Source organism: Bos javanicus, chromosome 11 (assembly GCF_032452875.1).
Source record: "Bos javanicus breed banteng chromosome 11, ARS-OSU_banteng_1.0, whole genome shotgun sequence".
Classification (NCBI taxonomy): Eukaryota; Metazoa; Chordata; class Mammalia; order Artiodactyla; family Bovidae; genus Bos; species Bos javanicus.
Genome location: NC_083878.1, coordinates 98,680,984 through 98,820,181, shown reverse-complemented (window position 1 = coordinate 98,820,181; position 139,198 = coordinate 98,680,984). Strand labels below are relative to the sequence as shown.

The following is a 139,198-nucleotide window of genomic DNA, read 5'->3' as shown; positions in this document are numbered from 1 at the left end:
TGTCATAATAATCCTACAAGGTACATTCTATCATCTTCATTTTATAGATAAAGAAATAGCCATGGAAAGGTTAGGTAATTCAGCAAAGATACAATGCCAGGAAGTAGAAAAACTAGATTCCCACAGATCTGACTCCAAAAGCAGCATTCTCAACCATTATGCTGTATCAATTCCCTCATGTTTAAACATATATTCTGTACACACTTATTTAAAATACTCAGTAGCAGCAATGTGAAATAATATATCTACTAGGATTATAGAGAATTTCAAGTCCTCATGGCAAGTGTTGGAATCTGAAGCCAGGCTCCACATCAATCAAAACTGAATGGAAATCATTAAAAGTACCGAATCTTACATTATGTGAAAGTTCTGATAAATTATCCTGTAGCTTAATACAGTATTCAAAACATGTTCTCACTTCTTTTCACATTCTGAATTACACAACACGTTAAAGGACCATTTCCACGCCAAGACCCACCTTCGTTCGGCTTCGCCCCTGGGCCCTGGTTGGGAACGGGCAACTCTTTGTGGGCCTCCGGCCTCTGCTGCATCTGTGACTCTTGCTGCTTTATCCGGGCCTCCTCTTCATCCCGCCTCCTCTTCTCCTCACAGGCCCTCCGGATCTCCTGATGCAAGTTCGAGAGGAGGTCGCGCATTTCCTGTAGCGCTCCCTCAGCCGCAGCTTGGTCCTCTACTGTGGGAAAGCCGTTCTGTCACGGTGACAGAAGCAGAGCTCAGTGGTTATTTCCTGAGCACCTGAGGTGCTGAATCATGCATCACACAAATCCATGTATTTCTAAACTGGAATTGTGTCAAGGGAGTACCCACAGTCAACATGTTGATACCTACTGCTTTCCTGTCCTCTTAAAGGTAATACTGATTTCCCATCACATCCACAGTACCGAAGGGGAGAGCTTTCAATGCTCTCACCAACACTGGGAACCAGCCTGTGTTTTCTAATACCTTTTCCCACTAATAAGTGATACGGCTTCGTGAAGAAACACGCAATTTTAGATCTGGAGAAGAAAATGTTCAAGATGAGGTAGAAAACAGCTTGCTTGCTTTCTGCTGCAACAGCTACTACTGGGGCCATGTCCAAGGGATGGAGAAGCCAACGTGAAGGTGTTCCCATACACAATCTGAACGACAAACTACGACAGATGACATTATACATCAAGTATATAAAGTTCACGTGTTCTTAATGATAGTAAAAAAAAAAAAAAACCAAAACCTCAAGTCACTGTGGGAAAATGCTAGGAAAGCAACTCTATATTCTGAAGACTGATCAAAGCAAAGACTCAAATATTTATCCTTCCTTCTCTGTATAGACTGTACTTAAGATAGTATATGGGGAAATTTTCTTTGTAGTAGAATTCCAGCTAAAAAATACGGAAAAGTGATAGAAAAACTTAAAATTTAGCACCTCTAATGAAATAACAAGTATGAGTAAGGATCAGCAATGGCTACTAAATCATTAGCTAGAGACTCATTGAAATCTTTAAACTGGAAAATAACACTGACAGTATCTGAAACCACCAGTTGACCTTAACATCACAGGTAGAAAGACCGTCAGTAGTCTATGCCTCCTGCTGTGATTCATTAACAAATACACACCCCCAACTATGAAGTACTGCTGTGGGGAAAAAATCAAATGTGATCCGATCAAGCCTCTAGACTGTGCTGTCCGGGAGGGTAGCACACACAGCCACACACGGCTCTTTACATTTAAATTGAAAACTTTCTAAAAATTAAAATACAGTTCTTCAGTCACACCAGTCACATTTCAAGTGCTCAATGGCCATGTGTAGTTACTGCATGGCACAGATATGAACGTTTCCATCATCACCGAAGATTTGTTAGCTCTGCCCTAGAGAAAGTTACAAATTCACAGAAATACAGGGAATAAAAGAACATATAAAAATACACCAAAGGGTTAGGGTTAGCAATTGCACTGAAATCTTCAGAATGCAGAAAATTCTATTCACAACAATCAGATTCTTCAACAATGGCAAAAGAAAAAAGAGAGAGAGAAGGGAGGGGGAGTCTTGAGATTAAAAGACTTACTTAAGTAACAGACACAGCACACCAAAAAGTTGCACTGAGTATGGATGCTGATTTTCCAATCAGTTATAAAAAAAATTATTGAGATAACTGGAGAGATTTGAACACTGACTAGACATTTGATCATACTGAAGAAATTATTAGTTTTTTAGGTATGATATTAGCGTTTTGGTTATGTTAATATAGAGTTTTAGCTTTCAGAGATACACACTAAAGAACTTTCCAGATGAAGCAGTATGCCTGAGATTTACTGTAAAACCATCTGAGGGAAGGGGTGCAGGTGGCACCATAGACAAAAGGAGACTGTCATGTATGGAAGCTGTCATGTATGTCATATGTCATGTATGTCATGTATGGATTCTTGTGGAAGCTGGGGAATGGGTGCCCAATGTACATTATGCTGTTCTCTCCACTTCTATGTAGGTCTGATATTTTTCAAAAAGGAGGACAAACAAAAACCCCAAAGAGAGATATGAAAGGTAACAATAAACTTCTGCCTTAAATGGGATGAATGCTTAAAGCTCTTTCTTTTTTTTAGCCACGCCATGCACCCTGTGGGATCTTAGCTCCCCAACGAGGGACTGAACCTGGGCCCTTGGCAGTGAAAGCAGAGTCCCAACCACTGGACCACTAGGGAATTCCCAGCGCTGAAAGTTCTTAAATTTAGAATTCATACAAGTTGATTTCGTTAAAACACAAACTCTCATAGAGATATGAACTAAGGACAAAGAGCATACAATTCATAAAAGTATGAACTGGTACAACTTAGAGATGTTAACAGTTCAACAATAAGTGTTTTCAATAAATTTGGTATGGTTACGTCGGAAGTTATGCGATTTCATCTGTTCAAATATTTGGGATTCCCTGATAGTTCAGTTGGTAAAGAATCTGCCTGCAATGCAGGAGACCCTGGTTCAATTCCTGGGTGGGGAAGATCCACTAGAGAAGGGATAGGTTACTTATATTTACTGAATACCTATTACGTGTCAATAGCTGCAGTTTTTAACACTGCCTTAAAAACACCAAAGTATTTGTCACAATTATAGTAATTATGCTTTCAAAATGTCATGTTAACTGGAAAAAGCAATATCCATTTCGGTAAGGTTTTAACTTTTATCATAAACATGGCAGGTGTCCAGTATATATTAATGAACTAAAGTGTTCTGCAATTAGACAAAACAAATATTTTTTAACCTAAGGTAAGAAACTCTCTATCTACAGAAGCCAAATTAGGGTGGGGAATCTCTCTCTCACACACACACACTCTCTCTCTCTCTGTCAGAGAAGAAATAAATGCTAACCGTGGTTGTCTCCAGGTAAGAGGATGATAAGTGATAATAAGCAGGTGATATTTTTAAATCACAAAACCATTTTGCTTTTAAAGTTCTTCATTTCAAAGACAGGAGAGAGAATGTTCTTGAAGCCCCCTCACCTCAGAAGTGGCCCGGATGATCCCTGAGACAAGACTGCACAGCTGGTTGCCTCGGGTCCGGAAGGCAGACAGGTCGACCTGGAGCAGGTCCCTGTGCTGGTCTGAGGCGTCCAGCTGCTGGCTGAGGTGCAGCACCTCCTCCTGCAGGGCGTAGAGGCCACGCAGGCGGGCCTGGCCTTCTTCCTTCCGGAGCCGCTCCTGCTCCTCTTGCTTCAGGCGCTGCTGCTCCGCTTCCCGCAGCTTCAGGTTGAGGATCTACAGAAAGGGCTGTCAAGTTAAGGGGCTCCTGGGACTTCTCCTTCTACATTCCTCCAGTCCCACGCGGACTGCCTGTTCTCACAGATGGGCCCCAAGTCAGCCACAGAGTGGCAAGACAGAGGCGGGTCCTCTATGACTGCCAGACAGTGAACACCCACACGGATTCTCCCGGGCGCTGACCTTCGCTCTGTGACGATGCTCGGCTTTCAGCTTCTCTTGCTGCCCCAGGGCTTCTCTGGAGCTGAATGAAATATGGAGGGAGGAAGAGTCAGGGATGCTTCCTAAAATTGTTCTGCCTCTCTTTGATTTGCATTGGTCATCTTTGCAAGGTTGATCCTTTTTCTAGGTTATAAGCTTCTCTGGCTATTTTATTTTGGCATGTAAGGACTCAGATTCTTCCCTCTGGGTTTTATGTTGGGAAAGAGCTCTGGTTGACCATGCTGACATTCCCCTTGTAATTCAGGGAGACTCACCTCTTCTCCATTACTTCCCGTAAGTCCTGGAATTCTTTATGATGCTTCAGTTCCTTTCGTTCATCAAACCGCTTCAGCTGTTCAGATGCCATCTCAGAAAGGGCCCGGACCTTCTTCTCCTGCTCCTCCTGCCACTGCCTCAAGCCCTCCTGCAAAGGGTCAGCACCTGCTCTCTGGAGCTCCATTATACCCTGCTCATCTACCCCTGTGAGACGCCCTCCCATCAGGCCTTAACCCCATCAAAGATATTCCGGGGCATGGAATCATCTTCCTATTTCTCAAAATCTTTGCTTGAATCACCTGTCCCCTTTGGGTCAATCTTTAAATTCAACTGTTGTGGAAAGCTTTCCCAATTTGCTCCATACTGTTCCTGTCACTCCAGCATAAGCAAGAATGGATGGGATTTTACCAATATATTATCAAATAGCCCTGCACTTTTAACTTTCCAACCTGTGCATTCTTTTTTTTTTTTCGGCCACGCCCTGTGGCTTGTGGGATCTTAGCTCTCCCACCGGGGATCAAACCTGGGTTCTCGGCAGTGAAGGCAGGGTGTCCTAACAACCGGACTGCCAGAGAATTTCCATCCTGTGTATTCTGATGAGGGCTTCAGGGTCATCTACAGAAATTCTTATTCTAATTCTGTAACTATGCTATTCCTATCTCACTTCTTTCCATAAGTTATTATCTCTGCCTAGATTCTTTTCCTCCATCTTCACTTAGGAACATCCCTTTCTTATATACCTAAAGGTACCAGGTATTTCATTTATTATTCACAAGAGTACTCACATTTGACTTTTAAGGGCATTTAGACATTTTAACTATCAAAATTTAAAGTGTACCTATCCTCTGACACTTGTTCCATTTTACAAACTTGTCCTGAGGAAATACTTGCCTATGTGTGCAATGATATATGCATAAAAATGTTCATTACAGCCCTGTTGATAACGAATTTGAAACAATTTAAATCAACAGGGAAATAAGTATAGTAGGTCATCCTAGAGAATACGCTGTAGTCTTTAAAGAGAATAACATACTATATATATATATAGGCATGGAGATATATCAAAACATACTTTTAAAAGATATCAAGGTACTCTATTCTGAAACTTATTTTGCAACACGAGGGGGATTATCAGCAGTGAAAAACTCTCTACTTAGGTCTGGAAGACAGAAAGACCATGGACAAGTAATGACTGACAGAGCAGAGCTGAGAAAACCTGAACACACACACTCTCTGTCTCCCTCTAACCATCCCCCACCGTCTCCACGGCTACATCCTTGAATCTAAGCACTCATCACCCTTTTTCATCCAGTGTCAAAGTGACGGCTTAGTGAGTGTTGCTCTCTCTTACTCAGACTATAATAGTCTTCTAACTATAGTTCACTCATTTCTCTTGCTTACTTCTGCCTCTCCCTCCAGCAAATAAACTCTATGAGGATATGGACTGCGTCTCCTTTGTTCATTGTTTTATCTAGATCTACATTCTAAAGGAGATCAGTCCTGGGTGTTCATTGGAAGGACTGATGCTGAAGCTGAAACTCCAATACTTTGGCCACCTGATGCGAAGAGCTGACTCACTGGAAAAGACTCTGATGCTGGGAGGGATTGAGGGAAGGAGGAGAAGGGGACGACAGAGGATGAGATGGCTGGATGGCATCACCGACTCGATGCACATGAGTTTGGGTGAACTCCGGGAGTTGGTGATGGACAGGGAGGCCTGGGGTGCTGCGATCCATGGGGTCACAAAGAGTCGGACACGACTGAGCAACCAAACTGAACTGAACTGAGAACAAAAGTGCTCAATAAATATTTGGTGATTCCATGAATAAACGGATGAGGGTAGATGCTAGAATTTCACTTTATAAACTCACCTATCTGTAAAAATTTTTACAAAAGCATGCATTGTTTTTCTAATAAAAAAAGTAGTCACCTGAAAGTATCACACCATTTTAAATCAGCTATACCCTAGTACAAAATAGAAATTAAAAAAAATAAAGTTAAATAAACATTAAAATAGTGTTATCCTTTTTTCAAGAAGCTGTTAAAGTCCATCTTCTCAGTATAATCTTATCTGACAATGCAGATCATCTTCAAATTTTGGAAAAGTAAATGGAAGCCAAGAAAGTCTCAGTAATCTTCCTAGGGTCACAGGTAAATTAGAAAAGCTAGGACCTGAAACCAGCTTTGACTTGAGAGAGCTTACTCGTGACTGTTACACTGTAACCATCTCCCTAACTGAGATGAAGCCACTAGTAGGTGGGCAGGGTGATCAGCATGTGGTGGACATTCTTAGTCCCTGAGGAACTGCATTTGAATATGGCTCCCTAGGGTCAATGTCAAGCCTGCCTTACTTCACGGGTTACTTACTGCTCCTTTCATTCTGTGCACCAGCTCATACATGCGGATGCAGCCTTCCACTTTCATCCCCCGGGGGGACTGAAGTACCACAGGCTCTGTATGTGGAGACTCATATTTGTCCTGTATAGACAGAAGACAGAAAAATTAAGCTTTTAAGATGGTCAAGTTGGTATTATTCTGTCTGAACAAAAGCCACATCCCCGCTTACAATCAGCAACCAATAACAACAAAACAATTTAGGTGCTTTTCATGATATTGACCTTATTCTAATTGTTCTCCTTAGCAAATTAAGTGGGTGTTTTTGCTTTGGACAGTTTTTTTGTGTTATTTTTTTTGCTTGCTTCTTTATTTTGATATGCCTAGTGTATTCCCCTTTTTTTCTTTTCTAATAAGTGTCCATTTTTGCTGGGGTGGGTTGGACGGAGAAACCCCAGCCCACATTCCTAGTTCATCCATGCCCCCTAGCCTCAGGGGTCAGTAGCCATGAGATCAGCCCAGCAATCAAAGTACTCTATCCCTCTGTACCCAGTGTCTACTTCAGGAACGAGGCTTATGACTTAAGCCAGAGTCTACCTCTGAACTTTTCTTTTTTATATATCTATTTATTTATTTTTAATTGATTGATGACTGCTTTACAATTTCTGAACTTTTCCAATGGAGGTATTTTGGAGGGATTTCTCTTCTTCTGGGGACGCTAACCTAAGCAGGTATCTGTCTAGGGCTATCAACAGACATCTTGCCACACAGTCTATCTGAAAGATGAAATCAAGAAGTTACACAGAACTGAGAGAAGAGAAGCAAAGCCCCGTGTTTGAGTCACTGGATCAAGTCAGAAATAATATCAAGGAGAGACAAGCAGAAAATAGATCCTCCAGATCAAACTGATTCCACATTCCTAGACTTCCTGGTTATATGAACTATTAAATTTCTCCCCTGACCCCTTTGTTTTGTTTAAGCTAGTTTAAACTAGGTTTTCTGTTACTTAAATACCAGAAATTCCTAATGATACAATTTGTTATTTAAAGCCATTCAAAACTTTACTTAAACCTTAAGAATTATGGAATTTTATACCTGGAGAGGCCCTCAACAATTTAGTCCAGTACCAGATTTACAGATGAAGAAACTGAGGGAAAAGGGAAAAAACTGTAGGGAGAGAGGCATCTTTCCCTCAGATGCCTGTCTGAGGGTATGCCACAATACTGGCAGGATCAGAACTGGAAACTGCTGCCTCTGAGAAGCTGCTCACAGAAACTTTTTTTTAATCTTGAAATAATTACAACTCATTGGAAATTGCAAAAAATGTACAAGGAGGCTCATGCACTCGATATTTACCCAGTTTCCTCAAATAGTAACATCTTTCACAAATACAGTAAAATATCAAAAACAGTAAACTGATGGTACAAGTCACATAACTTGTTCAGATTTCACCAGTTCTGACAGGAATTCACTTGGGTGTGTGTAGTTTTATGCCATTTTATCTCACATATAACAACGATTATAAAGGTCAGAACTGTTCACCACAGAGATCCCTGGTGCCACACCTTTACATCTCCTACCCGTTCTCCAACTCTATAATGACTGTATTTCAACAACCTTAAATAAATGGAACCACATGGCACATAATCTTTTTTCTTTTGGCTGCTCCACATAGGATCTTAATTCCCCAACCAGGGATCAAACCTGCACCCCCGCACTAGAAGCCTTCATCCCAGTTTTAATTTGCATTCCATTAATGCCTAGTGATTGAACGTATTTTTGTGCACTTATTTTGTCATCTGTGTATCGTCTCAGGTGAAAATGTCTGTTCATATCTTTTGGTCATTTTCTAATTGAAGGTTAGAAAGTTTCTGTTTAACCTTTGAGAGTTTTAAAAATATATTCTAGATATATAAACCTTTGTCAGACATCTGATTTGCAACTATTTTCTTCCAGTCACGAGTTTATTATTTTTCTACTGAGAATTTTTTAAAAAACATTTACTTATTTATTTGGCTGCTCAGAGTCTTGCAGCATGCAGGATCTAGTTCCCTGACCAGGGATCAAACCCAGCCCCTCTGTACTGTGAGGAGTTTTAGTCACTGGACCATCAGGAAAGTCCTCAGGTTTTTTATTTGATGAGGTCCAATGTATTAATTTTTCCTTTTATGGATTTAGTTTTTAGTGTCAAATCTAAAAACCCTTCAACTGACCCTGCTGCTGCTAAGTCACTTCAGTCGTGTCTGACTCTGTGCGACCCCATAGACGGCAGCCCACAAGGCTCCCCCGTCCCTGGGATTCTCCAGGCAAGAATACTGGAGTGGGTTGCCATTTCCTTCTCCAATGCATGAAAGTGAAAAGTGAAAGTGAAGTCGCTCAGTCGTGCCTGACTCTTAGCGACACCAAGGACTGCAGCCTACCAGGCTCCTCCATCCATGGGATTTTCCGGCAAGAGTACTGGAGTGGGGTGCCACTGCCTTCTGATAATGTTTTTTTCTCCTAAAGTCTCATAGTTTTACATTTTGAGTTAATTTTAATGTAAGTTATGAGGTTTAGGTTGAAGTTCATTTTTGCACCTAAGATGAGGTGCAAAATATAAACTTAAAAGTAAACTTCTTATGCATGGAATCATGCAGTCTTTCATAATATGAATAACCATCTCTGTCCTATATTACTTTTTAGGATTATTATTTACTGTACTATAAATTGTTACTTATTGCAAATAACTCTCACAAAGACATTTCCCCAAAGAAGTTATACAAATGGCTAATAAGAACATGAAAATATGCACCACATCACTAATCATTAAGGAAATGCAAATCAACACCATAGGAGATATACTTCTTACCCACTAGGATGGCCACTGTGGGGGAGGAAAAAAAACCAACAGTAAATAACAAATATTAGCAAAGGTATGGCAAAATCGAAACCCTTGTGCACTGCTAGTAGGAATATAAAATGGTACACTTGCTGTGGAAAACAATACGATGGGTCCTCAAAAATTTAAACACAGAATTACCACATGATCCATCAATTCCACTTCTGGGTACATACCCCAGAGAACTGAAAACAGCTACTCAAACTAATAGATGTACATGCATGTTCATAGCAGTACTAGTCACCAACAGCCAAAAAGTGGAAGCAATCCAAATGTTCAGAGACAGATGAATACAGTGTAATACTATTCAGCCTTAAAAGGAAGGAAATTCTAGCACATGCTACAACATGGATGAACCCCTGAAGACAGTATGCTAAGGGAAATAAACCAGTCACAAAATGACATACATGATTCCACTTTTATCAAGTATGTAGAATTGTCAAATTCATGATGGTTTTTAGAGACTGGGGATGGGAGGAAATCAGGAGTTACTGATTAATGAGTATTCTTAGTTTGGGATGATGAAAAAGTTCTGGAGATGGATAGTGGTGATGGTTATACAACACTATGAATGTGCTTAATGCCACTGAATTGTGACATTAAAAATGGTTAAATGGTAAATTTTATGTCATGAATATTTTGCTAATTAAAAAAATATGTTTGCACCCTTTTATCTTTGATGCCTATTATTTGGGCATTTATTTTAAGACAGCTAGAAGATATACTTTAAGATTAAAAAGAGAAAGATCTCTCTGCAGAAAGTTTTTCAGAGGAGTATCTTTAAAAGCAATGAAATGGAAAAACATAAATGCTAAATAATAAAGGAACAGTTCAATAAATTACAGGATATTACATATCCTGTAAGTAGATATTTACAAAGGTGGAAATAACATGAACAAATAATTCAAATAGTTAGCAAACAAAGTAAAGTCAGAAAGGAAAATTAGAACACGAAAGTACACATACAATTTAATTATGCAAAGGTATAAGGATGCAGGCTTATGAGACTGGAAAGGAGTAACTGTTGACTGAAATGATGAGATCATAGGGAGATTTAACTTCTTCCTTTTGATGTAATGTTTTCAGTAACCAAAAATTTTCAGTGAGTATGAACAAAAAGGACTTTGTCTTTTGGAACCCAAACATGAAAAAAGTAATCTCTACCTTTCTAAAGAGTTGCCTAGTCTTATTCTGCTGACACAAAAACCTTGAAAAAGCAAAATAATGCTATAATGCATTATTTTAGTTTAGAAGGCTTTTCTTCTTTACATTCTTAGGCCAAATACTACTTCCTATATCTTACTTTGATCCAGAAAGGATTTAATGCAGCTTATAAAGAACATAAAATATAATAACAAGCACAAACTAATAGTCAGAAAACATATTAAACAGAATGAGGCAGATATATAGAGATAGAGACAGAAACGAATCATCTCTAAGATATATTGTCAAGTGGAAACACAGAAACCAATGAAAACAAACAAGATCCACAATAGTATATTCTAGCAACTTTGTTTAAAGAGAAAGAAAAAAAACAGAAATGAAGAAAAAGAAGTACACATGGAAACTCTCTGACCACCCAGTGGTTAAGACTCTGCTCCCAATGTAGGGGGCAAGTGTTTGATCCGTGGTCAGAAAACTAAGATCCCACATGCCACACAGTGTGGTCAACAGATTAATTTAAAAAAATATAATCACCAAAAAGAAAATACATATGTTCTTACATATCTGTACTTATACAAACTAACTCTGGAAACAGGAAGAAAGAGAAGAGCAAAGCACAGCAGAGCATCAATAACAATTTGTTTTTAAGTGGGAGAACTATCTCATCCTCTGTCGCCCCCTTCTCCTCTTGCCCTCAATGGAGGTGACAGAGGATGAGATGGTTAGATGGCAGCATCAACTCAATGGACGTGAGTTTGACCAAACTCCAGGAGATAGTGAAGGACAGGGAAGCCTGGTGTGCTACAGTTCATGGGACTGCCGAGTCGGACACAACTCAGTGACTGGACAACAATAACAACAATAAGAGAAACAAAGGCAGGAACAAAATCGAACCAAAAAGTTACAAATTCATTTAGAACCAGTGAAAAGGTATGTAAGTCTAAGAGCAAGTATAAAATTCATTCTCAGTCTTCCAGCAGGCAACAACAAAAAGGGAGACCTTAAGAGTTAAATGTAATGCTTATGAGAAAAAACAATCCAACTGCTCAAGAAATTAACCACTATTCTTGGTATTAAGAGAGGAATTTCTCTCTCTGGTCTTCATAAAAAGATGTGGTAAACACTGTTCCTACAAATAGCTACATGAAGAAGAAGCAATCATTACTTTCTCAGAGTAAAGTCCTTGTAGTATGACAATGATATTATAAGTTAGACACTTCAACTTTGCAGCCACCATTGTCTGTCCTAAGCTGAGTAAAAACCTTACCTTGGTTCCATTTGATGTTGCTGAGGAGACTGGTGAGTAGGCAGGGTTTCTGAGAGGAGATCTGGGAACAGATGAAGGTTGGTCAAGGGCTGAAGTAGACACAGAGGATGCTGACGTCTCAGAGGGAGGTGCGTTCTTTTGTATGTGGGGCAGGACATGATCTACTACCCATCCAGAGTATGAAGACAGCTTGGGAAGAGACATACATTCTTGTAAAACATCCTAGGAGACAAGATAAAAGTTAAGTCCAACTTGCATGTTAACTGATCTAAGAAACCAAAAAATAATTTTGTCCTTATAATCCACTATATGCTTTACTGAAAACCTAAGAAGTCCTAATAAGCATAAATATATACATACATGCTGCTGCTGCTGCTAAGTCACTTCAGTCGTGTCCGACTCTGTGCGATCCCATAGACAGCAGCCCATTAGGCTCCTCTGTCCCTGGGATTCTCCAGGCAAGAATACTGGAGTGGGTTGTCATTTCCTTCTCCAATGCATGAAAGTCAAAAGTGAAAGTGAAGTCGCTCAGTTGTGTCAGACTCTTAGCGACCCCATGGATTGCAGCCTACCAGGCTCCTCCATCCATGGATTTTCCAGGCAAGAGTACTGGAGTGCGGTGCCATTGCCTTCTCCGATATACATACATACCAAGACCCAAAGTAACTGTATTAACAATCAGAGATGAAAAGAAAGTACAGTAGTTTCTTGATAATGATCTTGACTACTACCTTTTTAGAGTATCAGACTAAACAATCCTAACTGCAGAAAAAGGAACAATTCACAAAGATGGTCATTAAAGTAGACCTGAAAGCAACCTAAAACGTTGGAATGGAGAAGAACATATGAGGAATTTTGAAGTAAACTATGGCATACACACGACATGAGTCTGAGTGAACTCCAGGAGTTGGTGATGGACAGGGAGGCCTGGCGTGCTGCGATTCATGGGGTCGCAAAGAGTCAGACACGACTGAGCGACTGAACTGAACAGATGGCATAAACACTCAGTGAATATTAGTCATTTAAAAGTGCTGTGAATTCTATTTTTTAATAGAATTTTTAAATCTATAATTTAAGATTCAATTTTTTCCAGTTTTATTGAAAAACAGACATACGTCACTATAAAAGTGTAAGGTGTAAACATGATGGTTTGATTTACATAGATTATAAAATGATTAAATAGGTTCAGCTAACATGCATCTTATCCCATGTGTGCACACATGCCAAGTTGGTTCAGTTGTGTGCAACTCTTTGTGACTCTATGGACTGTAGCCTGGCAGGCTCCTCTGTCCATGGGATTCTCAAGAATACTGGAGTGGGTTGCTGTGTCCTCCTCCAGGAGATCTTCCCGACCCAGAGATTGAACCCCCATCTCTTACATCTGCACTGGCAGGCGGGTTCTTTACCACTAGTGCCATCTGGAAAGCCCATCTTCTCATATAGGTAAAATCAAAAGAAAGAAAAAAGGACTCTCAACATGTACTCTCTTAACTTTCTTACATATGGTATAGCTGTGTTAGCTACAGGCATCAAATTGTATCTTACATCCCTCGTACCTTTATTTTTGGATCCCATTTCAAAAGGTGTTTTTTTGTTTACTTTACGTTTCTGATATTTCATTGTTAGTGTAAAGAAATGCAACAGATTTCTGAGTGTTAATCTTGCATCCTGCTCCCTTGCTAAATTTATTTATCAGTTCAAGCAGTTCTTGTGTGGAGTCTTTAGGGTTTTTTACATACAGTATCATGGCAGCAGTATATAATGACAATTTTACCTCTTCCCTTCCAATTTGGATACCTTTTTATTTTTTCTTGTCTGACTGCTGTGGCTAAGACTTACAATACTATATTGGACAGAAGTGGTGAGAACAGGCATCGCTGTCTCATTCCAGATTTTAGTAGGAAGTTTTTCAGCTTTTTACAACTATGGAGTATTGTGCTGGCATGTGGGTATGTCATAAGTAGCTTTTATTATGTTAAGATAGGTTCCTTCTATACACACTTTGATAAGAATGGATTTTTGTCATGAATGGATGTTGAATTTGAGTCAACAACTTCCTCCTCATTCTTTACACCAAAATAAATTCCAGAAGCAATGCTTCAAATGTAAAAATAAAACCACACACACAAAAAACACCATAAAACAGGAATAAATTTTAACTGACAAACTAGAAAAAAAAAATGCAATGTATGACTCAGATAAAGTAATATTATTATCCCTAATACATAAAGAACTTACAAAATACTGGCAAAACCCCAACAAGAAAATGAGCAAAATGAGCCTAAGAGATATAAACTGGCAATTCAAAAATAGATATAAAATTGGCTCTTAACACCATTTGGGCACATCACAGAAAAGGCTGATTAAGGGAGAAGTCACCAATAAACGCTAAGAGTGGAGGTTTGACAAAATACTAATTACGTACATTAGTATTAGGAAAAATGATGAATTGTAAGTGGAAATATCTAGCAGATGCCATTGTGATCAACTGATAAGTGTTAGCATCACCAGTGCTGGGATGGGCTGAAGCAATTATGTGCTACGGATTTAAGTTACTGAGAACACCTCATCATTTCTGCGTTATTCGTGCCAAGAATGCATAACCCGAGTCGACATCGAACAGACTGATGGAATTCATCGAACAGACTCATGATGGAATTCATCCTATAGAATGTAAGGTATATATACTCCTTAAAACTGTCAAAGACAGAGAAATGCTTTAGAAGTGCTATATATTTCCGTTTGAAGAGACTTCATACCTATAGCTAGATTACGAGCAACGCGGGAAAAGGCTATGCCTTAAATATCGCGACATTCCCCCACCTGCAAGGTCTATTACACAGTTCAGAACATCTTAGATGCAGCGACCACGCCCCCACTGTTTCCAGGTGTGCCCGATGCCATCTAAAAATTTGGTCAGGGTAAGAGCTGAAGGGCGCGCGCCACAGAGGAAGAGACGGTTGGATGGCATCACTGACTCAATGGACATGAGTCTGAGCAAGCTCCGGGAGATAGTGAAGGACAGGGAAGCCTGGCGTGCTGCAGTCGCCAAGAGTCAGGCACGAGTGAGCGACTGAACAACCACCACCAACAACCGCTCACCGCTCAATCCGATCTCCCAACACAAGAGACGCGCAGTAATAAACTGACCCTGAGAGGCCAGGGCTGCTTTGACAACCAGAGCGGAGGCGCCTAACTTCGGCAGCGGGGAGCAATGAAGCCTTCAGAGAAGAGCATTTCTGAAGGGGAGCTCCTGAGAAGCTAGAATAGTGGAGAGAAATAGAGAGCAAACTCTAGGACACGGCGACGCACACACAGGAATCAAGAAGCGGACGCGTGTTGTGACAAAGAACGCAGGGGCTCCTCGGAGGTGGGCTTGCCAAAGGCTAAGGAAGGGCAGAGGCCCCGGACGAAGGGCGGGTGGGATCGCCGCCCGCTTAGGGGCCACTGCTTACCTCACCCCGCAGCAGCCAGTCGCGGTCGTAGCAGAGGCGACCTTTGTCGCAACTGCGCAGAGCCTGCAGAGTTTCCCAGCAGCGACCCTCAGAAGGCATGGCCTGCCCAGCTACAGATCTTTAGACGCCCCGCTTGTGACAAAACAAATCCTCGAATCAGCCGCCCGGAAACAGGTCCTAACTTCCGCTTCCGGGGCGGACAGGCAGGAGCATAGTTCAACTCCGCCCCCATGGCTGCGTGGTCCCGCCTCTCGCACCAAGCCCGCCCACCCATGCGCCTGCGCACAGGACTTGGCCCGTGGTTCCTGCTTCCTGCCACGGCTTTAGACCTAGGAGCTTCGTTTGGGTGGGCCTTATAGGTTACAGAAAAGTGAATAGGTTTGATGAGGTTGTCAAGTTGGAATCCTCATACACTACCAGTGGGACTCTAAGATGAGGCAGCTCCTGTGGAAGACAGTCTGGCAGGTCCAGGGGTTGACTGTGCCCTTCCACTGGCGGGGAGGCTTGGGTTCCATCCCAAGTCAGGGCATTAAGCTTCCACATGCCATCCAACCGTCTCATCCTCTTGCCCCGTTCTCTTCCTGCCCTCAATGTTTCCCAGCAACAGGGTCCTTTCCAATGAGTTGGCTCTTCGCATCAGGTGGCCAAAGTATTGGAGCTTCAGTTTCAGCATCAGTCTTTCCAAGGAATATTCAGGGTTGATTTCCTTTAGGACTAACTGGTTTGATCTCCTTGCAGTCCAAGGGACTCTCAAGAGTCTTCTCCAACACCACAGTTAAAAAGCATCAACTCGTCAGGCGCTCAGCTTTCTTTATAGTCCAACTCTCACATCCATACATGACTACTGGAAAAACCATAGTTTTGACTAGATGGACCTTTGTCAGCAAAGTGATGTCTCTGCTTTTAATATGCTGTCTAGGTTTGTCATAGCTTTTCTTCCAATGAGCAAGCATTTTTTAATTTCATGGCTACAGTCACAGTCCTCAGTGATTTTGGAGCCCAAGAAAATAAAACCTGTCACTGTTTGAACTTTTTCCCCATCTATTTGCCATCAACTGATAGGACTGGATGCCGTGATCTTAGTTTTTTCAATGTTGAATTTTAAGACAGCTTTTTTACTCTCCTCTTACACCTTCATCAAGAGACTCTTTAGTTCCTCTTCAATTTCTGCCATAAGGATGGTGTCATCTACATATCTGAGATTGTTGATATTTCTCCTGGCTATCTTGATTCCAGCTTGTGAACCATCCAGCCCAGCATTTAGCATGTTATACTCTGTATAGAAGTTAAATATGCAGAGTGACAATATACAGCCTAGATGTACTTCTTTCCCAATTTTGAACGAGTCTATTGTTCCATGTCCAGTTCTGTTACATCTTGCTGTGCATACAGGCTTCTCAGGAGAAGTTCCATTTGGGTGTGATGAAAATGTTGGCGAATTAAGACAAAGGTGGGGGTCACACAACTTTGAATATATTAAAAACTACTGAATTATGCACTTTAAAAGAATGAATTATATCTATCTCGATAAATGAAAAGCTCATCATTGCTGAGGCCAGCTTTAACTAGGACACTAACTTTTGACCCTTTTGCCCATTTCATGGGGTCTCAGTTTGAGGCAGAAAGGAAAACTCTCGAGTTTGAAGCAATATAAACATTTTTCATTTTCACAAAATCTCTGGACTTTTTGTAATACAATATTTTACAAAGAAAAACCAAACATTGTTAGGAGAATCCCAGCCACGAAACCAAAGAGAATTCCCCACAGCATCATCGCAGATAGCAGAATCCTACACTGAAGGGCTATCATCAGCTTGATGATAATAATGATGAGTTATACAGAAGTGTATGCACATTGGTGTAAGTTTGTCAACTGTCTTTTCTTAGGAAGATCTTTCATACATTGTATGAAAATTCAAGTCTATGTTAATGATGTGAAAATAGGCTTGGTTTTATGGCAATGGTAGCTGGTAGTAGTAATTTCAGGGACCTTCCTTGGCAAAATTAAAAGCTGAAGATAAAATTTAAGAACAAAACTAACAAAAACAAATCATTGAAAGCTGTAAACTACAAATGTCTCCAAAACTGGGGCAGGGTGGGGGGGTGCGGTTCTGGGAGTGCAATCCAGATGCCTGTGTGGGACCATTGCTTTTGGGGACACGGGGATTCTCCAGAGGTTCGGACCTGGGTTACAGTGGCTGAGAGGGAACAAGACTTGATCACCCAGAGGACAATACCATCTAGAATGGAAAGGTTAGGATTCAGCACAGAACACCAAGTGTGTTCTCTTCTCTCTGAATATGTTGTTCTTTTAAATACAGGAACATGTGAGGAGGACAAAAATAGCCCATCATCTTTCAGAAAGCAATTAACATTTAAAAAATAGCAAGACAGACACAGCCCATCTTCCTCCTAAGAGCTAAAGCCATCTGCCCTCACACACTGAGCAGCACCTTGCCATGTATCTCCTCCGGACCTTTCACAGGATCATAAAGCAAAAGCATGCAGAGGAGAAAGCACCGACCCAGTCAGAATCAAAGAGCCTAATGTTCCATGTGCCACGTCCTGAAAAAACGTTTACTGGCTCTTCTGCAGTGTCTTACTGAATCATTTTTAGAAGAGGGATCGTGTGGGTAAAGGAGACTATCCCGTGGAAACTTAAATATTGATTATAAAAGCTTTTGTAAAACATATACATTTCAAGAATAAATGCATTCCACAGACACAAACCTAGCTAAGAAAAAAATCAACGAGACTGGGATTGTACTTTTACAAGGCGAACTTGTAAAACATAAACCCTCGAGTGTCTGTAGGGAAGTGTGTGAGGGCAAGTGGCCTTGAGGAAACTTGGCCACAAGTGGGAGGGGAGCACCTTGGAGAGGACACCGTACCCATGCAATGAGGAAAGCAGCACGAGAAGGTGAGGCGCAGTGCGGACCTCTGCCTAGCAGCTCCTGCTGGTTAGGGTCAGGGAAAACCCGAGAGAGTCCTCAAATAGAAGAGAGCTGGAAAACGGTCTGGAGGGAAAGTCCAGGCCAAATATTCTCCTGAGAAACGAATGAGCCAATCACAGTGAGTTAAAACCTGACCCTAATAGTAGTAGCTTTAAGGCCTGTTGGGGTAATTAGAACTTTCCATCAGGTGATGCTATCGGAGAGGAGAGAACTAAGTGGGTTCGGCTCCATCCCCTGCTGCTCGAGGCACTTTTCTGGAGTTAGTAGCTAAGACAAGATCCTGAACATACTTCATCTCAGGGAGAGAGAGGAAAACCAACAGGCTTTCCAGATATGGCTTAGCGACACCTCCGTTGCCAAGGCATCCATCTGAGCCCCTAACCCAAGAGCAGCGGCTTAGGTGGGAGGAGACCGGGAGCGGATGGGAGAGCTGGTCAGGTAGGAAGCGTAGGGACCGTCCCCAAACACGTTGGCGTAGGACGACTTGAGGAACTGGACGTAGTTCTGCATGCTGCGGCTGGTGCTCTCCGACTGCTCCAGGCGGTCTTTCAGGTCCTGCAGGCGGCTCTGGTAGCGGCGATCAGCCTGAGAGGAGGAACGGGCCGGGGCCCAAGTGTGTGGGACGCCCAGAACAGACCACCCCTAGAGGCCAGGGGATGAGGGCTGCTAATGGGTCACTTTCTTTCTGAAAATATTCTCAACCTGGATTGTGGTGATAACTGCACAACTCAGAATGTACTCAAAACTACTGAATTGTACAATCTGAATGAGAGAGTTTTATGGTAAATGCCCTCTTAACAAAGCTGGTAATAAACAAGGGGAGGGGCCTGGAATATCCTGAAGGGACGGGAAAGTGATGAGAGGAAAATAAAACCATGTCATATTCATAAAAAGAACAGAACACAGTGCCCTGCAGGCGCCAGGAAGCTCAACCTTCAACCCATACCCTTCTTGTCTGCTACCACCCCCGCTACCCCCAGACAGACTCACGTCGTCCCGGCTCCGCCGCAGCTGGCTGAGCTCGGTCTTGGTCCTGCTCAGCTGGGTCTCAAGGTCCAGGATCTTGTTCTGGGCTGCTCGCTCCTTGGAGGCTGCGTGCTCCTTGGTTTGTTCCACCTGCCCAGAAAGCACAGAGGTGGGGCTGGCTTACCTGACACGGGGACACCTGGTAAAGAAGAGGCTGGACCACTCCCACTGACCGGTCTCACTGTGGAGAATTCTCTGCAGCCTCAGGGCGGGAGCTAGCTACGGAGACCACTTCTGCAAGCCTGCTTCACCTGCCCTTTGCCAACGCTCCATGAGTTACCACCTCAGATGTGGAACACCTGTCTGAGGCCCACTCTGGCAGCAATGACAGGAGCAGTTGTGAATCCAGTGCCAAGTCCTTTACAATCACTGCTCATTTGATCTTCATGATGAATCTGTGGGGGCAGGTACTACTACGATATGCCCATTTTTCAGATGCGGAGATAGGTTCAGAGAAGTTAAGCGATGTGCCCAAAGACGCAGAGCTGCTTAACAACAGATGTGAGACTGACCTGCCTCCTGGCGTCTTCAATGGCGCTCTCCAACTGCCTCGCCAGGGTTCCGCATTCCCGTGTTTTCTCCTCCAGTCGCAGCTGGGACTGGTGGATTGCCTCCTCCCTCTTGGCAATCACCTGTAGGAACTCGATATTCTGGGCACTGGTCGCCTCCAGTTTCCTAGGTGAAAGCACTCAGTCAGAGTCTGCTCGTCCCACTATGTGTCCTGTTCCACACAGCTGGGGGCTGCCAGCCACGCTGGACCGGGTTCACACCACACCAAGAATCTCCAGGGAATAACAGGAATAAATCAAAGAAATCTGCTGATCATCATGACGGCAAGGAGCTGTATGGAGAGTGGGAGAAGCAAGCACAGACTGACTGTGGGCTGTGCTGCGTACATGTATCATCACATGTGATATGGCAGCTTGCAGCTCAGGAATGTGGGTTCCATTCTGATCCCCACTTTACAAATGAAGCAACTGTGCCACGGAGAGGTGAAGTCTTTGGCTCAAGGTCACCACAGCTGGTAGGTCTGTCACCAAAACCCACGCCCACCCCCACCCCCCCCCGACTTCTTCACTGCTGCCACCCTCAGCAAAGGGACTTCAGCTGGAGCACTCAACATCATTTGTGACCAGCCATGGGGCAGCAGTGACCATCTTGTGTGCACACATGGTCCCCGCTGCACTTCCAGAACACCTTCCAATCTCAGGAGTTCTTTAAGTCCTGCAACTTTGCAGCTGCATCTTTGAGGCCAGCAGAGTAAAGGTGGAGCCCAGGGGAGACCACTTGCTTAAAGTCCCTGCTGGCAGGCTGTGTGAGCCACCTGGGCCAACTGCAGCCTCCTGGGATTCCCCAAGTCTTTCATCACTGAAACGAGGGCTCCAACCCTCATGTTATGGACACTAAATGCTCGGGAGGAAGAACTTTGCAAGTCACCAGCTGTGTGCTCTTGGGCAAGTCACCTAACCTCTCCCCAAGCTCAGTTTCCTTGTATCTAAAATGGGGATAATACCAGCTCATATATACTATTCTATACAGCGTGATTTTGCACACCAGGTAACGTGCTAAGCCCTTTGAGGATTATCTCGAGGAAGATACACAACAACCCCAAGAACTGGACTTCTCCCTACCTTGCTCCCTTTCTCAAGATGAGTAAACAGGGTGATGAGGTTCAAAAGGATGAAATGATTTGCTCAAGATCACAATGCAGGTAAAGTGGCCAAGTTGTGATCAAAGGCCAAAGATTCTGATTCCAAAACGTGAACTCTTTTCCTGACTGCCTCCAGTAGACCGTAAGTAACAGGGAATAGATCAGAAAGGTTTTGGGAAGGGTGACCAGGAATAAAGAGCAGAATGTGGGGGAGTGTCTCCCACTGCAGCACCTGGCCCTGCTGGTTTGCTTGGATGAAGCATGCCTTTCTGATAGGTGGTGCCTATGGGTGGCCTGATCCTTTTCTTAATTTTTCTTTTTATTTCTTGGCCACACTATGAAGCATGCAGGACCTTAGTTCCCCGAGCAGGTATCGAACCCAGGTTCCCTGCAGTGAAGCGCAGAGTCTTAACCATTGGACCACCACTGGGTGGTCTGATCTTGATCACACTGTCATGGAGCATCCCCCCTGGCCAGAGACCACCTTCCTCTCTCCCACAATGCTTACCACTGCAGTGGAAACAGCTTTTCCTCTGAGGTCTGCCTAGTACCTTCCAGGGCCTCGAGTCCCTCAAACATTTCTGCACACTGAGCCCAAAGCAGCTAAGTGGCTGAAAAGTCTCAGGTCCTAGGAAGAGGACAGAGATTGGACCAAGTGCCTCTAACCTCTCCAGTTCATCCACCTTCAGACTCAGCTGTTTATTTTCCTTCTGGGAAGCCTGATGTTTCTCTCTCGCCATCTCCAGCTTGTCCCCCTGGTGTTCGATCTAAAATGACAGGAACACAGACTGGTTTACAAAAGAACCTCCAGGTACAGCCCTCCCTTATCCCTGTGACCTGTCATCCACACCCAGGAGAGAGGCACGCTGCCCTCAGCAGGCATCCAAGTCTCAACGCACAACCTGGAGGAGAGAGGAGAGTGGGGACAGGTTAGGCCCAACCCCCGAGATCGAAGGCTCTCCCACGCTGAGAGAAGCCAGCTTCGATCCTGAATAGCCATGATGACACAGTCTGGTTCAGGAGAGGCCAGTCAGTAGGATCTGGGCAGACATAAGGCAGAAGCAGAGAGCAGGCCTAACTGGTCCACGCAACCCACTACCGAGCTTTACCAAGGATGTTGGTGGGACTGCTGATGTCATTCTCCTTAACTGGGGACCACTGCAAGCAAGGCCATGGGAAATCTATCAAGTCCTTCAGACTGGCAGGTTTGAGAAGTTATCCAGAAGACTCAGACATCCAGGCCTGAAAGGTCCTGAGTACACTCAGGTTCAAGAGTAGGCAGGTGATTTCAAGTACTAAGAACATGGGCTTGGGAACCAGACAGAGCTGGCTGGCTTCCAGTCCCTGTTGAGAAGCATTAGTTCAGGAGAGTGTGACCTGTGACCTCAGGAAATGACTTCTCCCCCTCTCTGCCCTTGGCTGCTTTTTGTGAAATGGGGAAAATAAGACCCTTTGCAAAGTTACTGGGAGAATTAAATGAGAGAATGCCGGAGCACAGAGCACATGCTCAAAAAATGGCAGCTACTTCCACCGTTACTGCAAGGACGCAGGTGTAGACAGGGGAAGGGTCTCGCCCAAGGTCACAGTGCAGATGAGAAGCGTACCGTTTCTTAGACCTTGCCGGCTTGGTTCCAGGCACCCAAAGGCAGATTGCCTCTGGGAGAAAAGCAGTCCTCTGTTGGGACAGAAGCTCAGGCAAGGGGTCTATTCAGACTAGGGAAAGGCAGCTAAAGCAAGAGAAAGACGGAGACAAAGAAAACCTATGGCTTGGTGTCCGCTGGTGGCATGAGGCTTGAGGACAGCAGCAGAGCATTGAAGGGCAAGGCCGGCGGAGACTTGGAGCACTCGGGGAGCGGCGAGAGCAGGAGGGCCCGGCAGCTCCTATAACTACAATCACTTTGTGCAAACACAAGGCATTTGGCACACCAGACTTTTATTTCACAGCACTGATGATAGCTCACTCCTTTCAGAAAGCGGCAGCCAAGAAAAAGGAAGTGGTCCTCCCTTGGGGGGGGGGGCGGCGCGCGCGTGCAGCTCATCTTGGTAAGCGGGCCCCTGCTCGGGCCAGTTCGTGGGACCCTTTCTGCCAGTCCCTTACCCGGCTGCGCAGGTCTGATATGATGGCTGTGAGGTCAATGTTCTTCCGCTCATAGCCCTGCAGCTGATCCTGGCACTCAGCCAGTTTAGCCTCTGTGATCTTAAGGATATCGGGCAGCTGCTGCAGGTCAGCCAGCTGGGACTGGAACTGCCTCCGTGCCTGGAGTGGGAGAGAGGAGCCCACAGTTGGGAAGGGCCTGGTGGCTGCAGCAGCCAAACAGAATCCTTGGGAGTGTGGCAAGGCCGCCCTCAGGCCCCTGGAAAGGGTCCTGCAAGGCCCACGGGCAGAAGTGCAGCCTCCCGGCAGGCCACTGAAAACATCTTAGGTGTTCTCTGGGGGGACACATTTGGCTACTTGGTGACTGCAGCCTGCTGCTCCTTTACTCAGTGAAGAATAATGGTGACCATGTAACAAACTCCAGGACCCAGGCGTTACTCCCTGAATTCATAGGACTTAACACAGTAGGTGCTGCTGGCCCCACCTAAAGACTCTGAGGATCAAAGGATCACTTGCCCAAGGTCACTCAGTTAGGAACTGGCAGAGCCAGGATGCAAGTCTAGTGTAACCCAAAAGCTCCTAGGAAGGCAGTCACAACACTCTGGGTCAGAGGGAAAGCTATCACCTATCAGGTCTTCACCCATCCTTGTATTAAGGAGGAGCCTAAGGACTGCAGAGGGGCAGTAACGTGTCCAAGGATATGCAGCCAGGTACTGGCTGAGCCTGGACTCAATCTGTCTCCAAGGTCACTATTAAGATGATCTCTTTGCTTCCAGACAGCCAAGCTGTCTCTAGAATAATAATACTTTTTGGCGGGGAAGGGGACAGGAGGCAATTTTTTGGTTGGCACAAAATTAAAACATCACAAAGAAGGCATGCAACAGGCACACCTAAGGCCTGACAGATCTGTGGATCTGAATCCACCTGAATGTTCCAAGCAGGGGAAATTTTTTTTTTTTTTAAGGAAAACCAGGATGAGAAAGAGGAATAACGAGGAAGCAGGAGAGAGAAGAGATGAGAAGCACATCGGAGAGCGTCAAGGACAGACAGGAGGGACAGACTGCAGGCCCGGGACTGGGGAGGGGAAGAAGGCGAGCACAGGGAGCAATACCGCTTCAATCTCTTTGTTCATCTCATCTTTAAGGATCTTGTTCTCTTTGTCACAGCGTTCCAGCTGGGCAGCCACTTCATCAGCCTCCAGTCTGGTCTTCATCACCTGGGAACCAACAAAGTATTGGGCCATCTTGGGCAGAGCCAAGTTTTGGTGAAAAAAAACCAAACAGACACCTTTTTGGGGGGAGGCCTTGGGGTGAACCTCCCTCCATAGCAGGAGGCGCTGCTGCCCTGGCAGGGCCGCTGACACCGGACAGCCTACCTGACTCTTATAGTTGTCAATCATTCCCTCATAGTTCTTAACTGATGCCTTCAGCTGCTGGACCTCGATGTGCGCCTGGTTGAGCTTGTCCTCCATTGGGGCGAAGCTAGCCTAGAAGGGAACCAGATCAAGGTTAACCGGCTAGTGGGTAACCAGCAGGAAAGGTCCTGGAGCAGGTGGCCAAACCAAGCCCTGACTCCTACTCTGAGGGGCTGGCAAAGGGAAGCCCCACCTACTCGACCCCTGCCAGCAGGTTTCCTCAGAGAGGCACCAAGGCAGGGCTTCCCAATATGACCAACTCAAGTGAAGACAGATGAAAATAAGAGATTCCCATGTTTTTCTGTTCTTATCACAAAAGCAATGCATTATTGGAAATTCCTTGGCAGTCCCATGGTTAGGATTCAGCACTTTCACTCCTGGGAGCCAGGATTTGATCTTTAGGAAACTAAGATCCGAATGCCTCAGGCCATGACCAAAATAAAGAAAAAAACAAGAAAAAGGCAATATATTATCATTAAAGAAAATGGAGATAAAACCCAGAAAAACAAATCATGATTCCTTAGTATATGGCTATATATTGATAGCTGTGTAGATATTTTATTTTTTCCAGTAAGCATGGGATTATATTATATCCAGTGCTTTGCAACAAACTCTTCAATTAACAAGTATGTTGAGAACTACTTCTCTCATCAATAAATGCTCACCTTAGCAGATGGGACAAAATAAAGTCATGGTATCTCAATAAAATAATAAGCACTCATTTAAAAGAAAGAAAGCAAAAGAAAAAAAAGATATCCATGAAATGTGGTTGAGTGGGAAAATCAAGCTGCAGAATAACAGATGGAAGGATGAATGTGCATATGTTTGAATATGCAGGTTACTATCAGAGTAAAAAAACTGGAATAAATGTACATATACAGGTAACAGAGACCTTCAGTTCTGCCATCACATTTCTGTGATGTTTTCAACTTTCATATAAGCATATTTTACCTCTGTAATTATGATTGCCTTTGTAATTAATGTCTGGGAAAATATACTTCTACAAACATTCTGAAGAGCCACACTATATCTCACCACACAGACATAGCGGCCTTCAAATAATACCCTAGTTAACTGTCAGGCGTGGGCTTGTCTGTCACTTGTCCAACACTTGCACGGCAACCAGTGACACGAGCGCTCTCCCACCTTTTTAAAATGAAAAAGACGGACACCACCAAGCGCTGCTGTGGAGACACGGAGCACGTTTCTCACACGCCCCTGATAAGCCTGGAGACCTGTACACCCAGCTTTACTGTTCGCGGGCACCTACCGAAGGTCACCGTACCACCTACTGACCGAGCATTTCTACTTCAAGGTATAGGAAGCTGTACCGCCGGACATCCATCGACAGCAGAATGGACAAGCGTGTCGTGGTATAATTCCTACAATGGCACAATGCACGGCACAGAGACGGATGCACCACCACACACGACGTGGATAACTTCCACAAACAGAACGCCGAGGAAAAGCCACAAGGGCCAGGCTCAGAGTTCAAAACCAGGCCAACTCATCTGGAGTGACAGAGTCAGGACAACCATTCCGTTAGCAGCGGATGTTTGTAACTAGGTGAGGTCACCGGGGTGGCTGGCTTTAAGGTTCCATCAGGGTGACTGGTGGACAAAGTACGTCTGTTTTGTGTACCTTTCTATATTATACTTCCTTAAATCTATCTATCTTAACAAAAATCAGTAAAAAAAAAAAAAAAAAACAAAAGACACTACTGCCCAGATCAGTTAAAAAGCAAGATCAAACCTGGCTCTGCAATGTCAACCTCTGTTCGCTGCCTCTCACCACCGGGTTGCTGGAGGGTGTAAAGTGAGTGGTTAAAAGCTAGTGGTTACAGCCCCAGAGTCAGACTGAAGTTCAAATCCAAACTCCCAATACTTCCAAGGGCAGACTCTTGGCAAGAAACTTAAACTTGCTCTAAGCAGTCTCCTTATTCTAGAAAGTGGAGTAATTATCACATTATTGGGAGGTTACAGTGGGAGTGAATGCAAGTGGATGGTCCCAGCAGTGCGCCAGGAGCATCAGTGTTAACTTCAAGGTCAGATCGACCTCACATGCATGGGCTGAATGTCACGTGGGGCACTTCACCCGCCTCACCCTCCACGCAGGACCTCACTTCCTCCCCCTAAGGAAACTGCAGCGACAGCGAGGCAGACATCCTGTTCGGGTCCTGCAACTCCACAAGGTTTGGTCAGGACTTGAATCTGGGTCTCCCCGACTCCAGAGGAAGCCCTCTTTAGCCCACTGCTGCCTCCAGGCCCTTGGGAGATCCCGGCGGTCATCTCTGGGCCCAACCAGGAGTGCCCAGCCATCTGCTCTCTACCCGAATGTCCCGGGCCTGGCTCTCACGACCCACCTTCAGCCTCTCGTTCTCTAGTTTGAACGCGGAATACTCGGCGGTCTGCCGATGTAGTCTCTCTACCAGGCTGTCCCGGTCTTCCCTCATCTTCTCCTCCAAGGTCTGTTGTTGGTTTACGAGATCTGTCACCCGGCTGGAAGGTCACAAAGCGAAAGCAGACACAATCAAGCCCGCGGGCTATGAGCAGCCTGCGTCTTTGTGTGGAGTGGGGCCTGGGCTTCCTTCCCAGGTCACCCATGTCCCTCCTCCCCTTGGCACCCGGCCTGCTCCCAGTCTCCACTGCGAAGAGCAGCTGCCCCCGCATTGGCGCCCATGGCGTTCCCAGGTAGCCCGCTTTCATACAGTAGCCCTTAAGGTCTACCTCCCTTACCACCCGCCTCCCAGAAGCCTTCTCTGTTCTAATCGTCCCACAAGGCTGAGACACTGTCTGAAGACAAGGGCCACGGGTGCAGTCCCTTCCCAGCTCCCCAAAGTAGTTCCTGATCTCTTAGCCCACCAGGAACTGAAGTCAGGACAGAACTCCCAGGCTCAGAGGTCAGGGGTGCCCCCAGGCATCCATCTCCCTCACACACACATCGCACTGGGGTTCCATCTCCCCTGGGTGAGGGCAGGTGCCACAAAGCAGTAAAAAGGCACACGGCTCCTTTTTTTTTGAGTATTGAGAAATTAGAGTTCGTCATTCAGCAAATGTTTTGCAAGTACTAACTAGGCCCAAGCAAACGCATTCTATTGCTTCACCAGCAAACGCCAGCTCAACTTGAAAAGCCCAGTTCAGACATCCCACCTCAGGACGTGTCTTCCGTGATCCTTTTCATCTGTACCTCAGATCCTTCTGCCCTAACTATCCATTTTTTCCCACTAGATGGAGAATCCCAAGGGTAGTGCCCGGCATAAGTGCAGTACAGGGTTAACACCATGGGGAAGGCAATGCATTTGTTTTTTAACTGCTGTAAACTTAAAGGTCAATACACAGCCTGGTACATAGTAGCTGCTCAATAAACAAATGAATGAACACATGAATTCGGCTGAGCCGGAGAATGGTCACTGTTGATAGTCCACCAGTGACGAGGAAGGTGTGTTCAGTCACCTTCAACTTAAGGCCACTTGTGCCCCCTACTCCCAGGCCGTACCTCTGACCTACTGACTGGCAGACAAAGAGAAGCTGAGAGAAGACAGGGTGAAGGCAGAAACCAGCTGCCCTGTCCCCCAAGAACTGGAAGGAGGACACCACTGAGGCTGGGCTTGTTTCTCTGCTGTGCAGGTTAGGGCCCCGCTCTGGCCCAGGTTTGAACAGAGAAGGCCCCTCCATAGTGCCCACCAGGGGGCAGGACCCTGGGACAGGGCTGGAACCAGGGCCTACCTCGGCCAGTCCAGTGCAGCCCTGGACCAGAGGAGACCAGATGGCACCCGTGTGGCCCACGCGAGCTGCCTCAGATGCCTGGCACCATGCACCGGCTCACCCCCTCCTCCAATTGGCCCCATGCCCTCTCCTCACACAGACATACTCGTTCAGGACAATAATTTCCAGCTCAAGGTCTCCTTTGTCTTTTACAACTTGGTTATAGCGGCTCCTCCATGACTCCAGAGTGGATAAAGCTTCAGCAACATAAAGATCCTGGGAATAGGGGACAGTAGACAGGGTCCATCGGTCAGGTGTCAGCACTGAGGCCAAGGGAGCTGAGGGTCATCCCAGGCCACACCCCTCACCCTGATAACATAAACCCCCTCCTGCAATTCCTTTCTAGAAGCACTGAGACTAAAGCAGGAGCTACTTTTCCGTTTCCAGCATCACATGCACCCTGACTGCAAATCCATAACCATCACTCCCACCTGTGATACTGATGCGGTTAGAATGTCCCACAAACCCTCCACTTGTCTCCAGCCAGCCGCCCTCCCCCATCACCACCCTTTTAGCTGTTAACTCCCTGACTGCCTCTTCCTCCAGCCAGCCACCCGTCCTCCCAGCTCATTCACCCTCTCCACTGCCATCTATTTCTCCATTTGCCTGCCCAGCCACCTCTCTTGAGCTTTTCACCTCCACCTGCCCATCCACTCCTCGCCTATCCACCGCCCCACCCCTCCTTCCCTTCCTCGTCGGCCTGCCCTCCTCGGGGAGGCCGCTACCTTGTCGGCAAGTTGCACGTGCAGCTGCTCAGCATACTCCTCGCTCTTCTCGGCTCTCTCTTTTTGGGCTCGGATGGCTTTCTTCAAGGACTCTTTGTCTCGTTCTCCCTTCTGCTTCAGTTCCTTCAGCTGCTCCATGATGGCCTCCACTTCCGCCTTGTGCTGGTTCCCGCTGCGCTCCAGGTTCTGGGAGACAGGGACAACGGTGGAGGAGAGACAGAGGAGAGAGACGAGAAGTCCGGGGCAGGGTGAGGCGGGGTGGGGAGGCAGCAAAAAGGAGGAATGAGGAACAGAGAAATCAGGTCAACTGTGTGGGAGGCGATGCAGACCAGAGATGTGAGGGCCCTGCCCAGTTTCCCACAGCACCTCTCCCATTACGGAACCCACTGGTTCTTAGTGTTAAGATAGAACTCTATCTTAACATCCTGGCATCCTTCCCTGAACTCCCAGTACAGTAGTCAGAGATATTCCTCAGTTACTCAGCAGAGCTGTGACCTTAGAGGGTCCCTGGCTCAAAGACGTCAGCCCCCCGCCAACTCTCTACCCACCCCATGGGTAGTTAGGAGAACTGGAGGCCTAAGGGATTAAGTGATTGGCTCAGAAGCATGGCACCCAACTGGTCACTGCTGGGAAGAACACCCAAACCCCTGCTCTTGCCCCTGGCCCAGAGTATCCCTTGCCACTGGCTCAGAGTGCTTTGGCAGCAGTGCCCCCTAAACCTTTGGGGGCAAATCCTGAACATGAGCACCTTGGCCAGGCCATGGCCCCTGGACCACCAGGCACTGCCCTCTCCCTTTCCCATCAGTGGGGCCAAGCAGGTACCTTGATCTGCATACACAGGCGACTGTTCTCTGCCTCTTTGCACCGAAGCTGTGCTTGCAAATGCCCCCGCATGGTCTCCATGGACTTGGAAAGCTCAGATGCTGTCTTTGCTTGAGCCTTTGGAGAGACGGAGAAAGTGACAGAGCCAGGATTTGAACCCAGCTCTGCGATTCCAGAGCGCACTCTACCCACGACCTGGGAGAGGGCACTCTCCCAGCCCATACGGAGGAGCGACTGTTGGGGATGGTACCTTCTCACATTGTATTTCCTGGAGGAGCTCTTCCACCTCCTTGTCTTTGTCTTGCAGCAGTAATAGCAGGCGCTGGGGAGAACAGACTGTCATGAGCTCCCTGGGAAGGGAGAGGAGGCTCGGCCCAGGGAGGACAAAACTCCTGTGAGTGCCTGGCCACTGGGCTCAAGTCCCAGAGACACTGGCCCATGTCACAGAGATCTGAGCAGGAAGCACCTAACATCTGTATCACAATTTTTTTAATAACAATTTAAAATAATGTTAACTGTGGGAAATACTGACACACCAAAAAAACACTAAGGAATGCCCACAATCTCCCACCCAGAGATAACCACTGTTAACACAGATTAAAAAGCCAAATACATATTTTGCTGTATAACCACGTTTACCATAGTGTGATTAAATATGTATCTTTGGTAAAGCACCTTAGTATTTCCATTTTCTGATGTATCATAATTTGACAAGGCTCTTGAACTGGGAATGCACGTTCAGGCATCATCACCATGACTGCCGAATCCTAGTGATGTTCAGCCAGGCACCACGGCTAAACCTTGGGAATCATGGTCTCTATTTCTCTCTCTCAGAACCTCACAACAGACATTAATACATCTAACGCTCCAGAAAGTCTCGAAGTTAAGCAGCTTGTTGAATGAGCCATTCGGGCTGGTCAATATTTTCTCATATTTATTTGGCCATGTATCACTTCCCCCCTCTTTTGTTTCTTATACCCATTAACACTTGAGGAACTCAAGGTTCCATGGAACAGACTTTGGAAGGTGATGCCTTGGCAGAGATTCCTTGGGAGAACTGGAATTTGGGGGTCAACAGGTCTACACCGTAATACAAATGAGGAAATGCAGAGAACAAACTGATGGCTTACAAATCCATCACCATCCCTCAGGCTAGCGTCCAACTTGGTGATTCAAGCTCTCAAGTGAGCAGCTAGACAAGCCCGGTGGAAAAGGAGGGATGGGAATATCTGCTTCATATTTTTTACAGATTTGAAACTAAGACCCCCCAAAAAAATCAGAGTAGGGCTCCAGCCCTTCTGCAGCCGCTCAGCACCTCTATGCTGTCGCCTATACCCGCTCTGGCCGGCAGGGGGCGCTGTGTGTTACCGCTTTCTCAGAGTCCGCCTCTGCCAGCCGTTTCAGCAGTGTCCCTTGTTGCTCCATCAATCTTTCAGAATCCTTTAAGGGAAGGCGGGAAAAGCCAACTCGTTAACCAATAAACTGAGAGGTCTACTTCCTCTAGATCCTATTCCTGTCCTGAAAATTATGTTTCTCATGAGGGAAGTAATGAATTATATACTCATAATAAAATACTTAATGAACCCCTTATCCCCACCTCCAAACCCAGCCCTACAGTGGCGAGTTTGGTGACTGTCCTGCCCATCCTTCCTCTCTGCCCTTACACAGAGCTACACCTAGAGAACCAGCTTTTGGGAGGTGAGGGGTGGGGAGGGATTAATGTGTAATTTTACCAAAATGATACCATACTGTAATTCTGTCTACAACTGGATTTTTTAAAAAATGTTTATTGAGATAGAAATTCAGATATAGGTCATCCATTTAAAATGTACAATTCAATAGTTTTTGGTATATTTGGTAAAATGTAACAAACTTTGCCACCATTTTCAAGTGTAAAACTCAGTGGTGTATGGTACATTTACAATGTTGAGTAACCATCACTACCATCTGAAAGAGAAAAGTAAAAGTATTAGTCGCTCAGTCATGTCCGACTCTTCGCGACCCTATGGACTGCAGCCTGCCAGGCTCCTCTGTCCATGGAATTCTACAGGCAAGAATACTGGAGTGGCCATGCCCTCCTCCAGGGGATCTTCCCAACCCACATCTCCTAAATTGCAGGAGGATTCTTTACTGTCTGAGCCACCAGGGTAGACCCACTATTCTCTAGTTTCACAATTTTTTCATCACCTAAAAGGAAACCTGCACCTGTCAAGCAGTCTCCATTTTCTCTTCCTCCCTGCCCCCAGCAACCCCCGATCTGTTCTTCTGTGTGTAGGGGTGGGGTGGGGTGGCATGCCACACGACTTGCAGGATCTTAGTTCCTCGGCCAGGGACTGAACCCGGGCCCTGGCAGTGAAAGTGCCAAGTCCTAACCACTAGACCGCCACGGAATTCCCCAACCTCTATAATCTGCTTTCTGTCTCTAAAATGCAATGGTATTTCTTTTTTGTTTTTGTTGTTTCTTTTTTTTTTTTTGCAGTGGTATTTCTAACCTCTCCCCATAACTTTTGGGCAATAAGGTGGCTCCTGGGTTTTGCAACTGTAAATAATGCAGCAATAGACACGTTGAGCATATACCACGGTGTCTCCTCAGGACTGACACAAAGAGTAAGAATGGCTGGGCCAGAAGGTTTGTGATTTGTGACAGCTGACATGCCCTGCAAAATGCCTGCACTGACTCACACGGCTTCAAGCAGGACATGAGCACACCGGGCAGTAGCCAGCCTCTACCTCTTGCCAGTCTTGCCAGCATGAACCCTTCTGTTAATTCGCACTTCCCTAATTACTAAATAACTCTCATGCTTATTTAGCCACTTAGGCTTCCCCTTCCCCAGACTGCCTGCTCACACCCTTGCCCACTTTCGCACTGGGCTGTGTCTTTGTGAACCATCTCTATTCTTCTTCCCAGGCACCCGAACAAAGTACCCCAAGCAGAAGGCTCACTCCTCTTTCTGTTTCAGTCCCTCAGTTCACCCTCATGGACCAAGAGAAAAGGGCTCCCCAGTCCCAAAATTTCCTGAGGACCCAGGAACTGAAAGAAGACAGCACTGTGGTTTCTCCAGCAACAAGAGGCAAAGAACACAGGACAAAAGCCTGGACCGGGGATCCAAAGCCTGCAGCTGATCACTGTAGGATAGGCCATGACGCCCTCTGAGCCTCTGGGGGACGCTACATAGACTAACACATGACCACAGCAAATCCCCCACCCTATGGAGCCAGGCACTGTCACCACGCCCATTTCACGGACCAAAAGACTGAGGCTGGGAGAAGTGAAGTCAGCTGCCTGAGACCACACAGTCAGAAACGGCAGAGCTGGGCCCGAAGCCAAAGGACTCCAGAGCCGGAACACTGCCCCCACCGCTCTGAGCACTCCCCAGGAAGCACTGAGATGGGGGTGCAGTCCCGAGGGCCACACAGGCAGGAGGAGGTGAGCGCCGAGATAGAACTGGGGACACCTGCTATGGTGGGAGTTTAAATTAGCTGACCCTTCACCTCCAACTGGAGAATCTGGGCTTCCAGGCTGGTATAATAGAAGGTAAGAAGGCAAAAAGGGGAAAAAATTGGTAGGAAGAGGTTTTCTGAAAGCCCCTCCAGTCCCAGGACAAGCAGTAGCATCAGCCACCATTTATCAAGCACCCACCGTGTGCCGGGAGTATGCACAATCCTTGTCCAGGTAACATCTCTAAATCTCTTACCACCCCATGTGAAAGATGCTATTCCCATTTTATAGGTGGGAAAACTGAGGCCCAGAGAGGTTAAAAATCACGCCCCATGAACACTGAACCAGAAATGAGACAGAAATATTTTAAGAGGATAATTTAGCTGTAGCTAGTAAAAGTCGTAGAAATATATTCTGGAAACTCTCATGTTTCCTGTACACCAGGAATAGTCCAGACGAGTGTGCAAAATAACACTCACTGCTTGTGAACGCAAACAACTAAAAATTGTCTCCATCAACGGAAGGGTGAGTAAGTAAGTTGTGGTGCTGTCATAAAACAGAATAGAGCAGGGAAAATGAACCACCTTAGGTTTCAAGTTTAAAAATGGATAGATCTCATAAAAGCATTGACTGAAAAAAGCAAACTCAGAAGAATACATATGGAACAATATCATTTATGTCAAGTTTGAGAACATGCTAAACTATACCGTAGGTTGCCTGAGGATGCATACCCAAGAGAAAAACTATCGGATCGCAGATAAAGTTCCCCGCTGATGGGAGGGAGACGAGGTTATTGACAAAGGAGACCTAGAGGGATTCAGCCATGTGGACAAGGTTTTGTTTGGAAAGTTGGATAGCAGGTACACTATCATTTTAAACGTTAATTTTCTAAATAAAAACAAAGGAAGTTGACACTGCTTCTTAAAAAAAGACGGTAAACTAAGAAAAACAAGGACTTCCCTGGCAGTTCGGTGGTTGGGACTCTGAGCTTCCTCGGCAGGGGGTATGGGTTTGATCCCTGGTCAGGGGTCTAGGATCCCACAAACTGCACGAGGCAGCGAAAAAAAAAAAAACAAACCCTAAAGAAGCAAACAAACAAAATCTAAGAAAAATACCATCTCGTCAGGACTGGCATTTTGAGACTCCAGGTACCCCTTTGGGTTGAACCAAATGGGAAGAGAGCTGTTTATACTGTCAATCTTTTCAGAATCATTTGCTAATATAAAATATATTTCAGAGACCATTTTTTTTTTAAGAAAACAAAGTGATATCATACAATGTATCTGCCAGCCATTAAGCCTCCTACTTTCCTAAAACTCAGGTCTCCTCCCATGCCTGCTTTGCCACACGAACCCTGGGATGGGCTAAAACCCCTCCCTGACTTCCCGCTACCCTTCTGACTTCCAAGGTCCTTCTTGTACTGCCAGGCCCACTTCAAAAAGGAAGCCAGCCTGTCTACCAGACGCCCGGCATTTCATATGATTGATTTCAGCCAATTGTCCTATGACCCCTCAGGTCAGGCAGGCACCGAGAATATTTTCTTTTTAAAGACAGGAGCCTGCAGGGCTGGAAGGGCCCAGGTTCTGCATGGGAGCCTGGGTGGGGCGGGGGCTGCTGCTCACCTCTTTGCAGTGTTGTTCCCTCAGCAGGTCTCGGAGAGTGCGGTTGGTCTCTTCAAATGTGCTCAGCTTCTGCAGGAGAAGTTCTTTCTGCCTCGTTAGGGTGTTGATGTCCGAGCAGGTCATCTGTTTCTCCTGGAAGACAGGAGGCAGTCTTGCCAGGCACAAGGGGAGAATGGAAGAGCTGGCACAAGGAGTTTCCATGGGGAACTTAGGAGTCCCTGGTGCCAGGAAGCCTGGGCAAGAAGAGCTGGGCAAAGGCAGCTGCTGGAGGAAGACCAGGAGGGATGGGCTGGAGCTGAGCCTGCCGACAGTGCCAGGTGGAAAAAGGGGCCGGAGAGTTCAGTGTGGGTGAGCGCAGTTACGGCAGGCTTCCTGGAAGAGGTGCACTTCCTGGACGATACACTTGGTGCCTGATACTTGCAGGAATCAGATGCCTGGATTTACTGTGATCCCAGGAGACCCATGATGACATCTCCTCGGAGGCCCCAGCTACCAAAGGTCATCTTTGAGGGTCAGGCCCCAAAAGTGAGAAGAGGGTAGGGGGTGCTGAGGAGTTAAGAGTGCCCTTCCCTGGCCTGAAGATGTCATAAAGTCAGCATGATGACTGCGTGGCCCCTCCAAGTGGCCCCTCTCTGGGCCCAGCACCAGGCTGGGCGGCTCTGGCGGCCGCTTACCGATTTCAGTTTTCCGATGGTATCCTTCAGGGCCATGACTTGTTTGGCAGCAGCAGCCCCATCCATTTCAGCCTCCACCAGCTTGGACATGAGGCACTCCTTCTCCTGCTGGAGGTGTTTTTTCTGCAGCCTGGGGCCAGAAAGAACAGGACCCTGTGAGCCGCCCCCCAGGGCCCTGCCCACCTGACACTCCGAGGCTCGCCTCACAATGCCCTGCGAGCCTCATCTCCTGGTCAGGGCACAGGAGTGGGGGAGGGGGCGGGATGGCCCTCCAGGCCTGCGTGGCCTTCTGCAAGGAAATGCGGTCACCAGAGCAGGGCCTCCACACCGGTGACGTGCTGCCACCTGCTGGTCTCTCAGAAACCAGTGTCACCGCAGCCCCCGGCCACTGCCAAGGCCACCTAGCCACCATCTTCAGATCCACTTCTGAGCTCTCCCCTCCACTCTCCCCGCGTCTGGTCACACCGCTCCCTTGCTTCCAACACCCTTCAGTGGCTCCCAAGCGCCCTCAATGCAAATGCCCCCAAGTGGGCACCGAGAGGCCTGCCAACCTCTGTGGCAGCCCTGCCCTTGGTGCACCCTGTTCCCCTCGCTCTGGCCTGCTTTTTTCACTTCTCAGTCACAGACTCTTCCCACCTTGGGGCCTTCCTGAGACACGATCCTGCGACCAGCCGTGTCTTCTGCCCCTGCGCCCACCTGCCTGGCTCCTAGCTGTCCTGCGGGACTCCTGTTTTTTTTTCCAGAAAGGTCTCCCCGATACCCTCCCCCACTGCACTCTGCGGGGAACCAGGAGTGCTTTAGTGACCCGGGGACCAGGCCGGCGTGCGGGCAGGCGCCCAGGGCAGGGCCGCTCACATGGTGTAGTCCTTCTCCTCCTTGATGCGCTCGATGTTGTGCCGCAGCACCGTGTTCTCGTGCTCGGTCTCGGCCAGCTCTTGGGCCACCTCCTCCAGCTCCTCCTTCCGCTCCTCCAGGAACCTTTTGGCCATCTGGCGCTCTCCCTTCTGCATCTTGACCTGTGTGGGGGCACGCAGCCAGGGCCCACTGAGGGGAGGCAGCCCTTCCCCGCATCTCGAGGCCTGTCGCTCAGGACCAAGGCAGGGCACCTTGGACTGAGTGCTCAAGTGTCATGGTGGGGGGTGGGGGTGGGGGTCCTCTGGGCGCAGCTCAGTCAGGCGTCACAAAGACCCTGGGCGGTCACTGTTCCTCTCATCTCGAAACTGAGGAAATGGAGGGGGCGGTGCCTGGGTGACTTTCTGCTTGGGCATGGAGCCAGGATACCAACGGTGGTTTGGCTGGCACACCACCAGAGGAGGTGTCACCAAAAGGCCCCTGCCCCGCAGGCTGTGGAGGAAGGCGGGCCTGTTGCCAGGCAGCCACCAGCCCCAGGTTCTCTGGGGAGGGCCCGGGGGTCCTGGGCGTAGGGGGCGACCAAGGACACAGGCCCCACAGGCAGCCACAGCCTGGAGTCCACGGCCACGTCCCCCCAGAGACACAGCCCAGAAACTGAGGACAAACTTCCTCCACCTCTCTGGGGCATTGCTTCATTTTTTTTAAACTTCTGCATAAAAATGGAAAACAGAGGCCCTAGAGTTCCAGTCATTTCATCTCCAAAACAGGGACAATAATACCATCGACTTCATTTACTGTTCCAAAAAAAAAAAATCAAACCAGGCCATCCATACAGAGCCCCCGGCAAGGTCAGGGCCAGGCCCAGGCCCGGGCTAAATGCTTGATGGAGAGGAATCCCAGGTTGCCCTGACTGCCCCCCACAAGGGCCTCTGAAACCCTGGGAGGCCGCAGAGGCAGCTGGAAGGGGGTGTCCACCAGGACCCCACCTGACAGGTCTCCAACGGCCTCGGGACACTAGTCAGTCCAACCCCTACCTCCCTCACCTCAGACTTGAGACAACCAACCGCGTTCATTAAACTGTCAATCTTCTTATCGTAACGGTTCATTTTACAGTGGCCGGAGTCGTCATCTTCTGTAGAGAGGTCACTTAACCGCATCACGGAGACCAGCTTTTCTGAAGATGGTGGCGTGATCTCCAGGCAGTGAGGTGGATTCTGATGTAGAGGAGGGAGAAATACACGCACTCACAAGGCAGAACTGCAGCCCCTGGTCCCACCAGCCCCGACTGTCCGCTGGGCAGGAAGAGCGAAAACCGCTAAAGGGCAACCACGGGGACCCAGAGGAAAGGACACACCAACCTTCTTGGCGGAACGTTATCTCATTACCTACCCTCGTTTAAATGATGTTTCTGAAGCTCTTCTAATATAGAAATAAAAAGCCTGTGTTACAGTGTCAAGTTTAAAATGAAGGACATAACAAATTGGCAAAAACGGTGATTCCCAAAGCTGGCAAGAGTCTAGGGCAGGAGATACTCTCAAACACCCGGGTAGACATGAAATACGCCAAGTGTTTTAAATGAATATGACTACATGATAGTGGATAACTGCAAAGGCACACAAAGCTTCTCTAACAGGTATTTTAAGGACGAGTGGAGATCTGAATTTTGACCCAACACTATATGATTAATATATGAAGTTGGGAAAAAAAGATAGAAATGAAGTTTTCAGGATTAATCATTGTTATTTTGGCATAGAGAAAATGGTATTAGAAAAGCATACAGACTAATTTAGGGTTAAAATAGTGTGTCTGGAAAATATTTACTTAAATATATCACAGAAAAAAATATTTTTAAAAAATGCGTGTGCCCCTCGGAGAAGTTTATGTAAAGCTGAGTAAGACCTTTGAGACTTCAAAAAGAAATTCTAATCTAGGGGCCAGCATTTCCATGGGGTTTTGATACACTGAACTTTTTTGACTCTCTCATTCTATACATTTATTCCAGTGCATTAAGTTATTGCTACTTGTCACTATTTGCAGTTTTTTGCTTCTCTTAAGCTAAGGTGGTTAAACTTCTGTGCCAATTTCTAGGGCAAGATGATGGCTATCAGGAATAAAAGGATGTGTTTTACAAGCGTGTAGCTGGTCATGTCAAATAAGTAAGACACATAGGGTGCAATTTTAAAATGTATGTGCTCTGTATCCCAATACACTGTATTTTGAGGGATTTATCAAGAATAACTAAGAATGTGAATCAATATTTAAATTCAAGATAGGATATAGATAAATGTACAAGAAGATAGTACAGGTCAAAAACTTCACAGTACACAAATGCACACACAATGGAATAAGCCTTAACAAAATAATGAACAATGTAAACACAGTCAAAATATGAGGGAAAAAAGGTTGTTCAATAAGTAAAATATAATCCCACTGCTACAAAAATCAGAAGAACAAGTATAGTCACAAAAAAAGATCCAGAAAGCTGGCACCTAAAGTTACAGGGGTCTTTTCAGGGTGGTGGAATTACAGGTCTTTTTTACTTTCTTCCCTGGGCTGATTTTGATTTTCTGATTTTTCAACAATGACTGTGCATTGCTTTTATAAGAAAAAATGTTATTCTTAATCTATAAAAGGAGGACAATAGGAAAATATATAGATAGTATGATTATAATTGAAAAAAAGAAAAAACTCTACATCAGAAAAAGTGATAATAAATGCACCAAAACAGTAACAGTTTCACTGGTTTCGTTCAGGGGTGAGAGCAAGAAGAACAGGACCAGAGAGGACCTTCTGGGGAAGCTGGTGATGCTGTTTCTGGAGGTGACAGTTACCAGTTTGTAAAAAGTCAACAAGCAGCATGCTTCTGATGGGTGTGCTCGAACTACAAGTGATTGTCTCTTTTATGGTATTTTCAACTTTCCATCATAAAAACAGATGACTTGCTTAATAATAGAGGAAAAAAAACCCAAACGTGCTTTCTCCCAAAGATATCTTAGGTAGCAGAAGAGGTTTTAAAAATCAAACAAGAATAAAAAAAAAAATCAAACAAGAATCCCCACATCACACAGCAGCTACTGGAGTCCATGTCCAGCTCCACCACAAACTTCCTCTTCCTAAGGTCTTTTCTCTCTTGTCGATAATGGAAAGGGTGGGCTGAGGCCTGCTGGGAACATGAAGGCCACTGAAGAGTGGAGACGAGCTAGTCCGAGAGGACAGCATGAGAGACAGCTACTGCTCAAGAGACGGTCGGGCACGTCTCTGGGCCCCTCCATTTCCAGGATTCTGTGGCCCCAGGCCTGGAAGAGGCACTGAGCTTTCCAGAGGGGACCACAGCTCCTAGTAACCCGTGTCAACAGAAAGTCCATTTCCACAGCGGCATGACTTTTGATATTTGTATTTCAAAAAACTACCTAAGTCTCTTCACTAAAAATTTAAAAAGTGCTTTAAACTATAAAATATATTATGTGAAAAAGACATTTAGGCAGACCACAAAAAGATAAAGCAGTAAAGCCTCCCACACCCAGAGGTAATCACTGCTTACTACGTCTAGTATTGCCTCCCAGAAAATGTTTGTACATACAAACATATTCATACACATGTGGACACACAGATGTCCTTTTCTGCACAAACAGGGCCACACTCTGCATGCTGTGCTGCTTGGTGCTTGTAGAGACATCCGCCTCGATCTAGCAGTGCTTGTGTGGCCTTTCATTGTATGGATGCATCTTAATTTTAACCAATACCCTCCTAACAAACAGTTAGATGGCGTCTAATTTTTCCCTAATACAAACAACGCTTCAGCAAACATCCTGTTACACACAGATTCCTGTGCTCTTCTGTGACTTTTTGAGCATCAATTCCCAAGTGCAGAACTACAGAATCCATGTTTAGATAAATGCTGCCAAACCATCCACTCAAAAACTATCTAAAAAGATTTGGTGATACCCCCATATGCTTGTCAACAGATATTCTGAATCTTTTCAACTTCTTTCCACTCAACAAAAATGACAGCTTGTTATTTTTTCGAAAATGTAGTTGGTTCTAATTTCCATTTCACTGATTGCTAGTGAGGTACACATGGTAGAAAATCTTAGAAATCATTTTAATTCCAATCTTCCTTGGACAGAGATGTCAGAACACTTTTCATGTACTCCCGAGAATACCAAACTCCCTTTGTCTCTTAGGGATTAAAGAATCAGGGAGTCAAGAGCATGAAGTATGACTCTAAACTTCAAAGTAATTACGATTATTTCTAATTTTAAAAGTAATAAGCTCTCATAAAAAGAATAAATCTTTCAAAATAGAGCAGGCCTCATCCTCTTAAGATATAGTCATCCCTCGGTATCCACAGGGATTGGTTTCAAGACCCTCATGGATACTGAAATCTGAGGGTGCTCAAGTCCCTTATGTAAAATGGTGTAGTATTTGCCATGTAACCTAGGCACATCCTCCTGTACACTTTAAATTTTCTCTAAATTATTTATAATGCTTGATACAATGGAAATGCTATGTAAATAGTTGCCGGCACACAGCAAATTCAAGTTTTGCTTTTTTGGAACTTTCTGGATTTTTGTTTTTTATCTCTGGAAGGTTGACTCCACAGACACAGAACCGGCAGATATGGTTGGCCGACTGCAGTCTCAAGGCCTTTACTTGTCTCAATCATGAGACTTCGGTCTAAAACACAGCCATAGGCCTTGTCTTATGGTTGGGTTTCTTCACTGCAATTGACCAGAATGTAAGCGTAGAGGGCAGAGCTGCCAGTTTGCAGCTGAAACCCCAGTGCACAGCAATGTCTCAAGAAATGCATGAATTACTGCACAGAAGGATGGACGGACAAGCAAAACATGTTGAGGCATGGCCAAAAAGAGACAACAGTTCTCCTGGTACCTTGGCAACTAATACTGAAGGCAATTATTCCTCAGGAGATTGTTTCAATGTATGTTGTTTTTAAGTTTCTGGCCACTCCACGCGGCATGTGGGATCTTAGTTCCCTGACCAGGGATAGAACCTGTGCATTGGGAGGGCTGAGTCTTAACCACTGCACCACCAGGCAAGTCCCTATTCCAGTGGTTCTGATACTATCTACGGAGTAAGTGCATGGTCTCTTATGTGGGTGACCACAAAAGAGAAGATGCCTTCCTGGATGTGTACATTCTGGTATACATTTGTCAAGTCTGCTTCAGACACCAGCACAGTATTAGCTCCTCACATACAAATCAGAGAGGCTCCGGGTACCACCTCTAGAACGAGACACCCTGAGCCCTACCTCCAGCTCTGCCACTCCCTCTGTGACACTTCACCTCTCTGAGCCTTGGGTTCTCATCTGCACCTTGGGAGAGCGGGTGCAGCTACCACGTTACGGTGTTGGAAGGACTCGAGAAGATTCTCGTACTTTCAGGGTTTAGCAAGGCACTCAGTAAGCGGGACCCACTGGGACGTCTCTGAGAGCTACAGCCAACCCTGAACCGTACCGAGCACGAGGCCTGCTAGAACCTGACCAGTCCGAGAAGAAAAGCCTGAACAAGAATGAGCCTACCTCCCAATTGCATCCCACATGCCGGGCGGATGATTTTCCAGGGGGCATCCAAGGTACCTTGGTTTTCACCCGGACACTCCGCCGCACATTCACGGTGTCCCCTTTCATTCCGCGCTTATGAGATTTCTGTGGAAAGGGACAAACCCAGGGTCACTTCCCTACACAGCTGGCCGTGGCGTCACTCTGCAAGTGGCGTCCGCTTCCAACTCTGCAGGGGAGCCTCTTCTGACCAAGGCTACTGCTGCCTTTTCTGGGTGACTGTCCTGCCTACCTTCCAACCAGGCGACCGACCTCTGAAAGTGAGTGCGTTGGCCTCACCCCCCTGGCATGCTCCTACCTGGCTGTTGGTCGCTGACGTTTTGGAGAGTTTTTTTATGTGGACGTGGACAGGGGTGTTCTCATCCACGTGAACATGTAAGGGGGGAGTTGAAGAGCGGTCCTTCATGGTTCGCTTCTGGCAGGCGGGGGAGGACAACACAAAAAAGGTTGATCTGCGGATGAGTAAACTGGGCATAAAAACCGAGCTCACAGCCTCTGGGGGCCACTGAAAGCCTAGCCATCAAGCGAGCAGGACAGCGACCAGCACTACTGGCATGCAGGCGGGAAGCGAGACGGGTGTGCCGTTCAGCAGGCTCATGCAGAGATGCCAACTGAAGACCGCTGGGGAGACCCAAGGCCACCCAAGAACAGGGGCTGAGCGACCCACGAGTTCTACACAAGAGCCCTAAACCCAAGGCCCCAGGGTCCTCAGAGCTCCATCTCTTTGCAAGCCTGCTGGAACGCACGGCTCCTCCTGAGACGCAGCACAGCACAGCTGGAAAGCGGGTGAGGCCGCCATGCTAAATCTGAACGGGGCATGCGGATTAGCATGGGAAACACAGAAGGGTTAGGGTGCAAGGCACAACAAGCAGCAGGCAGGTAAAAGACGATCAAGACAGAAAGCTGGCAGAAATGCCGAGATGAGAAGGTTGTACAGATTCTAAAGACAACATAAGCAGGGCCAAACACAGACCCCCTCGCCCACCAGCAGCTCCTATCAGTCCCAGTTCTTTTACATTTTTTCCCTTCTTTCTTTTTGGAAAATTTGTTTTATGATTTTTGAAATCTGTCCAGAAAGATTAGAGTAAGACAACCTCCTCACACCCGGCAGCCTTACCACAGGCAAAGCCAAATCGATCCATGAGCAGTCTATGTATGAAGGCATGTAACAGAGCGCCTGGCCACCGGGGTGCCAGCAGAAGCGTGCGTTTTTTTCTGGCAGGGCCGCAGGTGGAGGGGCTGCTCCGAGCGCATGTCACCTACCGTCACGGTAACACTGGGTGCGCCGCAAGGTGTCCTCAAGACCTTTTTCTGCGTGAGACTCGTTACTCCGTTCTTTCCACACGATGGAAACCTGTACCCAGGCACAAGAACCAGATTATAAGCAGAAACCTAGGGCTCTTTTATTTCTTAGCTCTCCAGAAGCTATATACTACATATGGCTAACGAGTTCACGGCTAGGAGAGCCAGTCTGGAATTACTTGGCTCCTTTGACACGAGCACCAAACACTCATGGTGTGCCTGGCAGGAGGATGGAGACATGGGGCAGTGAGCATGCGCAGCGCTGGCTTTTTAGCCTGCCATTGCGTCACACGTATTGTGACCTTTTACTGAAAGGCCCAGCTGTCATCCTTTCAGGAGATGAAAAGCAAACAGCATGTGGCTAACAGTCAACATAGTAGCCTGGATGAGGGTCAAAGTGCCCAGAATACTGCCTGGAACAATGCTCAGTGAACGACTGACCAGAAAAGACAGAGCCATAGGCTCTGGAATAGTCTCTGGGCCTCAGTCTCATAAAATTAACCATCATATATTCAACTAAGAGGATGAAAAATGATTATTACCTAAAATATTTCACTTGCTACCCTTTAAGTACCTAAGAGGTAGGGTTATTATCATTTAAAAAAATTTTTGTAATACCACATCTTACTTATACATAAATGGCCCCGTCACCAAATACGCAAATAAAGCAAATATTTAATCTCCAAATTTTGGCAGAAGTACATCCAAGAACTCCAAGACAGGAAGGGACTTGCGATCCATCCCACTGCCTAAAAGACAGACCCCCAAAATACGACCTTGTCCTCACCCTCCATTATTTTGGGGGAAAAAACACGCAACATAAAAACGCAATGAAAAATTCTGAAGCACTTTAACACACACTTTGTTGTATGTATGTCACACCTTGGTAAAAAAGAAAAAAAAATAGAGTCCTACTAATCATCTAGCCAAGGAATTACCAAACCTGGGTAGACAGGTGTTTCTCCTCCTCAGATTATTTGTGAACACTTAAAAGTCAATAGATGTGGGAAAGCTCTCTTTCTCAGTAGGCTTTCCATCAGACTACCTGGATTCCATCAACATATGGCTAACTGCAACATCCACTTCTTACATGGTTATTTACTTACACCTAGCCTCCTTTCAAAACAGATCTGAGCCTAGTATTCCAGTGACAACAATGGTGATCCTATTTGCTACCAGAAACTGGGGCACCTGAGAGGGCCAGAGGGAGGCAGAGAGGGTATCATGTGAGTGCATTTTCCTCCTTCCTCCGAAAAATTAGTTTTGAATGTTTTGGTCCAGGCCTTCAGTACACAGAAACAGGGAAGCTGAGAAAAGAATCCTTCAGCCAGCCCGACCTGGGAGCCCCTGCCCACGTTTCCCTGCCCTGTTGGCAGAGGTGCCCCCCACAACGGCAGTACCTGGGGGAGCCGCCTGAGGATGAGGCAGACATGGTTAGGCATCGAAGCCCAAAGGTGGGCAAATAGGTCAGCAGATTCTGGCTCAGGGGGACCCAGAGGGGCTTGTCAACGAGAATCTCAGGGGCCCGGCATCAAACGTCCTCTCAGGGGAGGAGGGTGGAAGCTTTAGGGGTGGCTGTTGGATGAAAACTTGGGAGACGCTCCTCTACTGTCCAAGTCGCACAGCAACTGTCCTGCCAAAGTTGGGGGGTGGGGTGGGGTGGGGGTGCGGGTGGGGAGGAAGATAGGAGACAGGCTGAGCGACCCGGCGGTGAGAGCTCCGCTCCCCAGGGAGGGACAACAGGGGGCGGAACTTCCAGGGAAAAGGACCACCACACCCAGGCCCCCCAGCGAGACGGAAGGTGGGATGGTCACCAGCGGCGGGGGTGGTGGAAACCTGAAATGCTGGCTAGCGTTGCGAGGAAGTTGGGAGAAAACCGCTAGGCCCCAGGTGGGCCCCAGAGGGCCGGAACCGGCGCTGGGAGCTGGAGGGATATTCGGGGCGGGGCCAGGGCAACAGTCTCCTAGGAGAAGGGGCGTTCCCGGCAGAATAGACACCCGAGGAGACCAATAGCATTTGGAGGAGGGAGGAGCGGAGGCTGACGGGGCGGGGCAAAGGGGGCAGAGAGTGGGCAACTCCCCGACGGCCGAGGGAAAAAATACTCCAGAGGCGCAGCAGCGGCGGCCGCTGGGATTTTAGTATCCGAGTTAAGAGCGGGTTCGACGCCGGGTTGTGGCAGGGAGCCGAGGGCAGGATTCCCCAGTAGGGAGGCCCGCTGGACCAGGGAGGCCCTTCCAAGCCAGGGAGGCAAGCCTCGGGAGGCGGTCCCCGAGGACAGCGCTTGCCTACGAGGAGCCCGGCCCAAATAACCGCCGGGCCGAGGCGCTCCAGGGAGGGCGAGGCGGACGGGGCGGGGCCCACCGGCCGGGGCAAAAGAGGGTGCGAGCCCAGTCTCCGTCGGCGGAGAGAGGAAGGACGACCACCCACCAGCGGGCTGGAAGGGCCCCGTTTCTGCCCATAGAGAGGAGGGCGAAGCCCTGCCGGAGGGCAGCAGAGGAGGAGGTGGCAGAGCGCCCTGCTGGTGTGGCCAGGTGAGGAGAGGCCCGCCCGTTAGCGGGAGAAGGCCCGCGCCGGTGGGCGGGGCGGGGGCGGGGGGTGCTCGTCCAGATTCTGACCGGAGTGGGACAAGCGTGCAGGCGGGGGGCGGCCTGGGTGCGTGGGTCGGGGGGTCTGGGCAGCAGGACCAAGCGATCCCGACGGACAGCGCCCCCCCGCCCCCCACCGGAGCGGCCTGGGTCCCGCCTCCCAGCGGCCTCTCACCAGGAGCGACACGGCTGCGCCCAGAAACGCCGCCTTATGAAGTCGTTGAAGTCGGAGGCCAGGGCCGTGCCATGGAGACGCCGCGGCGGATGCAGTCCGGCCCCGGCGGCGACTCCTCCCCGCTTCCGCCTCCTTTTCCGACACCCGGTCGGCAGCTCGCCCATTGGCCAGTTCAAACCCCCCCGGGAGCCTCTCGGGTTTAGCCATTTAGGCCCAGCCCCCGGCGTCACAGAGATGCCTTGCCAGCCTCAGCCGCAGCAGAAGCCCCGCCCTCTTCCGGGCGCCGCGCCGCGTCGCCATGGAGATGCGCAACGCCACCGACGGGCCAGGCCCCGGCTTGTCTAGCCGTTCAAGGCCGAGCTTAACCCCCCGCCTCCGCCATTTTCACCCTATCGTCCTCGGTTTCCCTCACTCAGGGTAGCAACCAAATTCCAGCCCGCTCTCTCTGGTTCGTATTGGGCCACTGGGCTCAGAGTGAACCTGTGAAGTCGCTCAGTCGTGTCCGACTCTTTGCGACCCCCATGGACTGTAGCCTACCAGGCTCCTCCATCCATACACTTTTCCAGGCAAGAGGACTGGAGTGGGTTGCCATTTCCTTCTCCAGGGGATCTTCCCTACCCAGGGATCGAACTCAGGTCTTTCTGCATTACAGGCAGACGCTTTGCCGTCTGGGCTCAGAGAGGGGTCACCAAATATGTTTGTGAGTCCGCAGCTGCTGCCCACTGCTTCTGGAAATACAGCCCTGTCTCTTCTCCCCCTCCGTTAGTGCAGAAATGGACCCCCACTTCTGCACACCACCCAGACTCTCTCGCCGTTCTGCACTATCTGTCTTCGTCCAGGCTGAAGGAGGGGGCCGCGCATTCCCCTAGATCCTCACCACCCTCCTGCACACTATACTCCCGCTGTGTGTACAGACCTATTCCGCTGAAGTTCTCGCTGAGTCGCCATCTTCTCAACTATGCTTCACTGTTAGCCAATCGGGGTGGGGGGGTTGCTGTCACGTGGCTCATGGAACCACCCTGGATTCTGGAAGATTTGGACATCCTCAGGGCCAGCCTGGTCTCAGTTCCTTAACATCCTCATCTATGTGACCTTGCCCGCACCTCAGCCGTGCAGGCCCAAGATCTACACACCGGTCCACGCTAAATCTCAAGTTCCAGGTCCCCTTCCCCTCCAAACAAAACTACTACTTCTGCCATCCCCCCCCAACCCCCACTGTCTAATGCATAGTCATTCCTCGATGTTAGGGAGCCATCCACTCCCTTGATCCATTCATTTTCTCCCTGTTAAGTGATGGAGCCCCAATCACTACTTAATCCAACCACGTGAGTGAGTCTCCCCAAAGATCAAATGCACAAATCATTTCCTTCACCCTCAGCTGAGGCTTTATCACTGTCCAGCAAGTGTTTACCACACTGGCTTTTCTAAATCTTTGCCTCTTCCACATCCCATACACCAACTCTCCTTTTTCATAGAGGGAAAAAAAAAAAAAAAAGCCATCCAGTGGAATTTCCTCCATCTTCTCTTCACCTTCCCTCACCTTTAACTTCCACCACCTTATCCCCCCACTTGAAAGGAGGTGATGTCATTCTAAGCAGCCCAAGATAATCTCCTTGTTTACAGGCCTATGTCAAACATCTCTGTGGAATATCTCTTGCAACCCCCAGCACAAGAGCTGTTGATCGATTCTCAGTGCTCCCACATTCAATGAACGAACATTAAGTCCCTAACTGCGTGCTAAGCCCAGTATAAGGGACACCAAACTAACATGTCCCGCTTGGCCTTTAAGGAGCACACAGCCAACCACTTTAGCATGACCAGATAGGATGCTTCCTCCCCAACCACTGGAGGATTTGCCTGTGGGTTTGTCCCCTACCTACCGTCTTAGGAGGGTCTATCTCAGTTGGTGCAGTTCTTTGGGGCCTTTGTGATAGAGAAGGGTGGAGAGCTCACCCCCTTAATACAACACATGCACACACACGCGCTAGAGGTGAATGACAGGAAAGATGAGGAAGATCTCACAAGAAGAGGAACAGAGAGGCATTGGTGGGGTGCTGAAGACAGGGGAACAGGGACACCTGTAGTATGTGAAGGACGTGTGGTTGGGAAGAAGAGAGCGACTTTTAAAGTATAACTGTGGTCTGGCTATGTCCCTTTTGTGGTATTTGAAAAATGCAGGTACAGAATTCAAATGATTCTGATATTTTTTAGCTGTACCATGCAGCTTGCAGAATCTTAGTTCCCCAACCAGGCATCAAACCCACTGCCCCCTGCAGTGGAAGCAAGGAGTCCTAACCACTGTACTGCCAGGAAATTCCCCGATGTCATTTTGGATCTGGATCGTGTTTTATGCACTTTCAGTTCAGTTCAGTCGCTCAGTCGTGTCCAACTCTTTGTGACCTCATGAATTGCAGCATGCCAGGCCTCCCTGTCCACCACCAACTCTCAGAGTTCACCCAAACTCATGGGCATCGAGTTGGTGATGCCATCCAGCCATCTTGTCCTCTGTCATCCCCTTCTCCTCCTGCCCCCAATCCCTCCCAGCATCAGAGTCTTTTCCAATGAGTCAACTCTTCGCATGAGGTGGCCAAAGTACTGGAGTTTCGGCCTAAGCATCAGTCCTTCCAATGAACACCCAGGACTGGTCTCCTTTAGGATGGCCTGGTTGGATCTCCTTGCAGTCCAAGGGACTCACAAGAGTCTTCTCCAATACCATAGTTCAAAAGCATCAATTCTTCGGCACTCAGCTTTCTTCACAGTCCAACTCTCACATCCATACATGACCACAGGAAAAACCATAGCCTTGACTAGACAGACCTTTGTTGGCAAAGTAATATCTCTGCTTTTCAATATGCTATCTAGGTTGATCATAACTTTCCTTCCAAGCAGTAAGCGTCTTTTAAATTCATGGCTGCAGTCACCATCTGCAGTGATTTTGGAGCCCCCCAAAACAAAGTCTGACACTGTTTCCACTGTTTCCCCATCTATTTCCCATGAAGTGATGGGACCAGATGCCATGATCTTCGTTTTCTGAATGTTGAGCTTTAAGCCAACTTTTTCACTCTCCTCTTTAACTTTCATCAAGAGGCTTTTTAGTTCCTCTTCACTTTCTGCCATAAGAGTAGTGTCATCTGCACTTTATCTTAGCCAAAAGGACAAGAAGTGATGGATCGAATTTTCTGAATTCAAGCCACTTAGAGCCTGGTCAGCACCAGCCACTTTGTTATTTTTTTTTTAAGGGAACCACCCAACACTGATGAGGATGTTGGGAAACAGCAGTCCCATACATCGCTGGTAGGTTTAAAAATTGATGTAACCTTTTGATAGGATGATTGAGCATTGTACACCAAAAACCTAAAACCCAACATCCTCCTTGAGCCAGAAATTACACACTTGAGAATATATTTTAATGGAATAACCATGGAGGTATATGAAGATTTCAGAGAAATTCTCCTTCAGCCCTTGTTGTCTTTAACATGACTTTCCTTGAACTCCCCCTTCTTTACCTTCCCAAGAGGTGAGAGACTCAGGGAAAAGGGGGAAAGGAGTCCCCTCAAGCTCACCTATAGACTAGGCAAAAAAAGGGCTCCATGTGGTCCAGACTTCTGGAAAAGGAAACTTTGTACGATTCAGAGCAAAAGCCGAATTTAAAAAAAAATGTAATTGATAGTATGTATTTACCCAGTGCATGCTCAGTCATGTCCAACTCTTTTGCAACCCCATGGACTGAAGCCCACCAGGCTCCTCTGTCCTTGGGATTTCCCAGGCAAGAATATTAGAGTGAGTTGCATTTCCTTCTCCAGGGGATCTTCCCAACCCAGGGATCAAACCCAGCTCTCCTGCATTGCAGGCGAAATTTTTACCACTGAGCCGCCTGGGAAGACTAGTGTACACCTGTGCATATTCTATCTAAAATCTGGTGCAAGAATGACTGATTCAGGGACTTCCCTGGTGGTCCAGTAGCTGAGATTTCACTCTCCCAATGCAAGGGGCCCAGGTTTGATCCCTGATCAAGGAACTAGATCCCACATGCTGCAACTAAAGATTCTGCATACCACAATAAAGACTGAAGATCCCATGTGCCACAACTAAGACCTGTACAGCCAAGTAAATAAAGATTAAAAAAGAAAAAAGAATGATTGGTACAGTGCAGTTGAGAATACAGACTAGTTAGGGTAGGGTGGGATGGGGCACTTATAGATTCTGGATCCCAGCTCACAGATCTGTCTAACCTGAGGTCTCACTGAAATGACTAATATTTGTGAAAGGATGAAGAATTTTAGCTACTTGATAAATTGTGCATGAGTGCTAAGTCACTTCAGTTGTATCCAATTCTCTGTGACCCTATGGATTGTAGCCCACCAGGCTCCTCTGTCCATGGGATTCTCCAGGCAAGAATACTGGAGTGGGTTGCCATGCCCTCCTCCTAGGGATCTTCCTAACCCAGAGATCAAACCAGCGTCTCAGATCTCCTGCATTGACAGGTGGATTCTTTACCACTGAGCCACCTGGGAAGCCCACTTGATAAATTACATTACATATATTCAAGGAAAGATGACTGAGCCATTAAAAGTAAGATAGATCAATTGTTCTAAAGCGTCTGCCTGGAATGCAGGAGACCTGGGTTCCATCCCTGGGTCGGGAAGATCCCCTGGAGAAGGAAATGGCAACCCACTCCAGTACTCTTGCCTGGAATATCCCATGGACGGAGGAGCCTGGTAGGCTGCAGTCCCTGGGGTTGCTAAGAGTCGGACATGACTGAGCAACTTTACATTTACTTTTCACTTTCATGCATTGGAGAAGGAAATGGCAACCCACTCCAGTGTTCTTGCCTGGAGAATTCCCAGGGATGGGGGAGCCTGGTGGGCTGCCATCTATGGGGTCGCACAGAGTCGGACACGACTGAAGTGACTTAGCAGCAGCAGCAGCATGTGGATACATACATGTAAAAAAAGTCTAGAGGACTACACACTGAACTCTCAGGACTGATTATTTCTGGAAGGTAGAGTTAGAGATTTTCACTTGTAAGATGTAAATTTCTATCATGTTTAAGTATTTTTGCAAAGGGATATGTTTCTAGTCAGAAAAAAATCAACAGGTCAAAAACTTGTTGGAGAAAAATAATCATGATCTATTGGTTGAAAAAATATATTGTAGGAACAGTAAGTTCAATATAAGACCATGTATATATTTGGGAGGCTGAAGAGAGATGTAGATATATATTCACAGAGGGAAAAAAAATGCAAGTTTGGGGTAGAGGATACATGGATGTTTCTTGTATTATTCTTATATATTCTTTAAAAATTTATGAATGAAAGAGGGTATGTAAAGTGTATTAGCTTGCTAGGGCTGCTGTGACAAAATACCACACTCTAGGTGAATAAAACAACAGAAACTAAACAGAGCCAAATAGTTCCAAAGGCCAGAAGTCTGAGATCAAGGTGTTGACAAGGGACTGTCTTGGTGGTGCAGTGGATAAGAACCCACCCGCCAAAGCAGGGGACGTGGGTTCGATCCCTAGTCTGGGAAGATTTCCTGTGCTGCAGAGCAACTGAGCCCACATGCTGCAACTGCTAAAGCCCATGCAACTAGAGCCTATGCTCAGCAGTAAGCGAAGACACCGCAAGGAGAAGCCAGCGAACCGGCTGGAAGACTAGCCGCTGCTCACCGAACCTGGAGAAAGCCGTCCAGCAGCGATGAAGACCCAGCACAGCCAAAAATAAATAAGAAAAGAGATGAGAAAATTAACACACAAAAAAAGTGTTGGCAAGGCCACACTCCCTCTGAAGGCGCTTGGGAAGGATCTAGTCCAAGGCTCACCCTAGGCTTTGGTAGTTCCTAGGCAGCAGAATCCAGCCTACCAATGGCCCTCTGCACGTGCGTGCCTGTCTGCGTCTCAATTTCCCCATTTTATAAGGATAGTAGCTGTAGTGGATTAGAGGCCCATCCTTTTCCAGTATGACTTCATCCTCACTAGCTCCATCTACAATGACTCAATTTCCAAATAAAGTAGCATTCTGAGGTACTGGGGGCTAGGACTTCAACATATTAACTTTTCACGGACACAGTCCAACCCAAACATAATACATATGTTCCATATAAAGATGTACAATAAAAATCAAGACTTCCCTGGTGGTCCAGCAGTTAGGACTCCCAGCTTCCACCACAGGGGCCCAGGTTTGACCCCTGGTCAGGGAATTAGAATTCCCACATTCTGTGCAGTATGGCAAAAAAAAAAAAAAAGATGCATAATGAAACAAACACTAATGGAGCCACAACTCCGCTTAAGTAATAAAAGGTTAAAAAAAGTGTTGTTTTTTTTTAACCCAGAAGGTACTGTCTCAAAATGTTAATACTGACAATTTTAGTTTCCTCATTCTGTTCCTCTAAATTTCAACAATGAACATGAGCTTTTCCGGCTCATTAGGAATAATCACAGATGAAGGAGGAGCTGTCAGCCCCAGCACTGGCCCCAGCCCTGCATGAGGCTCCCTGAAGGGTCCTCAGGCTCTGCAGTGGGCTCTCCATTTGCCCAAGGGCCTAATTACCAGTTCTCTCCATCCTGGAACACCTCCTCCAGGGCCCTGATGCAACCACCAAAACACTGCTTAGGAGAGAAGGAATCTGTGCTCAAAATGGGGCCTGGCTTTTTCTTTCAGGTTAATTTGAGAGATTTCAAGTCCTGAATAGATCAGAGCAGGCAGAGAAATTTCTCCCAGGCAGCAATCTTGTGTTAACAAGTTCTCCAGGTAATTCGGATGCACTGTAGAGTTTAAGATCCACTTGCTTGACCATCGGGGAGGGATGTTGGAAGGCAAATCCAGTCATCCTCTTCATTTTAATATAGAGAAACAGGCATTTCAAAGAGAGGAGAAGGAGCGGGCTTGAAGGCCACAGATAATTGTTTTTCAGTTGCTAAGTCGTGTCCGACACTTTGTGACCCCATGGACTGCAGCATGCCAGGCTTCCCTGTCCCTCACCTTCTCCCGGACCTGAGTTTGAATTTGCCCAAATTCATGTCCATTGAGTCGGTGAGACCAATCATAAGTGGCAGAGGTGAAACTGGAATTTACCTGTTTCCAGAGATTGGAGTTTCTCTTGTAGCTCAGTTAATAAAGAATCTGCCTGCAGTGCAGGAGACCTAGGTTCAATCCCTGGGTTGGGAAGATCCCCTGGAGAAGGAAATGGCAACCCACTCCAGTATCCTTGCCTGGAAAATCTCATGGACAGAGGAGCCTGGTGGGCTGCAGTCTATGGGGTCGCAAAGAGTCGGGCACAACTAAGCGACTAACACTTACTTAGAGACACCCCCCCACCCCCCGCCCCATCTGACTTTTTCCTCTGACTCAGGCAGACCACCCACATCCATCCTGATTCTCTGACGTTGTCTGGAGTGTCACCGTGTGCCAGGTGCCACACTCACCTGCATTAGCTCAATGAATCCTCCAGATATCTGGTGAGGCTGGCTTGAGTGTAACCCCATTTTACAGAGCAGAAAACCGAACCTAGAGAGAAGTCAGGACACTTGCCCTTGGTCACAGTTAGAAAGGGCTGGCTGAGACAACTCAAACCAGATTTCTGGTTTCTAGCCTACGCTGTAGCTAGCAGGTTGGCAGGAAGGGCTCTTCTCCAGCATCCTTTAATTTTTTTATTTTGGCCACCCCACGGTTTACAGGATCCCAGTTCCCCCACCAGGGATTGAACCAGGGCCCTCAGCACTGAAAGCACAGAGTCCTAATCACTGCACCACCAGGGAAGTCCCTCTTCTCCAGCATCTACAATTTGGCTAAGAAACTGGAAGGGAGACAAAATGCTCCCTAAGCAGGCAAAACAGTTGGCAAACAGCCAATGCCCCAAAGCTCCTGCCCTTTATGCCTAAAAAAGCCCCTTGTCTCTTGCTTTACACACAATTGTACTGACCTGGGGTAGGGGTCGGGGGTAATGGGTGGGGTAGGCAGAGCGGATTAGAAATTGTCCACCAGGAAGGAGGAGGAGACCTGGTTCCTGCCCCCTGCCCCCATCCCCTCTCTCACTTTCTCACACTTTCCCTGCACCCACCAAGCAGTGAGTGTGCCTTGGGGCAAGGTGTCCCAGCCTTTTTTCATGGCTGGGCACACATAGAAAACCAAAACATCTACACAGCATCTGAGTAGTCTAGTGGGTATTGAGGGATGTTTGAAAGTCTTAGTGAAAGTTTCAAAATTCATTCTTCATAATATGTATTAGGATTAGAAACTAGTATAAAGTATTAGGGAAGATTTTAAAGCTCAGTTTTGTATAAAACTTCCAAATAAAACTGGGTAAAAGAAGACAGACACAAAAGGCCAGACACTGCATGATTCCATCCGGGTGACAGTTTGGAAAAGGCAAAAATCACAGGGACAGCTAACAGATCAGTGGTTTTCAGGGACTGGGGTGGAAGAAGGGAACTGATGGCAGAGAGACACAGGGCAGGTTTGGGGGACACATGTATATATTCCATATCTTCTGTGTAGTAGTGGTGACATGACTGTTTACATTTGTGAAATATTATCCAAGGACAGAGACAAATACTGTATGATATCACATATGTGGAATCTAAAAAAAATACAAGTTCAGTTCAGTCGCTTAGTTGGGTCCGAGTCTCTGTGACCCCCATGGACTACAGCACGCTAGGCCTCCCTGTCCATATCCAACTCCCGGAATTTATTCAAACTCACGTCCCTTGAGTCAGTGCTGCCATCCAACCATCTCCTCCTCTGTCATCCCATTCTCCTCCTGCCTTCAATCTTTCCCAGCATCAGGGTCTTTTCAAATGAGTCAGCTCTTCACATCAGGTGGCCAAAGTATTGGAGTTTCAGCTTCAGCATCAGTCCTTCCAATGAAAATCAGAACTGATTTCCTTTAGGATGGACTGGTTGAATCTCCCTGCAGTCCAAGAGACTCTCAAGAGTCTTCTCTAACACCACAGTTCAAAAGCATCAATTCTTCTGCCCTCAGCTTTCTTTATAGTCTAACTCTCACATCCATACATGACTACTGGAAAAACCATAGCCTTGATTAGACGGACCTTTCTTGGCAAAGTAATGTCTCTGCTTTTTAATATGCTGTGTAGGTTGGTCATGACTTTCCTTCCAAGGAGCAAGTGTCTTTTAATTTCATGGCTGCAGTCACCATCTGCAGTAATTTTGGAGCCCCCCAAAATAAAGTCAGCCACTGTTTCCATTGTTTCCCCATCTATTTGCCATGAAGTGATGGGACCGGATGCCATGATCTTAGTTTTCTGAATGTTGAGCTTTAAGCCAAATTTTTCACTCTCCTCTTTCACTTTCATCAAGAGACTCTTTAATTCTCCACTTTCTGCCATAAGGGTGGTGTCATCTGCATATCTGAGATTATTGATATTTCTCCTGGCAATCTTTTTTTTTTTTTTTTTTTGCTGAAGCAAGGAATACAACTTTATTTGGAAAGCTAGGCGTCCTAGAAGATGGCAGGCTAGTGCCCCAGTGTATCATCTTATCTGGGTCTGAATTCCAGTTTCTTTTATAGACAGAGAAGAGTAGGAGGTGAGGAAAGTGAAACTGACGTCGCTCAGTCCTGTCAGACTCTTTGCGACCCCGTGGACTGTAGCCTACCAGGCTCCTCTACCCATGGGATTTTCCAGGCAAGGGTACTGGACCGGCAATCTTGATTCCAGCTTGTGCTTCTTCCAGCCCAGCGTTTCTCGTTATGTACACTGCATATAAGTTAAATAAGCAGGGTGACAATATACAGCCTTGACGTACTCCTTTTCCTATTTGGAACCAGTCTGTTGTTCCATGTCCAGTTCTAACTGTTGCTTCCTGACCTGCATACAAGTTTCTCAAGAGGCAGGTCAGGTGGTCTGGTATTCCCATGTCTTGAAGAATTTTCCACAGTTTATTGTGATCCACACAGTCAAAGGCTTTGGTATAGTCAATAAAGCAGAAATAGATGTTTTTCTGGAACTCTCTTCCTTTTTCCATGATCCAGTGGATGTTGGCAATTTGATCTCTGGTTCCTCTGCCTTTTCTAAAACCAGCTTGAACATCTGGAAGTTCACGGTTCATGTGTTGCTGGCTTGGAGAATTTTGAGCATTACTTTACTAGCGTGTGAGATGAGTGCAATTGTGCGGTAGTTTGAGCATTCTTTGGCATTGCCTTTCTTTGGGATTGGAATGAAAACTGACCTTTTCCAGTCCTGTGGCCACTGCTGAGTTTTCCAAATTTGCTGGCATATTGAGTGCAGCACTTTCACAGCATCATCCTTCAGGATTTGAAATAGCTCAACTGGAATTCCATCACCCCCACTAGCTTTGTTGGTAGTGATGCTTCCTAAGGCCCACTTGACTTCACATTCCAGGATGTCTGGCTCTAGGTGAGTGATCACACCATCGTGATTATCTGGATCATGAGGATCTTTTTTGTACAGTTCTCATGTGTATTCTTGCCACCTCTTAATATCTTCTGCTTCTGTTAGGTCCATACCATTTTTGTCCTTTATTGTGCCCATCTTTGCATGAAGTGTTCCCTTGGTATCTCTAATTTTCTTGGAGAGATATATAGTCTTTCCCATTCTATTGTTTTCCTCTATTTCTTTGCCCTGATCACTGAGGAAGCCTTTCTTATCTCTTCTTGCTATTCTTTGGAACTCTGCATTCAAATGGGTATATCTTTCCTTTTCTCCTTTGCTTTTCGCTTCTCTTCTTTTCACAGCTATTTGTCAGGCCTCCCCAGACAGCCATTTTGCTTTTTGGCATTTCTTTTTCTTGAGGATGGTCTTGATCCCTGTCTCCTGTACACAAACCTCCATCCATAGTTCATCAGGCACTCTATCAGACCTAGTCCCTTAAATCTATTTCTTACTTCCACTGTATAATCATAAGGGATTTGATTTAGTGGTTTTCCCTACTTTCTTCAATTTAAGTCTGAATTTGGCAATAAGGAGTTCATGATCTGAGCCACAGTCAGCTTCTAGTCTTGTTTTTGCTGACTGTATAGAGCTTCTCCATCTTTGGCTGCAAAGAATATAATCAATCTGATTTCGGTGTTGACCATCTGGTGATGTCCATGTGTAGAGTCTTCTCTTGTGTTGTTGGAAGAGGGTGTTTGCTATGACCAGTGCATTCTCTTCGCAAAACTCTATTAGCCTTTGCCCTGCTTCATCCTGTACTCCAAGGCCAAATTTGCCTGTTACTCCAGGTGTTTCTTGACTTTCTACTTTTGCATTCCAGTCCCTTATAATGAAAAGGACATCTTTTTTTGCATGTTAGCTCTAAAAGGTCTTGTAGGTCTTCATAGAACCGTTCAACTTCAGCTTCTTCAGCATTACTGGTCGGGGCAGAGACTTGGATTATTGTGATATTGAATGCTTTGCCTTGGAAATGAATAGAGATCATTCTGTCGTTTTTGAGATTGCATCCAAGTACTGCATTTTGGACTCTTTTGTTGACCATGATGGCTACTCCATTTCTTCTGAGGGATTCCTGCCCGCAGTAGTAGATATAATGGTCATCTGAGTTAAATTCACCCATTCCAGTCCATTTTAGTTTGTTGATTCCTAGAATGTCAACGTTCACTCTTGCCATCCATTTGACCACTTCCAATTTGCCTTGATTCATGGACCTAACATTCCAGGTTCCTAGGCAATATTGCTGTTTACAGCATTGGACCGTGCTTCAGTCACCAGTCACATCCACAACTGGGTGTTGCTTTTGCTTTGGCTCAGTCTCTTCATTCTTTCTGGAGTTAATTCTCCACGGATCTCCAGTAGCAAATTGGGCACCTATCGACCTGGGGAGTTCCTCTTTCAGTGTACTATCTTTTTGCCTTTTCATACTGTTCATGGGGTTCTCAAGGCAAGAATACTGAAGTGGTTTGCCATTCTCTTCTCCAGTGGACCACATTTTGTCAGAACTCTCCACTGTGACCCGTCCGTCTTGGGTGGCCCTACATGGCACGCCTCATAGTTAGACAAGGCTGTAGCCCATGTGATTAGATTGGCTAGTTTTCTCTGATTGTGGTTTCTAGTGAATAAAACAAGAAACAGACTCACAGACATAGAGAACAAACTAGAGGTTACTAGCAGGGAGAAGGAAGGGGAAGGGGCAGTACAGGGATGAGGGAGGGGACAAGTGAAAGTGTTGATCACTCAGTCATGTCTGACTCTTTGCAATGCCATGGAATGTAGCCCACCAGGCTCCTCTGTGCATGGAATTCTCCAGGCAAGAATACTGGAGTGGGTAGCCATTTCCTTCTCCAGGGGATCTTCTTGACCCAGGAATCAAACCTGGGTGTGCTGAATTGCAGGCATATTCTTTACCATCTGAGCCACCAGGGAAGCCCCCAAACTGTTAGTCGCTCAGTTGTGTCCAACTTTTTGTGACCCCATGGACTGTAGCTCGCCAGGCTCCTCTGTCCACAGAAAAGGGTTATGGAATCATATGAAATCGTGTGTGTGAAACTTTCCTTGTTTTGGCCACGTTGTGCAACATGAGGGATATTAGACCCAGCACAGCCAAAAATAAATCAAATTAAAAAAATAATAAAATAACAGCTTCCCTTGTGGCTCAGTGGTAAAAAACCCACCTGCCAATGCAGGAGACATGGGTTCCATCCCTGATACGAGAGGATCCCACGTGCATCAGAGCAACTAAGCCCGTGCGCCACAACTACGGAGCCTGTGCTCTGGAGCCCGGGAGCCACAACCACAGAAGCCCGAGCACCCTAGAGCCCATGCTCACAGCAAGAGGAGCCACCACAGTGAGAAACCTGTGCACCCTCAACTACAGAGTAGTCCCCCACTCAACGCGACGGAAAAAAGCCCTCACAGCAATGAAGACCCCCGCACAGCCAACAACAATGTTCTGAAGTTTTTAAAAAATTATTTATTTTAATTGGAGGCTAATTACAATATTGTGGTAGTTTTGGCCATACATTGACATGAATCAGCCATGGGTGTACACGTGTCCCCCATCCTGACCCCCGCTCCCGCCTCCCTCCCCATCCCTCAGGGTTGTCCCAGTGCACCGGCTTTGGGTGCCCTGTTTCATGCATCGAACTTGGACTGCTGATCTATTTCACATATGGAAATATACACGTTTCAGTGCTATTCTCTCAAATCATCCCACTGTCACCTTCTCCCACAGAGTCCAAAAGTCTGTTCTTTATATCTGTGTCTCTTTTGCTGTCTCGCATATAGGGTCATTGTTACCATCTTTCTAAATTCCTATTTCTTTTAAATTTTTTAAAAAATTGATATAAACGATCCCCAGACCAGCTTCAGTCCAGCTCTTCCCCCGTCACTCTGTAGTTTTCTCCATTTCAGCTGATGGCAGTACCAGTCTTCCAATAATCTGGTTCCAAAACCATGACATCATGCTCAATCTGTCTCTTTCTTTTGTGGTTGTTTAGATTTTATTTCCTAATCATAAACTTAACTCTGAAATCCAGCTAGACTTGGAGGAGGGAAAGACAAATAATGAAACTCAAGGAACTGCAGCAAAAGCCCAAAGATCATAGGCTGTCACCAGAAGATACCGGTGAGCAATGCTCTCCTGAGTCATGGAAGGAAAGGGCTGATGCTCAGGATAAAACACGAGCCAGGTGTATTCAAGTTGTCCACAGACAGCAACGGTGAGCTTTGTGCTGGTCTTGCCATTCCTGGAACCAGAAGCCTCCACGCCTGCCACACCATTTCACGCTCCCTGTTGCACCTGCCAAAGACCACAACACTCACCATCCAGCCACGCGGCCTTGGCAGTGCCGATGAGAAACCGGGAACCAGCTGCGTCAGGTCCAGCATTTGCCCCAGACACGATGCCAGGACCCATGTGCTACAGGGTGAAAGTCTCATCGAATTTCTCCTGTAGCTGGATCCCACCAGTGCCACGATAGTCTGGAAAGTCACCACCATGACACATAAATCCTGGAATTCTGTGAAAGCAGGACCTTTGCAACCAAACAGTATCTCCCCAGTGCTCTGAGCACGCAAGATTTTTTTTTTTGGCTGTCTTTGAAACTCTGCCTGCAAACAGCTTGAAAGCGATCCAGTCCAAGGGTTCACTGACAACGTGGAAGAACCACAGTGGGGTTGACCCTGACTAGACTCGGCAGTGGGGGGCTCCCCGCTGTGGTCCACAGGTGTCTGCTGGAGGTGCCTCTCACCACCCCTGGTAAACACCCTGGTCTGAGGCACCATCATGTCTCCCCCGGATTGTTACGATGGCCTCCTAACCCATCTCCCTATTTCTACCCTGGACCCAACTACAATTCATTAGAGGAGCCAGGGTATTCACATTAAAATAAAAATTAGATTGCATCATTCTCTGCCTCAGCCTGGAGGAGGTGGCAACCGGCTCCAGTATCCCTGTCTGGGAAATCCCATGGACAGAGGAGCCTGGCAGGCTACAGGCCGTGGGGTCACAGACTCGGACACAACTCAGTGACTGAACACACGTGCACTGCCTCAAACCCCCCGACTGCTTGCTGCTTTAGTGTTAGTCACTCAGCCGTGTCTGACTCTTTGCAACCCCATGGACTGTAGCCTGCCAGGCATCTCTGTTCATGGGGTTTTCAACCCCTTCAGTTCAGTTCAGTCGCTCAATCGTGTCCAACTCTGCGACGCCATGAACCGCAGCACGCCAGGCCTCCCTGTCCATCACCAACTCCTGGAGTCCACCCAAACCCATGGCCATTGAGTTGGTGATGCCATCCAACCATCTCATCCTCTGTCGTCCCCTTCTCCTCCTGCCCTCAATCTTTCCCAGCATCAGGGTCTTTTCAAGTGAGTCAGCTCTTCGCATGAGGTAGCCAAAGCACTGGAGTTTAAGGTTCAACATCAGTCCTTCCAATGAATACCCAGGACTGATTTCCTTTAGGATGGACTGGTTGGATCTCCTTACAGTCCAACGGACTCTCAAGAGTCTTCTCCAACACCACAGTTCAAAAGCATCAATTCTTCGGTGCTCAGCTTTCTTTATAGTCCAACTCTCACATCCATACATGACTACTGGAAAAGCCTTGACTAAATGAACCTTTGTTGACAAAGTAATATCTCTGCTTTTTAATATGCTGTCTAGGTTGATCATAACTTTCCTTCTAAGGAGTAAGCGTCATTTAATTTCATGGCTGCAATCACCATCTGCAGTGATTTTGGAGCCCCCAAAAATAAAGTCAGCCATTGTTTCCACTGTTCTCCCATCTATTTGCCATGAAGTGATGGGACCAGATGCCATGATCTTTGTTTTCTGAATGTTGAGCTTTAAGCCAACTTTTTCACTCTCCTCTTTCATTTTCATCAAGAGGCTTTTTAGTTCCTTTTCACTTTCTGCCATAAGGGTGGTGTCATCTGCATATCTGAGGTTATGGTTATTTCTTCCAGCAATCTTGATTACAGCTTCATGCTTCATCCAGCCCAGCGTTTCTTATGATGTCCTCTGCATATAAGTTACCTCAGAATAAAAGCCAAAATGACCACCAAGGACATTCCTGCTCTGGCCCCCAACCTTGGTTCCGCACGTCCAGGCCTTGGCTCCTCCTTGCTCATTCTGCTCCAGCTACACTGACCCCTTTGGTTTCTTTTAAACCTGCCAGTCCCACTCCTGGCCTCAGTGAAAGTGAAGTGTTATTCGCTCAGTCATGTCCGACTGTTTGCAACCCCATGGACTGTAGCCCACCAGGCTCCTCTGTCCATGGAGTTCTCCAGGCCAGAATACTGGAGTGGGTAGCCATTCCTTTCTCCAGGGGATCTTCCCAACCCAGGGATCGAACCCAGGTCTCCTGCACTGCAGGCAGATTCTTTACCACTGAGCCACCTGGGAAGCCCACTCCTGCCTCAGGACCTTTGCAGATGCTCCCCCTTGGCCTAGAATGGTCTTCCTTCCTATATCCCCATAGCTTGTCCCCTTTCTTCAAGTCTTTGTTCTTCATGTCTCGATCATACTTGATATTTCCTAATTTTGTTCTGTAGAACTCACCACCCTGCAATATTTACTTCTCTGTTTGTATCTGTCCCCCTCACTAGAATGTCAAGTCTACAAGGTCAGTGATTTTTTTTGGGAACTTTGTATTCACCACTGTATCCCTAGAAGCTAAACATGACCCACAGAGGGTCCTCTATAAATGTTCACTTTAGGGAATTCCCCGGTGGTCCAGTGATTAGGATGCCGAGCTTTCACTGCTGAGGGCTCGGGTTCAATTCCTGGCTGGGAAACTAAGATCCCACAAGCTAGGCAGCCAAAAAAAAAAAAAAAAAGTTCATGTTAATGAATGAAAGGGATGCCTGAAGCCTGCAAAGGAGAAGCAACTTAGTCAAGGTCATAGCCATCCAGAATCAACAGCTTCTGGTCTTGGAATGAACAAAGCATCGATTCCACGGCTCTGGCCCTAAGTCCTTCACAGAGCCATGCCAGGCTCTGGGGCTAAAACCAGGCCAGCGGGCTCTCATCCCTGGGACTGACAGGGAAAGTCCAGCCCCCAGGGGACGCCTGACTGACTCTGCCAGGAGGGCTTACACAAACCAAGCCAAGGCAGGATATGGGGGCAGGGGCTCCTCCAAAGAAGGACACCTGAAGACTGCAACGCCGGAGGGAGGTCTGCACTCATGGAGGCTGCGGCCAAGGCAAGGAACCACTCCCCACCCCTTCCGGCTGCCTGCGTGCAGGCACCAGAGACCCTACAGAGTCTCCACTGCTGGGCCCTACAGGGGTGGGCAGGGAGGAAGGCCGGCAGTTTCCAAGCAGGAGAGCGCAAGTTAAAGCTGCTGTGGGTAACCCAGAGGACAATGGGCTGATTCCAGATGCCCCAGGCTCCCTTCCACGGGTTTCCCAGGTGGCGCTAGTGGTCACGAAGCCACCTGCCAACGCAGGAGACACAGGAGACCCAGGTTCGATTCCAGGGTAGGGAAGATCCCCTGGAGAAGGGCACGGCACCCCACTCCAGTATTCTTGCCTGGAGAATCCCATGGACAGAGGAGCTTGGCGAGCTATACAAATCCACAGGGTCGCAAAGCGTCTGACACGACTGAAGCTACTTAGCACGCAAGCATGGTATGCGCCCTTCCCATTGTTGGCACCAAACCAGCAGAGGGCGCCCTGGCACCACAAGGTCCGGGTTCCTCCAACTGCCACCCTCTGGTGGCCACACTGGTCAGGGCGGGAAGGGAGCCCTGGACCTCCCCTGCCACTCCCAGGAGAGGGGTTCCAACTAAACAGGGGAATGTCCAAAGGCAGGGAGCGGGGCCCCGGCGGCCCTGGGTCTGGCCTGGGCCCACCCTGGCCAGCAAGGCAAGCCCAGCGATGACCACACCAGCCGCAGTGGGTACATACTCGCTGCGGGCTGGGCTCCAGCTCCAGCTCCTTCTTATCCACCCAGCCCAAGAGGTACTTCTGCTCCCACTGCCCCATTACCAATGAGCAGGCTAAGGAGGCGATGCCAAATCACCTGATTCCTCTCCGAGGCCGCCCTCTCCTCTCTGTCTCTCCACCTGCTCGTCCACAGATAGGGAACGCCTCCCCCCTCCCAGCCCTTTTAGGACATGCAAAGAGGCTCAGCCAGGAGTTAAAAAGTATAAAGTGCAACACCAGCCAGCTTTTATTGAGGGCCTACTGTGTGCTAGGTCCTCCTCCCATCTCCCTGCACTTCCTACTGGCCAGGCAAGAGGGTGGCAGGTGAGACCCAGCTGATAAGCTGGGTAGGGAGCTGATGGCGAGGTAGAAGGGGGCAGAGGGGTCACCGCAGCTGGGTCCTCATCGGGGGCACACCTCCTGGGTCTGCCCAGCTTGACGCTGAAGGCTGGGGGGGTGGGGCCTCCCTTCCTCACTCCACCTGAGGCCCTGAATCAGATTGGCAAGGAAGAGGGCCTATGAGCCCTGCCCTTGTGGTACGTGGCATTGGGGGAAGGGGACCCATCTCAGTGGTTTCTCCTGATGGAAGACAGGTCCAGAGGGCAGAGAGGCCATGCCCAAGGGGGCAGCCAGGTCTCTACTGGGTCTGTGGTTCCTGGGGGCGGCTCTTGCTGTGCCCCCTGGACAGCTGTGGTCTGCTCCCGAGCGCGCCTCTGGAGTCACCGTCTAGCCCTGGTGGGACAGGAGAGGAAAGAGGAGTAGAAAAAAATTAGAGTTGGATAGAGAGAGACGGAGAGAGATGCAGACACAGAGATAGTAGAGACAGAGAGATGGAGACGGGCTTAGAGAGAGAGAGCAGGTAGACAGAGAAAGGCAGACACAAAGACACAAACAGAGGCAAAGCCACGGAAAGAAAGAGAGGAGAGGAGAACACTGAGAAGGGGAATTGAGACCCAAAAAGAATCAGCCATCGATGCGGAGAGAAGACCGAGGCCCTGCCCTCACCTAGAGCTCATCCCGGGGGTGCGGACGGAGGCTGTGCCCGCTGCCGCCTGCCAGGTCCAGGCGGGGGCCACGCAGGGTCTTGTAGGAGCCAGTCCAGCTGATGAGGCGGCCACTGTCATCGTCCCAGGGCGAGGATGTCTCGGTGTCGCTGAGCCACTCGGAGTCCCCCGCATAGTGGGTGGGGGCTGCGAGCAGGGGCCGGGCTGAGAAGGCCTGCAGGTCCCGTGGCCAGAAGTGTGCCTTGTACTGCTCACTGGGAGTGGGGAGGGGGGCTCAGGGGGGCTGGGGTGAACTGTCCCACCCCAGACCCATGCCAGCCTGGAGCCAGGCACCTCACCCCCAAAGCACCTGACCGCCCTTCCCATCTAATCCTGAGGTGGCATTTCTCTTATCCCCATTTTCCGGATGGGGAAACTGAGGTGCCGAATAGAAAAATCGCTTGCCTGGAAACCACAGGGCATCACAGGATTCACATAGAGGTGGGGCCGATGCCAAGGCTAAGCTGGGCTCTTCCTTGGTGACCGGAAGTGGCTCAGCCCTGCCAGCCTCAGTCTCCCCAGCTGCCCAGTGAGGAGACTTACTACCTGCTGAGGTGGGCTCTGAGGATGGGCTGACCCTGCCCTGCAGCTCACTTGGGGTGCTGGTCAAACATGATGGGCAGGAACTCATCCACAGGCAGCATTCGGCGCAGCGGCTGGGAGGCCAGCAGCTTGCGGGCACCCGCCAGGCTCAGGACGTATGCCAGTGTCCAGTAGGAGTAGCCGGCCACCACCAGGTGCGGCAGCCCCTCCACAACTGCCTCCTCCTCGGGGTTCACCTGCTTCCGGCCGAGGTAGCTGCAGGTGACACCAGGGGTCCCAGGGATCACTGTTGATGTCCCAGGGTCCTCCCTGTCCCCAACTCCATCTACAGAGCCAAGCCCAGGGCGGGGCGAGGGCTGGCCAGGGCTTCCTGCAGGAGAAGGCAGACCCCGGGAGGCCCACCCTTCTCCCTGGCCCCTGGGGCCCCGGGCTGCCTACATCAAGTCCCAAGGAAGTTTCTCCGCCTCCACCTCCTCCATCAGCTGCTCCAGCCGCCCCTTGAAATTGCTCTCAAAGCGTACATCGTCCTCAAATACCACGACCTGGGCCAGGCCCCGGGTGACGACCTGAGGCACAAGGTGGGGGTGGGAGGGTGGCTCTTTAGACCTGGGCTGTCGTCCCCTCCCACCTGGCTGACACTGACAGACACTCCTGGCTTCAGTTACAGGCCAAGTGCTCAGCCCTGGCTATGTCGCTCAGCTGCTCCAAAGCCTGCTGGGGCTTCCCATGGCCTGGGGATTGAAACCCCAACACCTGGCTCTAGTATTCAAGGGCCTTCAGGCTCCCAGTCTTGCCCTCCAAGCAGATCAGGAGAGAAATCAGAACCCTTGCTGCAGTCCTGAGCACAGCCTCATCTCAGGGGCCACAGGGCTTGTCTCCAGGGACCCTCAGGAGGCAGGAGAGAGACAGAGACACCGGGAAGTGACCCCATGATAGTCCAAGGACACCCAGCCCGGACGTGGCCGAGCTGGGATCTGAGCCTGCATCTGATGCGTTACAGAGCCGGGCTCTTCATTTCCGCCTCCTGAGCCTCACTTCCACCTCCTCAAAGAAGTGAGGCTGGGCTGGGGTTGGGGAGAGACCCTAGCCCTCCAGCACCCTGAGAAAAAAATGCTTTCTGTAATTTTTGGAGGTATGAGAAGAGCATGAAATCAGCTCAATAAATGGTGACCCTTCGATCCATTCAGAGGCAGCATTCAGTTCAGAAAAATAGAAATAGCAACTCACACGCAACTTATTTCAGCAACAGTAGAAAATGAAAACAAGGAAGGTGTCTGTGCTTCACTTTCTGGAGGGGGCGCCCCTCGGAGGTCCTGTCCCTGGTCCTCTCGGGCCAAGTCCAAGCAGTGACCTCTCCTGGGCACTCCCACCCCAGCCTTAGGCCGAGGCTGCCTGGCCAAGGGGTTTGGGCCTGCACTGCCTTCCTCTGCTGAGAAGGCTCCTCTCCCTGCCCGTCAACAGTGAGGCCCACGCCGACCCCACCGGAGGCCAGGAGGCCAGGCCTGTCCACACCCTCACACAGCCGGTACCTCCCTGGACCAGGGTAAACAGTTCTTTCTCCATTTGTGCACCCTGCTCTGGTCCCTCTGCCCCAGGAGGGCGCGGCTGCATTCTTCGCGTTCGCCTCTGTGTTCCTGGAGCAGAGGCCGTCCCAGCACACAGCCGGCGCTCAGTGCATACCGCGGGCTCAGCACAGTAAGGCTCGCGCCCACAGGAGGCTGACAGCTGCCGCCCGGGTCTTCATGAGTATGCTCCGCCACCCACCAGTTACATGAGTGCTGGCATGGAGCCATGAGTGGGAGGGGGTGCCCTGCTTTCCCCAAGGGTGTGGGCCGAGGGGGCAGGGTCCTCACCTCCTCCCAGATGGAGTAGTGGCTGAGGAAGCAGCCCACCTCGCCCTTGGTCAGCGTGCGGCCCGAGTAGGGGTCCTGGTAGCCGGGAAGCAGGTCCACGCCGAGGGTCCTCATGACACTGCTATTGAGCATCCTGAGGGAGACGGTGTCACAGGGTCAGGGGTGCCCGCCAGAGACCCACCCAGGGCCGCCTGCACTGGGCAAGTTGGGGACCGTCACACTGGAGTCTGGTTTGAAGGAGGTGGCGGTGGTGGTGGCTTAGTTGCTAAGTTATGTCCCAGTCTTGGCAACCCCCTGGACTGTAGCTTGTCAGGCTCCTCTGTCCATGGGATTTCCCAGGCAAGAATATGGAGTGGGTTGCCACTTCCTTCTCCAGGGGATCTTCCTGACCCAGGGATCGAACCCAAGACTCCTGTACTGCAAGCGGTCTCCTGTATTGCAGGCAGATTCTTTATTGCTGAACTACCAGAGATTCCCAGTTGGGAGGGAGGAGGCCTGATTACTGCCTCATGCGGTCTGAAGTCATCATGACTGGACCAGGGGGCTGGAGCTGCCTTGGGTGGGGTGGGTCATCCTAAGGGGAGCCGGGCAGTCTGAGGAGGAGACACCCAGGATGAAGGGCAGACACTTCTCAGGCAGGGGCCCAAGCAAAGGCTGGACATTCCGTGGTCCAGCAGACGAGCACATGCAGCCAGCAGCGGTGGACATGGAGGGCCGTGAGCGGCCTGCTCCCGCACCCCACCCATCAGGGATCTAGGTTCAGGAGGGAAAGGAAGAGCCCTGATAATCAGAATGAAGACCCCATTAACCTCTGGGATACTTACAGTGTGTCAGGGCCTGGAGAAATCTTCACTAAACCCTTATAAGCCCCTAAGAGGAAGGCAGCTCCTCGCCATTTCCGCAGCAGGGCTGACAGATGGGAGGACTTGCCGGAGGCCACACAGCTGGTGACCAGGCCCAGGAGCTCCAGACCCCGGGCCTTAACCACTGCACCCTCCTCCCTCAGGTGGGCTGAGGAAAGGCCCCTGTCCTGTTCTGTCTGCCCTGGGCTCCCCGAGACACAATGACTCAGGCTCTCTTTGAATACTCCTTGGAACAGGAAACTCAACCCATCGTCTGCTTTTCCCACCCCCAGGGAGCCCCGACAGGCCACCCTGGGCCCCCTGCACTGCACAGGGCCCTGTCCCCATCCCGGAAGCCTCACCGGCCATCCACAGCGTCCACCACCCGCCCAGAGATCTCCATCTCCCAGAGTGAAGTCAGCATGCGCTCTCGGCGGTCGGGCCGGCGGGCCAGGCTGATGACAAACACCTGGAGGAGGCAGGGGGGCAGGAGGAGGCTGAGGGTGGAGGGGAGAGCCCGCCTCCTGACCCCAGTCCTGCAGGCCGGGAGGACTCACCTCATCAAACCCCATCTTGCTGGGCCTCTTTGGGGGCCGGGACACATGAGCCGAGGCCCACATCGGGGGCCCATCCACTGCAGAGGAAAGCCCACTGTCACGAGTCCCCACTGGCTAGAGTCAGTGGCACCCTGGCATCCCAGGCCCCCCTCATTCCCGCCCCCTTGGCAGGATGCCCAGCAGATTACAGACTCCACCTGCCTCTGCTGTTCGGAGGGGCAGACTGAAGCTCAGCGGGGAAGGTGACTTGCCCGGAGTCAGGGAATGATTTGAAGGGGAAGTTGTGACTCCAGCCCTGCCTGCTGCCCAGCCAGGTCCAGGGCCAAGGAGAAGGGGCCCGTGGGAGGGGCGGGGAGTGATGGGGAGGAGGGACAACACTGGCTGGCAGCCTCACCCAGCGCTTCCAGGATCAGGTGGATGAAGTTGACTCTCTCGTCCTCCAGCCCCTGGTGGGATTTCACGGGCACATTCAGGTACCCGTAACGCTGCTCGTTGCACACGTGGACTGCGACCCCTGCGGAGAGAGGCCGAGCGAGTGCTGGGCTGCAGGGCGGGGCTCTCGGAACCCAGACGGCAGGTGTGGGCCCCAGTCCTACCGGTACCCACCACGGGAGTCCTCTCTGGGACCCTGTGTCCCCATCTGTGGGGTTGGAGGGAGATAGGGCTTGGCTCAAACAACATCTTAGGGACCTTTCTGCCGGGATGGTATATGTTCATCCAACAGATGTCTCCAGGGCACCAGCTGGGGGCAGGGGCGATGGTGGTGAGCAAGACAGACCATCCCTGCCCTCAGAGGATTAAAGTGAGGAAGAAGCAGGTCAAACTTCCATCTGGCTATGGGCACCCGATGCCATGGGGCCTTGCTCCACCCTCTAAATCTCGCACGCCTCTACCCATCCCACTCACCCAATCCAGCACCATCACCTCTGGCCCAGATCCCTACACTTAACCCCTCCCCCTCTCCGGCCCCTGCCACGCTGTCCTGCACCTGGCAACCAGAGTGGTCTTTTTTTTAATTCCTTCAGTGTTTGTAATCTTTATTATAATCATTTATTTAGCCTTTGTGTTCTACAGACTGTGAATCCTCCGGGGCAGGTCAGTCGGTCAGTCAGTCTGTTCAGTTCAGTCGCTCAGTCGTGTCCAGCTCTTTGCAACCCCGTGGACTGCAGCACGCCAGGCCTCCCTGTCCATCCCGGAGCTTGCTCATAACACGGTGTCTGTTGAAAAGTCAACTCCAGGCCCAGCACTGAGTACACAGCCCAGCAGAGTGTAGGGGCTGGAAGCACGAATGATGGAGACAAAATCCCCGTTCGCAGGACTTCCTCGGTTGTCCAGTGGTTGGGAATCCACCCTCCGGTGCAGGGGATGCAGGTTTGATCCCTGGTTGGGGAACTAGATCCCAAATGCCGTGAGGCAACTAAGCCCATACGCTGCAACAAAAGATCCCGCAAGCCAAAACTAAGACCCAATGCAGCCAAAAAATAAATAAACATATGATGCTAAAAAAAAAAAAAATTGCATATCTGCATATAAATAAAAAACTTTACAAAATCATTCACTAAATTCCTTTGAACCACTGACCAGTACACAGCAGCTGACACTCAAGTAGAGGTGAACAAACAAAGTTGCTCAGTCGTGTCCAACTCTTTGCCACTCCAAGAGTCCATGGAATTCTGGAGTGAGCAGCCTTTCCCTTCTCCAGGGGATATTCCCAACCCAGGGCTCGAACCCAGGTCTCCCACACTGCAGGCAGATTCTTTACCAGATGAGCCCCAAGTAGAGGCAGGAATGAAAAAATAAGGAAACAGGGAGTTCCCTGGCGGCCTAGTGGTGAGGGTTCTGTGCTTTCACTGTCGTGGCCTGGGTTCAGTCCCTGGTTGAGGAAGTGAGATCTCACAAGAGCCGTCCAGTGTGGCAAGAAAAAGGAAATAAAGAAAATATCCGTGCTGCTTCTCATTTTTCGTCCATGTATTTGTTTCACCTTCACTCACGTTTTGCACTTGGTAAGATCTTTTTTCTTCCTGCACGTTTGCACTGTAGACGTCACCTATTGGTGCACAAAATGATGATGACGACACCCTTCTCCCTGGCCAGTCCTCACACACTGCTTGCCCAGGTGCAGCATTTCCTGACTGAATCGTCACTTCTGATTCACCTTGACCCTGAGCAAAGTTCCCCACCCACTGGACAGCCTTCATGTTCTCGCCACCCATCAGCGCACACCGTGAGCCACATTCTCTGCTGCCTTCTCCAGGTTCTTATGCCAACAGCAGCATCTCCGTCTTGCTCTCAACTTCAGTTCTTCCCAGGACTGTGGTTTATCCGATCCAAACCCAAACATCCAAACATTTCTTTTCTTTTTTTTTGGCCATGCTGCGTGGCTTGCGGGATCTTAATTCCCTGACCAGAGCCTGAACCTGTGCCCTCGACAGTGAAAGCATAGAGTCCTAACCACTGGACCACCAGGGAATTCCCCAAACCCAAACACTTCCTTGTAACTTTCATCTTAAAAATAACACCCGCAGCAGAAGGATTCTTTTTTCAGTGTTCAAGTCCAATTGGATGATTCTCTGATGGCTGCCTGACACTCACAGGCTGATGGCCAGATGCTTGCCCATCAAGTCCCCACAAGCTGGCCCCTGCCCACCTTTCCTGCCTCAGCCTGCACTATGCCCCCTCTTTGTGCTCTAGCTGCCTGCCTTTTTATGTCCCGGGCCACCACAGGGCCTTTGCATCTGCTGGTCCCGTTGCTTGAAATGCTCCATCTTGCTCTGTTTGCCTTGTTAACGCCCGCCCATACTTCAGATCTCAGTCCCAGTGATTACATCCTCCAGGAAGCCTTCCTTGGAGACCAAGTCAACTCCAGTCTAAGCTCCCAGAATGCCTATGATCAAGAAGCTCTTCTTCCTGTCATTGTGATTGACACTGATTTGTGTGATCCTTTGGTTGACTGGACTGGAGGATCCAGGAAGTCCAGGACCACCTGATTTTATCACCACTGTCTCCCTGGTGCCTGGCACCTGGTGCATGTGTGTTAAGTTGTTCAGTCGTGTCCGACTCTTTACACCCCTATGGACTTTAGCCCACCAGGCTCTTCTGTCCTTGGGATTCTCCAGGTAAGAATATTGGAATGGGTGGCCATGCCCTCCTCCAGGGGATCTTCCCGACTCAGGGATCGAATCTGTGTCTCTTACATCTCCTGCATTGGCAGGCGGGTTCTTTACCACTAGTGCCACCTGGGAAGCCCTTGGCACTGGTTGCTGCTGTTGCTAAGTCGCTTCAGTCGTGTCCAACTCTGTGCGAACCAAAAGACGGCAGCCCACCAGGCTCCCCTGTCCCTGGGATTCTCCAGGCAAGAACACTGGAGTGGGTTGCCATTTCCTTCTCCAATGCACGTAAGTGAAAAGTGAAAGTGAAGTCATTCAGTCGTGTCTGACCCTCCGCGATTCCATGGACTGTAGCCTTCTAGGCTCCTCCGTCCATGGATTTTCCAGGCAAGAGTACTGGAGTGGGATGCCATTGCCTTCTCCTGGCACTGGTAGGTGTCCCATGAATATTTGCCTAATGAAGGAATACATGCAAGTGCCATGGTGGGCACAGCCAGAAGGACATCTAACCTACTGGGGCAGTGGGCCCGAGAAAGCCTACGACCCAAAGGACAATTAGGAATTAGCAAGATAAACTGTGGAGTGGGGAAGGGCGTGCAGAGCAGAGGGAACAGCATGTGCAAAGGCCCAGAGACCTCGAAAAAAGGCTCAACAAAAGCTGACCTTACCAGCAGCCTGACAGGCATAGGCAAAGACGATGATGTCGTCAAAGGGCCAGGTATAGTTGGGGTGAGGTGGGTAGAAGGCCAGCTGGGCCGTCCCCTCAGCCCGCAGGGATACCAGGAAGGTGGAGTGGACCATGGGGACGCGGAAGCAGCCCCGGCGCTGGCGGTTCTTGGTGGGAAAGTAGTCGGCAGTGCGGCGGTAGTAGCCCTGGGGAAGGCGTGGCCCGGCGCGGTGAGAGGGCACCCCTCCATCCCCAGCACACCGCTCCCCAGCTGGGGCTTGCTACCCTCCACGTCCCTCCTCCCAGACCTCAAGCCTCCCGAGGCCTGGGTCCCCGGCCATACCTGGGGGGTGATTCCACACCAGAAATTGGAGTAGTAGGTCTGAGAGTCCAGCATCGGAGCCACCACGGGCAGCCCCGGCTCGATCAGAAGCCGCAGCGTCTGGTTGTTGGTCAGAATGTTGTCTGTGTCTGCAAACTGTGGGGAGGCGGATGTCACAGGCCTCATTCTTGTCTGGGCAGCAGCATCCCAAGGATTCACCGAGTGGGATCCCTCCAGATATCCAGGGACCCAGGATAACTCCCACAATCCAATGGGGTTCCCTCAGAGAGATCTAACCTATAAATCAGAAGATCTGTTTCTGGACCAAGAATCTAGTCTGGAGCACTGGCTCAGGGACTGGGTCCAGAGATTTATGCCTGAGTTGCTGATCTAAGAACTTTATCTGAAGCCTTAGGAAGGAAATTCAAAGACCTACTCAGATCTCCTCTGAACAGGGGAAGCCTGGCGTGCTGCAGTCCATGGGGTTGCAAAGAGTCAGACATGACTTAGCCTTAGCAGACTGAACAACAACAACCCTGATCTTTGGTCCAGGGAACTAGGCTCAGATAATACTCTGGGCTCTACACTCTGAGACTGAGTTATACTCTATACTCTGGGATTGAGTCTCAGTGTACACCTTGAGCTCTGTCTGTCTCAGGGATCCAGGCTTAGTACAGAGTCTGAGCTCAAGCAAAGGGATCCCAGTTCAATACTTGATCTGGATTTTGATCCAGGTTGCTAGCTGAAGGGTCCAGGCTACAGATGGTTAAATTCCACCCAGATTTCTGTCAAAGACAGGTGCCACCACCTGTGGGGAGCCCGATTGTAGGCCAGGCTTTCTTACCAGGATATAGTCTGCCCCCCAGTCCCTGGCAAAGGTCAGGGCCTCCTGTTTCAGCTCCATCAGGAACTGATGCCTTTCTTTGGTCCAGTGCTTAGGGCCGTCTTCATCTGGGTAGGACCTGAGGTGGTAAAGAGATTAGATGTTCCATGGGGGAGGCACGTGTAGTCAGAGCCCTGGCCTGGAGGCTGTGACTCGGAACTGTCCCTTTCCCTCTCTGGGCTGCACCTGTTGCCCATCTTCCCCAGAACCTTTGCCCTCAGGCCACACCTGGGCTCCCCCTCGGGCCTCCAGACCACAGCTGCATAGTCATCGCCCACAGCAGCCAGCCACTCCCGTAGCATCGCTGTAGTGTTGTCCACATTGTGGTCCGTGGCACACCTGGGGACACAGAGGAAGAAGCGTGGGGGAGGGATAGCACAGCCACCAAAGGACCAAACCCTGAGGCAACCTTAACCCCGGAGCACCAACCCCTGCAGGACTGGCCTCTCCTGGAAGTGGAGGAGGTAGGTGTGCTACAGAGGAAGGTGGGCAGCCAGGTCCCAATCATAGGTCTGTGTTCCACTGTGTGACCCCAGGCAGGTCCAGACCCTCTCTGGGCTCACGTTCGCCCTCTGTAACTAAAAGCCATCCTGGCAAGCTCAGGGGCTGAGGTGACAGAACTCAAATGCATTTTTTTTTTTGTACAGGCAACTAGGATTTATTGGTGGGCATGAGTAAGGAGGGGACAGTGCCAAGGCTCTCATGAGTGCAAGACCTGCCATTTGTCCAGAAGGAAGGATGTCTTTGACCCCAGAGCCATCGGGATGAGCTGTTTTTCTGCCACCATGTTTCCAAGTTCACCAGCCTTAAACTTAGTAAATCCCCACTTCTTGGAGATGTGGATCGACTGGCGGCCAGGAAACTTGAACTTGGCCCTATGGAGGGCCTCAGTCACATGTTCCTTGTTCAGAAGCTTGGTATGGACAGGCATTACGACTTGGCCAGTGTGGACCCTGGCCACTGTGTCCTGGGGCTTTTTGCCACACTTACCAGTCTGAAGCCTAGATTTGGGGACAGCTTGCCAGTCATGAATGTCCACTGGAAAGGGCTGTCTCCAGGGTTCCTTAAGGCAACCTGGATAGGCAACAGGCTGCACATGCTCCCCAGGAGGCTGTCTGCAGCCACTCAAATACATTTTGAAAGATGAGAAGAACCTCAACTTTGAGGAACACACCTGCCATATTCCCTGGTTTTCTTCCTTCCCTGCTGTGTGACCTCAGGTTAGTCCTCTCCCCTCTCTGAGTTAGGACTGGACAGAGGAGCTGCTGCTTCCCTCCACCAGGAAGTTGTAATAAGGACCAAACCACACTCTGAGCATCCCTGAGAAGACCTGATGGGCCTGAGCTCCAAGGTCACCTAGCACAGCCTCTCGGAAGGAGCTCTCATGACAGAGCTGGGCGAGGGGACCTTAGCCAAGAGCCCAGGTTTTCGGTGATGCTGCCCCTTTAAGCCAAGTCTCCAGAAGTGAAGACTAACTACGTGTCAAGTCTTTTGGGGGTGGGAACTGACTAAACTCCTGGACTGGCAATTGTGGGCGGCCTCCCCAGGCCACAACTCCACCCCCAGCCCAATTCTGGTGAGTTGGGGAGGGTAGTTTGGTCACTTCTCTCAGTTTATCCCCAGCCTCAGCTTGGGACTCCTCCCTGTTCTGGCTTCCACAGACTGTGGCCTCTAATTCCAGGGCCCTGTGGGGACACCTAGGGGGAGAGATGGCAGGAAGGGGCTTTGCCCTTGGCCAGCAGGACTCAGACCCTCTTCTGAGAGAGGCTGGAACCAGCCTGGGGAAGGGGAATCGGGTGTGACACTATCCCCCCAAAGAGCAGCATGGAGCCCAGGGCTGAGAGCACCCCTACGGGCTCCCCAGGAACTCCCAGGCCTGCTGAACTCTGCTACATAGGGCCCCAGGGGACGCCAGCTGCTCCTGTTGGCTCCACTCTGTCAGGCCAACCCCAGGTCCCAAGGCTTAAGTTTCAGCTCTGGTGGGCTGGAGCAAGAGGGGCTGGGCCCAACTTACACCTAGAGGAGGTCCTGAAGGAGGAGCAGAGGCCAGAATGAGGGATGGGGGTCCCTGTGCCAACCCAAGGCCTCCAAGGTCAGTCTGCAGGGCCAAGGGGACAAGGGGACCCGCCAGGGGGCTCGGGTTGCTGGAGGGCCTGTCTGCGAGGGGAGGGGCCTGTCTGGGTGGTGTCTGGGCAGGGAGCAGATGGGGCCAGCTGGAGCCCAGGCTGTCGGTGGTGGGGTTGGGGGGGTAGATGCCCAGTGGGTGCCAACGCCAGGGTCTATCTCACCAGAGGGCCAGCCTGGCCCTGGGGTAGTCCAGCCGCTCCAGCGCACCCAGGTAGTGAGGCAGTGAGTGCTCGGCATTGCGGGCCAAGATGGCAAGGACCACAGTGGGCAGCGGCGGCTCCGCGACTCCCGCAGCCTCGGGCCGCGGCCCCAGCAGGAGCAGCAGCTGGAGCAGCGGGGCGGCGGGGGCAGCGCGCATGGCGGGCGCTCGGGCGGCGGCGGCGGCCCCCGGGGCTCCCGGCCGCGCCGAGGGGAGTGGGCGGTGCCGCTGGGCCCGGGGCGGGGCCCGGGGCGGGGCCTGGGCCCAGGGCGGGGCCGAGGCGGGCTAGGAGTGGGGTGGGGGGATGTACTACCCCCTCCCAAGAATGGGCTCCCACTCCCCTCCCCATCCCTATCCATAGATTCTCAGATGTCCTCTTCTCGGCCCGGGGCATCGCAGGACCAGGGCCCGGACACCCGCCCCAGACGCGATCCGGGAGCAGCCTCTTCCCAGCTGGAGAGTCGTGGGGCGACGGCTTCCGAGCCCTCCGTGGCGTCTCAGAATACTCGACTACGACTCCCCTCTGAGGCGTGCAATCCCCGGAATCCGGCTTCACGGATTCCTTCAACGCCCCTGAATCCGTACTGCCTGGCCATCCGTCCGACCCTCGGACCTGAGCTGCGTGCGGACCCGGCGACACCGCCACGGCCCTTTCCCGGGTTCCCGGGCTCCCGGCCCCTCGGCCGCCCCGTCCCCGGGCGCCCTCTAGCGGGTCCAGACAGAACTTCGCAGAGCCAGACCCGCGAAGGGGTGAGGGGAGGTGGGGTGGTCCCCCTGACCTGGGCGTGCCATCCTGCCGCGGTCCGAGCCTGGCGTCTCCCGCTCGTCATCGTCCTCGCCTCCGTCGCCAGCACCAGCACCGCTCCGGGCCTTTAGGAGAGCAAAGCCTGCTCTTAGACTGAGTGTAGAACAAGGGGCACCACACGGCCCCCTCACGGTGTCCCAGACCCCCCCTCCAAAGCAGGGTGACTCCGGTGTCTGGTCAGAGTCGGGGTCCTGAGGCCCCTGCTGAGTCTCCAGCCTCTCTTAGGGAAAAGGAGGGCCCTGGAGGCACCAGTGGTGGGTCTAGCTCCTTTGCCACCGACCTCAGGCAGGTAGGTCACTTTTCTCCTGAGCCTCAGGGCCTCCTGCGTAGAATTGGGCTGTAATAGCGCCCATCTAGCAAGGATTCCTTGAGTGCGTGAATGCACTTTAATTCTATGCATGGAGCCTGGCAGGGGAGAAGAATTCCTGGGGCTGGAAGACAGGCTCTCCTTCCATTCAGCCCCTCACCCAGGTGGCCCCACGATGGAAGGCCTGTGGTCCCTTCCCCAAAACATCATGGGTAAATGAGTCCCTCCCCTTGCATGGTTGCTTCTTTCTATCCCCACCCGCAACTTGAGTGACTTCGAGGTGGCTTAGAAGTGAAGTGAAGTGGAAGTTGCTCAGTTGTGTCCGACTCTGCGACCCCATGGACTATACAGTCCATGGAATTCTGCAGGCCAGAATACTGGATGATGGAGGAGCTTGGTAGGCTGCAGTCCGTGGGGTTGCTAAGAGTTGGATACGACTGAGTGACTTCACTTTCACTTTTCACTTTCATGCATTGGAAAAGGAAATGGCAACCCACTCCAGTGTTCTTGCCTGGAGAATCCCAGAGACGGGGGAGCCTGGTGGGCTGCCGTCTATGGGGTCGCACAGAGTCAGACACGACTGAAGCGACTTAGCAGCAGCAGCAGGCTTTCCCTTCTCCAGGGGAGCTTCCCAACCCAGGGGTCGAACCCAGGTCTCCCGCATTACCAGTGGATTCTTTACCAGCTGAGCCACAAGGGAAGCCCACTGCCAAACCGCGCTGCAAAGCGTGTGGAATCTTAGTTCCTCAGCCAGGGACTGAAACCATACCACCCCCTGCATTGGAAGCAAGGAGCCAACCACTGGACTGCCAGGGGAAGTCCCTAAGATACTCTCTTCTAAAGCAAAGCAGCGTCCCCTGCTTCACCCACCCCAGGGTTATCCCAGAGCTTCTGCCTATGCTATTAGTCACAGGGGCTTCCTGATTCTCCCCTCACCTCAAGTCGTCCTTCTTCTCCCAGTGCACTGACCCCTCCAAACTTCACCTCTCTTCCCAGTTTCCACAGTGGTCCAGCCAGTCACTAACTCCCTTGCCCCAGGTACCCCCCATCACTCCTCCCTGGAAAAACCCTATAGCCATCTTCGTTTGGGGGCACACTCCCGATCTCCACTCCCCACTGGCCTTGCACTGAGCCCAACAATTCAGTTTCCCTGGGCTCCTGCCCACCCTCCCCCTGCCGCCCCAGTGGTATTTCACCAGCTTGATCTTCTGACGCCCTCACTCTCCTCTCCCTACCCCAGTGAAAATCTCCCTGCCCTTCTTGGAGAAAAGAGAAGCCATCACCTTGGACTTCCTGGTGGTCCAGAGTTACCAGTCTGCCTTCCAATGCAGGGGACCTGGGCTTGATTCCTGGTGGGAGTCTAGGATCCCACGTGCCTCCAGGCAAAACTAGGTCTACAAAGAAAACTAGCCACAACAAAGAGCCTGCGTGTCTGTCGCAGCTAAGGCCCCAGGCAGCCAAATAAATATCTTTCAGAGAGTGAGGGGGGCCTCCCTGGTGGCTCAGTGGTAAAGAATCCTCCTGCCTATGCAGGAGACACAGGTTCGATCCCTGATCTGGGAAGATCCCACGTGCCACAGACCAACTAAGCCCTTGCGCCACAACTGTGGAGTCTGTGCTCCAGAGCCTGGGAGCAACAACTGCGGAGCCCACAAGCTGCAACTACCAAAGCCTGCACGCCCTAGAGCCCGTGCTCCGCAACTAGAGAAGCCACTGCAATGAGAAGCCCGTACACCGCAACTAGAGAGGAGCCCCTGCTCACTGCAACGAGAGAAAAAGCCCACGCGGCAACAATGATCCAAAAAAAAATAATAATAATAATTCTTTTTAAATAAAAGAGAGAGAGAGAAACCATCACCTGTGAACTCTCATTTCCAGTTTCCAAACCTTCCACCCCCTGCCGCCAAACCAGTCTCTTCTCTCACCACCTGTTATCACGGAAGAGCACCCCTGTCTCAGAACCATCCTTGGACTCCAAAAAAAAGCCATCCCTTTGCCCTTCCTAGATTACCAACACTCCTCTCTTCTGGATCCTTCCTTCAACGTTCCAAAGGACTTAAAGCTCCCCCAACTTAAAATATGAATACAGTCAGCTGCCTGCTGGCCCCCAGTGGCAGCCCTATCTCTCTCCTTTCCTCCAAACCTCTGGAAAAGGGGGTGTGACCCATGCTTTGCTTCTGGTCTCACTTCTCCACCTTCATTCCCTGCTTGACACACACCAAGTCTTCTCCAGCCAAACTGCTGCTGCCAAGACCTGCATCCTCCTGGCCCCTCCCCCAGTGGAATTCCTCCTCATCCAAGAAGGCTCCCTCTGATGCCTGACCTCATACACCACTCCTTCTTTCTGCAAAACTGACATGTATCTCCCCTTCCTGCTGCTGCTGCTGCTGCTGCTAAGTCGCTTCAGTCATGTCCGACTCTGTGTGACCCCATAGACGGCAGCCCACCAGGCTCCCCAATCCCTGGGATTCTCCAGGCAAGAACACTGGAGTGGGTTGACATTTCCTTCTCCAATGCATGAAAGTGAAAAGTGAAAGTGAAGTCACTCAGTCGTATCCAACTCTTAGCGACCCCACGGACTGCAGCCTACCAGGCTCCCAAGTCCATGGGATTCTCCAGGCAAGAGTACTGGAGTCGGTTGCCATTGCCTTCTCCACTTCCTACCAGGACCCATCTGTCTAAAATAGAACTCCAGTCTTTCCTCCAAACCAGCTCCCACTCCAGTGGCCTCCCTCCAGCTTGGGGACATGATGATAAGTGCCTCTCTCTCCGCCCACTCCACACTCATCATGGCCAGACCACCTCAGTGTCTCCTGCACGCGGTCACTCCTGTGGCTCAGAGCATCAGCACCACTCCCCCAGGCCACTGCACCTCCCAGTACTCACACCCCTACCCTAGGCCTTCTCCCTGGAAACCGTTCTGCACCGAGTGGTCCTTTCTTTTTCTTTTTTTTTAATTTGGCCACACCGCACAGCATGAGAGGCTTCCCTGGTGGCTTAGACAGTAAAGAATCTGCCTGCAATGCAGGAGAGCCAGGTTCAATCCCTGGGTCAGGAAGATCCCCTGGAGAAGGGAATGGCAACCCACTCCAGTATAATTGTCCAGTATAATCCCATAGACAGAGGAGCCTAGTGGGCACAGTCCATGGGGTCAAAAAGAGTCAGACACGACTGAGTGGCTTCACATGAGGGATCTTTGTTCCCCAACCAAGGATGGAACCTGGGCCCCTCGCTCTGCAGTGAAAGAGCCAAGTCCTAACCACTGGACCACCAGGGAATTCCCTCAGTGGTCCTTTCTAAACGGCATGATGTTCCACCCACTGGGGGCGGCCAATGCCCTCAGCATAGAGCTCAGATTCCTCCAGGAACAAGGAGACCCTTCGTGGACTGCCTGATGCTTCTCCATCTTCCCTGACTTCCTCTCCCCTATCTCCTGCCCCAGCCAAACTGGACTATGTACAGGTTCCAGAACACTCCGTGCTTTAAGACCTTCCCATATTCTCTCTGTCTCTTTTTTAATTCCTCTGCTTGAACTGGTCTTTCTCTTTCTGGTCAACTCTTCCAAGCCCTCTGGAAAGCCTTTCCGGATGTCATGTTGGGGACCTACCGCTGCATTGCATCCTATATAGTCCCGTTTGCTCAGCAAATATTTACCGAGCACAAGTCATATGCAGGTAGAATTCTAGGTACTGGGGATACAGAGGTTCGGTCTCTGTTCCTAGGGTGCTCACATTCCGATGAGGGAAGACAGACAGGAAACAAGCAAACTGACAAATGAATAAATAACTTCAGAGAACAGTAAATGCTACGAACGAAGTAAAACAAGTTAACGAGAACAGACAGTATCCGAGGGTGGAGGCAACACTGAATAGACAGGTCAGTGAAGACGTTCTGGAGCATAAGGGGAGCCAGCCACGAGGAGATCTGGGAGAAGTTGTTGCATATGGACATGGGGCCAAGGCCCTGTGGTGGGAACAAGCCAGGAGGCCAGGGCAGTCGGTGCAAGGTGAGCAAGGGGAGTGTGGTAAGAGGTGAGGACCACTTAGGGTCTTAAAGCTATGGTGGGATTTTGGATTTTTCTTTTTTAAGTGCAATAGGAAGACACTGGAGAGTGTAAGCAGAGGAGTAACATGGTTTGTCTTAAAAAGATCGCTTTGGCTGCAGCTCAGAGGGTGGACTCTGGGGGCAAAGATGGAAGCCCGGGAAAGCATGTTACCAGGAGAGCTGATGATGGGCAGGGCTGAGATGTATAAGTGATTAGATGTGAGAAATGGAGGGAGGAGTCAGGTGACTCACAGGGTGTGATGTGGGCTGGGACTGAATGAGGAAGATCTACGCAGGGGCAGTAGAATGTGAAACCAGGTTCTGCTCTGGACCTTGTTGTGAGCTGCCTTTTATCAGACCTGCAGGTGGAAAGATCACACGCCAGACCTGCCTAGCTGTGAGTGCTGAGGCAAGGACCCGTCTGCCTTCCTCACTACTTATCCCAGCCCTACAGCAGGGCTAGCCCAGCATTGGGTAGGCTCTCGATAGAAATATGATGTTACTGACTAGGGTGGGCTGATCAAGCGCCTGTACCCCTACTGACACTCATATATATATATATATATATATTTTTTTTTTTGCCTTATAAAAATAGGACATACTCTGCAAAGGTAATATGACATCAAACTCAGAAACTCTAAAGCAGTGATTCTCCAAGCATGGTCCTTGGACCAGCCAGCATCAGCCTCGCCTGGAAACTGTTAGAAATGCAAATTTCTAGTTCCCTCCCCATACCTGTGGAGAAGGAAATGGCACCCCACTCCAGTACTCTTGCCTGGAAAATCCCATGGGCAGAGGAGCCTGGTAGGCTACAGTCCATGGGGTCGCAAAAGAGTTGGACATGACTGAGCGACTTCACTTCACTTACTTCATACTTTATCACTGGAGAAGGAAATGGCAACCCACTCCAGTATTCTTGCCTGGAGAATCCCATGGACAGAGGAGCCTGGCAGGCTACTACAGTCCAAGGGGTCTCAGAGTTGGACACGACTGAGCAACTGAGCAGCAGCCGCACCTCTCCATACCCGCTGAATCAGAACCTCTGGGAGTTCAAGTTAAACAAACCAACAAGCCTTTCAGGTGATTTTGGTACCGACTCAAGACTGAAGCTGCTATTCTATGGGGCCTAAGGTCTCACTCTTGGAGTAATGCCTAGAAAAAAATGTTTGGGTCCATCTGGCTGAATAGGATCCAGACCACCCTGGATCAACATCTAGCTGGGCTCTAGATTCCTCCCCCCACCAGCACCTTCACCCCCATCCCTCAGTCATGGTAGTTCTGGCCAAAGCCAGGCGGTGGCGCCAGTGCCTCAGGCTCCGCTCTGGCTTCCAGAAATAGAGACCCTGGAAGGACTATCCCCCTCCCCAGCACCCTCTTCTTCCCTCTGGGAGCCTCAGCTCCAAGGTCTGCCCACTGGCAAAGGCTCTGCAGAGTGGCCTTCATCAGAGAGGGGGCTCTGAGGTTGGCACACCCAAGGGCCAACCCCCTCTTCCTGGAGGTTAAGAGGGTGGGCAAGAGGAGACCCTTAGGTCAGAGAGAAATTAGGGGTCTCTGGCCTATGGGACTTGGGGGTCAGGAACCCTGGCAGGTGGCTGTGGTCTGGTGGACCCTGGCCACACCCCCATTAACCCTCTGCCTTCCTTGCCCAACCTACCGTGAGGTCTCAGGTGCCGTTTCCCTTCCAATGGGTGGGGACAGTCTAGAGGTACCCCAAGACCTTGACAGAGCCCCAGGGCTGGGGGTCTTCACAGCCTGGCAGCCAAGTAGATGGGGAGGGGAAGCCCACGGCAGAGGGGGTGCACGGACGGAGCTCTTACCAGCTGCTAGCTTCACGTCTCCTGGGTTGGGGGCTCTCTGGGCCCCTGTCCTGCTTTGTGGCCAAGGGAGCCCAGGTTCCAAGCCGGAGGAGGGGCCCACACATAGCTCCTCGTCCTGGGATGCCGCTCGGCAGGTGGGGGTCCAGGAGCCCCCACCGGGCTCCCTCCCACCTCCGGTTCCAAGCTGGGTTCCAAGATGACCCAAGGCCGAGCGCAGTCTTGCCCCCATCTGCTCTGCTGCCCCTCATCCTTCCTATTTGAGGGGAGACTGAGACACCCCTCAAATCCCAGCTGGAGTCACCACTCTGCTTAGACCTAGAATAGCTCCAGCCTTTGCTCCGGGAATCTGCCCTTCATCTCCAAGGGTCCCACCCAACGCCCACCCCACCCCAAAGGACCACCCTCTTGCTCTTGGCCAGGCCCTCGTCTCCCAGGAGCCCAGATGTGGAGCTGTCCTCTGAGGCTCTGCCCTGGTCTTCAGGAGGCTGGGGCCCAGCCAGCTGTTTTCCCCGGGCAGCCAGCTGTTTTGCCCATCATGAAGCCGCCCTGGCTCCTCTGCTAAGATCGTTGCCTGCTGCGTTGCTGTGGCTGGACTGCAGCGTGGCAGCCCCGCTGGGCCAGGGCCTGGGAGCTGTTAACTCCTCTGGGCCCAGGCAGCCCCTGCCCCTCCCAGCCTGATCCCTCTGGCCTTCTTCCGACCTGCAACCTGCAGCAGTAGCCTGCTGCCACACTTCTAGAGACCCCTAAGCAGGCCAAGCATTACTGTCCCCACCCCCACTCAACAACTGGGAACCCATCCCGCAGCCCCTCCCATCAACAGGGCCTTGTCCTCAGGTGACCCCAGGTGAGAGGAGGGTTCAAAAGGATAAACGTTACCCCATTCAGAATAATAAGGGGAATAGCTCTCATTAACTGTGTGCTGTGTGTGCCAGGCATTGTGCTAAGTGCTCGAAATGCATCATCAAACTGAATCTTCACAACAACCCTGTAAAGTAGGGAATACCTTCATTTTATAGATGAGAACACCAGGGCACGGCGAAGCCAAGTTACTAGCTCAAGCCCACACAGAACCGGGCTTTGAAACTCCAACCAGGCTGACTGCCTCTCTGGCTGGCCCTGGTGGGTTGCTGTTTAAGCTTCCCTGAGCGTCTCACCCAGGCTTTCTTTCTCTGGTCTAAACCTCAGTAGTGCCATCTGTGAAATGGGAAGCTGACGGGTGGAATCACACCACCACCGGCTCCGTGGGCTGAGTCGGGAGCCATGCCAGGCTCTGTGCTCAGCACCTTCCAAGTATTATTAGCGGATCATTCCTCTCGGTGGCAGCGGTCAGCCTGGGCTGAGATCCCAGCTTTCCTGCTTCCCGGCAGCCTGGGTTTGGGCAAGGGAGTTTACCTCTCAGAATCTCCGTATCCAAAGCTGGAAAATAAGAACAGTATCTACTGTTGATTTTTTGTGAAAAGGATGAGATAAAGCAGGTAAAGTGGTTTACAGACACAGAGTGGGTGGGAAATGTTACTCCTTCCTATTATGACTATAAACCACAACCCGGGGACTTGCCTGGCGGTTCAGTGGCTAAGGTTCCACTGTCTCAATGCAGGGGGCACAGGTTTGATCCCTGGGCAGAGGACTAGATCCCACATGCCGCAGCTAAGACCCAGAGCAGCCAAATAAACAAGTAAATAAGGGCTTTCCTGGTGGCTCAGTGGTAAAGGATCTGCCCTGCCAATACAGGAGACATGGGTTCAATCTCTGATCCGGGAAGACCCCACATGCCTTGGAGCAAGCAACAAAGCCCGTGCACCACAACTACTGAGCCTGTGCACCCTGGAGCCCGAGTGCCACAATAAGAAAAGCCACTGCGATGGGAAGTCCGCGCACCACAGCTAGACAGTAGCCCCTGCCTTCTGCAACTAGTCAAAAGTCTGCACAGCAACGAAGACCCAGCACAGCCAAAAGTAGATTAATTTTTTAAAAGTCAATAAATAAATACTAAAAAAAAATAAGATAGGGAACTTCCCTGATGGTCCAGTGGCTAAGACTCCATGCTCCCAATGCAGGGGACCCAGGTTCGATCCCTGGTCAGGGAACTAGATCCCACATGCTGCTGCTGCTGCTAAGTCTCTTCAGTCGTGTCCGACTCTGTGCGACCTCATAGACAGCAGCCCACTATGGGATTCTCACATACTGCAACTAAAACCCAACACAGTCAAATAAATAAATAAAAATAAATATTAAAAAAAATAAATAAACACAATCTGGAAGGATCTGAATGGTCCACCCACCATAGTGCACCCCCATGCCCAGCACGGAGCTGCCATGTTTGAGGGCTCTGTCGTTTCTTGTGAATGCGTGCACCCTGGTCCAGTGATACTCATACCCACCCGGGGAACAGCAGGCTTTGAGAGGGTGCACCGTTGTCCCCATTGCATAGATACGGGGGTAGATCAGTGGGAATCCCCAGGTGCCCGGCTCTGAACTCATCCTGAGGCCGGAACCTGGCCTGTCGGGAAGGGCAGGAGAGACCAGGGAACAGGGACAATCCCAGGGCCGAGACAGCCCAGAAGGTGACTGGGCCGTGGCTGGGTGGGATCCCAGGGTCTGGGAACGACCCCTCAGGATGCAGTGACCCGTGCTCTTCCCCTTTGTCCCCTCCCCCCTGCCCACCATGGGTCAGCTCCCTGGTCCCAGCCTAGACATCTGGAACTGGGACAGACAAAGGGCCGCGAGGAGGGACAATAACCTTCTGTCCATTTTCAGATGCCGGGCCGGGCCTGGCCAGGGCTGGGGGCCGGAGCCCCGGCAAGGCGGTGCCAGGCCCCCCGCGGGCAGCGGACAATGTTGGCAGTGATGGAGAGGAGGCATTTCAAAGCGTTTTGTTCCCGGTGACCCCCTCCCCCCAACATCTCGCCCCAGCTCAGGGTGAGGCCCCAGCCCCACCCCCAGCCACCCAGGCCCCTGCTCCGGGCGGCTTGGGGACCGGCCACATTCTTGACCTCAGGGGAAAAGTTTAGACTCTCTGCGCCCTGGGCAACAATAACAGTGTCACAGACCTGATTTAGGAGCAGCGCTTACCATCACAAAGCGGCAGACAAAGAGCCTGGTCTGAGAACGCGCCGGGCCTCTGCGCCTACTCCTCCAACCTCTGTTCACTCCTCTCCAAGGCTCTGCCTGGGCAGGACTGGGTACCAGGGCCTGACCCTGGGCATAGAAAGCCAGAGCAGGACTCAGGAGTGAAGGAAAAGGGATGGAGGATCCAACTGGGAATGAGGGAGCCTGAGAGCTTTCCTGAGAGTACCTCTCCTCTCTGGGCCTCAGTTTCTCTCTCTGTAACCAGGTGGCTAAACTATAAGGCTCAAAGTAAGAGGCTCTAATCCTGCAGACAGGGGAGGTCTCTTTGATGATGATCATGAAAAGGATTTCTCACTTCATTCTGGGCACTTCACAGAAGTCAGGCACTGAGATCACTGACTGACCCCTTGCTACCTTAAGCCACCACTTCTTTTTCTTTTTTAAATGATGGAGACCACGCAGCAGCATCCTCTGCCTCTTACTCTCCCAGAGGAAGAGGAGAATTATCAACAGCCAGTGGCAGTTGCAGAAACAACCCTCAGAGCAGGTTGCACACTCAGAGAGAATGGAGAGCCTCTTCCTTGGGGTTTCTGGTGTTCGACAGGGTCAGAGAAACTTCTCTAGTAATGAACTATAGTCAGGATTCCTGAAAGAGTTTTTCATCCCCTTTGATCATTTAATCCTCACCAACCTCACAAAGCGGGTGTACCGTTAACCCTAGTTTGCAGTTGATAACTGAGGCTCAGAGAAGCTGAGTTGTTTGTCCCAGGCCACACAGCTTGGAGGTTACGGAGCCGAGATACAAGGCAAGGCTGGTTCCCCTCTGATTATAGATTCTACTGTGGAGGGAAGGAGAGAAGGACAACGAGAGGCAGCTGGACCCTGCTGAGTCCTGGGTGGGAGGGCCTCTCCTCCCAGCCAGAAGGCTATGAATAAATAAATGTCTGATTACCCCCAGGGGGAATTCCACCCTTGGAGCAGGTGCCTTTAAAAACTAGATTGATTCTTGTCTGTGAGCATAGGTTGGCTTGGCCAAACACCCAGATGCAGGGGATTGGACACAATGACCTCTAGTGGAGACCTCCTAGTAATTAGAGGCAGGATAGGGGGACATTTAAAGGCTTAGGATGCTGGAGCCAGCCTGTGAGTTCGAATCCCAGCTCCTAGCAGTGTGTGCACAGACAAGTGACTTCCACTTTCTGCACCTTGGTTTTCCAGTCTGCAAAATTGCATCCACCTTCTAGGAGACCATTCAGCAAAGTACACGCAAGGCCTTGGAATGGCACCTGACTCAGTGAGGGCTGTCTGCTACACAGGGCAGGACACCTCAAGGTGGGCACTTTGGGGACCCTGTGGCAGGCAGGCAGCTGTTGGCCTCGCTTTCCAGGGAGTGGTTAGGCTTTGATTACAGCATGAGGCACTGTGGTTACACCCTGAGCTCTACGGAGGCCCTGTATTCTGGGCTCTGAAAAGCCGAGGCCAATCATGGCTTCCGAGGGGCCATCAGAAGAGAATGACTTCTCTGATGCCTGGGCAGGGGCTCTTGGGCCTGGGCACGGTGCCTGGAGAGAGGACAGAAAGCTAAGGGTGCCCTGGGAGGTGCTGTCTGCAGTCTGCCCTCCCACTGCTGTCCCTGAAAAATCCAGAGGGACCAAACCGTATGTGGAGGGGGACGGCCAGGGACCTGTGCATGGCCGGCATCCGCAGCACAAACGGTACGGCCCCTGGCGTCCTCAGGGGGCCTGGTGGGCTTGAGTTCCTACTCCACCACCAGGATGAGTTGCTACCCCTCTCTGAGCTCATCCCAAAGGTCATTTAGGATCCAGAGTGTTCAGAGGAGACCATCCCAGGAGCCTCTGTGATTCCACAGGTCTAATCAAAAAGTTGGCTTGGAATCCAAGAGTCCTGCTTGCCAGAGTCCAGCCCCTTCTGCCTCCCTTCATCTGCAAACTTCAGCTCCAGCTCCTCTAATCACCCTGTGGCTCCTCTCACCAAACCACCAGTGCCACGCGCACCGCAGACAGAGGGCGAGACAGCCCGACAGAAACTGGCGCGATTTCTGGGGATGCGTGGGGCTCCTGGGAACCCCAACGAGGACAGCCTCCCACTCCCTCCCTGCCTGCTTGGGGGCGGGAGGAACACTCACCTGTGGGGCAGAGCGTCTGTCTTGGGGTCCCCTCGGCCCTGGAGGCGGGCGGCACTGCTGGAGCCGCCGTCTCTGGCACAAGGTGATTTCCCTACCCAGTTCCTGCTGCTGAGGAGGGCCGGTCAGGCAGGCCTTCAGGTGCCAGCCCGCCCTTCCTGGGCACAGATTTTCCTGGCATCTGCCGGGCAGGGAGGGCACTGGCTGAGGGGCTGGGCCATGGGGCTGGGCAGGATTGGGGCAAAGGTGTCTCCTAGGGGGCTTGTCTGCGGTCCCTGAACCCACTCCTTCTCTGGACACTGTGGGCCGGGGGTCCAGGAAGCCATGGGCCCTTGGGAACCCAGAGAGGGTGGATGGAGCAAGGCTGAGAGGAGCCCCAGGCCCTGCCCCATCTGCCCCCCGCACCCCTCCATGCCCCCGCCCCAGCGGGCCAGTACGGGCTCAGGCTGAGGTGTTTGTTTTTCCTGTCTTCACACTGACTCCATTCAGAGCGGCCTTTCTCCACCCCCGGCCAGTGGCCAGGGAGCCAGGGCACCAGGGCACCAGGGAGAGAGATCACTGCCCCCACCCTCCTCTGTTTGCAACCCCCTCCTGCCATCTTCCCCTCGGGAATGCCAGCCTCCTCAAGGGCTTCCTGGTTTGGGGGGTACTGCAGAATTTGGGGGGGACTGGGGCAGGGGGGCCCACCCCAGAGAAGAGTAAAAGAGGGGAAACAAATGGAGCTGAGGCGGTGGGGAAGAGGGGTGTGACGTGAGGTCAGGAAAGAAGAGAAGAGGGACAGGGCTGTATGAGGGCCTGGCAGGGAGCAGGGCTCCTCACACAGGAGGCCGGGGGGGGGCGGGCAGAGGTGGGTGGGGCGGGGAGGGCGCACAGAGCCAGAGCAATGGAGCAGGGGATGGGCACTGGAGGCGGGGAGCACCTTCACAGGCTGACGCAGGGCCGCACGCCTGGCCCTGGGCCCTCAAGGCTTGGGAGCTCCTGACTCCCACCTGAAGAGTAGCCTCTTCCTCATCCCTGGGCCCAGGGCCCCAGGCGGGGGGGCTGTGACCTGGTCTGGGGCCCCAGGGGAGGGAGAAGGGTGAAAAGTTTCCCCAAGTCAGAAGGCCACGGGGGAGGCTTCTCAGGGGGGTCCCGCTCTTTGCTCCCTCTGACTGTCACGTTGGTACATAAAGGGGGTAGAAAGGTCAGATGCGGCCTTTCAGGCCCGTGGGAAAAACTCTGCCCATTTCCCTAATCCATATTTATTGGTGTGAGACACTGGGGTGGGAGGAAGCCCCCCGCCCCCACCCACCACCCCGGCCAGGCCAGGTTAGCACTAAGAACAGGCTCCATGTCACCCAAATCCTACTCTTTGTCTCCAGATTGGCTCCAGAGTCCTCCCCCTTCCCTCCTCCCCTTTGCTCCCCCCCACCCCCTTTGGGGTTGCCAAGCAACCGTGGAAGGGTAGCTGAGATATTTTCTTTATTACAAGCAAAGGCAAGACAGCATCATGGCCCCAGGAGGGGAGTAGGCTGGGGGCTGTGCTCTAGGGGGACCTCGCTACCTCGGTCTGCTCCTAGGTGTGGGCAGTGGGGAGACAGAGCCTCAGAGCCCAAGAGAAAGGGGAAGGCGGAAGCGAGTTGCAGTGACTAGGTGGACGGGGACACAAATGGGGACCCAGTCCACAGAATGCTGGAGAAGCGGTGGAGCCCGGTGGCCCAGGCCTGAGCCCTCACCTGTAACCCACCGGCTCTGCGTCCTGGGCCAGGTCACTTCCCTTCTCTGGCCTAATTCTACCCCTTGATAAAATGAGAATAATAACGTGTATTATCTCATGTAATGCTCACATTAACCCCATGAGACATTCATTCCCCTCCACCTTTTAACGGCTTAGGAACCTGAGGCTCAGAGAGAATGTGATGTGTTTCCCAGGGAAGTGGCAGAAAGTGAAGATTCCTGAGCCCCAACCGTTTTCTTAACACCAGCTTTATTGTGATGTAACCCACATACCATACAATTTGCCCATTTAAAAATGTACAACTTGGGGACTTCCCTGGTGGTCCAGGGATTAAGAATCCATCTTCCAATGCAGGGGATGTAGGTTCAATCCCTGGTCGGGGAACTAAGATCCCGCATGTCATGGGGCAACTGAGCCTGCACCCCAACTAGAGAGAAGCCCACACACCCCAACTAAAGAAGGCTGGGCGTGCTCTGATGAAAGATGCCGCATGCCACAACTAAGACCTGATACAGCCAAATAAATAAATAGTTTTAAAACACGAAATGTACAGTTTAATGGCTTTTAGCGTATTCAGAGTTGTGTGACCATCACCACAATCAACTTTCAAACCTTTACATCACCCCAAGAAAGAAACCCCATACCCATTACTTTTCACTCCCTATTCCCCCCAACTTCTCTTCTCTCCATCCCTAGGTGACCACTTTTTGCTTTCTGTCTCTATGGATCTGCCTATTCTGAATATTTCCTTAAATGGAATCAGACAATACGTCTGAGTCCCAACTTTTAACTTCCAGTGGCTCCAACATCACCGGGTGCTGGGGAAACAGGGGTGTCAGATGGTGGCCTGGCTAAGAACATGGCCTATGCTCACAGGCAGACTTGGTTCTAAAGCTGGGCTCTGCACCTGGGCGCAGCCACTTCCTTTGTCCGGTCCTTGGGTTCCTGGTGTGTACAATGGGAACACTAACAGTGTTCCTCACAAAGCCGGGAGCCTTGAGAAGTGCTTGGCCCAGGGGACTTCCCTGGTGGGCCAGTGGCTAAGAGTGCACTCCCACTGCAGGGCGCCTAGGTTCTATCCTTGGTCAGGGAACTAGATCCCGCAGGTGGCGACTAAGACCTGGTGCACCCAAATAAATAAATAAAAATAAATATTATTAAGAAGTGTTTAGCCCAGCACCTGGAACTTAATATATGGTTGTTTTGAACTAGATTACAATAACCTATACATCCGCCCCGCCCCTCTATTAATATTTATCTCTTTACCCTGGCAATTAATATAAGCACCTTCTAAGAGTCAGGCATTCTTCTAGGAGTTGGAGACAGAGCAATGAACAGGACATGATCCCTGTCCACATAGGGTTTACTTTCTAGGGGAGAGACAAATTCGACAGTGGGTAAATAGCAGGCTTTCAGGGAAGGCTACATGTAATAAAGGGCTTCCCTGGTGGCTCAGTGGTAAAGAATCCACCTGCCAATGCAGGAGATGTGGGTTCGATCCCTGATCTGGGAAGGTCCCTTGGAGAAGGAACTGGCAAGCCACTCGAGTATTCTTGCCTGGGAAATCCCATGGGCAGAGGAGCCTGGCAGGCTGCAGTCCATGGGGTCGCATGGACTGCGTGACTGAGGACCACGACAACGTGTAATAAAGACAACAGCACAGCATGAGGGGATGAAGCAGGTTGGGGAGGTCGCTACTTCAGTGTGGAAGGTTTCTCTCTCCTGCCTCTGCTCGTTTCATGGAGAAGAATGTCTTTCATAAACTGCAATCTATTGCACAGGGTGGAGGGGCCCTGAGGGTGCCCTCTGAGTGGGGCCAGTGGCTGGGCTGTGTCATCTTCTGAGACTGGGGATGTGTCAGGTTGTCCATTCATTTCCAGTGCAGGCCACTCAGCCTGTCGCCATGTAAGAACACTGGCTGCTCTTAGAGAACTCTGCACGGATGGGGCAGTAGGAGCCCCGAGCCGGCAAGGGCCTGGGCTGGGGAGACTCACTGAGTCATCGCTGGGCTCTTTCCTCTCTCCCAGGCCACAGTGAAACCTGGACTGACAGGAGCATTCGGGGACAGGACTCCGGGGGTGGACATATCTGGAACAGGGATGCAGCCTGACTGACCTGTGGCCACAGCTGCTTCCTATGCACCTGTCGCCAAGCTCTGGTCCTGAGCCTGCCTCTGAAGCACAGAATCACAGCTGCAGCGTGAAGGAAGCCCCCTTGAATGAGCCCCCCGTGGCAATGCCTCCAGCCCCACACTTAGAACCTCAGCTGAGTGGCTATATTATGCACCCACAGTGAATTCCTTATTCACTTTATCTTCCATTAATTGTCCCAATGTCTGTTTTCTCATCCATCTATCTGTCCGTCCATCCACCCATTCACTGAAGTACGACTCCTATAAAGCATGCACCCATTCATTCAACAATTCGATTACTTGAGCATATCCTTTGTGCCGGGCACAGTGTCTGGTCTAGTCCTTGGTCAGATGCCAGTCCTGGTAGGAAGGGCATGCCTAGCTGGCAGTGTGGGTGACTCTGCCACCTTCTTCCTGAGAGTTGGTCTTTCTTAATAAGGGAGAAGGGAGAGAGCAGAGACGGAAGATTTGCGTGCACACTTGAGCCTGAATGTGAATGTGCACGTGTGTGTGTGTGTTGGAAGATAACGATAAAACCTGACTGCAAGCAAATGTAAGGTGTATACGGACTTTCTCAACACCATGACCATCTAACCATCTCTAGGGAAGCAGAACAGGCATGATGGCCCCATTTCACAGAGGCAGCAACTAAGGTTCAGGCTGTAGGAACTCACTTGCCTGGAGGCACAAGGCGATGCTGCCTCTCCCAAACACGGGCTCACCTCCTTCCTACTGGGAGAATGTTAGTCCTGTACGGTCGCTAAAACTTCAGTTAAAGGGTTTTCCTGTGGCCCTCATCCTTTCACTGGGGCTGGTTCCTTTCTGTGTGCCTGTCTGTCTGTCCACTGGATGGAGATACTTCTGGACAGGTAATGTCAAACTCTGTTCATCTTCCCTTCCCCCTCCTCCCAGGTACCGGCATACATATGGTACAGGTGCTCCCTAAATGTGACTCATTGCCAAGTAACCTGAGGTCACCCAGACTGCTGTTAAGAACTGGGGGTGGGGGGCGCAGGTGCTCTGCTTTGCCATCACCTAAGCTCAGCCCCCTCACCAGCTCTCACCTGCAAACCATCAGTAGCCTAACTGGTCTCCGTTGTAGGCCAGCTTGCCTCTATATTCCGCCCCCCTCCCCCTTACTTGCTACACTCCAGCGCCAGCAAACCTTTAAATATGTAAATCTGAACTTCTCAGACCTTCCAGGATCCCCACTGCGTTTAGGGTAAAATCACAGATCCTCCCAGCATCCTTTGGGGCCCTGTGGGGGTCAATCCTGGCTCTAACGCCACTTTCCCTTCGCGCTCCAGCCATGCCAGAGCTCTTTCCCTCCCAGAACTCCCCAAGTTCTTTTTTTGCCTGTTGGCTTTGGAGGTGCCCTTCCCTCCTCCTCAGCGCCCACCCGCCTTCACCTCGCCAGCCCCTCCTCTCCTCCAGACGGCTCTCCTTTCCTGGTGCTCTCCTCTGCTGGGCATCTCCTCCGGGGACGTCTGCCCACGGCTGAGTCCCCGCCTAGCACACAGTAGGCAGGCTATAAATATCTCTTCAGTGACTGGCGGGAGGACCCTTCAAGGCGCCTTCGTTTCCCTGAGCGTGACGGGAGCTGACCCTCCTCTGTCCGGGACTGACAGCTTTAAGTAGCTCTGACAGACACCCGTGTAGAGACTCCTCGCGCTCTCTCTGTCAAGGTTGTGTTTCTGCCAGGCTGGTCTGGGGCTGGGCCTGGATTATAATTTATAAACAGACACAGGGTGCCTCCTGGGTTTCACTTCTGAGTGTGCACTTACGCAAGTCCTCTCCGTATCTTCTGGGTATCCATATTTCACATCGAGGATGGGAATCTAGGGTGGGAGTTGGCTTCCAGCTCTGGCTCTGTCACCTGCCACTGGGGACTAGGGACTTAGCTAGCCACCAACCTCAGTTTCTTCATCTGTAATATGGGGCTGACAACAGTGCCTACTTCCCAGGGTCGCTGTGAGGAGTTAACAGGCTCCTACCTTTAAGGCGCTTAGTGCTCGGTACTTAAGGCACTTGTCACAGTTATTATTATCAGACGGAGCATTCCCAGGGAGTGAGTGAGGACATGGTGAGCAGGGCTCCCTCTCTATAAAACCTCAACTTTGAGTATTACTCATCAGAAGCCTTTTTTCTCAACTTCCGTAAGAAATTCCACAAAGTTCATGGGGTTCGTGTTGAAGTCAGCGATGGCTATTCAGTGATTGTCTGGGGACAGGGCACTGTCCTAGGCTCTCAACGCAAAAAGACAGGAAGACCTACTTCCTGATCCAGTGAAGAACACAGACGGACGGAGACTTGCAGTTGAGTGGTGGCCCACGGAGTGTGGGCAGAGGGGAGGATTTCAGCAGCGGGGGCGAGGCTGCTTTGGTGCCTGGGGAACCCTGGAGTACATGGAGAGCGGAAAGGGAAGAATGGCCAGGCGTGAGCTCTGCGGGTCAGGAACTGGGTCTATGTCCCCCTGTAGACTGAGAGACTTCTCTGCATCAGACCTGGCTGGTCTGGGCTGGGGTGGGCGCATATCAGACCTAGACGGAGCCCCTGCCCTCCTGGACCAGAGTGGCTGTCCAGTGGAAAAGACAATGACCAGACAAGAATGAATAGATTCCACGCCCCTCTCACGCCCTTCTGCTCCCCCACCCCACCCCCACGTCCCTGGCAGAGCTGAGATATCCAGGAGCCCGCCAGGAGGTATCCTGGGAGTAAGCCCTTGTCCTTGGCTGGGGAGAGGGCAGTCTCCAGACCCCTAGTGGGGGTGTGGTCTCTGGAGATGGTATCTTCAGCCGGGGGGCTTGGGACTGCATCTCCCCTCCCTTATCCGACAGCACAGCCTTTTAAGGGGGTGACCCTCTGACCTCTATACTGTTTCCCCTCACCCTCCAGCTCCAAGCCCCTGGGGCAGGAGCTTAAGGCAGGAGGGGTCCTGAGGCCTCAGGTTTAATGCAGATGTGTTTGTGTGTGTGTGGTGGGGGTGTGGCGCAGGATTGAGCCTTCAAAGATTCTGGGGTCCCCTGGGCACTCTTGGGGATCTCAGTCAAGGTCAGGGGCCTAAGTTAGGTCCATGGGAGTGCAGGGCCGAGATGCGGGTGCCCGGCCCAGGAGGAGGGAGGGGGCGATGGGCAAAGGGTTCAGTCGAGGGAGCAGGCGGGGCACTGGGAGTCCAGGATGCAGGATGGGGGTGGGACGGCGAGGGGTCCTGCCGGTGCGGGGAGGGGGGCGGCCCCCGGGGAGGGGCACGCTATGTCTTTAAGAGCTGCCTGAGCGCAGGTTGCAGCTGCCTGGCCAGCCCGAGAGACAGCGGAGATTCATTACCCGCCGACACAATGACCATTGATGGCCCCGTGGCGTTATTCAAATCCAGTACCAATTGCAGCCGAGCCCCTTTCTCCGCGCCAGGCCCGTATTGTTGGAGCGGCCCACTAAAAGCCCGCCCCGGCCCCGAGCCGCCAGAGGCGCCCGCTCGGGCTCAGCCCTGCGCCTCGCCAGCCCGCCGGCTCCCAGCCCGGCTCCCCGGGCGCTGCAGGTGACCCGGCGGCGCATTCCAGCGCTCCCCGCCGTCCCAGCCACTGCCGCCGCTGCCACCGCCGGCGCCCCGGCCGCGACTCAGCCACAGGGAGGGAGAGCGCCCGAGCCGGTGCGTGCGCGGGGCTGGGCGGGGGCGGGAGACCCACCGGTGCAGCAGCCCGGACCCCGGGTTCGGAAACGCGACCCCGCCTCGGGCCCCCGTTTTCCGGATTCCTAGCGAACCTGGGGAGCCCAGGCTGGGGGCGGGGAGAGGGGAGTCGGGGTTCCCCAGGCCTGACACAGGAGGCTCCCCCGACCTGGGGCGGCGCAGAGACCCAGCGCGGGCTACTCTAGGGACCCCGGGCCGCGATCGAAGGAGACGCACGCCGGGGGCGACGGGTATCCCCACGCAGGGTCGGGATCCGCGTGCTTGCTCGTCCACCTTACCGCGGGATGGGCCGCGACCGCCGAGCGTCTGCGAGGTCCGCGCAGCTCCGGAGATCTGGTCCGGTGCTTTACAGGAGCGAAGCGGAACCCCGCAGGAGACCGGGGCCCTGAACTCAGGAGCTTCGCCACTGATTGTCCAAACGCAATTCTTGTACGAGTCTGCGGCCAACCGAGAATTGTGGCTGGACATCTGTGGCTGAGCTCTGGAAGCGACAGGGGCGGGAGCCGCAGGGAACCGAGCTCTGCGCAGGCAAGACCCTTCGGGTGGCGGCTGGCTGGCCCCAGCGCGAGCATCGCGGCCCCGGCCGGGAGCGCAAAGGAGGGACGCCGGTCCCTGTCACCAGCGCCGCCATCCTCCTCTCTTCGTCGTCGTCGTCGTCCTCCTCCTCCTCCTCTGCGGGTGACCAGTCCTGGCTGGCGGGGTCCTCCAGCCGATAGCGTCGTTTCCCCCCTTTTTCAAATTTCGGCCGGGAACGAAGCTGGCATGCCACGGCGGGGCCCAATTGTCGTCCGGAGAGCTCGTCCTCGGCCGGAGCCGCAGGAAGTCGGGGGCGAAAGGAGATGCCGGCGGACTGCGCTTGCTAACTCGTTTTGAATTGATTATAACCTAACCTCCCCTGCCAATACCTCCAAAACAAACCTAAATCGACCCCTAAATCTCCAATAAACCGACCCCTCCCGCCAGCTCCTCCAGACCGACCGATGGGCTGAGCTTCCTCCGGCTGCTGCTGGAGTCGGAGAAGCGTCCAGAACGATGCGCTCCAGCCGGGCAATTGCCTCGGCTTGGGAAACAACTTGGAAAACGAATCCTTTTCATTAAAGACAAATCTTCTGAGATAGTGGGGTTTATTTGTTTATTTCCTCAAAAGTGGGTTCAGGAGTTGCCTTGGCAGGGGGGCAGCTGGGTGGTGTTGGGTCTGAGCCCGGGTCATCCATCCCTGACCCTTAATGTGCTCAAGCTGGAAAATGACCCCAAATGCTGTGGAGTGTGGTCCTGGCGAGTTTCAGGGCACCTCTCCTAGCGTGGAGAACCTGCTTTCCCCAGCAGCGTGTCTTCCTGCCCTATTCCTCAGCAGTAATGCATTAATTGGGGTACTGGGGAGGAAGGGCTAGCCCGTTTCTACCCCTCCTCTCCCCAGTGCAAGCAGGAAAGGAATCCTCTTACCCAGTTTCCAGGACTTGGAATGCTGTGGGGGGTGGGGTAGGGAGTGGATAATGGGGGCACCGTAAAGCCCAGCGGGGCTGAAGTCCTCCCTTCCAGGTTACAAGAAGCCGGACAGGCTGATCCTTAAAGCGAGGCTGTCCCTTGCCCTGCTGCCTAACATGGAGACCCTGACCTCAGCACCTAGAACGGCTGGTCACGCAGCCTCTCTCTTGACAGGCACCTGCACCCACGCTGGCCTTCCCTTGCACCCATAACCTCAACATGGCTACCCCTACCCACCCACACACACATCCGGAGGGCCTTCCTCCACCTGCAGCAGCACCGGCGAGAAGCTCACCAGCCAGGGGGGCATCTGTCCCCAAGGCCTTGAGAATGAGCACAGCCCCCAGCACTGCTAGGACAACTGTTCAGCACTTCCGTCTCACTGCCGAGTGAGAGCAGTTCCACCTTAAATTATTAACATTTAATGAAAAACAATGTTTGGGGCGGGATGATGTTAATGCCCTATTTTTTTTTTTTTTTTTTTTTTGAGGTCTCCCTCCAGCAAACAAAGCTTTTTCTCCAGGTCTTGGGAAGTGGGGCTCAGCAGTCTTAACTATGCTTCCTCCATTCCGAGGCTGCTGGCTGCGGCTTGTGGGACAAAGCCTGGCCTCGGACATACGGGTAGGGAAGTGTCCTGGGACCCAGACTGGTCAGCACAGACTGGCCCTGCCACCCCTTCTCCAGATGGCCCAACCATATCATCCCTTCTCAGTGTCTGGATAGTCTGGGTTTCAACTCCTGCTCTTTTTTGGGTGAAGGGCAGTTCTGAAAGCCCTGGGGTGAGGACAGGGAGGGTGGGACCAGCGAAGTGACTGCCTGCTGGGGGAATGTGGGGTCCCACCGGTTTCGGTTTCTAAGGATGAAGTTCCAGGCAAGGCCAGTAAACAACTTAGTTTTTTATTTGCCCAAGGCCAGCTGTTGCAGGCATTGAGGCCCCTAGACTTCCAGAAGGGATGGGGGTGGGGGAGTCACCCTGCCTCCCAGGTGCTGCCTGCCCCATCCTGCTTCCTGCAGGAGATGGGAGAGTAGAGAAAGTGCCCTTGCACCATCAAGTATCTCAATTGTGTGTGTGTGTCAGTCGCTCAGTCGTATCCGACTATTGCGACCCCATGGACTGTAGCTCACCAGGCTCCTCTGTCCAAGGGATTCTCCAGGCAAGAGTACTGGAGAGGGTTGCCATTTCCTTCTCCAGGGGATCTTCCAGACCCAGGGATCGAACCCACATTTCCTGCATTGCAGGTGGATTCTTTACTGTCTGAGCCACCAGGAAAGTCCCCTCAGTTTTCAGATATTATAAAAATTCCATTGTCGTTAGGGAGGAAACTGAGACACATTGACCCCCCACCCCAGGCCTCTATTTGCCAGTCCAAGGTCTAGCATACACCCTCCCGCTCTCCATCCCCAGTGGAATGAGCTGCACACAGGCAGCCTTTTGCCGTGTGTGGGGGGGAGGGTCTCAGGAGCCCATCTGGTGGCCTATGTTGGGGGAGGCTGGCCAGGGTCAAGGGCTGTGGGTGGGGGAGCAGGAGGAGGGGTGTGGTTGGAGGAGCAGCTGCTGTGTGTGTGCGTGGGGGGCAGTCGGCACTGAATAGGGGACCCCAGCTGGGGTTTCCATAATGATATCAATGGGGGACAGGCAGAGCCCTCTGCTGTCCACATGGGGAAACTGAGGCGAAGGCTCTGCCTGTCTTTGAGAGGGGAGGGGTCTGCCATCAGCTAGTGAGGTTCATTCCTCTTCCCCAGGAAGGCACCGCAGCCCAGGAGCGGCAGTGCCTTGTCAGCAGTCACTCAGGGAGACACAGGAGGGACAGCAGCTGGGTCACCTGGCCGCACAGACCCCCTCCACTCCGGCCACGCGGAGGGGTACCCTCCCCCACCTCAGCTGCTGGGAGGAGGAGTGCCCGGCTCGGGCGGCTGCCTTCCCCTGCTCACGTGCCCGAGAAAGGCTCATTTTTAGCACCTGGCCTCTTTTCCCTGCCTGGAGGGAGCTCAAGGGACAGAGGAGGGAAGAAAGCAGCCAAGGGGGACAGGAAGATCTGGAAGTAGGGCCCCAGGGGATTGTCTGATTCTTCTGTTCTCCCGACCCCAAGGGGGTCCAGGCACGGAGAGGGGCCCTTAGCCGCCGTGCAGCGTGGAGATGAAGAGAACGCTGTCTTGGTCCTGAAGCTGGTAGTCCAGCTCACCCTGGTCCAGAAGAGAAATAAGAAGACCGTCAAGGGCACTTTTCCAGTTTCTCCCCAGGGTGTTGAGAGGGGAAGTGGGGCATGGGGGCTAGCTGCTTTGAGAGGGGAAGACAGAATCTACCAGAAAGAAGTGGGTACCCTATCCGCTAACTAGCAAACCTCCAGGATGGAGGGCAGCTCGCCACTTCCCCAGCAACCCACGCCTTCCTCACTCAGGGTGGGAAGCTTGAGGAGCCGCCGTCTGGACACCAGGTTTGGACAGAGGGTGACCCCGCCACTCTGGGCCTGATGCGAGGTCCAAGGCTTTCCTACCACAGCGGTGGGTTGGGGAGGGGTCGAGGGAGGGCTGCTCCCCGAGGTACTGACCAGCAGTTCCCAGTCGGCATCGTTAACCAGCACCAGAATCCCTGGCCGCCTGTGGGAAAGATGGTGGTGAGTAGCGGGGTGTGAATGGCAGGAGCTGGCGAGAGCAGGGGCAGAAGCTTAGATGTTTGGGCTGCAGAGTCTAAGGGGTGGAGGGGCGCCTTTGCTCTGGGGGGTTCCGTGAGAGAACGCCCAGGGAGAGGAGGTGACAGGCCAGTCTGAGGGCCAGATGGAACACACGTGAGAACTCCACTGCCACCTCCCAGATCTGGGGCATTGCTTCGCTGAGCATCAGTTTCTTCATCTGAAAATAGGGTAAATCCTAAGTGTCTTCCTCACAAGCTCCCCGGGGAAGATGAAGTGGGATGTCACGTGGGAGCTGCCAGGGAACCACTGGCAGCAGCCTATCCTTCCAGGGGTCTAAGTTCACTGTCCCAGGCCTCCCGCATGTGCATCCTGGGGAGGAGGCCGTCTTGGCTGCTCTGAATCAGGGAAGTCTGCCAGTGGCCCCCGAGCCCCTGACAGCCTGAGAGCCGCCCTCCCTGGAGTAAGGCAGGGTAGGCCGACATCTGGACAGGCACCTTACTTAACCTGGTTCCTGCTGGCAAGGACCCAAAGAGCACTGCTGTCCTTGGGGGTGGCCGCCACAGCTGCTGGACCACGACCTGGGCTCCAGGCCGGATGGCAGCCTGAGCCCCCAGGGCCTGCTGGTGAACCTATGCTTCCGCAGAGGAACAAGTGCCACAGGTGCCCTGCCCACTTCTGTGACGTATGAGGATGGCCCTGTTGTGGGGGTAAAGTGACTTCTTGGCACACGGACCCTGGATCCTTTCCCAGGAGGCTGAGCTGGGCCTGAGACAGACACAGAAGCTTTGGGCCAGGCGAGGGGTGTCCTCAAGTGAGCACAAACGTGCATGCGCGTGCACATGCGTGCAGTGACCCCTGTAACCCGAGACCTGCGTTGTACGGCCCGGAATCTATGAGGCACACTTCAGTTTAAATTACATTCAAGTAAACAGAACACTTGGTTCCTCAGTCACACTACCAACGTTTCGAGGTTTCAATATCCTCAACGCCTAGCAGCCACCACACTGGATAGCACAGAGAGAGAACATTTCCATCACTGGGAGGGCACTGTCTGTCCCAGGCTGTCAGAGGATGAGAGAGACCTTGGGGATCATCTTTTCTCAGTGCTGCCTGTACAGAGAGAACAGTTGAGCCCAGAGAAGGGAAGTCACTTGAGCAAGGTTCTTTGGCAAGTTTGTGGTATCCAGAAGGCAGGATCTAAGTTTTTGTGTGGTTTTTTTTGGTAAATTTACCAATCTCCTGACCTGGACTTTTGGGGGGAAAAAAAAACCCAACAGTCCAATGTAGTAACAAGAAAACTGAAATAAACTTCCACAGAGTTGGGCAGCAGCAGCCCTTCCTTGGAGGGCTAAGAAGAGGATCAAGGGGAGAAGGCCTGGAGGAGGCGGAGTCTGAACCAGGGCTTCAGACCTCCTTCCCTCAGCCCGCCCTCCTCGGGGAAGGGGAGAAAGGGACTCACACGCTGTCTCCTTGGATGAACAGCTCTGGCCGCTCTTTTAGCAAATTCTTCTTGATCCAGACAAGGAGGCTGCGGATATCCCCTGCAGAGGAAGGCACAGAACAAAACTAACGTCAAATTCAAGTGCTTCTGGCCCTGAGGGCCCTGCCCGGAGCAGGAGGACATGCACTTGGGGCTCAGAGGGCCTCTTTTAGACCTGGCTGCCATGGCGCCTGGACTTGTGGTTTCCAAGGTGAGGAAATGGACTTGGAGAGACCAGAGATGTCTTCTCAGAGGCAGTGGCACCTGGCCTTGCTGAAAGCTGTAAGAAGAGGTAACGGGGACTCAAGGTGGATAGTGGGCGGAAGAGTCACGTCTGAAAGGGCAGACACAGACGTCCACTCACGAGGCCTAGGAGATTGTCTGACACTGCCAGGGGCAGGCTTCTCAGAGAGCCCCTCCACCTCTATCTCCCCAGCCAGTCTCAGATGGGGAGCATTCAGCTTTGCTCTGGGAAGGTCTGCATATATTTCCCTTTGTGAGGGAAGAAAAACAATTGCTGAGCCGATAACATCAGTTAATTTCCTCTGGCAGAAGGAGAAGGATCCTTCACCAGCCAGAGATGCTGACAAATCACAGTCCCTCTGCTCCCCACTTTGCAGAGCCCTCTAGGCCAGGGGCGGCTACCAGGAGGAAGCGAGAGGCTAAGGGTCACCACAGCCTCTCCTGCTCGGCTGGACACTGAGACCTGCCTCTCTGTGATTCTGGGGCAGCCACCAAGCTCTGCACCTCATCTGGAGGCTAGAGGCCACATGTCCCCAGGGCCACCTCTCCTTTTCCGGGGGTCAGGTCCCAGGTCACGCACACTATCACCCCTTCGAAGGCTATGGCTCTCAATGATCCACTCCTCAAGCAGAGCATCCCCGAGGCTGCAGGACTCTTCTCTCCCTGAGAGGACAACTAGTCTCTGGGAAGCCAGCAGGGGGCTGGAGGTTAGCCATGCCCCTCCTGAGTCAAAGTCTCAGAGGGGACTGCTGTCCTGGGCCCATGCCAAGACAAAGCTCAGGGGCTAAGCTGGAGAAGGGCCCACGAACTGCCTTGGTTTCCCTGACTGGAGGCAGACTCCTAGCATGCAGGCCAGGAAAAGGCTTCGGGTCAGGAAGGGGCCCGGCTCTCCCCAGGCTAGGCCCAGCCCGTGTCACCCACAGCACCAGCCTTGGGCAGGGTTTTAAGGCACTCTTACGGGCCTGCCTGCCACCCCCTCAGGAGGCAGGCAGGCTACACCCTGGATGGCCTGGCTCACTCTGCTCTGTGCCAGCTCCCCTGGATCGTCTGCCAGCAGAGCACAGGGCCATGGGCAGTGGCCACGGGCTAAGACTGAGCCTTTCCATTTTAATTCCTGCTTTTAAACAAAGCCGACTGGAATCCTCAGGGTCCCTGGAGCGGGCAGGGATGGGGTGTGTTGCCTCCAAGTAGCCGTAGTCCATTTCGACTCCTGGCTGGGTTCCTCCCCGAGGCCTGGGTTTCAGAGGTTTCCCCGTGGCCTCCATCTTGGCACTGTCTGGTAGGCCGCCAGCCCATACATCTTGTGGCCGCTCGATAGAGCTGCCGGGGTCTGACACATCCGTCAGCCAGCCCCCGCGGGTGGGGCTCTGACTGTGTGCGTGGTGCTCAGAGGGCCTGGGCAGGGCCTGGCCTGAGGGCCACCAGCTGCACCTCCACAGCCCCCGCTGGCCTGTTCTGAACCAGGACTCCCTGGGTCACCACCCTGGCTCCCTCTAAGGAAGGACCTGTGCTCTGCTCTCGTAGGCTGGGGGCGGCGGGGAGGACTAATGGTCATGTCGGGGTCATCCCAGTGACGGCAGCGTCATGGTGTCCCCGAGGGCTGGGCCGGGGGGCGTCTGCTGCGGGTGCTGGCTCATTTATCATGACGCTCCTCTTTGCTGAGGTCATCCCCTCCCTCCTCTGCACCCCCCAGGCCGGCTCACATTCTTGATAGCCTGTTACCATGGTGAGGCCACGGCATCACCATCCGTATTGTTCCCCCATGCCTGGATTTGGGGGTGGGGAGAGGTGGAACTCCCGACTCCCTTCGCAGGCAAGGGCCACTTGGCCTGGCCTGAAACACACCCCCAGGGACATCTTGCTAGGCTTGCTGAGGCCCAGACAATATGCAAATAGCCTCCAAGCCAGATGGTCGGCTTCCAAAGGCGCCCAGGGGAGGAGGAAGGGTTAAGCAGAGTCAGGGGCTGGTGGTGGCTTGGGGATGGCTCTGGGAACCTCACTGTCACCTTCCCTCTCTGTGTCCTCCTGCCTTCCGTGGCTTCCCATGTTGGCTGCCCTCCGGCGATCTCAGGAAATCGCTCGGGAGACAAATATTTACTGAGCAGCTACTATGTGCCAGGTGCCACGGAGATGGCGGAGAACAAGCGGACACAGAGCCTGCCCGTGTGGAGCCACAGTCTGGCAGGGGAGGTGGACGGTACTTCATTAGTCGTGACAAATGCGCTCTCCTTTGTGTGGGAGCAGAACGAGTTTTTCTGAGGGTGTTCACATTGAAGCTGCGGCCCCAAGGATGAGTTGGGTGGGATGGGGGGAGCAAGCTAGGCAGAAGGAAGAACATATGGGAAGACCTGAGGCAGGCTGGAATTGGCAGGTTCAAGGTGATAGAACTGAGAAGGCCGGAAGGTCAGCACGAGATGCAGCCAGGGAGGCAGCCTTGGCTGGACTGCGCAGGGCATGCAGGGGCCTTGAAGAGGGGCTGCTGGGGAAGAGGGCCCCCTCCTTGGGAGCCTGAGCCCTAGCACACAGCACAGAACCTCACACACAAAACGCCCTGGACACGTTTACTGAGCACGTGGGTCTGAGTTTGACTGTGTCATTTCCTAGTTAAACGACCTTGGGTAAGGAGCTCTCTTCAGCTTCCTTCTTTGTAAAATGGCAATGGTAAAAATGCCTCTGAGGGGTGTTTTGAGGCTCAAATAAGATGATCCATGGAAAGCTCTTGGCACTATGCCTGGCATGGCCATGCTGTAATTCTTCCGTCAGCCAGAGGAAGAACCCTTCAGTTTCCCTTGCTGCCCCCTTTAGATGTTTAGACTCCTCAGAGGCTCCCTGGACAGCCCCAGTGGAAGGACTCATACGCTGAGGGCACGCAGCACCAGGGCAGGGAGATGAGCACAACCCCATGTCGGGTTTCCCGTGCAGGAGCCTCGGGACCTGGCCTGCTCACTGCAGGAAGAGCAAGCGATGGGACGGGGCTGCTGCTCTCATGGCGGAGTGCTTATGAATCTGGGTTCTGGAGCTGGAAGGCCCTGGGGTGTGTGCTAGGCGGCCCTGGGTAGAAGTCACTTCGCCTAAGTCTCAGCGCCATCCTTGGACAAGGGAGGGATAATAACCCAGGTCTTGATGCCAGCGGCAGGCCTAGCATGGTGTCAAACAGACAAGACGAATGTCAGTGATTCAGGATTCCTTATCCCGGGGGCTGCCAGAACCTTCCCCTAAAGGCCACTGGGAAAGGGCACCATGCACACCCCTCTTAGACCTACAGAGGCTCCCACCAGAATCCCATGCCCCAGTGGATTTGTCCTTGTCTGGGGACAACGACCACCCACTGTGGCGCCCCCCACTCCCAGTGGTGTCAATAGAACTTCCGGTCTCATCTGATGTCTCACAGCCGACCCTCATCCAACCTCTTCTTGCAGGCATCCAAGGGGAGATTTTCTCCCAGCCTGAAATCTGGCTTCCGGTCCCTCCCACCCACAGAGCCTAGCTGGGCCTGGGGACCACCACGCCAATGGTGCAGACTCGGGAGAGCCGGTCCCCTATGTCTTCTCTCCCCCAGGTTAAGCTGCTCTGGTCCCCACCAAGTCCACCAGGCTCCAGGACAGGACTCTGGGAGTCTACCCCAGGCCTCAGCTGAAAGGGGAGAAGAAAGAGCTGGGATGGGGGGAGAAGAGAAGAGAGGGTAGAGGGAACATCAGAGGGTCTATTTACAAGTGAATGGAGGTAAGAATGGAGCAGTTTGTGGGCTAAACTGGCCTCAGAAGGAGGTTTACAGATGTGCGAGGGGACGCTCCTCATTGTTTAATTAAGCAGAAAGTGGATCTTTTCAAAAGCAATTTTGCACAGGGACTGGGAGGGGTGAGGGGGAGAGGAGGGTGGTGGGGAGGGGATCAGCAAACAGGCCCCAGAGCGGAGAAAGGAACAGCTGGCCCCAGAGAGGCTGTGAAATGCATGCTAAGCAGTTTAAAGCGCCTGGGAGCGCCCAAGCCACCCCTGCCTCCCGCGCCAGCCTCCCTTTAATACAAAGGCAGGGCTGAGAAGCAGGGAAAGGTGAGGCGGAGTCTCCTCCTGGGACCAGGGCAGGTAAGGCCCAGGCTGGGACCATCAAGGTTCGGGATTTGCCCCAGGCCCCTGACCAAGCCTGGTCTTCGAGCCTTGAGTTGAAAGGATCCTTGATGCATTAAAAACCAGCTCCCAGTTGCCAGGCCCCAAAGCCAGTGGGTGCCTCCTAAACTCAGCCACTCAAGGCCTGTTCCGTGGAGCTGGCTGTTAAGAATCCTCACCTCCCTGCACAGGCAGCCGCTCACTGGATCAATGCACCCTGCTTCCCAGAACCATGTGCTTAGATCTGGAAGCAACTTTTCCAAACTGCAGGTGTCAAACTGATAACCGACTCGTGCGCGCTCGCACTCAGTTGTGTCCGACTCTGTGACCCTGTGGACGGCAGCCTGCCAGCCTCCTCTGTCCACGGGATTTCCCGGTAAGAATACTGGAGTAGGGTGCCATTTCCTTCTCCAGGGGATCTTCCCAAGCCAGGGACTGAACCCACGTCTCCTGCACTGGCGGGCAGATTTTTTATCAATGAGCCACCTGGGAAGCCCAATAATGAGCTCAAGACAGACTAAATCGAGTCCAACCTCCCGCTTTACAGGTGGGATAAGAGGCCTGCAGAAATAACTAATTTGCCAGCGCATGCTGCCAGGGTGCCTGTCTCGCCATCTCACCCTCTTTGGCCTTTCCCAGCCTCTCATTCCAAGTTGGCCGAGTTGGAAGCTCTCCACTGGCCCAGGACCCAGGGCCCTGGAGTCCCCTTGTTTGTGAGACTTGTCACAATCCATAATCTTATGGCCGCTGTTTTCTCTGCTGGAGTCTCCAAGACCTGCTTGGCCAAGTGGCAGCCCCTGGGCTGGGAAGGCTGCCAGACGGCAGATCTGGGCATGGGCTCGGGGAGGAGTGAGGCTCTCCCCGTGGCACCAGGCCCCTGCCCTCCTGTTGGGCTCTATGTGCCAGGGTGAGGCCTGGCAGCTGCCAACCAGCTCTGCCGCTGTGATGTGACCCACGCCTCTGCGCACAGCAGGGCCCAAGTGGGAGCCAGAGGTAGAGACCCATGGCCAAGGGCCCAGAACTAAGCACATGGGCCACTTCCACTAGCCTCCCCTGCTTCCTTTATTTCATCCCAGAGAGGGGAGGAGAGCCCCTACCTGCCCCCGAGGCAGTGGATGAGGGATCCAAAACCTGGGTCTTAGGGACTTCCCTGGTGGTCCGTTGGTTTAAGACTCCATGTTTCCAATGGAGGGGCCTTGGGTTTGATCCTCGGTTGAGGAACTAGGATTCCACATGCCATGCAGTATGGCCAAAACATAAAAATAAAAACAAACCTGGGCCTCAGCCAGCTTCCCTGCTTGAGTAACTCTGGACAGGTCACTCTCTCTCTCTGAAGTTTGGTTTCCTTGTCGATAGATCATATCTACCGGGGTCATTATGAAAACTGAGATCAGTAGCTGTTGGAGGCATCAAAGTGTGAAAACTGGAGAATATCCTGCAGGTCTGAGATGTGATGTGATTCGGGGAAGCTCTTGGGATAAATGGTGATGGGATAGTGGCACCCTGCAGGATGGGGTGACCCTAGCATCGGCTTCAACCCCAGCTCTGCCAATGACATAAGCACATGGTCGAGGGTAAGACCTTGGACATCTCTGAGTTTGGGTTTCCACTTTTTTGGGGGGGGAGGTTCCACTTTTTAAAGTGGAAGTAATGATAGTTACCACCTAAGAATCTGTGACAACCACTTGTACCACACACTGGGGTTCTGCCTACCCTGTCAAACTCAGCCTGTGCCGAGGACACTGGCCTTCCCTCAGGTCCTTGACCACCACAAGGCCTTCTGCCTGGGGGCTTCACAAGTGCCGTCCTCTCTACCTGGAATGGGCCCCACGCACCTCTGCTCTCCCTCCAATTTGTTAGGTTGGCTTCCTCCCGTTCCTCAGGGCTTTTGCCTCAAAGTCTTCTCTCCCTCTCTCTCTTTTAGTGCCGTGCAGCATGCGGGATCTCAGTTCCTGGACCAGGGACTGAACCTGGGCCGTGGCACTGAATGTTCCGATTCCTAACCACTAGGGCACCAGGGAATCCCCTCAAAGACACTGCTCTAAAGAGGCCTCCCTTGCCACCCTGGTGTCTCACTCAAACCCTTTTGTTCTGATGCCAGTGATGACCACTCGTGCTGTTATACATCTGTGCCTTTACTTCTTCACTGCCTGGCTCCATTTCCGTTCCTCTGTTAGCTCCATTAGCGTAAGAACCATATCAGTTCTGCTTAAGATCAAGTTGGCACAAAGGAAAACACGTGTGTGTGTGTGTGTGCGCGCGCGCGCACGCGCGTGTGAGAGAGTGTATGCGTGCGCTTAGTTGTGTCCAACTCTTTGTGAACCCCTGGACTGTCCAGGCTCCTCTGTCTACAAAATTTTCCGGGCAAGAATACTGGAGTGGGTTGTCACTTCCTACTCCAGGGCATCCCTGACCCAGGGATTGAACCCACATACCTTGCATCTCCTGCACTGGCAGGCAGATTCTTTACCACCACGCCAGCTGGGAAGCCTGGCACAAAGGAAAATGTGTGTGCATGTTCAAAAACACGGGTGCCAACCTCAGGAAAGAATAAAGTACTTTCTTCCACGACCGACACTTGGTGAGCGTTCAGTCAATGAATGAATGAAAAGGACTGGAATTATTAAACGTGGGCACCTTCATGCGGAGCAAAAGCAGGGGGAAACAAACCCTAACTTGTGATGTTTTAATAAGGTCCTGGATAAGTCTTTAAGGCTGCATCTTTGAGAGGCTTCTGACAGCCCCTTGTTTCCTCCCAAGGTTGCAGAGCCATCTGTCAAACTAAGAAACCATCACCTACATCATCTTGGATCTTCCCCCATCAGGGACACAATTCCACAGTCCTGACGTTTAACCTCAGCCTCATGCCCACACCCAGCTCCAGGGGGTAGCGCCCTGTACCCTAGCCTCTGAAGGTGGCAGAGAGACCCGCCCTATGCCACTGCCCTTCAACCCCAAGGGAGGGTCAGAGACAGCCTTGTTAGTGGGTGAATCTGGGCAATAACTGATACCTGGCAGATGCATGTCCAGTTCCAGAAGAATCCTGTCAAACCTCACTTGACTTTCTCTACTGCCCACCTCCAGGAACCTCATTCCCCTCGCTCCCCATACAACAGACTTCCTCTTCTTCCCAGAAGTATCTCAGCCCAAGGTGAGATGGGCTCCCACTCCTGAATGTTCTGCTCTTGCTAAGATCCATTGCTAGGGCTGCAAAGCCCCTCCACAGTAGCAGTGTCCAGCCCCTGCCTCTGGGCTATGCTGCTATTTAGCCAGCTGGACCTCTGGAAATCCTCCTCCCCCCTTTCCCCAGTCTGAAGGCAGGGTCTGTCTGCCAGTGCCTGGTACATAGTCTGCGGCATGGGAGGTGCTCAGGGTGTGTTTGCTAAAGAAAAGACAAACAGGTATCTGAATGAACAAATGGAAAAAACCCTCTGTCTCCCTTAGTTAACCTCTCCCCTCCAACCTCCTTGGCTAGACACTTTTCTCCTCATTGAAATTCATTTAAGTCCATCTGCATTGTTCCATTCTTGACAAAGGTTATCTCCTTTGTGAGGACATCCCTCTGCAGCCATCCAGTGATGGCAGAGATGCCTGGTACGGCTGGCTGACACCTTTTAGCAACCCTGACTGGGTTACCTGGATTACCATCTCCCCCTTTCACAGATAAGAACGCGGAAGCTCAGAAAGGTGAGGTGACCAGCCGAAGGTGCTAAGGGGATTCAAACTCAAGCCTGAATACAGAACCTGTGCTTGGAAGGACGCAGCGATGCCATCTCTTCCCTACAAAGCTGGCTGACTCTGGAAAGTATGGAGGAGACAACCAGTGATCTCTCTCCCTTCCTCCCCACGGCCCGGGAAATCCTACCCACTCTCACTTGACCAGGCTGAGTGACCTGTGGAGCAGCTGCTGCTCAATGGTGCTCAGAGAACCCGTACTCACAGGGTTCCTCCTGTCCAGGCAAGGTGACTTGATGCTTCTTCACACCATCGAACAGGAGCTCCGCACCGCCTCTGCAAAGGAGGGCCAGAGAAAGAGCCTCAGAGACCGAAAACTGAGGAGGCTGGCACCAGATGCCCAGGAAATTCAGAGACCAACGTTCAGGAACACCTTGGGTATCAGCCATCAATTCTCAAATGTGGCTTCTTGATGTGGTAAAGCAGGACAGAAATAATGTTTATTAACATTTAAGTACCCAAATTTTCAGACTCTGCTTTGACTTCTCTGAATCAAGAGGTAGCTTAGTATACAGGGGCAGAGCACAGGCCCTGAGGTGGAGACCAGGCCCCACCCGGGCCTGACTGGCGAGACCCTAGGCACGGGATGGCATCTTCTCAAGCCTCAATCTTTCCATCTGCAAACATGTTGAGGAGCTACCTCACAGCACACTGGAGACCCTGGGTATTTTCCTAGGGCCAGGTGACACTTTGAAATTCCCCTGCCTTTGCCTTGTCCCCACCCCTGCTGCTGGCCTGGTGGGCAAACCAAAGTGCTAGAGAGTGAGAGACCCCCACTGGACTTAGCAATAAGCTTGCCCTTTACAAAAACATTCGTCGTCTCATTTCACCTTCATGGAATCCTGGGGAAGGAAGGAGGGAGGCAAATATTATTAACTCTGACCAACAGAGAAGCAAGTTGGGGCCAGGAGAAGTTAAGTGACTTGTCCAAGGCCAGATAGGCAGTGGCTGAACTAGGATCTGAATTCTAACTGGTTTTTGGCAGGAACAACTGACTCCCCAGAAGGTCAGGAAGCCCCTTGAGGGCAGAATCTGGCTCACTTCTGGGTCCCAACACCTGGCAAAGGGAAGCCTGGGCCAGCAGAGAGGCTCCGCCAAGTGCAGGTGCCAGACTCCTGGTGCGGACACTCGGGCTCTCCCAGCGCCACGCTGCTCCTCCCCCAGCGTCTGGTCTCAGACCTCACGTGGACCTTAACTGGGAAGCCTTAACAGACTTGAGACGTGTGCGATGACTCCCACCCCACCACCCTTCCCCAGTGCCGGAGAACAGAGGTGTCCTGAGACGGTCCACTGGGAGGCAAAGGCAAGGCACGCATTGTCATGGGGGAAACATGGGGCGACTGTCATCCAAACAAGGTCACGCTTTGTTGATGCAGAAATGTGGAGGGGGAGAGGAGGCCCATCTGTGGCTGCGCGCAGGGCCATTTCAGCTGCAAGCCCATACAGAGCCTCCATTTATCCCCTTCCAAGAGCCCCGCTCTCTCTTGGGTAGGGGCTGGCACATGCAGCAGCTGGGGTGGGGGAGGGCGACAAGCAAGGGGAGACAGGAGTTGGGGGGTCAGAGGAGTGGGAACTGGAAGCGCTGGCACCCAAGCAAACAACCCAGATTGGCCAAACCTGGTGGTGCCAGGCGCAGAGGGCAGTGCTGTTTTCCCTTCACAAGAGGATAAAGAACCAGTCTGGCTCAGCGACTGACCTGTCACTGCTGGGTTTGCCAGAGCCCAAGGGAGGGGCTGGCATTTCTGTGGTCAGAACACTTGGAGGGTAGGAAGGTGCACTCCCAGCCTCTGAAGTGACTCAGGGAGGCAAGAAGGGGACCAATTTGGTCCCAGAAGAAAACCAAAGCCAAACTCTCGTAGGTCCTACAGGATTTGCGACTCAAACGCAATTAAGGCATCACAACCCAAGATACCTCATCTTTCCTCCACTTCCCAGCTCTTGGTGGGAGGTGTCTGTTGGTACCAGTGAGTGGTACAGACACTCTTCAAATGGTCTTCACTTTTTGAAGTTTACCTTCATCTTTTTATCTGATATATTTTACTTTTGTTCATTTCTCCTCTACCTATGGGGATGCAAGTTCTGCCTAAAACAGGGCCTGGTACACAGCGAACACTCAAGAAATATTTGCTGAAATGAGTGAACATGCCCATTTCCCCACTTCTTCTCTCACCCTAATGGCATTCCCTTCCTTTGCCAATACCTCCTGGACTCAAGGAGGAGAAAAAGGGAAAAGGAAGTGGGACTCTCCTATGTGGGCTGCAGTGACACCACACACATCTGTACCACCTACACTGCATCCTCTGTGACCTGAGAAATGGCTCTGGCAGGACGAGGATGGCAGACCCGGTCAGTGATAGGCGGGAGAAAGGAAAGCGGCCTTCCAGGGTGTCTACGAGAACCAGTGGGGCTGCGGGGCCACGGCTGCTCACAGGAAAGAGGCAAAGGCCCAACCCTTTGGAATCTTCAAGGATCAGGGTGGCACTCAGGGACAAAAGGGAGAGCCTGATGGGCAAACCAGTTTCTCTGCAAATCTACTTAAGTTCAGGGTAAAGGGTGAAGGAAGTGGGCTAAGAGACAGAAAGTTAAAGAAAGGCCAAGGGGAGAAACAGGCACTGACAGAGACAGAGAAGGACTCTGGGTTTAGTCTATATGTTGGGCATTACTGCTTCCCAAGAAGCTGCAGTTCTCATGGGACCCTGTGGCAGTGGGTGGTGGGAACACGTCTTGCCTTGCTGGTGTTCACTACTGCTCCTGGGGTAAGGGAGACCGAGATGGTGGAGCCAGAAAACAGGAACTCCAGCAAGTCTGTAAGCCCTGGAGGGCAAGGACCGTGTCTTCCTCATATGACTTCCCCACTGCTGCCAGCACAGGACCTGGCAGACAGAAGGCATTTCTGAAGACAAATGCCACATCTGACTCAGTGAACATGAAAGGTAAATCGGCAGTGGGTGGTGGTGGTGGTTTAGTCACTAAGTCGTGTCTGACACTTTCCGACCCCATAGACCATAGCCCGCCAGGCTCCTATGTCCATGGGATTTCCCAGGCAAGAAATTCTGGAGCGGGTTGCCATTTCCTTCTCCAAGGGATCTTCCTGACCCAGGGATCGAAACTTCACAGGCGGATTCTTTACCACTGAGCCACCTGGAAAGCCCAAGCCAACTGTAGATAAGCCTCAACACTGGTAATCTGTAGCTTCTCTGTCTTCAGCTCTGCTGAGGCCTGTCAAAACAGCAGGGACCTCCTGGAACCTGCAGGCTATGGGGGATATAGCTGGGCAAAGGGTCAATAAAGTAAAATAGTCAGGTGGCCAGACTAGCACAGTTCTAATTGGATCCATGGTGCCAGACAATATCATCAATTAAAATGCAGTTAACATTCATGAGACTACCCCCTCGTAAGGAACAGCAACGCTGAACACTGGAGGGCATGGACAAAGTTCTATTTATCTTTGTACCCTCTGTGCCTGGCTCGATGCCTGGCACATGGTAAGCACTCAATAAATGACTGGTGAATGGACTATGCAATGAAGGGAATCCATGAAAGAAACTGGGGGCATCCAATAGAAGGAAAGGCATTTATAGGCAGAGGTTTCCGATTTCCATCCCAGACTTTCCCTTTCACATAAGCCTTGGCTTGTTTATCTTCACACACACAGACAAATCTAGTCCCAGCTTTTCCACCTGAGTCTAGAAATTATACCGTCCATCTCTTAAGATCTGTTTCTCTGCCTTCTCTCTAAGCTTTGCACTTTTTTTTTTCCCCCCAGCTCTGAAATCACATGAAAAAACTTCTGTAAGAGGTAGAAGAGAATGCCTTGAGATTTCCTCCTTGGTCTGTGTTTCTTTGGTAATTAAGCGTGTGTTCCCCCATCCTGCACTTTTTATCTGGAGCATTCTGTAGTGGCAGAGAGGTAAAGAATCTACCTGCCAATGCAGGAGACCCAAGAGTCAGGTTCGATCCCTGGGTCAGGAAGATGGCCTTGAGAAGGACGTGGCAACCCAGTCCAGTATTCTTGCCTGGAAAATCCCATGGACAGACGAGTCTGGCGGGCTGCAGTCTATGTGGTCCCAAAGGGTCGGACACGATTGAGTAAGTACACGCACATGTACACGCACTAACCCTGTACTGTCAGGGTTAGTCTCCACTACTGTGCTACCTAGCCCCATATCCCCACCTGACTTAAGACCTGCAGAAGGCACTCAGTAAGTTTACTAAATGTACCGGAAAGGGTTCAGGTTTAACACCCTCAAATCTTCGGAAAGGTTGGTCTGTCTCGGTCCTAGGAGCTCAAATGCCAGACACACGGGCCTGCTCCAAAATGGAGCTGGCAAACAAGGCCGGAAGGCCTGCTAACAAGTCACACCTTTTGAGTCCCGTAGGGCGCAGGCATGGAGGAGTGCCAGAAGCATACCTACAACTCCCGGGTATGCGCATCTATTCCCGGACATACGGCCTCGTCGCCCAGGGAGACCGAACCTCAAGCTCTCCCAGGCGGATGGCGTAGCTCAGGGAAGTTGCCGGGGGCCTCGGCGATTCGGTGGTGACAGGCCCCAAGGCAGAGGGAGGGGAGTTCCGGGCCCGACGACTTCAATCCATCCCCACGGCGCCCCAGCTCTGTGACTCACCCGAATTCCACCTCCACTGACAAGGGCGCTGCCATGTTGAGGAAGCCGAGCTCACAGGAAACTCCCCTGAACTTCCGGCTCTACTGCCCCCCCCTCGTTTCCGGTTGCCGCGGACGGAAGAGGCGGGGCCGAGGAAACTCTCCTTCTCAGCTATTGGAGGAAGATTTGGAGCCGGAAGCTGAGGCCGGAGGACCGTAGGCCCTGTTAAGGGGCGTTTTGGTTGGTCATCCTGTTTCTTTTCGGGACGGCGCTCAAACAGCTAGGGCCGGAAGCGACTGACATCAGCCACAACTCGGCGGAGGAGACACCTGGCATCTTTGCGCTGTGACCGTGAGCTACGTTCCGGTTTATCTTGCATTAGTTACCAAATTACCTTCTGTCAGCACACCTCTTGGACGAACCCGTCCACTTGTCTTGAATTATCAGTGGCATCCAAATAAGCTCTCTCTTGAGCCATCGACTCGCTATCCAACCCCCCTTTCGCCGTCGATTTAGATTTCATTCATTCAGCAGATGTTTATTGCACGTCCTCCGTGTACCTGACATTTTGGTCGGTGCTAAAAGATGCCGGTGGTGAAAAGGATCGGCAAGGTTCCTGTCTTTAGGGCACTCACAGTCTCGTAGGGGAAACGAATCAAATAAACATACTAATAAGCGTAAAATCTCAAACTGAACAATGATCCGGCATCATAAGAACTTCAGAAAGAAAATGGGCTGCACTGGACTTGGGCTGAGCTCTAAAGCCTGAGTCGAGCTAAGTAGGTGGATATGCGGAGAGAAAATCTGCTAGGAGCATTCCAGCGAGAAAGGAAAGTGCAAAGACTCTGGGTAGTAGGACATGCTGGAGCACCAAGAGAAGGTAGAAATTGGGGAGCAGAGGGCCTGATAGGACATGAGGCTAGACATGTAGGCAGGGGCCAAATCATGACTGTGAGCCAGGTAAGAATTTCAGTCTCTTATCCTAAGCAGTGGTAGGCCTTGGAAGGATTTTGGAGTGTGTGTGTGTGTGTGTGATTATTAGAACTGTGTTTTAAAATATCCTTCCTGGGACTTCCCTGGCGGTCCAGTGGTTAAGATTCTGTGCTACCACTGCAGGGGGGCGCAGGAGTGGGCGCAGGTTTCATCCTTGTTCAGAGAACAAAGATCCCCCATACTACGTGGGGTAGCCTAAATAAATAAATAAGTAAAACATTCTGCCTGGCTGCAGTGAGAACTGGAAGGAATAGGGAAGGAGATAGGGAGACTACTGGAACCTGTTACAAAAGCCCAGGGCAGCTAAACCACACTTCCAAAATTGAACTCATAGTTGGTAGCTTAAGGTAGTGTACCCTGGTGGTTAAGAGTGGATGTAAGGATGTGGTCACCGCTAAGGGCTCAGAATTCAACTGCCAGCTTTAAATCCATGTCCCACCACTTCCCATGTGCGTCTTTGGTTAAATCCTTTAACATCTGTGCCTCAGTTTCCTCGTCTGTGCAAATTAAGGTAGTAGCAGCCCCATAGGGTTGTCGTCAGAACTAAACGAGTTCTTGGCACAGTGCCTCGTTTCCTAAAATAGGCTCCCCTGTGTTCCCCATATCAAGGATACCACTGCCATCCACGGAAACAGCTAAGCAAGAAACCTTGGGCATTGTTTTTAATTCTCTCCCATATCCAGGCAGTTACCACGTTTGGGTTCGTCTCCATGCTAAGCTGAGTTTGCAGCCACGTGTTCTTCTACCACCACCATCACCTCTCACCTGCACCTGCTTCTCTGGCCTGCCTGCCTCCCACCTCCCTGCTTCTGATCTGACTTCCTTACACAGTTCAACTCCACAGACAGCTGCGAGTGCCTTCAGTGTATCAGGCACTGTTCCAAAGCACTGGCAAAATGAGGAAAGCATCAGAAAAAGAAAACCCTGTGGCCAATGGGAAGAACCCACCTTCACTGTGCTGTGTGAAACTCAAGTTTCCTGTCTGTAAAGAAGGCTTTGGGACCAAACGATCTCTTAAAGGCCCTTTAAGTAAAAATGTTCTAGGAAATTCACTGATGATCCAGTGGTTAGGACTCAGTACTTTTGCTGCCAAGGGCCTGGGATTCAATTCCTAGTTGGGGAACTAAGGTCATACAAATATATATATGTATAGTAAGTGTTAGTAGCTCAGCTGTGTCTCAGTTGTGACCCCATGGAATGTAGCCCACCAAGCTCCTCTGTCCATGGAATTCTCCAGGCAAGAATACTGGAGTGGGTTGCCACTCCCTTTTCCAGGGGATCTTCCCTACTCAGGGATTGAACCCTGGTCTCCTGCATTGCAGGCAGATTCTTTACCACTGAGCCACTTCACACACACATACACATATATATTCTAAGATATTTCATTGGCTCCTCCAAGGGCTGAGGTCTAGAAACCTTGCCTGATTCACCTTAGAGCCTTAGCTCATAGTAAGGAGCTTTATACATTGTAGGGGTTTGGTAAGTGCTTGCTGAATTAATGAATGAAGGAATAAGAGAACACATATCAATTCCCTTCTCAGTCTTTCACTGGCTTCTCTTTCCCAACAAGGTAAAGACCTCTGATTTGATGCCACCTTTAGTTAGGCCTTGTAGAGTTGAGTATTTTCTAACTCTGCAGACTGCTGCCTGCTGAGCTGGCATGGGAGAGCTAAGGAGCTTTTGAAAAGCTTCATTCATTTGACAAACATTCATTGAGCACGTATTAAGTGCCAGGCCCAGGGCTGGTGCTGGGAACACAAGAGTGGACTTTTTAAAAAAAACCAAGGGGTCCCTGCTTTCCTGGGGCTGATATTTTGGAAAAGACACATGTGAAAATGGACCACACAGTGCAATCAGTTGTTATGAAGGGGGAACATGGGACCTGTGGGAGATGAAAGAAGATCCAGTCCAGCCCCAGGGTCAGGCAAGGTTTCCCAAAGGAAGTCACATCTAAGCCCGAGTCCCAGGAAATTATGGGAGGTGGAGGTGGCAGGAGAGGACAGGACAGGGAGGGAGGCCAGAGGTGTTCCTTTTTCCCAGAGAAGTGGAAACCCTTCCCATATCACTTCTAGGTAAGTCAGCCCACTCTGAATGCCTGGCTCTCATACTTAGAAAGTGCTTCCTCCGACTCCAGCCTACCTAACTCAACCTCCTGTTGTGTGCACTCTTTGGGACCCTATAGACCCCTGCCAGGCTCCTCTATCCATGGGATTTCCTAGGCAAGAATACTGGAGTGGGTTGCCATTTCCTCCTTCAGGGGATCTTCCCAACCCAGAGATCGAATCCCCATCTCTTGGGTGTCCTAAATTGGCAGGGGGGATTCTTCACCACCTGGAGGTAAATTCTTGTGCCGCCTGGGAAGCCCTCAGCCTCTTGTGCTCCTGTGACCTTAGTCCTGTCCTATGCTTTCTGACCCTGTGGACAGTAGCCTGCTAGGCTCCTCTGTCCATGGGATTTTACTGGAGTGGGGTGCCATTTCCTTCTTCAGGGGATCTTCCCAACCCAGGGCTCGAACCTGCATCTCCCACTTTGCAGGTGATTCTTTTTTTTTTTTTTGCAGGTGATTCTTTACTGCTGAGCTACTGGGGAAGCCTCAACCTCCTGAAGAGAAGTGAAGTGAAAGTTGCTCAGTCGTGTCTTTGCAACCCCATGGATTGTAGCCCGCCAGGCTCCTCCTCTGTCCCTGGGGATTCTCCAGGTAAGAATACTGGAGAATTCGTCTGCAGAGGGTCTTCCCGACCCAGGAATTGAACCGGGGTCTCCTGCACTGCAGGCGGATTCTTCACCAGCTGAGGTACCAGGGAAGCCCCTCTCAACCGCCTAAGCAATAGCAAAAACCATTTTTTAACGTATTCTTTCAATGAGTAATGACCCCCGACTCTGCACCTGCCAGGTGCTTCACACGCATGACCTGCTTGATTCCTCGCAGGGGCTGTTAGCCTCCATTTTCAAATGTAAAAACTGAGGCTCAGAACCGGTGACTCGTCCATGGACCCCCACATGTCAGCCCTTAACCCCAGGCTGTCGTGCCTTCGGGACCCCTGACCCTCACCGCGTCCTGTTGGGCTCAGCTCACCCAAATGCCTTCCTCTGGGACCCAGGCAGAAGAGGGGCGTGGACCCAACTCCTGTCCCTCCAGCAGGCCAGCCAGCCGGGCATTGGGCTGCATCCCTTCCGAAGCTCCGAAGGGAGACAAAGGCGGGGTCTGCGGGGGAGACAAGGGCGCGGGCGCCCCCCTGCCCGCTGCCCTTTGTCTCCCCGCCTGCTCCCCTCGTGCGCCCCGGAGGCTGGGAGGCGCCTCTCACAGGCTTCCTCCTCCCATTCTTGTGCTAATTGGGTGTCAAGCTGAGATCAGTGAGAAAGGAATCCGCCCTGGCTCGGGTTAAACTGCCGCCAAAGACGAGGGCTGAGCCCAGAATATCATTAGGCTGGGAGGAAGCGAGGGCCCCCCTCCTCCAGCAGAGGGGTTGGCCACGCATTCAGGCTCCTTTGAAAGTCGCTTGGTCGCCCCTTCCCTTACCGCCAGCGCCTCAATAGGCCTCTCGGCGGTATTTAACCTTCCCAGGAATTGAAAGTGATATGCCAGCACTGGCCTAGGCAGCCACTTGCCTGTCCAAGGGCGGTAGGACCTCCGGGGATGCTCAAGGCAGGCCTCTGGCAGCCTCCCTGGGCTCAGATTGCAGATGGGAATGCTGAGACTGGGCAGGGCGATGCCTCCCAGCGCTGTTATTCACAGGCCCTGTGGTCTGGAGAGATGGAGCTTCTCTGAGCCTCAGATTCCTCATCTGTGGAATGGGGATAAAATAGCTGCTTTGTGTTACGGATTTAATGATGATGATCAAGTGCCTGGTGTCGCATCCAGCACATAGGAAGCGCTCCACTCCTGCTGGCTGTTAGGTCAAAGGAGTGTGTTTGGGCTTACAGAAGGATTTCCTAGCAGAGCTCGCAGTCCTCCAGGTGTGCAAGGAGTGCCTGCAGTGGATTCACTTTGCATACCCTGCCTGGAATCTTCCCCAGCCCCACCCCTGCGGCCCCACAGGCCTTCTTTCACCTGCGCTGCTCGCCCTTCACCTCCAGACCTTTCGCTGCCCCTTCTGCCTGGGCCATTCTTCCCCCTCCTCTTCTTGAATGACTCTTCCTTGAAAAGCCTGTGGCCATGAAACACAACTTCCTCACCTCCTACCGCGGCCAAGACATGGGGTTAGGGTGCAGCTTAGCACATGCCCTTGGCTTCCTGACTGGCTGCCCCCTCTCCCCAGCCCCCAGACAGTGGGCTCCCCGAGGACAGATCTCACTGTGTACCCCCAACCCCGCCCCTGGCACAGAGGCCTTTTGAATCTGCTCCGCAGATGTGTGGACACAGTACTTTGTAAACTGTGTAGACCGCCAGGCTCCTCTGTCCATGGGAGTCTCCAGGAAAGAAGACTGGAGTGGGTTGCCATTTCCTTCTCCAGGGGATCTTCCCGACCCAGGGATTGAGCCTGTGTCTCGGGTGTCTCCTGCAGGAGCAAGTGGATTCTTTACCAACTGTCACCAACTGGGAAGTCGAAGCGCCATGTAAAGGTCAGGAAATGCCCAGTAAACAATAACTCTTGTGAATTAACCTCACAAACATGTATCCAGGCACCTGCTGCCGGCACGGGCGATGACTCAGCCACGGTCTGGAAGGCAGCCGGGCTCACCACTCTACTACCATGTGGTACAGCCTTGGTTTGGGGTGAGCAGAGGCAGACGGGGGAGCTGCGAGGCCCAGGGGCCCCCCAGCCCCACCCCTTCTTGGAGGGGCTCGGGAAAGGGGGCTGGTGTGGAAGTGGGAAACTTAGGCCTAGGCTGGGATCTTAACACGGGAAGCACATCCTCTTTTCCTTATCACTACCGTGTACCTCAAAGATAACAGCACCAGTTCCTGGGCTAGATCTGCAAGCACAATCTCATTACATGTCCACAGCTGTCCTGGGGCAGGGATTCCTGTTGTGTTTAGTCGCTCAGTCTTGTCCAACTGTTTGCAGCTTCATGGACTGTAGCCCACCAGGCTCCTCCATCCATGGGATTTCCCAGGCAAGAATACTGGAGTGGGTTGCCATTTCTTTTTCCAGGGGCTCTTCCTGACCCACGGATCTCACCCGTGTCTCCTGCATTGGCAGGTGGGTTCTTAAACCACTGAGCCACCGGGGAAGCCCACCTAGACCATCATTTATAGGGGAGGACACTGAGGCTCAGCCTGGCAAATGGACTTGAGAGCAGGCCTGAGCAGGAGCTTTTGACCACCATTCCTCTATATTGGGTCTTGGTGACTGTGCTCAACCAAAGGGAAGGAACAGGCACCCCTGGGGGCTCCTTCCCATTGGAGAGCCCTCCCATTGGTGAAGGTTAAAGACACAGAGCTTCACCATCAGTCAAATCCAGCCCCTTGGAAGCCCAATCAAAGGCCCAACACGGAGTCCTCTGGGCTGGGTCCCTTGCCTGGGGGTCAAGTGGGGACTCTGTCCCTCCTTCCCGCTTTCCTTGCCTGAGCGCGAAGGGCTGGATCCGATTCTGCAGCACCCACGTGCCCTCTGCTGGTCTACTTGGGCACTGCACCCTTGCCTGCCACTCCCAAATCCCACCAGGTATCACCGCCCAAGGGCCAACTCCAGCTCTGCCGCCCCCTCACTTCCCCCAAGAGTGGCACCAGAACTCCACTGTCTTTCAAAGGTCACCCTCCAACCCCAGGAGGTACCCCAGACTTATCTTGGCCACCTATCACCCAGTCAGCTGCTGGCCTGGGGTGTGGCTCACTTTTGGCTCTACAAGCATGCATGGCATGGAAGCTGCTTTCTGCACCAAGGAGACAGCGGTAAGAGCATGGGGCTGGCATTGCAGTCCCCAGTACTCACTCTGTGACCCCAGTCAAGTGACGGATGGTGCTAAGGGTTAAATAGTGAAGATGAAGCCCTGGGGTGCGTGCCCTGTCTGCAGCCCTGGCTTGGGGTAAACGGTTTCCCCCTCCCCACCCCCCACCCCCACTTCCCACTGGGCTGAGCACTTCTAGCCTGGGTGTGACTCCAGGGATGGGCTCCAGGGGACAGCTGACCCTCCAGCGGCACTGCAGACTCACCAGCTCTGGGAAGATGGCTCCAGGAAGCCTTCCCAGACTCCACCCGGCTGGCCAGGCCACCCTGCTCTGTCCCCTGAGAGCCCCCAACCCCTTGGGAAAGTGCAGCCCTGGCAGAAGAAACACCATGAGCAGGAGTGTGGATCTGGGACCCTGTGCTGGCCTAGGGCTTCCTCCTTCTGTGGCTCTGAATGGCCCGTTCCTCAGCCTGCCTCCCTTTGGCTCTCTGAACCCTCCTGATTCACAGAGGAGACAGTTACTTGCCCAAGGCCACAAGCTCCTAAGTGACACCTTGCAGGGCTCAGGGGGGAACTGCCCCTCACATGAGATGTGGGGACCATGGCATCTTACCTGCCATATCCCTTGGTCTAAATGAACGAAGGAATAGGGGAAGGATGAATGGGGCACGAGCTGGGGTCCCAGCAGGCTGGGGTGAGTATGCACACAGGCTCGGGGAGGCAAGGTGGAGTTTATTTGCCCCTGAGTGCCCCACACCCCTTCTCCCCTCACAGCCAGGCCAGGAGGAGATGTGGACAGACTGGCAAAGACAGGCTGCCTGAGGGACAGCCAGGCAGCCACCCAGAGGGTGAGAGGGGTGCCCTGTCTAGGCTGCCCGCTGCAGGATGGTCCCGTTCTGCCTGGCAGGGCTGAGGGACACTCGAGTGGGCCCAGGGCCTGGATCCTCTTCAGATGCCCGATCACCGGCCCTCCCTGCCCACTGTGCTGGCTTCCTGAGTCTGGGGGCTTCTGCCCTCGTCCCATTTACAAGCTGCCTGTTCTCTGCAAAGTGCTTGGAGACCCTCTTATTTCCCCTTGTCCTGACCTGAGACATCACCCCTTGGGCCCAGTCTCAGTCTCAGCCTGAGGCCCAGAGACCCCTACTTGGCCTCGAAGACATAAAGTGGATCTGAAGCTTTCACAGAAAGCCTCAGGGCAGAGCAGGGAGGTGGCAGTGAGTCCCCTGGCAGTTTTGACGGGTGGGGATTGGCACCTCGGGGTGGGTGGTGCCAGACTCTGCTTGCTTTGGTCTGGCTTTGCCCAGGACCCCTCCGGGGTGGGAGCTGGGGCTCTAGATCCAGTATCCACTGGCCCTCAGAGGGACTTGGGGCCAGTCACAGCTTCTCCTGGCCCGCCTGGATGCGAGTGTAGGCCTCTTGGTCCAGTGGGACGTAGCGGCCCTTCCGGGCATCCAGGTAGAACAGCTGGTCTTTTACAACTGTTGGGTCAAAGCCCTCCTTCTGCAGTTCTGTCTTCTGTAGCTTGAATGTCCCTGAGGGAGGGAGAAGACAAGTGGGAGAGGGGTCAGAGGGTGTGGGGCAGGGGTCCGAGCTCCAGGAACCCGCCCACCTGGGTTGAGGAGGGGCAGGGAGGAGGGCTGGAGGGAACACAGGTGAGGGGAATCGTGGGAGGAGGGACACAGCCCTTTACAGTCTGCAAAGGCTTCATCCTTTACAGTACGCACCGCTCCTCAGCAGCCCTGGCAAAGGGGAGGGGGCAGAGTTACCCACCCCTCTTTGCAAACAGGAAACTGAGGCCCAAAGAAGGGAAGCTATTTGTCCAGGGCCACGTGCTTGAGTGACAGCGGACTGAGGGCAGGACACAGGCCTTCCCTGAAGGCTCGTTTTAACCTGAGCACCCCCAAGGTACAGAAGTAATCTCAGGTAATCTGCACCTCAACCCCAGGGGCCAGGCATAACCATATCCTATGGATTCTGAGATGCACAAGATTTCAGCATGTCTGAAATAGTTCAATTACCATTTTCCCCCTTAATAAATCCTGTATCTTTCACTCAACGGTATTAGCCCCACTAGACAGACGAGAAGATTGAGGCTCAGAGAAGCACAGCTCTGGGCCAACGTTACACAGCTAGTAAGAATTTGAACTCAGGTATGATGGATACCAGAAATGCCTACAGCTTCCTGCCCTGGCTTCTCCTCTGTCATGTCCATCAGCCAATTCTCCCAGCAAGGGCTGGAGTCTTTCTCAACGCCTACTTGAATTTAGACTAGTTTTACAACTTACTCTGACTCAGAGAATGTGGCAGAAGCCACACTGTGGGCGGTCTGGGTGAGTCAAGGGGTGTTGAAGCTTCCATCCTTACCCGCTTGGGGGCGCCTGAGACCAGACTGACCTCTGAAGGATGGAAAGCCATGTGGAACAAAGGGGAACCATCCCAGCAAAGGCCACTTAGACAAGGTCTGTCTAGTCAAAGCTATGGTTTTTCCAGTAGTCATGTATGGATGTGAGAGTTGGACTATACAGAAAGCTGAGCACCGAAGAACTAATGCTTTTGAACTGTGATGTTGGAGAAGACTCTTGAGAGTCCCTTGGACTGCAAGGAGATTGAACTAGTCCATCCTAAAGGAAATCAGTCCTGAATATTCATTGGAAGGACTGATGCTGAAGCTGAAACTCCAATAAAAAGTTTGGCCACCTGATGTGAAGAACTGACTCCTTAGAAAAGACCCTGATGCTGGGAAAGATTGAACGTGGGAGGAGAAGGGGATGACAGAGGATGAGACGGTTGGATGGCATCACCGACTCAAAGGACATGAGTTTGAATAAACTCTGGGAGTTGGTGATGCACAGGGAGGCCTGGCATGCTGCAGTCCATGGGGCTATAGAGAATTGGACACGACTGAGCGACTGAACTGAACTGAAGTGCGTAAGCACTGGCCACGTGTGGCTATGTAAATTTAAACAAAATTTAACATTCAGTTTCCCCATCACACTAGTTGCACTTCAAGTGCCCAATAGGTATTGGGGGCTGATGGCTGCCGTGTTGGAGAGCGTGGTCAGAGAATGCCACCATCACCGCAGACAGGTATGTGGACACCACTGCAGGGCCAACCAGCTGGGAGCCCCACATGAGGGAGGCCACCTCACACCCAATGGCACTATTTCTTTAAAAACTTTTAAAAAGTTTTTTGGCCACACCCCAAGGCATGTGGGGCCTTAGTTCCCTGATCAGGGATCTAATCCTGTGTATGTGAACCCACACATCCCCTGCACTGCAAGATGGAGTCTTAACCACTGGATAGCTGGGGAAGCTGTCGATGGCACTATTTGATGCTAGGTGGGGCCAACAGAAGAACGCTCAGCTGAACATCACCCCAAATTGCCGACCCACATATTGTGAGCAACTAAGACACCTGTCTGGACCCCTAAGTAAGCTTGGGGGCTGGCTGTTCTGCAGCAAAGCCTGTCTGAGGCCTAAGGTCCGACAGCCTCCCTGTCCCTCCGGGATGCAGAAGTCACAGCGGCCATCTGGTCCTTGGGGTGCTTGCTGTCTGTCTGGACCCACCGCTTAACGCTGCTCTTCTCTCATCTCCCCGTCCCCCGGGGCCATCTGCAGCCCCTCGGACATTGGCAGGCTTTGCAGGACATGAGTCTGACTGGGTCACTACCCTGCTCCAACCCTCCTGTGGCTCCCTCGTGCCCTCCCATCCCACCACACGTTGCTGCCCACCCCTCACTGGCCCCAGCTTCGGGGGCCTCCTTTCAGTCCCCTAGCACTCAAGCACCTCCCTGCCTCAGGGACTCAGCACGGGCTGTTCCCACAGCCCAGGGGGCCTCCCGTCCCCACAGAGTTCTCTCTCTCACTAGGTCTCCCGCTGAACTGGAGCATCCTCAAGGGAGCCTTCCAGTCATCCCCAAGTCACGTTCCCTTTCCTATCAGTTTGACCTGCATTCCACTCTTTTATCTTAGCAATTGCTTATCCTGTGGCTGCCTCCTGCTCTGGAAACTCCCAGGAAGCACACAGGTCCTGCTGGAATTTGTCGCCTCTATCCCCAGGGCCCAAGCACAGTGCCTGGAGCAGACTACCACACTCAGTCAGTATTGGTTCCACTAGCAATGGACACACCATCTCTGGAGGCAGTGTCAGCTCACAGCTAGGTCATGTTGCCGACCACCCAGAGAGGCTGCGGGGAAGGGTGAACAACAGCCAGCTGATCTCCCTAGAAGGACCCGGGAAGGGGCCTCAGCCGGCACCCACCCATGATTTGGAGCTGGGGGTCGGGGGACAGACCTGTCTTGTGCAGCTCAGGCAGGAAGCGCAGGAAGATGGGGCGGGCGTACAGCGGCAGCTCCTTCTGCAGGAGCTGGGCTAAGTGCTCCAGGTCACAGCTGCCGGAGGAGCTGGCCACAGCGGCCATGCCGGCCCGGCCCTCGGTCCCTGGGGAGGCGGCAGAGTGGACAGTGAGTGGCTGGCTGGCCACGGCCCTGCTGGCTGCTCCGCACACACGCCCGGCCCCTCCCACCTCTCGGGATACCTGGCACCTCGACGCCGTACACGGCCACGTCGGCCATGTCCAGCAGGCGGCTGAGCGTGCCCTCCACCTCGGTGGTGGACACGTTCTCGCCTTTCCAGCGGAACGTGTCCCCCGTGCGGTCGCGGAAATACACGTAGCCCAGCTCGTCCATCACTAGCACATCACCTAGAGAAAGGAGTTGTGTGAGGTGGGGGGTGGGGGGGCCCAGGGGCTTGGTTGGGGGGAGGTGTTGTCTGAGTGTGGGGCCCTGCAATCCCTTCCCCCCTCCCCAAGGGGCCGCAAAGGCCTCCGGAGGGGTGCCCACCCACCGCTGAGGTAGGCCTGGTCCCCCTTCTTGAAGACATCCCTGGCAATCTTCTTGTCGTTGGTGCCCTGGTTCAGGTAGCCATCGAAGCGCCGCAGGGGGTCTTCCTGGATGATGACGCCCACCAGCTGGCCCGGCTCACCTGCGGCCAGGGGAGGCGTGGTCAGGTCCCCCTGGGGTCTCCAAACTAAAATACCCCCAGCAATGCCCCCTTTCTCCCCCAGCCCAGGAGCCCCGAGGGCTGGGAGCTTCTCAGTAACACTTGGTCACGGAACAAATGAAAAGGTGGTCAAGCTCAACGTGGACGGCCTAACTAAAGCCAGCACTCCCCAGGTCCCGCTCTGTTCAGAGGTCTGCATTTTGTACCACACCACCTCCTCAGGACAACCTGCAGGAGGGAACTCAGGCACAGAGCTGGGGAGCTGTGGCGGGCGGGGCCCAGGGTCCACAGCACCAATATGCACGAATGGGCTGATGGGTGGATGGGATGGTGACTGACTGGATGGATGGATCAAGAAATAAATGCCATGCAGCCCTAAGAGAAGAGCTGACATCTGGCCGCTGATCAGGACGGGGCTCCTCACTCACCCAGCCATCCCCGCCCTGTCACCTTCCTAAGCCAGCCCCTCCCACTCTGACCCCGAGTTGCAACCCTCGGGCAGACCTGGCTTGCAGGGAATGCAAAGGCCGTCAGGGCCCCGGATCAGCTCCATGGTGTCCTCGTTGACGCGAACCAGCCGGATGGGGTACACGAAGGACAGGATGCGGCTGTTGAAGCCACAGGCCCCCACCTGCGAAGGCCAAGCCTTGGGCCCGGGCTCTCCCACTACGGGCCTCAAACTGGACAGCCTGGGGGGCTGCGAGCGGGGCTCTGGCTCCTGCAACCGCACTCCATGCCGGAAGCCCGCCCTCCCCTCCACCTCCGTGTCTCCCGTGGGCCTGCTGGGTCCACACCCTGGGCCGCACCTGGCCGTCGAAGTTGCCCAGGCTGCAGTTGCACTCCGTGGCCCCGTAGAACTCGGCCACCTGGGGGATGTGGAAGCGGCTACAGAAGTCGGTCCAGATGCACTGCCGGAGGCCATTGCCGAGTGCCATGCGCACCCGGTGCTGGCCCTCCGCCTCCCGGGGTGGCTGGTTCAGGAGGTAGCGGCACAGTTCGCCGATGTACTGCACGATCTGGGGGTGGGCCTGGCGTGAGTCTGGGCCCTGGAGGCTGCCCTGCCTTCGATGCCCTCCCAAGCCCCCACCCCTCCTATCCCTGGGGCCAGCTGCGCGATCCCTTCCCTCTCTGGGCCTCAGTCTCCCCATCTGAGCAATGGGAGTGCTGCCTCAAGTAAACGGCTGGCTGCCTTCAGCTCAAAGACGGGCATCCCTGAATAGAGCTGGTGGGGGGCACGGGATGCTTCACTATTTCCCTTTTCACTCACCGTGCAATTGTACTTGATACAGTCGTCCCAGAAGCGGGAAGCCGAGAACTTCTTCCGGATCACCACAGTCATGCCGTGGATCAGGCACTGCCCTATCCCCACGATGTTTCCTGAAGGCAGAGGGGGGACCCGGGGGTCAGGGGGACAGAAGCCCTTTCTTTCTAGAGTTTCGTCTTTTTGTTTATTTTGGCCACCAAAGATGTCATTTTATTTTTTTAACTATTTATTTTGCACTGGGGTATAGCTGATTAACCAACAATGTTATGGTTTCAGGTGAAGAGTGAAGGGACTCAGCCATACATATATATGTAACCATTCTCCCCCAGACTCCCCTCCCATCCAGGCTGCCACGTAACACTGAGCAGAGTTCCCTGGGGCTATACAGTACTGAGTGAAGTACGTCAGACAAAGGAGAGATATCGTATACTCCAGAGCCTCCTCTTATATAGTCCAATCCCCTCAAAGACTCTCCCTTTCCCCTGTCCTGCCCTCCAACTCTAACTGGTCACATCTCTCCCCAGTCAGACACCTTCCATGGCTCCCCAGTGCCTATGGGTTCAAGTGCACATTACTCAGAGAGTCCCCTGAAGCCTCTGGAGCTGGCCCCAAGCTCCTTTTCCCAAAGCTGTAACACTGCCATTCAGCCAGCTGGAACTGAGCTAGCCTGCCTGGCTTCACATCTGCCTGTATTGGGGGGTGCTTCCTCCAGGAAGCCTTCCTGGAGTTGGGCTCTTCCTTGAGTTGAACTCCTTGCTCCCTGCCCCTCTCCACACTCAATGCCCTTTCTTGCCTGAGAGTTCAGGGTAGGGTTCTCATCATTCAGCCTGCCCCCAACACACACTTAAACTCTAAGCACCTTTAAGGGCAGGAACTATATTTAGTCCATCTGTCTTTCTAGAAAGCCCCCAGACCAAGCAGCCAGGCTGTCCACACCCATGGAAATGGACTGAATGGTCAGACCAGCCCAGGTGCCCTGTGGGGCACCACCACACCCACCAATTATGCTGGTGTGCCCACTCTCATCAAGGTCAATGCCCACATCTGGATTTGAACCCAGATTTGACTCCAAAGCTTGTTCTGTTTCTACTGCAACATATAGCCTGCCAGGAAGGGTAGGGCTCTGAAGGCTCAGGGGTGGCTGGGTACCCAGGGGGCGGGCCCAGGCTACCTGCAGAGTGGTAGAGGGGGAGGCAGTCATAGACGATGTCGTCGGGCCGCATGCGGAAGCCGTAGTACACCAGGGCAGCCATCCGGTAATACCTGGGAAGGCAGAGGGCTGAGGGCTCCGTGGGCCCTTGGAAAGGCAGGAGAGGAGCCCCAGGCCCCACCTCCCCAGGTCTCCCCACCAGGGCACCGTCCCCTTACCTGCTGTGCACCACGATGGCAGCTTTGGGCAGCCCGGTGGTGCCTGACGTGTAGATGTAGAAGAGCTTATCTGAGGAAAACAGGTAGGAGTGGGTGTGAGAGGGGCCAGTGCAAGGCTGGGCACAGAGTCAGACATTGGTAGGTGTGTATCACTTAACACCCACTCCCGGCACACCTACTCCCCAGACATCACTACCTGCTCTAATACCTGCGCTGGCTCCTTCAACACACTCTTCTGAGCCCTCATTCTGTGCCAGGGCCAGGGTGACATCAGTGACTAATATGAGCACAGGCCTTGCCTAGAAGGGAGGTGCCCGCCCAGTGGGACAGGAAGATGAGGCTATTGGAAATGCGAGCACTGCGTGTTGCAAGCACAGGGCCTGCCAAAGGTGGCGGTGGCACTGGACCCAGGCTCCAGGAAGGGGAGGTAGTTCCAGGGAGGGCTTTCTCAGAGGAGCTGATGCCTGCTATGTGGGAGGTATCAGCTGCAGACAGCGGGGCTCAGAGGCAGCTTCTGCACCAGCAACCCTGTCTTTATCCCCCGAGATCTGAGGACCAGGGACAGTCACGTCATGGTCTCTGTGTGAGGCTCAGTCCCACCAGGCTGGAGGTTCCAGGAGGTCAGGCATGCCACAGGGTGACACCACGTGTTATGCAATAACTCGTGTTACAGGGTGACCACGGCATGTCAGCCCAAGGCTGGGCACCAGACTCAACCAGCCAGAGGCCCTGACCTCAAGGAGCTTACAAAAGCACCCAGCACACAAGAGCCACAGATGGCAGAGGTCAAATGGTAATGACCCCAGCTCTCCATGGGACCTTTTCCAGCCTTCAAGCGTAGGTTCAGTTGCCATCCCCAATTTCACGGCTCTGGGAACCAAGGCTCAGAGAGCAGCTCAGGTGTTCAGGGTCACACAAGGGAAGCAGTAGAGCTGGGACATGAACTTGGCCCAGGCTCTGAACCTCCTGGCCCCAGGCCATGCGCCAAGCAGTGAGGTCCACAAGGCAGGCTTGTGGAGCGGAGAAGAAGAGAGGCGAGAGGGTCCAGAAGGCTGCCTGGAGGAGGGGGCAGGGGGCAAGTAGCCCAGAGCAGGGCGAGGATCACAACAGGGGCCTGCCCTGGACGGGCGCTGGGTGACTATGAAAGGGGCTCGCCGAGGGCCTGAGCCCAGCCCACACTCGGACAAGGCAGGCTCCTGGGCTTCATGTGCTCCTGCATGCATCGGCCATCAGTGAAGGCTGTTCAAGAACTGCATGTTCAAGAAGTGCCTGCCACTTTCACACACGCCAGCTCACCCAGTCTTCGCAATAAAAGCTGGGGACTGTGGCTCATTTTCCCCGAATGGAAAAGGGATGTGACATGACTCATTCCAGGTCACGTGGCAAGTTTACAGAAGAATCCAGGCCCCGAGGCCCCCGCTCTGTCTCTTGGCCATCTTTGAACCCTTGTGTGGGGGTGAGGGGCTCACCTACAAAGCCCTTGTTGGGACGGCTGGGCTGGTGCTTGGGGGCATCTTCCAGGAGCGGGTCCAGGTGCTTCGTGCCGGCGGGCACCGTGCTGGGCTCCCAGGGACCGGAGCAGAAGAAGTTGAGCGAGGGGTCCAGGTTGGCATGGATCTCAAGGACAGCTGCAGGGGAAACAAGACAGATCTACAGGCAGGCCAGGGCACTCCTTCCTCCCCCGGCCCTGTGTTCCGGGGACCTCTACTCGTGTCGGGGCTGAGCATGGTGTCAGGGGATGCTGGCTGGGTGTGGCAGAGAGGTGGGTGAAGCGCTTGGGACTTGTTATAAGGAGGATGCTGAGAGAAGCAAGGGCTCCCGCGAGCTGCTGGCTGATCATGTGGCAGGCTCTTTACATGTAGGCTCCTGCTCACACAACTCAGGAAACAGGTACCAGTAACAGCCCATCTTACAGATGGGAACACTGAGGCCCCAAGCACAGCAGGGAGTCACAGCTAGAATGTGCCAGATCTGGGGCTCAAAGCCAGCTCTACCTCACCTCAAGGTTTACGCTTCTATCCACTGTATGATGCTAGTCTATGGGGGACTGGTTAGGAGGGAGGAGTCGGGGGGCGATCAGAGGCTGGCAGCCCTCCAGCCTCTTCAGAGGGTGGTGGCCTTCTCTCAGGCTCCCCTGTGCACTACAGATGTCCAGACACTCAGCGACCGGACCACAGGCCGATCCTGGCCCACTCAGCCATACTTTCTCTTAACTTCTTCCAACCCTCTCACTCTCTCTCTGCTGCCTCCTTCCTCTCCTCGTTTCAGCATCTCCGTAACCTCTTCTGCCCATCAGCCCACAACATTAGCCCATTAGTTACAACAGCGTGGGGAGAGAGAATAGGCACACTGGGGTCAAGCCCAAGGTCAAATCTCGGTTCTGTCACCCACTTAACAGCTGTGTGGCTCTGGGTGAGTGCTTCGCGCCACTCTGAACCTCGGTCTCGTTCTCTGTAAAGCCAAGATGACACTCTCTGCTTTCACCAGGCTTTGTGAAGATTAGAGCTGCTTCTGTGAAGCACCGAGCTCAGCACGTGGTCAGTGCCAGTGCGGAGGCCAATAAACATAAGCTCTGAGGCACAGCAAGGAGAGGCTTCTTGCTCCCATTTTACAGGGCAGGTAGATGAGGCCATGTATGGATGTGAGAGCTGGACTATAAAGAAAGCTGAGCACCAAAGAACTGATGTTTTTGAACTGTGGTGTTAGAGAAGATTCTTGAGAGTCCCTTGGACTGCAAGGAGATCCAACCAGTCCATCCTAAAGGAAATCAATACTGAATATTCACTGGAAGGACTGAAGCTGAAGCTGAAGCTCCAATACTTTGGCTACCTGATGCGAAGAACTGACTCACTGGAAAAGACCCTGATGCTGAGAAAGATGGAAGGCGGGAGGAGAAGGGGATGACAGAGGATGAGATGGTTGGATGGCATCACTGACTCGATGGACATGAGTTTGAGTAAGCTCTGGGACTTGGTGATGGACAGGGAGGCCTGGCATACTGCAGTCCATGGGGTCGCAAAGAGTCAGACAAGACTGACTGAGTGACTGAACTGATTGAGATGAAGCCAAGTGAGTCACAAGAATGGTTACCATCGTGTCTGAGGGCTCACCTAGCATCAGCTGCTTTGTTAATGCTTCACTCTATTAAGCACCTCCCTGAAAACGGTGCTGTGGTGAAAACGGCAGAGGACTGCCATCTCCCTGGGTTTCCCGGCTCCCGGGCGTTGTGGGGGAAGAGCCCACACCGTCTGACTCTAGGGCTCATGCCCTTAACCTCTGAGCCACACAGCCTCCCCCAGGGGCTGGAGGTGGGTTGTGACAGTCCCGTGGGACTCCCTGCCTGTCCCTTGCCACTTTAGGGCTCACCTGGGGCCATCTCGCTGCCGAAGACGAGGGCCCGGGCCTGGGAGGAGGTCAGGCAGTGGAGCAATGCGTCCCGCCGGAGGTTGGTGTTGATGAGCGCCGCCTCCACGCCCAGCTTGGCCATGCCCAGCCACAGACCCACAAACTCGTTGCGGTTCTCCATGAAGAGGGCGACCACGTCGCCCGAGGCCAGGCCCTGCGCCTGCAGGAAGTTGGCCACGCTGTTTGAGTAGTTGTCCAGCTGCCGGAAGGTCCAGTGCGTGTCTGTGCCCTCGAAGATCAGGGCTGTCTTGTCCGGGTGGCGCTGGACTGTGGCGGCGAACAGGATGGGCACTGTGCGTCGCTCCCGTAGGTACCGTCGGACCTTGGCCTTCACCCTCAGGAGCACGGTGCCGCCACTGGGGGAGGGGAGGAGGAGCAAGGGAGCCGTGACTGCCGGACTTAGGAGTAGGGGGTCCCAAGACCCTGGTTTGATCGCTTGCGACACCCCTTTCCCAGCACCCGTGTGCGGGGCAGCGTTACCTGAAGTGGCTCACTGATGATGCATGATAACACCGGGCACCCAGGTGATGATTTCCTCCCCACCCGGTACAGAGGAAGACACCAGTGCCCAGCACCTGCCCTGGGCTTCAAGGTGGGATGACGTGGCAGTGCTGACATTTGAACTTTAGTCCCCTCTGACTCCAGAGTTCAACCCCTATTGCCCTCTAAGCTCTGCTCGGAGTCTGTGGCTCTGTCATGGCCTTCCACGACTCCAGGGACCAAGCCAAAGTCCAAACTCCTCGTCTTGGACCTGGCACACCCCCGGATCATCCCTCTCCCCTCACCACTCTGGTAAAAAAGGACAAGCTTGCAATTTGTCCGGTCTCCCTCCCTGTGGGCCCGGCAAGGGTGGGGCTCTGTCCTGCCTCACCATCTTGCTCCTGGGCCCCGGTCGGTGCCAGGCAGGGCATTGATGTTCAACAAATGTTTGTGCAACAAGCTTTTGGCAACATCCCCCTACCTTACCCTGCCACCTCGGACCCCTGAACTCTCCTGGCTCCCCAGCCTCTCCGCCTTTGCTGCTGCCATGCCCTCCGACTGGCATCCCCTGCTTCCACCTCCTGGATGTGACTCTCAAGCATACCTGCTTCTCCTCTCGGAGGCCTCCTCTGATTTCCCAGGGCCCAGGCCTGAAGCCGTCTCTCTGCTTCACGCCCCCACACCCCTGGGCTGCTACCATCCTTCCTGCGGTGGCCACTCAACACCTCCTTTTGCAATCAGCTCAGATTGACAAACACCGAGCTGCCTGTTCTGGGTGCGGGTCACACTGCTGGGACACTACCATGAGCAAGACAAGACTGCCAGGGGCTCTGCTCACAGGACCCTGCTAGCCTGCAGGTTTTCTGTGTTCCCTGCCAGTCTCCCTGACCAGTCTGAGCCTGTCCCAGGTCCAGGACTGCCCTGTCCACTCAACCCCACACCCAGAGTCAGCCCAAGGTCTGGCGCAGAGCAGGTGGCAGGCAGGGTTTCTGGTACAGAATATCCTCCTTGTGGACCACACCTGCCCTTCTTTGTGGAGCAGGTTCTTTGTGGGCATGATTCAGGGTCTGCTCCAGAACCCGTGCCAGCTGGAGGACAGGGACTTCCCCATAGGATTCCTCTTCACCCTCTCACAAGCTACAGCATCTTCTCGGGACCCCTTACCAAGGTCTCCTCAACATGCCTGGTGTTCAGTGTATGGACCAGGACCCCAAGTCTGCTCCAGGCCAAGGGGCACCAGGTTAGGGATATTCCCTGGGAAGAGACTTTGACCGTAGCAATGGAGATACCACGTACTATTGCGAGGGGAAGGATGCGGAGTGAAGACTGCTCCTTTGGGGCCCAGGTGCTCTGTGCTGGTAAAGGCCATGTGGTCTGGTTTGGGGAAATTAAACCCAGAAGAGTGTAGGAGACCCAGGAAGGGCTGTTCCAAGTACTCACAAGATATCACGCCTGACAGTCTTGATAAAGATTCGGATGAAGCGCCAGCCGCCAGACCCCAGGTAGAGGAAGAACAGGGAGAGCCCCACTTGGGTCCAGGGCAGTTTCAGCACCAGCCAGGAGAACAGCAGCACCCCCAACAGAGACGCCCCAAGCAGCATCGTGGCCTGTGGGCACAAGGCGGTCAGTGGACCCAAGTGCCTGGGTCCCCTACCTCCTGGCCCGGGCAGCCAGGCCACTGTCGTCTCAGATGGTCACGTGTAGTGAGGTCAGATGGAGTAGGGTAGCTGAGGACTGGGTCCCATCCCAGGACAGTCTGGAAGGGTCAGGCTAGAGGCCTGGACTTGAGGTGAGGAGCTGGGTTGCGGGTCAGAGGCTGGTTCTAGCCTCCCAGTCCCACCTCTGCCTAGGACTCTCTGAATGATCTTGGACAAGTCCCTTTCCCACTTTAGTCCTTAGTCTTCCCCTCTGTGCAATGGGTGTAATGACCATTGGTCTCAGAGGACAGTCTACTAGCCTGACATCTAGGATCCCAACCAAAATGGCTTGGTATTGACTTAAGTACCTCTGGCTTGACTTCCCACTCGAAGACCTAGAGAGTTTCTGTGGATGATAAGGCCAAGCCACAACACCCAGAGAGGCAGCTTCTTGGGAAGGGGCCTTCCTCAGTCCCTGCCCTTAGGCCTGGGAGCACTATGCCTCTGCTGGCCCACAGGGGGCGATAGAGAAAACAGGTAAGAGCCTGGAGGTGCCAGAGAGGGGATCGCCCAGAGGAGAAAGGTATTGAGAGAAAGGAGGCCTTGAAGGCACCCCCACAAACACACTCAGCAAGCCACTCTGATGACTCTTCGGGACCTGGGGCTTAAGGGAAGAGGAACAGCTGGCAGGGCTGAGATTAGGGCTCTCGGACTCTATTCCTAGCACTTTTCAGACCTGCTCAAGGGACAGCAGACTGGGCTGTTTGCCTACAAGCTCTCCTAATCCTGGTGAGGGGCTGAAGGTCACGGCAATGAGGTAGCCTGAGATTCTCCAAGCCAGGATGAAGACATGGTCTGGACCCTTAGACCATCTCCCCTCTCCTCCACACGAAAAGCAAAAACCAGGAGGAGGACTGCACCTGCGCCTCCAACTCCAATGCCAAAGGTTTCCAAGGTCCCCAGAACTGTGGTCTCCCAGAGTCCGTCAGGGCAGAAGGCAAGAACCCGTCCCGAAAGGCTGAGGGTTGTGGAAGAGGAAGGAATGGGATGCCCAGATCGCCCGGGGCCGCGATCCCGGGTCACTACGGATCGCACCGGCCCCTAAAAAGCCGGGGTAACAGAGCGCCCGGCAAGGAGACAGAGCAGTAGGGCGCGCCCCGTTTCCCCTTCCCCCCCGTCCCCAGCCCAAGCCGGTACTGCCACCCGCCTCCCCCGGACTCGACCGGGCGCATTCTCTCGCCCGGAGACCCATTGTTCTGGCCCGTGCTTACCTGGCGTCAGCCCCCGCCGCGGGGCACCCTGTCCAGATGCGGCCCGCCGGCTGTAGCAGAGTAGGGAACGCGGCGCGCATCAGCCGCCCCTGGGTGCGCGGAGCAGGTTCTCAGCAGCGCTTTGCCGGCTTTGCGCCTCGGCTGGCCCGGGCCATTCGGCCGGCTCCGCCCGCCGCCCGGCCCCGCCCGCCCGCGGCGCTCCTCCCCCGCCCGCCTCCCGCCATCCAAACCGGCTGTGCCGGCCGGCAACACCTCCTCCGGCGCCTTGCACACGAGCGAACGAGCCGCAGAACCGGCCGGTGCCGCGCAGCCTCTGAGAGCCCGGCTCCGCCGGATTCAGCCCGCCCCCTACGCGCGCGACGGCCTCGGGCAGGGTGCCGCGCCGCACGCTGGGGATTGTAGTTTGCGCGCCGCGCGCCCCCGCCAGGCCGGGAGGAGACAGAAGGGCTCTTCTGGACCCCAACTCCTCCCAACTCGTGGGCGCCCGGACGAGCGGGGGGAAACACGCCCCCCCCCCGCAACGCACCACTGGCGGGGATTCCGGGAATCCGCACCCAGACACTGACAAAGAGTTCGGCAAAGGCCCGGCGCCACACCTCGCAGGGCGCTAAAAGGGCGGGTTTTCAGGCAGAGGTATGCCGGCGCGGGGGAGGGCGAGCAACCGGCTCTGTGGCGCAATGGATAGCGCATTGGACTTCTAGCTGGCCTGGGTGTGGTTATTCAAAGGTTGTGGGTTCGAGTCCCACCAGAGTCGAATTTTGACGGCTCTTTCCTCACTTCCATTAGGATATTTTGTGGCCTCCAGTGCCATAAGAAGGAAGGACTGATGCTGAAGCTGAAAAACTCCAATACTTTGGCCATCTGATGCGAAGAAATGACTCATTTGAAAAGACCCTGATCCTGGGAAAGATTGAAGGCGGGAGGAGAAGGGGATGACAGAGGATGAGATTGTTGGATGGCATCACCAACTCGATGGACATGAGTTTCAGTAAACTCCGAGAGGTAGTGATGGCCAGGGAGGCCTGGCGTGCTGCCGTCCATGGGGTCGCAAAGAGTCGGACACGACTGAGCGATTGAAGTGGACTAAACTGAGTGCCATAAGGTTCAGAAAACCCCCCACACTTCTGCAGACCTCAGGCTAGCGCCAGTGCTTCTGGGACGGTAATAAACTTGGCGCCCGGAGTGCTGTGTAGGAACCCTTTGCTGTCCTTGCTACCTGAAGCACTCAATATGCCAGCAAATTTGGAAAACTCAGCAGTGCCCACAGAACTGGAAAAGGAGTTTTCATTCCAATCCCAAAGAAAGGTAATGCCAAAGAATGCTCAACTACTGCACAATTGCACCCATCTCACACGCTAGTAAAGTAATGCTCAAAATTCTCCAAGCCAGACTTCAGCAATGTGTACCGTGAACTTCCAGATGTTCAAGCTGGTTTTAGAAAAGGCAGAGGAACCAGAGATCAAATTGCCAACATCCGCTAGATCATGGAAAAAGGAAGAGAGTTCCAGAAAAACATCTATTTCTGCTTTATTGACTATGCCAAAGCCTTTGACTGTGTGGATCACAATAAACTGTGGAACATTCTGAAAGAGATGGGAATACAAGAGCACCTGACCTGCCTCTTGAGAAACTTGTATGCAGGTCAGGAAGCAACAGTTAGAACTGGATATGGAACAACAGACTGGTTCCAAATAGGAAAAGGAGTATGTCAAGGCTGTATATTGTCACCCTGCTTATTTAACTTCTATGCAGAGTATATCATGAGAAATGCTGGGCTGGAAGAAGCACAAGCTGGAATCAAGATTGCTGGGAGAAATATCAATAACCTCACATATGCAGATGACACCACCCTTATGGCAGAAAGTGAAGAGGAACTCAAAAGCCTCTTGATGAAAATGAAAGAGGAAAGTGAAAAAGTTGGCTTAAAGCTCAACATTCAGAAAACTAAGATCATGGCATCTGGTCCCATCATTTCATGGGAAATAGATGGGGAAACAGTGTCAGACTTTACTTTTTTGGGTTCCAAAATCACTGCAGATGGTGACTGCAGCCATGAAATTAAAAGATGCTTACTCTTTGGAAGAAAAGTTATGACCAACCTAGATAGCATATTCAAAAGCAGAGACATTACTTTGCCAACAAAGGTCCGCCTAGTCAAGGCTATGGTTTTTCCAGTGGTCACGTATGGATGTGAGAGTTGGACTGTGAAGAAAGCTGAGCGCCAAAGAATTGATGGTTTTGAACTGTGGTGTTGGAGAAGACTCTTGAGAGTCCCTTGGACTGCAAGGAGATCCAACCAGTCCATTCTGAAGGAGATCAGCCCTGGGATTTCTTTGGAAGGAATGATGCTAAAGCTGAAACTCCAGTACTTTGGCCACCTCATGTGAAGAGTTGACTCATTGGAAAAGACTCTGATGCTGGGAGGGATTGTGGGCAGGAGGAGAAGGGGACGACAGAGGATGAGATGGCTGGATGCTATCACTGACTCGATGGACGTGAGTCTGCGTGGACTCCGGGAGTTGGTGATGGACAGGGAGGCCTGGTGTGCTGAGATTCATGGGGTCGCAAAGAGTTGGACACGACTGAGTGACTGAACTGACTGAACTAACTACCTTGAAAGCAACCTGGCATACTTGGTAGTAAGTACAAAGGGCATGGACCTGGAGACCTCTATAAATCTTTGGCCCCTGAAGAGTATGACCACATTTGTCGTGGCACCTGCCCAGCCCTGGGCCCCCTGCCAACTTCCCTGCCCTGTGTCACTCTGGACCTCTCAAAACTGGGCTCCTTGATAATGAAACATGTTGGGCATCCACAATTGCCACTTGTCGTTAAATAGATCCCTTAATCCAGAGCGAGGTTCCAGAGGAAGGGGACACATGTATACCTATGGCTGATTCATGGTGATGTTTGTCAGAAATCAACACAATACTGTAAAGCAATTATCCTTCAATTAAAAATAAAGTTTTTTTTTTTAACTTAAAAAAGATAGATCCCTCCTTAATCCCTTAATTCAGTCCAAGTCCTTAAAAGTGAGGAGGGACAATGTTCAGAGCCTGTTTATAGAAACTAGAAATGAAATTTGGAAATGCAGTACTTGGATGCAATCTCAAAAATAACAGAATGATCTCTGTTTGTTTCTAAGGCAAACCATTCAATATTACAGTAATCCAAGTCTATGTCCCAATCAGTAAAGCTGAAGAAGCTGAAGTTGAACGGTTCTATGAAGACCAACAAGACCTTTTAGAACTAACACCCAAAAAAGATGTCCTTTTCATTATAGGGGACTGGAATGCAAAAGTAGGAAGTCAAGAAACACTTGGAGTAACAGGCAAATTTGGCCTTGGAATATGGAATGAAGCAGGGCAAAGACTAATAGAGTTTTGCCAAGAAAATGCACTGGTCATAACAAATACCCTCTTCCAACAACCCAAGAGAAGACTCTACACATGGAGATCACCAGATGGTCAACACCGACATCAGATTGATTATATTCTTTGCAGCCAAAGATGGAGAAGCTCTTATACAGTTAGCAAAAATAAGACCAGGAGCTGACTGTGGCTCAGATCATGAACTCCTTATTGCCAAATTCAGGCTTAAATTGAAGAAAGTAGGGAAAACCACTAGACCATTCAGGTATGACCTAAATCAAATCCCTTATGATTATACAGTGGAAGTGAGAAATAGATTTAAGGGCCTAGATCTGATAGATAGAGTGCCTGATGAACTATGGACAGAGGTTGGTGACATTGTACAGGAGAGGGATCAAGACCATCCCCATGGAAAAGAAATGCAAAAATACAAAATGGCTGTCTGGGGAGGCCTGACAAATAGCTGTGAAAATAAAAGTGAAAAGCAAAGGAGAAAAGGAAAGATATAAGCATCTGAATGCAGAGTTCCAAAGAATAGCAAGGAGAGATAAGACAGCCTTCTTCAGCGATCAATGCAAAGAAATAGAGGAAAACAACAGAATGGGAAAGACTAGAGATCTCTTCAAGAAAATTAGAGATACCAAGGGAACATTTCATGCAAAGTTGGGCTCGATAAAGGACAGAAATGGTATGGACCTAACAGAAGCAGAAGATATTAAGAAGAGGTGGCAAGAATACACAGAAGAACTGTACAAAAAGATCTTCACGACCCAGGTAATCACGATGGTGTGATCACTGACCTAGAGCCAGACATCCTGGAATGTGAAGTCAAGTGGGCCTTAGAAAGCATCACTATGAACAAAGCTAGTGGAGGTGATGGAATTCCAGTTGAGCTATTCCAAATCCTGAAAGATGATGCTGTGAAAGTGCTGCACTCAATATACCAGCAAATTTGGAAAACTCAGCAGTGGCCACAGGACTGGAAAAGGTGAGTTTTCATTCCAATCCCAAAGAAAGGCAATGCCAAAGAATGCTCAAACTACCGCACAATTGCACTCATCTCACACGCTAGTAAAGTAATGCTCAA

At 51.9% G+C, this 139,198-nt stretch overlaps 5 protein-coding genes, 3 non-coding genes and 1 pseudogene across 32 annotated transcripts in view; 2 read left to right on the top strand and 7 right to left on the bottom strand.

The window, feature by feature from the left end:
* The window catches only part of GLE1 (GLE1 RNA export mediator), a 26,555-nt gene extending 10,987 nt beyond the window's left edge, over positions 1–15,568 (bottom strand). The window contains exons 1-7 of the mRNA XM_061433719.1: positions 15,324–15,568; positions 11,869–12,090; positions 6,593–6,703; positions 4,225–4,373; positions 3,932–3,992; positions 3,494–3,748; positions 479–710 (exon numbers count right to left, since the gene is read on the bottom strand). Coding sequence (XP_061289703.1) covers positions 479–710; positions 3,494–3,748; positions 3,932–3,992; positions 4,225–4,373; positions 6,593–6,703; positions 11,869–12,090; positions 15,324–15,422 — 1,129 coding nt within the window. The 5' untranslated portion in view covers positions 15,423–15,568. The remainder of the gene's footprint in view (positions 1–478; positions 711–3,493; positions 3,749–3,931; positions 3,993–4,224; positions 4,374–6,592; positions 6,704–11,868; positions 12,091–15,323) is intronic.
* A 1,394-nt stretch (positions 15,569–16,962) lies between these two features.
* ODF2 (outer dense fiber of sperm tails 2) lies at positions 16,963–46,941 on the bottom strand. Of its 23 annotated transcripts, none has more exons than XM_061433703.1 (22): positions 46,002–46,090; positions 44,642–44,874; positions 43,203–43,293; positions 42,238–42,354; positions 41,901–42,026; positions 37,405–37,575; positions 36,365–36,525; positions 35,510–35,639; positions 34,836–34,967; positions 31,143–31,214; positions 30,025–30,096; positions 29,775–29,891; positions 28,953–29,138; positions 28,334–28,443; positions 26,826–26,961; positions 24,425–24,535; positions 24,161–24,265; positions 23,053–23,211; positions 21,621–21,721; positions 19,816–19,978; positions 19,268–19,393; positions 16,963–18,862 (listed from the first exon to the last, which is right to left on the bottom strand). In XM_061433703.1, exons 2-22 carry the CDS (start codon positions 44,671–44,673, stop codon positions 18,674–18,676), a joined length of 2,607 nt encoding a protein of 868 aa, XP_061289687.1. In that variant the 5' UTR covers positions 44,674–44,874; positions 46,002–46,090; the 3' UTR covers positions 16,963–18,673. The 23 variants fall into 23 exon arrangements, with proteins under 23 accessions (XP_061289687.1, XP_061289688.1, XP_061289684.1 ...); XM_061433704.1 differs by having other exon boundaries at positions 44,642–44,869; positions 46,002–46,070; XM_061433700.1 differs by lacking the exon at positions 46,002–46,090 and adding an exon at positions 45,669–45,807.
* A 16,626-nt stretch (positions 46,942–63,567) lies between these two features.
* Positions 63,568–76,354, bottom strand: CERCAM (cerebral endothelial cell adhesion molecule). Of its 2 annotated transcripts, none has more exons than XM_061433691.1 (13): positions 76,266–76,354; positions 73,389–73,499; positions 73,122–73,239; positions 72,299–72,433; positions 71,957–72,161; positions 68,576–68,695; positions 68,182–68,258; positions 67,987–68,093; positions 66,783–66,915; positions 65,368–65,495; positions 64,981–65,184; positions 64,349–64,601; positions 63,568–64,075 (listed from the first exon to the last, which is right to left on the bottom strand). In XM_061433691.1, exons 2-12 carry the CDS (start codon positions 73,460–73,462, stop codon positions 64,349–64,351), a joined length of 1,554 nt encoding a protein of 517 aa, XP_061289675.1. In that variant the 5' UTR covers positions 73,463–73,499; positions 76,266–76,354; the 3' UTR covers positions 63,568–64,075. The 2 variants fall into 2 exon arrangements, with proteins under 2 accessions (XP_061289675.1, XP_061289674.1); XM_061433690.1 differs by lacking the exon at positions 76,266–76,354 and adding an exon at positions 75,449–75,645.
* On the bottom strand, positions 74,207–74,301 carry LOC133257879 (small nucleolar RNA SNORA70; annotated as a pseudogene).
* An 8,119-nt stretch (positions 76,355–84,473) lies between the features above and the next one.
* TRNAW-CCA (transfer RNA tryptophan (anticodon CCA)) lies at positions 84,474–84,546 on the top strand. Its single transcript has one exon. It is a non-coding gene; the product is annotated as a tRNA-Trp (tRNA).
* A 1,435-nt stretch (positions 84,547–85,981) lies between these two features.
* LOC133257908 (small nucleolar RNA U3) lies at positions 85,982–86,191 on the bottom strand. Its single transcript, XR_009739761.1, has one exon. It is a non-coding gene; the product is annotated as a small nucleolar RNA U3 (small nucleolar RNA).
* Positions 86,192–96,322: 10,131 nt separating this feature from the next.
* Positions 96,323–113,618, bottom strand: URM1 (ubiquitin related modifier 1). 2 transcript variants are annotated; one of them, XM_061433692.1, is made up of 5 exons: positions 113,510–113,618; positions 109,090–109,160; positions 100,782–100,863; positions 99,239–99,287; positions 96,323–98,873 (listed from the first exon to the last, which is right to left on the bottom strand). In XM_061433692.1, exons 1-5 carry the CDS (start codon positions 113,542–113,544, stop codon positions 98,805–98,807), a joined length of 306 nt encoding a protein of 101 aa, XP_061289676.1. In that variant the 5' UTR covers positions 113,545–113,618; the 3' UTR covers positions 96,323–98,804. The 2 variants fall into 2 exon arrangements, with proteins under 2 accessions (XP_061289676.1, XP_061289677.1); XM_061433693.1 differs by lacking the exon at positions 113,510–113,618 and adding an exon at positions 113,296–113,489.
* Positions 113,619–121,027: 7,409 nt separating this feature from the next.
* Positions 121,028–134,902, bottom strand: SLC27A4 (solute carrier family 27 member 4). The gene is made up of 13 exons (XM_061433687.1): positions 134,741–134,902; positions 133,273–133,439; positions 131,314–131,708; positions 129,417–129,575; positions 127,948–128,017; positions 127,751–127,842; positions 126,583–126,692; positions 126,122–126,331; positions 125,820–125,946; positions 125,160–125,297; positions 124,852–125,016; positions 124,608–124,754; positions 121,028–121,845 (listed from the first exon to the last, which is right to left on the bottom strand). The coding sequence occupies exons 2-13, from the start codon at positions 133,431–133,433 to the stop codon at positions 121,688–121,690; spliced, it is 1,932 nt and encodes a 643-aa protein (XP_061289671.1). The 5' UTR covers positions 133,434–133,439; positions 134,741–134,902; the 3' UTR covers positions 121,028–121,687.
* Positions 134,903–135,403: 501 nt separating this feature from the next.
* TRNAR-UCU (transfer RNA arginine (anticodon UCU)) lies at positions 135,404–135,494 on the top strand. Its single transcript is given in 2 exon segments — positions 135,404–135,440; positions 135,459–135,494. It is a non-coding gene; the product is annotated as a tRNA-Arg (tRNA).
* The last annotated feature ends 3,704 nt before the right edge of the window (positions 135,495–139,198 follow it).

Bases quoted from the DNA above. Each gene is read 5' to 3' on its own strand.
- CERCAM (XM_061433690.1), bottom strand. From the start codon at position 75,645: ATGCGCGCTGCCCCCGCCGCCCCGCTGCTCCAGCTGCTGCTCCTGCTG. The intron at 73,240-73,388 runs GTGTGGCCTGAG...TTACCACCTCAG, and splicing joins AGGCCCGAGGGGGAGCCCAG to GTCCTACCCAGATGAAGACG. The intron at 68,094-68,181 runs GTGAGTCCTCCC...TGCCTCCTCCAG, and splicing joins GCAAGATGGGGTTTGATGAG to GTGTTTGTCATCAGCCTGGC.
- ODF2 (XM_061433694.1), bottom strand. From the start codon at position 46,165: ATGGGCGAGCTGCCGACCGGGTGTCGGAAAAGGAGGCGGAAGCGGGGA. The intron at 34,968-35,509 runs GTAAGCGGCCGC...CCTGTCTTCCAG, and splicing joins CCATCGGAAAACTGAAATCG to GAGAAACAGATGACCTGCTC. The intron at 19,394-19,815 runs GTCAGTCTCACA...CTTTCTGGGCAG, and splicing joins TTGAAGACGCCAGGAGGCAG to GTGGAACAAACCAAGGAGCA.
- SLC27A4 (XM_061433687.1), bottom strand. From the start codon at position 133,433: ATGCTGCTTGGGGCGTCTCTGTTGGGGGTGCTGCTGTTCTCCTGGCTG. The intron at 127,843-127,947 runs GTAAGGGGACGG...CTGCCTTCCCAG, and splicing joins GCCATCGTGGTGCACAGCAG to GTATTACCGGATGGCTGCCC. The intron at 125,298-125,819 runs GTCTGCCCGAGG...CCCTGGCCGCAG, and splicing joins TTGCATTCCCTGCAAGCCAG to GTGAGCCGGGCCAGCTGGTG.
- URM1 (XM_061433692.1), bottom strand. From the start codon at position 113,544: ATGGCAGCGCCCTTGTCAGTGGAGGTGGAATTCGG. The intron at 100,864-109,089 runs GTGAGTACGGGT...CTTCCTCTGCAG, and splicing joins GCCTGGACAGGAGGAACCCT to GGGATATCCGCAGCCTCCTT. The intron at 99,288-100,781 runs GTGAGTCCCTTT...TCTTTCCCACAG, and splicing joins TTCATCCAAGGAGACAGCGT to GCGGCCAGGGATTCTGGTGC.